Here is a 144,179-nt window from a genome sequence, read left to right as displayed (position 1 = left end):
TCCTTGGGATTACACTAACACTTCATTTTACTTTATTTTTTAAGGTTGTGTACTAAGACTTCATTTAATTTTCTATTTGTTTTAGGGCTGATTATTCCTATTCAAATCCTAATGGAGAGGTCATGGAGGGTCTCTCTAGATGCATTGAGAGTATGATATTTGATGAAGTGAAGAGAGACCTTTTTCTGACCAAACAACAATTCTATATGGAATAATTTGTTCTCTTCTATGCTAGCAAGAGATCAAGAGGCACTCAAGCCCCAAGCAAATCGTAAAAGTTTAAAGTTAAATTTTAAAACATTTACAAATTGATAAGTTATGTTTTCTGATTATCTTTTTTCATTGCTTTAAAACTTATTATATTTTGTTTTGCAGATGGTTGGTGGGCAACTTGGGTTGGTAATACCCCTAATTTAAAGAATTTTGCTCTTAGAGTATTTTGCCAACCTTGTAGCACATCTCATTGTGAGTGCAACTGGAACTTAATTGAGTCCATCCACACAAACAAAAGAAATTGATTGACTAAAAAATGGCTCAATGACTTTGTTTATGTGCAATATAATCATAAGTTTCCCCTAGAAAATGCATAAAGTTCAATAGTACCTAGTCCACTTGGTCTGGATGAGATAGATCCTTATTCTCATTGGATGACACAAGAGCATGGTCCATTTTTTGTAGTGGATGAGATCATTGATTTAGAGAGGCGAGTCATGGAGTGTGGATTGGAATAGATTTTCATTTCACAATGGATAACATTGAGGATAGGGATGATGGTGATTGAGACTCATAGGAGGAGGCATTACTAGTGGCACATACAAGAGGAGATACATCCACTTCCAGGACACAGAGTGAGTCACTAGGGATGTCGAGTGAGGATGCACAGCCACATACTTCCTAGTCACACCCATTCCCAATGTCGGGCACCTCTTTGAGGCCTAGACCCCCTCTCTTTTTGTCTAGTAAAGTTGTGAAGAGGAAGATATGATTGTATTGATGTATTTAGTATTTACTTCTAGTTTGATAGAAACTATTTACTATTTCTCTTCCCGCCATTAGCATTCTGCATGAGAATGTGATTTTGTACCCACTATGCATTTATATATGTCTAAACTATTCTTGTTTCTTTTATGTTCACTTTAATTAACTTGTCACATACACATTCTCATTGAACTTTCCAAGAAAAAGAAAAAAGAATTTTTGATTAAATCCGAGTTATTTTTTAGGTTCTCAAGTTTTTTTGGAACACTAGCCAATTTTTTCCCAAATAAACTTTGTAGGGTTTGGAAAGTTATTGTTGAGTGAGATTTTTCCAACCATGATCCCAAATATTTCTTTAGACTTCATTACTTCAATTCATACAATAGCTTTTTTAAAACCATAAACATAGGAAATCATGGCATTGTCTTCAATATTTGATGGGAATGAAGGGAACTCCCTAATTATCAATTTCATCTTATAATGATTTGGTTCCAATACATGAATCCTGATATTAACTTATGATTCATGATCTTTATTGGCCAAACCAAGAATAAAATGACTCCTAAGCGTATAAACATCTATAAATGATAGGACTGTAAATATTTCTATTTATGAACCATTTGATAACACATTTCAATATTATTGCTAATAATATAACTCTAATTCATTTCATGTAGTTTCCATAGTCCATGGAAATGATCATACTACATGATCCATCATTATAATGAAGCAAAGAGAGTATTATGGAAAGCAAAGTAAACTTATCTCTAACTAGAAGACATCAAAACTATTTTGTATTCAACAAGACCCCCTAATATGACTCGAGTCTAAAAAATATCTTTAATTGAATGCTAAATTGAGACAAATATCAAAATCAAATTACCATATGAACTCTCCAAGTCCCAGAAGCATTGATGATACAAAAGGGACAAAAACTGGTAATGTTCTAGTGAGCTAATTAATCTAAAAGGGATATATTTTATTCATCCATTTGGTTCTTGATATTAAACAAGTTAACAAGCCAAATGTAGTGTGTAATGACCCCATCTCCAGACTTTGTATCTTTTGTAAAGGTTAGCCTATCAACAAGGGTCTTACAGGTCAATATAGTGGATAAGGAGCCAATTCAATGGTCTGTGGTCTTTTGGGAGGTTTTTGTTGCATTTTAGAAGCTCAAAGCCAATTTTATTTTTTTAAAGAGTGGATCCTCTTTTTTAGAAGATTGGTAGTTCACTTAACCATGTAGAGATTGTGGAGCCTTACAAGGGACTTGATGACTCACTATAGATATTCAAAGACAATCTTCAACTTTTCAAGAGAATCCTTATTTTTTAGTAGAGTGGGAGATGGGTTTCTGTGTTGTATGAGCCATTTGGGATGATCAATGACAATCTCCTATTTTAGAAGGGTCCTATGTTTTAGGAGAAAACTGTCAGTTGGCATTTTATATTTATACATCATCGGCAGAACAGGTGCAACGCGGTGATGATTTGAGAATATAAATTTAAAAATTAAATTTATTCTATAGTTGACTTCAATGTGTTAATAAATCATAGAGTAATTTTTTTATTTTTTATAAAGCAACTAATTTTAGTCAAAATATTGCAATAAAGTGGAGGCCTCTTTATGAAGCAAAATGGAGAAAATAAAATAAACACTCAAATGTATATTTGATTGTATATTGAACATGCCACAAAAAGGTAAAATAGCCTAAAGTAATAATAAAATTATTTTGTATTTACTTTATGCAAACCCTACATGCAGTTTGGCTTTTTAGGAAAATAATAAAAGACTTCGGAGGCTTGAATAACTCATTCTTGACCACTGAAATTGGGAATTTTGACTTCTTGTGGAGAGCAAGGGTTTCAAAAATATTTGTATACTTTTGGAAATAAAACTCTTAGAGGATGGAGTGCTTACAAGTGTAAGAGATTACCCAAGAGCATTCATACAATTTGTTTTATTGAAAAAATCAATTGAAGGGTCTATTTTTAGATTAAAATTGGATCAATTAGTAAGGTTCACTTGAATTTTTTGAATAATGGGATATTTGAACATTCTTCAAACTCTTCAACAATTCCATGTACACCTAGAACTACACCACTTGGCTCCAAGCATAATTGTTTTCGGAGATGGCATTAGGGATTTTGGAACATATACAAATCAAAATAGCTTTGTATTAACCTATGAGACCCCTACTGATAGGTTAACCTTAGCAAAAGATACTGGCCTACGAAATGGAGACATTGTAGTTTTCCCTTCCCAAAATTTCCTATCCTAAAGCAACATCAATACAACCTCCAATCAATAAGTGACCAAAAAAAATCCTTAATACAATCCCTAGGTCCCAAGTCAACCTATGAGATCTACAAAACCACTTACTAGACACAAAACTAAAGAAGATATCATCCTTCAAAGTGTCCAAGATAAAAATCTATTAAAAACCTCCTACATCTAGTTGTGCTCTCCTCTCAAGAACCCCATAAGGTAAACATCGACAAATATTGAAATATCTAAGAGGGTTGAAATCAATGTCATAGAATATCTCCTATCAAGGCATCCTAGGAGAGATCACATCAAAAACCTCATCACTTATCACGATACTCAATTGCATACCAAAGAAAACACCTCTTGCATTGGTAATGCCCCAATAAGTACCAATTGTAGTTGTTTTCTAGTTACCTAAACCCTAGAAGAATCTAGAACAAATTGTACCAAAATCCCTTTGAATGCTACTACAATCTAAGATTTTGTCTATGCTCAAAACTCTATGAAACTCTCACAAAGTGAAGGAAAATACTCCTTACATTCCTCCCAGGATCACAATGCCATACATAGATATTATGATTCTTGGTACATGGTGATCCTTGTTACGCCACTTTGGCATCATTGACAAACTGCCACATCCTCCATTACAACAAAATCCAAGTCATAGAATTAACCTTATCTCTCAAGATGAAATGAAATACTTATTTTAAAATGGATCAACTTGATTTGAATTCTTATTTAATGTTGTTCCTAAATATATAATTGGAGAATCTTCATTATTTCTTGTATCATTTTCATTAGTAACATCTTCTATGCTAGACAAGATCTTCATAGTTTCCTCACTGTAATTAGGAAATTTCATCATCTCCATTAGGGTAACAACAATTTTTAATTGTGATATTGCATGATTAATAAAAGTGTCACAGTTAGATACTTTCTTACCATTATTATTCTTAGCTTGTTGTTTGGTTAATTTAGAGGGCTAATTAGTCTCCACCTGTTTAGCTTGATTCTAATTACAACTCTTTTTAGATGCTTCTCCTTATTGTAGGTTTTTGCGAACATACTGGTAGGAATAGCTTGATATGTACCCATATTTTGTTTCTTCGCGAGTATGTTTGTTTGGCTTGTTCAATTGTTGCAATAGTATAAACCTTTCTTTCCTCGGGCATCAATCTTTGAAGAGTGGACATTTCTTCCTCATCTGAGAACACTTGTTGAATATGGTGTTGATTTATCCTCCTTGAAAGATAATCTAAATTTTGATCTTCTTCTGAATATTCATCCTTGTCTCTACCCCACAAAGGTTCAAATGATAGGGCATTGATAACATGTTGCTCTTCTCTTTCTTGATTCTCTTCCTCTATTAAAATGGATTGTGCTACAATACAAGAGCATGGGGTAGCCTACAAACTTCACACCACAACCTGTCATCAATCATATTTACTTTCTTCAAAGGATCTAGAGTATCTTTAACATGACTTGGTCTTTCTGGCTTCCCTTCTATCTAGTTTGTATTGTATGGCATATCTTGTAACCTCAACTTGTCATTCCTCTAAAATGAAGATCTTTCATTTATCTTTTTTTTCATCTTTATGTCCTTAACCATATCCATAATCTCTTTTAATTCATCTTTATTAGGGTCTTTAGAATTATATAACTTTGCATCATCTCTCTTGTTTACTTTGCCAACTTCTTTTTTGTTGTTCTTGATTGACATGGCCACTTTGAAGGCATGTGGCAAAGAACTTGGTCTATGAGATCTTATCTCATATTGGGTTTTGATGTCAAATGAACTTAGATAAAAGTCTATCAAGAATGGATTTTCTGGTCTGATGTCTCTCATAATTTTGTTTAATACTTTGTTAAATCTCTTATTGAACTCTGAAATCGACTCTTTAATGTTCTTCTTGATGCTTGTCAATTCATCTAATGAAAAAGATGTATAGTTGTGATCTCTGAATTGTTCTATAAACTAGTCAACAAAATTGCACCACCTAGTTATGGATCAGTTCAGGAGACTTCTATATCATTTGTTGCATCTTTTGTCAAGGACTGGACAAAGAGTTTCATTAAGACATCCTTGTGATCTTCTTCAAAATCTTCAATTGTGTTATTTAGATTAATAACATGTTGCTCAACAAACTCAACTCCATTACCAATTTTTTTTGGAATAACAGTCCTCCAATCATTAGAAATCAGGTTGGGGTATCCTTTGATACCACCAAAATTGATCTGTTGATATCTTTCAATAACCATAGGTTGTGTCATATCTTGATTTCTTGTCCCGTGATTTTGTGTTGCATAACCTTGGTTACTTTAGTTGATGTTTCTATTGTTCTAATTTATACCATAGGGTTTCCTAGAATTTGTGGTATTTTGTGGGATACCTCTAGTATGTTGTCCTAAATTCCCAACATATTGGTTGTTGTTGTAATAGTTTTCAAAACTACTATTATGATTTTTACTTTGTCCATTATCATACAAAGGGTTAACATGGCTTGTAGCAAATTGTGAGTCCAAGTTTTTCCTATGAGGAGGGTTATATTTAGATATTGTGTTCAACTCCTCATGGACTTGTTCTACTCTTTCCTCTCTCCACCTATCTAGTCTTTCTTCATTGTTTGTTTTTCTCTATGGAGATAATATTATCTTTGATAATCTCATATTTTCTAGGATATCATCCAACTGCATCTTAAGAATCTTTTCTAATATTATGTTGCTACTGTTAGTTGTTTTATCCATTTTCTTTATGATTGTGTCCCACTACTATAACTCCTCTTGATTTTATTTATCGTCTATTTGGGTTATTTCGCAACGTGGTTCTTCATCAACTCTAGGGATTTGAAAAAATGGGTTGAAATTTTCATCTTCATGTCCAAGACTACTATGCTTTGAACTATTTCTTTCATTTTTCTTGTTAGTCCTTTCATAAAAAACCCTATGTCCAGTATAAAAGCATTTTTTGTTTCTTCTTTTTACTCTTCTTCTTTCTTAGTTTTCTGTCAAAGGTCAACTGAGCAACTCTTTTAAGTCATAGATTTATTGACCTCCATCCCCATATAATCTTTTAAAAGGAATGTCTAATTCTTCTCATAAGATTGATTGAACAATGAATAATAGAGTCACCACCCTCTTAGGGAAAACTATAATGAAAATCTAGATACGCCCTTAAAAGAGTATGAGCCCAAATGCTTGAAATTCAATAAATATTCTTGAAACACAATTAGAAGGTTTTGATTAAACAAATCTCTATGCTTGTATGAAAAAAGAAATTTACAAAGCTTACTTGCAATGTTCCCCATTAGAGTCACCAATCTATCGGTTCCCAAAACCACAGATTGGAATCCTATGAGTCTTGCCAACTTGATGTTGGGATGTCTAACCAGTTATGATCAACTTGACAAGATCAATTAATTTGATCTTCTACACTTCTGGCTCTACAATGCCAAGGTGGGTATACTTGATCCCAAACCAATCACTTGACACCAAGGTTACGCATAACAGATAGATTTGAATACAACAAAGGTCTTCTGAAATGGCAAGAAATTTAGGAAACTTTTGACTTGCTCAAATAAGTACAACTTTAATCATAACTTCGTAATATTGGGTAAGTGCACCAAGTTGTGGTGCCAAAAGTGGGGTATAAGTGGACAACTTTTTCCTAAAATCAGCAATTTTTGAACTTCAACAAGAATTTGAAGATAGTTACGCTAAAAATTTTAAGATATGACAAAAACAAAAGTCGTACTTCTTTGAATCTAGTTTCTAAACTACTAATATTTTTTCAAAATGGTTTAGTTTTAGGTCCTCAAAAAAAGGGGCCACAAAAAGTGGTACTATTTATTACAAAAAACATAACATAGTACAAAGTGTGGCCCCCCAAATTTTTTTATTTTTATTTTTTTGAAATTCTTCAATCGCTCTAGTCAAAAGTTACTTAACACTATGTAGTTTATCCTAGATTTTTTGGGTAATTTTATAATTTTATTTTTTTTAATGAATTTTTTAACTAGACACATCCAAACAATGTGAAATATCTGTGTGCTCCCCATATAAATAATTGAAAACTAATCTAAAATCAAAACTTTTTTTTCAAAATGTGTAGAATGGAGTCTAGTTTCTAAAAAACTAAGTTGTTGCAATATTCGATGAACGAGCTAAAATCTATAGCCCAATTAGTACATGGTGGTTTTTGACAAAAAATGGACATACATTCAAAAGAAATTATAGATGAAAGGCTTGATATAGTTCAAATTAAAAATAAATTATATGGTTATATAGCTAACTCAAAGACCTACAATCTTATGTAACTTGATCTTATCGATGCCCAACCACGAGGAATCCTAAAGGAGAGCACACAAGAAAAATAATCATTTTTTGTATGTTTGCAGCAAAACATGTCTCAGACCTATTTATAAACTCCAAACCTTTGGGTTGGATCTCCAAGGAAAAACCATGCCTTAGGCTCAATTTTAATGCAAAGCTTTGAATAGTGCATACGCCCTATAGCGCATGTGCACTATTTAAAGCTTTTGAATTTGGGTCTCAATAGCTCGTGCACACACTATTGAGACCTAATTAGTGCATAGAGAAGGAAAAAGAGATGCAAATCAAGAGCATGAGAAAGGGGGGGATGGCCATGTGTGTGTGAGAGAGAGAGAGATAGATAGAGAGAAATTAGGAGATTGGAGAGGGGAGAGAAAGAGTAGGGGATGGGAGAGAGAGAGAGAGTAGGGGTAGTAGAGAGAGTACGGGATGGGAGAGAGAGGAAGTGTGAGATAGAGTAGGGGTGGCAAAAAGAGAGTAAAGGATGGGGAAGAGAGATTGAGAGTAGGGGATGGGAGAGAGAGGAAGCGTGAGAGAGTGAGTAGGGGTGGGAGAGAGAGAGTATAGGATGGTAGAGAGAGATTAGGTAAGGGGAGAGGGAGCGAGAGAGAGAGAGAGAGAGAGAGAGGAGGATGGGAGTGTGTGTGTGTGTGAGAGAGAGAGAGATAATGTGTGTGTGAGAGAGAAAGTAGGGGATGGGAGAGGGAAGAGAGAGAGTAGGGGATAAGGGAAAGAGAGTAGAGAGGGAGAGAGTGAGAGAGAGAGAGATAGTAGGTGGTGGAAGAGGGAGCGGGAGATGGAGAGAGAGGGGGGATGGGAGTGTGTGGTGTGTGTGAAAGAGAGATAGTAGGAGAGGGGAGAGGGGAGAGAGACAGAGTAGGGGATGGGGGAGAGAGAGTAGGTAGTGGGAGAGGGAGTGGGAGAGGGAGACAGAGGGGGGGAATGGGAATGTGTGTAAGAGAGAGAGAGTAGGGGATGGGAGAGAGAGGAAGTGTGAGACAGAGTAGGGGTGGCAGAGAGAGTACAGGGTGGGAGAGAGAGATTGAGAGTAGGGAATGGGGAGAGAGAGATTACAGGATGGGAGAGAGAGATTAAGAGTAGGGGATGGGGGAGAGAGAGAGTAGGCAGTGGGAGATGAAGTTGGAGAGGGAGAGCAAGAGAGAGGAGGATGGGAGTGCATGTGTGTGAAAGAGAGAGATTAGGGAATGGGAGAGGGGGGGAGAGAGAGAGTAGGGGATGGGAGAGAGAGAGTAGGTGATGGGAGAGGGAGAGGGAGAGGGAGAGAGAGGGGGGATGGAAATGTGTGTAAGAGAGAGATTAGGGGATCGGAGAGAGTGTGAAAATGTGAGAGAGAGAGAGAGAGTAGGGGGTGGAAGAGAGAGAGAGAGTAGAGAAGGAGAGAGTGAGAGAGAGAGAGTGAGAGTGAGAGTGAGAGTAGGTAGTGGGAGAGGGAAGAGAGAGTAGAGAGAGAGAGAGTCTAGGTGGTGGGAGAGGGAATGGGAGAGGGAGAGAGAGGGGGGATGGGAGTGTGTGTGTAAGAGAGAGAGTAGGGGATGGAAGAGAGTGAGAGAGAGAGAGTAGGAGGTGGCAAAGAGAGAGAATAGGATGGGAGAGAGAGTGAGAGTAGGGGATGGGAGAGAGTGTGAGAGAGAGTAGGGGGATGGGAGAGAGAGAGTGAGAGTAGGGGATGGTAGAGGGAGAGTAGAGAGGGAGAGAGAGTGTGAGAGAGAAATAGTAGGCAGTGGGAGAGGGAGTGCAAGAGGGAGAGAGAGAGGGGGGATGGGAGTGTGTGTGAGAGATCTATAGTTAGGGGATGGGAGAGGAGAGAGGGTGAGAGAGAGTAGGTAGTAGGAGAGGGAGAGAGAGAGAGTAGGCATTGGGAGAGGGAGAGTGAGAGAGAGTAGGGGATGGGAGAGGGGAGGGAGAGAGAGTAGGGGATGGAAGAGGGGGGGGGAGAGAGAGAGAGAGAGAGAGAGTAGGGGATGGGAGAGAGTATAGCCTGAGAGAGAGGGGGATGGGAGTGTGTGAGACAGAGAGAGTAGGGGATGGGAGAGAGATAGTAGGCAATGGGAGAGGGAGAGTGAGAGAGAGTAGGTGATGGGAGAGGGAGTAGGAGAGGGATAGTGAGAGAGAGAGTAGATGATGGGAGAGGAGAGAGAGAGTAGGGGATGGTGGGATAGGAAGAGATATGTTTTGACATAGTGTGTATGCACTATAGTGCGTATGCACTTTAATAATGCGTACACACTATGTCAAATCACCCAAAAATGGTAAAAAAGCAAGTTTGGGCCCCATTTCATCCATTCTCTGCTTTTGGTCTATTGTGCATTCTATTGTTTCGACAAAAAACACGGGTTTCAACATAGCAAACATTATTTGAAGAGTTTTTAAAGCTAGCAAGCACCAAATCCAATCATTGGATACATGATTTGAAGGCTTTTTAAATATTCTTTGTATAGAAAAGTTTAGTGCAAACCTTTTTAAATATTGTTTGTTGATATATAGATACATATTTGATTATAATTTGACATGTTGTTCAATTTATAGTGAATTCTTTGAAATTTGTATGTTTGAATGAAATGTTATTTCAAAATGGTTAGAAATTTGACAAGTTGTTTGATATATATTGTGTATTCATTCAAATAAACGTAATTTTTATATGTATTTGAATAATTTTTAATTTACATGTTGTAAGTAATTCAGATGTTCGAATAATTTGACATGTAGAAATCATCATCATTCCAAGGAAGAAACCAAAAACTCAAACAAATGAAGATAAGGAGAGAGATTTGGCAATTAAAAGAGATAAAATGAAACTACTACGTGAACAAAGAAAATTGCAAAGCATTAATGAAGAATTGACTTTCGAAGAGGATCAAGAAGCACCGATACAAAGAAACAAAGAGGAGGAATTGGAAAGACAAAGAGAATGAATGAGACTGTTATGCTCAAGAAGACAATTGAATTGTGAAGCTACACCATCTTCCAATGTTGGAGTCATATCATCCTCTCATTTTGAAAAGACACTAATTTGTAGATCTGACGATGTACACACTCCATCATGTCATGTTGGAGACACAATATCAACACATCAAGTAGGTGATATTCCATCTTTTGCATCTTATTGCCAAGGCACATCATCTTCAATTCAACGTACGCAATACACTCAACCTTATGTTGATGTTCAAAATGTTGAGGGAATGGAAGAGATTATAACACCTTCTAGAATTCATTTTGGAAGACCAAAATATTTGATTGATATTGATACTAACATTTTGAAATCAATGCCTAACAAGATTAGCAAGCGTACTTGTCAAAGAAAATTTAATTGTATGTGGAGATTTTTTTTGAAGAATTAAATATTACAGGTCAATGCCAATTATTTGTTGAAATGATGAGGAATTTGAAATTTAGGCCTATCATGAAGATTCTTGGGCTAAGAACGATGGACGATTCAAATGAAAAAGCATTGTAAAGAATCTAATGAGTGCTTATGAAAAAGTGGGTTCTAAATCATGCACCAAAGATAGTAATATCATAAGACAAGTACTTACTTTTTGATTTTGCGACACCATCTCAGGTGATGCTGAAACTTGTAGTGTTGGCCAGTCCAAAGTTGTCAACTGTCAAATCTCTCTCATCTTTCATCATGGGATCAAACTGTCTACTCTCTTAGCTCTGGGTGGCTAGGTAAACCCTATCCCCAACCTTGTTCCATCCTGTTTAGTGCTCGAATATTCTCGAGCATGCCAAACTAAAACGTCCCCAAGGGTCACTAAATGTCATAGGGCTGCAATCTTTGACATGGCATATCTTGGAGCTCGTGCAAGGTATGGATGTGATTCTAGTTCCTATAAGACCATGTTGTAAAGACCTACAATAACCTCTCTCACTTTTTAGAGATCATACTCCATTTTGATTTTATGATGCCATCTTGGGTGATGCTGAAACTTGTAGTGTTTGCCAGTACAAAGTTGCCAGCTGCCAAATCTCTCTCACCTTTCGTCGTGGGATCAAACTGTCTACTCCATTAGCTCTAGGTGGCTGGGTAAACTCTATCTCCAAACTTTTCCCATCTCGTTCAGCGCTCAAACATTCTCGGGAATGTCGAACCAGAACGTCCCTAAGGGTCACTAAATGCCATAGAGCTGTGATCTTTGATGGGGCATATCTTGGAGCTCGTGTGAGGCATGGATGCAATTCTAGTTCCTATAGGACCATTTTGTGGAGACCTACAATAACCTCCCTCTCTTTTTAGAGATCATAATTTGTTCTGATTTTGTGACGCCATCTCGGGTGATGCTGAAACTTGTAGTATTGATCAGTACAAAGTTGCCAACTGCTAAATCTCTCTCACCTTTCATCGTGGGATCAAATTGTTTGCTCCATTAGCTCTAGGTGGTCGGGTAAACCTTATCCCCAACCTCCTCCTATCTCATTCAACACTTGAACATTCTCGGGCACGCCGAACCAGAACATCCCTAAGGGTCACTAAATCCCATATAGCTACAATCTTTGATGGGGCATATATCAGAGAATAAAGCATGGTAGAAGACTTGGAATAGTGCATTATTTGGGATTTGCAATTCATTTGGTTTGTGTTGTGACGATCGCTAGCATGTGGTGTACAAATTACTGCTTCTAAGAGCTGACGGGATGGTGTAGTGTATTGTTTGGATTGGTGAGTGTCAATTGATAAGTAGAAATCCAATGAGTCTTGAGTGTTCTATTCATTCTCATGAGAGATGGGTTCGTGCAAATCACTACTCGTGCAACATGGGTCAATGAATTTGACTCAGAAACAACATAGTTGAATCTTGATAGAAATATCAAAATTTGACATGTTGTGGAATATATATGTTACTTATCAATTAACAAGCTTAAGGGGATTACTAATGAATGGTTCATAAGGCACAACACTTAATGAAGCTTTTACAAATGGAGTTGCAAGAAGAGTGGTTTTAACCATGGAGGAAACTTTTTAGTTAAGCACACTTGAGTTGGAGTAGTACTAGGATGGGTGACCTCCCAAGAAGTATTGGTACTTCACCTCTCTAAGCATCAATTAGATTCAATGAGTGCTAAGTGTTCTATTCATTATCATGAGAGATCAGTTCATGTAAACCATTACTCATGAAACATGGGTCAATGAATTTGTCTCAAATACTACACAGTTGAATTTTGATAGCAATATCACAATTTGACTTCTTGTAGAAATGTCTCCTACTTATTAATCAATGAGATTAAGGGGAATTCTAATGAATGGTTCATAAGGCACAACACTTGGTGAAGGTTTTGCAAATTGTGTTGCAGGAAGAGTGGGTTTAACCATAGAGGAAACTTTATAGTTAAGTGTGCTCAAGCAAGAGTAGTAATGGAGTGGGTGACATCTTAGGAAGTCCATGTACCTCAGCTCTATGAGAATCACGTAGATCCAATGAGTGATAAGTGTTATATTCACTCTCACAAGAGATGGGTTCTTGTGTCCCACTACTCGTGAAACATGGGATAATGACATTGAGTAAAAAGTTACACACTTGAATTCCATTAGTACTATCACAATTTGACTTGTGAAAAAACATCTAAGCCTACTTATCAATAACACAATTTGCTAGACCATTTGACCTATCCTAGCATATACATAGATATCTAGTCTCCATGGTGATAGATTGATTGATTTATGAGGTGCACACATACACAAATAGGAAAATCTTTGAGAAGAAGCAAAGTATTTTTTAATAGGATTGACTAGTATGCCAGAAAAACCTCCTAAACCATTCAATTATATCCTTTGTCTAGTTCATATTGAAACACTAAAATATTACTAAGGAAATCATACCCCTTTTTGTTTTTTGTTTTGTTAATGATGTTCCACTTGTGGATTGATAAGGACTCAAGTCTATTAGGGGTTTGATTGTTTCCTTGTCTCTTAAGTTTTGACAAGATTATCTTATGCATTTGATATACTTTATAGAATTTGCACGAATGATTTGGCATTACCATGTGACAACTCTATTGTATTATGAAATTTGTTTATTTGCATGCCTCAGGGTTTGAACTAGTAAGCGAAACTTTGGAATCTGCCTTCCCTTGTCCTAACCTAATCATTGGATGCATTGGTTTGGTCTTTCTCATTAGATTTTTTGTACTTCTTTTGTTAAGGTGACCTAATTGGGGCAATTAGGCATGTATAATAGTCCAATTTTGGAAGGCTTGTAAATGGCTTCAACACTTTCCTTTTTGGGGATATAACAAACTCAATAAAGGGTACTTGGAATGCTAATTAGTTACTGAGGTCTTTTGGAAGATATGGTATTTGTTGCCTAATTTGTCTTTGGAAGGGCTAGTAGCCTAAATGTTGCATTATGAGGACAAAGTTATGAAATTCGTGTTTGGGTTGTTGTTTGGCCATGGTTCCTTGGTTTTAGTGTTGGGATGAACCCCTTAACATGCTGATCAACCTTATTTGTGAGAATCCACCATTCATGGGTGTGAAGCCAAGTTTGCCAGTGTAAAGTTGTATGGATTAATGACCATCCGTTAGTATTATTGTTGTGTCAAGGTGTAGAATTTTGGGTGTATAATCTATCTTTTTGGATTGACATCAGCATTGTGCTTATTGTACCATAACCTTTGCATCATTCTACCTATAAAATTCTATCTTCTATAAGGTACAACATTGACCAATTGTGCATATAAGGAAATATATGCATTGAAATACATGTGAGTACCCATTACAATTGGTATTCTGTGATGGCAGATCTAACATATGGAATTAATGAAACTTTGAGAATCCTATTAGGCTCTACATCATAACTAAACCTTGGAATTAATGTAATGTATTGTTCTCAGTTTTAGATTTGTTGTATGTTTGTAATAATAATTTATGATAAATGTTTAGATGCATAACATAGAAGGCAAGCTTTAAACATGAACAAGAAGATCATAAATCAATATGAAAATGACATAAATTGCAAATGATAAATTTTTGGCTATATGTAATAATTTATATTTTGAATTGAAATTTTTTTTTGACTCTTGAAGTATGATTATATATATATATATATATATATATATATATATATATATATATATATATAAGTTATTTAAAAAGTAAAATAGACTAGTAGTAAATTTAACTTGCTTCTAAGTTTTGTGGCCTATCTACACCTAAAGAATCAAAGGCATCACAAGTCTCAATTTCAATAACCACGATATTACAAGAAATCCATCCAGTAATCTAAGAAATCTAGAGAGTAATTCTTCCTTGTATCCCCTTGGCAAGGAACCTAAGAGATGACATAACTAATAAGGGTAAAAGTGGAATAAATTTTATTATATTTTTAACACAAAACTGAACACATACATTTCATTTTCAATTCTTCTAATGTTACATATTTTGATATATCTCATTGATTAAATATATGAATATTCTATATTAACTCAACAACCAAGTTCTTATAGGTTCCCAAACATCACTACTAGAAACACATACATAAGTTCCCATAAGTAAAAACCATCATAAATATATGAACAAGATTTCATTATAAATAATTGAATCCATTATTACAATTAGATAGCATAAAAATCACATAAGCATACCAAGGACAATCATCTTGATATACCCATTCTTCTTTATTGCAACTAAGCATGTGTACATATACATATTACAAGGAGCAAGTAATCATTATATATCATGTTTTCATATACTTCTAACATTTTTCTCCTCCAACATGATCTCTATACAAAATGGATACATAAGTATTATATCATAGTCATGATACAAAAATATGATGTTGCAACATCTAGTCACACACAAAAAAAGATGCAAAACTAGAATGTGTGAAGAAAGATCATCCAAGTCTCTTGAAAAACTTTGGAAAAATACTCAATGGATAAAAGACTTTCCACCCAACCATGGAACCTTACTGCCCCACTCCCCTAAGCTAGGAGATAACACAAGGCCCCACACCAAGTTCAAACATAAGCAAGGGAATAAAATAGCTATTTTAACACTTATAAAGTTTATTGCTGATCAATAGTATCAAAAATTCAAACTGATTAGGTATTGAATTAAACTTGAAAAACAAATGACAACGAAGGAAAAATTTAAACATGAACAATATCATAAATCATAGGACGATGAGATATTGGAAATGATAAACTTATGCTTAAATAGTGATAAAGTTTATTGTTAATCAATATTCTATCAAAGTTTCGAACTGATTAGGTATTGAATTTAATGTCATACATGAACAAACATATCATATATTAACCAATAATTTCATAAGTCTAATAATGTCATGCATCAAATAAATGTCATACATCAAATAAATGTCATACATCAAATATAAAATGTCATATATACATTAAATGTATATCAAATATGTCCACTAACATAAAATCCAACATATATGTCCACCGATGCCTATACATGTACATGTCTATCAACTATATCTTCTCCTTCCCACAAGGGGAAGGAAAAAAATCTCTAGAGGCCTTTAGTCATCATGTGGAGGGAGATGGTGGGATGATGGGGTCCTCCTCACATGCTCACTTGTCCTCTTGTTGAGGCTCTTCTCTAACTCGAGCTAATACAAACAAAGTAGGAATGAATGAAAAATAATTTTACATTAAAATCAAATATATGTACACACAAAATTAATTATTTTCTTACCACCATCATATAATCACTCTACAAGTCCACCTCGAAGGCTCGTGGATGATCAAGTGTGACAAGACCCTACAACAATTGAATCAATATAATCACTTATAAATAACATTAGAAATTTTGATAATAACTACTATAAACAACAACTAAAACCAAGAAAATTCTTTCATACCTCAGTCAATGGCTATGAACTAGCCATAGCTACAACCACTCCATGATCAACAGACTGCCAGAGATGAGGAGGAGTCTTTGATGTCAAGAGCTACATGTCATACAATACATGTTAAATGTAACATGAAACATGAAACAAATATAATCAAATGAATTAAATTAACATGAAACAAATGTACCTCTATGAAGCTCGTGTCGCGTCTAGGCTCAGAGTCTGTAGTGAATGTTGACGGTCTTGTAGAGAACTGATGCACATGCATATTTTTTTTGTCAATCCTTAATATGATTACTTAATAAATATATGTATTAATTTAAATGGTTAAATTGATACATACCTCTAGACTCATGGATGGGACAAAAAATGGGGTTGGGGGATTGCTACTAGGCCCGCCAACACTCTGAACCTGAATTTTGAACGATGTCAATAGATGCTAATTAATTAATCATTCACTATACATATGAAATGTGATCAAATTAGTAAATTATAATTGTAATTAACCTGTGTGTCAATGCTAAATGTCTCATTCAAGAATTGATTAGTAACGAGCCCATCATCTACACCATCTCCAGCATGAATGCCAAATGCGCATAAGGATCTGCACGATGTGCACATGTGACCTTGATGCATAGAAGGCTCCCCCTCAACTAATGAACTCGTACAATGAATGAGGGTCTACATCAAATAATTAATGGTCCCTAGAGTGCTGACCTCTACATGTTCCTTCACAATTGCAGGAATAGTCACATGCTCACCTTGTGGCTTGACCATAGGTGCCCTAATTACATTAGGGTCACAACGTGACCCTGACCTCTCAAATGATGACCCCCCACCTCTACCCTTGGAGTCTAATATATCAAAATAATTGGGGATCTCCCCAAGGACAAACTCACAATACAATTTCTTTAAAAAATACATGGGGACCTCATGATTGTTGCAAGGAGGGGCATCAAAAACCATCCACCATCTATCCCAAAAATTATTTCTAATAGCATCGTGTATGCACCAATGGATGGGGAACTGTTTAGTACCCTCTCTAACAGTATTTTGTTCATCAGGTTTTCTAAATAATGCACATATTCTACCTTTTGGTATTTCTTTTTTTTAAACATCTTGATATGAAAATTTATTTGCATAATATCTTTTTTGTTCATCCCTCTTAACCCACCAAACATCTAACTAACCACTAACATAAGCTATGTGGGTCTTAATGGATTCAAGGGAGAAAATTGAGCTCTCATTGGATTGGTTTGTCCACATTCTTTCAATTGACCAATGAGTCCTTCTAATTCAGTTTTGCCTCTTTATATTTTATTTCATTTATTATATTTTCTTGTGTGCTAGGAGGAGGTCTTGCAATTGATTCAGGCTACAAAGTTTGTTGTTCTTCTTGTGAAGGGTTTTGGTTTTGATTTTCTTGAGGGTTTTGAGCTTCTTAGGGATTTGCTGGTTCATTATTGACATTTCTTGATAAGAAATCAATCGAAATCTAAATAAATAAACAAATCTAAAGAAAAATTGTAAAAAACCTAGAAAACAATATTTAAAATGTATTAAATAATGCAAAAATTTATTTAGATAACATACGACATGCTCTTGATCTCAAACTTCGACGGTGAGGAGGCATATTTGCAAGGCGGGTGGTGAAAAGCTTGGTTTAATGCAATTTGCGTATGCGTTGCTGTGAGGAGAAGTGGGAAAAACAAGTGAAAATGAATGGGTTGTGGGTATGCAGCCCATTTATAATATTTTTTCTTTTTTAAAAGCATGTATGCCCTATAGCACGTGCGTACTATGGCTTGGGTTACCCAAGCCATAGCGTGTACGTGCTATTGAAAATTGAAAAAATAAATAAATGTGTCACCTTTTTGGAACCACAACTTGCTGCGCTTACCCTAATAATACTTCAAACTTGTAGATTATGAAATAAGAACAAAATTAATGATTATGTAAATATGAGAGTTTTTGAAATGAGAAGTTATTATGGATTGTTAAAACAAGCGAATATATCAACTTTCAAAGGAGAGATACTGAATACCATATTGATTAGAAACTATGAGCAATTTAATGACCAATGCTAGAATTCAAAAGGGGAAATAGAGTCAATATTATAAGTTTTAACATACAACTTTATGAAATCTTAAACTATAACTAATTTAATTACCAAGATGCGACAAATCAATTATACTTAAGCATACTCAAACTAGTCTAAATTGCATTTAACTTCTAAGGAGACAAAATAGGTACAAATATGAAAACAATTTAATATTTTTAATTATTTGTTATCACCGAGTTTGAAAAGCTATAATTGATTTAATCCACTTATAAATTGATCATAAAAGACAAAACTATAATATTTTTCTTCTAAGGCCTTGAAAAAAAATATAATAAAATCCCTAAGTGGTTATCCTTGAAATAAAAATGCAATGGCTCTGTAAGACATGAAAAATGGAAACTCCATTATCGGATATGATAGCAAATTCCTCAAAACTGCTCAACATGTTGCCACAGAATAGGTATTGCTCCTACACAAAATTCTCTAATATACCATCTATGCTTCAGAGAGATATCTCTCAGACACTTCCGCATCCAAATACATACATAGGGTGGCACAATTTTCAAGAATTTGCAAAGGCAACTTGGTATATAGCAACACCTAAATTTGCAAATATGAAACTCTAATAATTTTCCATTCAAAGTTTTTGCTTTCCTCAAATGATTGACATATGCCTTCCTCTTTAGATATAGCAATTGAAGCTACCTCTATGAAGTTACTACTTCTGACATCCTTTCATAGTGACACTGATTTCATTGTTCATTTCATAAAATTTCTACTTTCAAGTATGCCTTCATCATTTTACATTTACTGAAATTACTTTCATCCATTCTTACCTGAAAACATAGAGACCGTATTGCTTCATTTGTGTACAAAAAATGCTAGACATATATTTTAATTAGCCACTGCCTTTAACCACAATAATATCGATATTTTATTCCTTGCTTTCCATATAGCTATTTCATTTTTTATCATGTTGTTCTCAATTTCTAGGCTTTCCAAGCATCACAAAACCTTATGCAAGTTAGTAATGATTCACTATGAATATTAGGATTGGTTCTACATGAAGACTCAGATATATAAGAGAATAATTATCTAGATCAATTATTGGCAAAAGATTATTTATTTCATGTCATAATGTAAATATATAAAATTAAAAAAATAAAATAATCCATATAATGAAGTATTATAGAGGATGCTTAAGAGAAGGCTAAAATTCACAAATATTTGAGGCTCCATCACAAGGATTTTAGGCTTTCAAAAATATTTCTAGACTTCCAAACTCTCAGAGGATGGAGTGCTTACAAGTGTGAGAGATCACCCAAGAGCATTCAGAAAAGTTGCTTCATTGATAAAATCAATAGAAGGGTTTATTTTTGGACTAAAATAGGATCAATTGGTAGGGTTCACTTGAATTTTTAAAATAAGGGCATATTTGAACCTTTTTTACACTCCACAGTAGTTCCATGTACATCCACAACTAACTCCACCAATTACTTGCAAGTATAATTGTTTTGGGAGGTGGCATTGGGGATTTCAGAACATATACAAATCAAAATGGCTTTGTATTAACCTACAGGACCCCTATTGATAAGCTAACATCTACAAAAGATACTAACAAAATCCTTAATACAATCCCAAGGTCCCAAGTCCACCTATGAGATCTGCAAAACCACCTACGGGAGACAAAGCTAAAGAAGACATTGTCTTTCAAAGTATCCAAACTACAAATCTCTTAAAATACCTCCTACATCAAGTTGTGTTCCCCTCTCCAAGGACCCCATAAGGTAAACATCAACAAATACTGAAATATCTAAAAGGATTAAAATTTAAAATCAATGACATGGAATATCTCCTGTTAAGGCATCTCAAGAAATATCGCATCAACCTCATTGCATATCATGATACTCAATTGTATACCAAAGAAACTACCTCTTGTACTAGTAATGCCCCAACAAAGTAGCAACTGCAACTATTTGTTAGACATCCAAATCCTAGAAGATTCTAGAAGAAATTGTACCAAAATCCCTTTGAATGCAATGACCTAAAATTATGTCTATGCTCAACACTTTGTGAAACTTCACTAAGTGAAGGAAAACACTCCTTACATTCTTCCCTAGATCATAATGCTAAAAAGGGAAATTGTGATTCCTGGTACATAGTGATCCTTGTTGCACTACTAAGACATCATCGGCAAACTGCCACAGCTTGCATCACAACAAAATGCAAGTCATAAAACTAACCTACTCCCTTAAGATGAAATGAATGTCTCTTATCTAAACTAGAAATCCACCATACCCAACACCCAGTGATCTTTGTTGCACTGCTTTGGAAAAACCATCACAAGTGTACTATTTCCTTGGGCTTGGAGTAATTTGGGTTTGGTCCTCTGTGTCAAGCATGTAGCTTACACCCAACAACTCTTCTCCTAGATCTGTATGCTTTTGGGGATCAACATCACCCTCCTCACATTCCATCTCCAAGGTGAAGATCCATGGCCCACTTGACTCTTAAAACTGATACACAATTTTGCATAGATAACATAAGTATAACAATGAATTTTTGAAGGAAAAAAATTGAATAGCATAATATAAAGTTAAGCATACTATCACTGTCAAATGTCTGCAATATATGAAATCCATGGAATCAAAATTTGAAAACATATATCAAAATATTAGCTATAGCATAGAAGACTAAGGTTCATAATAGCCTATGCCCTCCTACGAATATGCCTAAGATAAGTCATGGAAGATGTAACACCCCACTAAGGGATCCAAAAGAAATAACCTAAAGTTTTACCAAGTTTGGTAACATTTTTATTTTCTTTTTTTGAAACAAGAAAGAATAACAGGCACATCAAATGCATAGAAGTGGAAGCAATAACATTCAATCAACTAAAAGCATACATAATAAGTTACATTTCTTAAGGATCCCAAGACGTTGAATCACATATAAATTTAATCTAATACTAAGTCCATCAAAACCACATCCATATGAAAGAATAATTATAAAGTCTAATGTCCATTTAAATAATATACATTTGTTCTGAATGCCTCTTGGAAAATTAAATTTGGAATGCTCGATCATCCACTATATATGTCACAAGGTATGAAAGGCTTAAAAGAATATACATGTGTAGAAATAGAAATACATCATCCTCCTCAGATCCATGATACAAAGTACAATAAAATAAATGAAACCATCCACCATACATGATACATCCATCCATCATAAAAGATATAAACATCCATCATAAAGTATAACCATCCATCAAATGATACATAGAAAGAATGAAAGTAAATGCAGACAAGGAAGCTCCAGCCACGATGACTATAAATGGATCTCAATGGTAAGAGTGAAAAAGCACTGCCACCCGACTGCGTGGAACCTAAATGGCCCACTCGCACCACACTGAGGAGATAATCTCAAGTCCCAAACAAGATATCAAACCAATATCAAAATACTCTCTAAGTCTAGGAAATCCTAAAAGTATTCTCACTCAGAGGGTTCCAAGATAGGTCGACATCTATACCCAGAGGCACACAAGACATGTAGGAAACCTACTATGTAAGCAGGCAAGTGTCATCGCATGAATCACATTGGAGTTACCTTGGCAGTCTCTTAGGACCCTAGGGTCCCTAGTGATCACTATACGACCACTAGTATCCTCTTGTATTGACAAGGCATACTATAGAATGCAAGGTCGTAACCAAGTGTTCTCTCTACTCCCATCCTAGTATGTACTAGCACTTAAGGCATGGGAAAGAACATACAAAGACTCTTATTGGGTTTATTTTACTCTCATTTAATGTAGTTTTTTCACTTATTAAACAACTTACAATGAGTTACCCTAAGTACCACTTAGGGCCCCGACCCCCATTGCAAGCCACTTCCTGAAACTACATATAAATTACCTACCATAGACTCATAAAATAACAAACCAAGAATCATATAAATATCACCTCAGCCCTATACAACTGATTAGAAAGCATCAAAAGATAATCCACAATAATCACATTAGTTCTCTGTGAGCAAAGATAAATTACAATATCCATCAGTTCTCAATGAGCAATCGAAAAGTATCCCAATAATACTGATCAACGACTCAAAATGGTTAAGTCAAATATCTCATAGCATAAATCTTGCCCTCCCACAAGGCACTGAAAACAATAATCAGCAATATAAACATACTCAACATAGAGCATACCATCACCTACCATGGTTTAGTAAAAGTAATCAAGATCGAGTCAGCATGATACCACACTCACAAAACTCCCAAGCCTCTAACAGACATCCTAGAACTAGTCAACAATCTAGTCAACCCCAAACCCAAAATATAGACAACATATAGAAATTGTTTTGGTTCATTTTAAATCACATGGTTGGGTTAAATACAAGGTTTCCATTTTTGTTCCAGTGTATGTTTCAAGTTAAAAAAATCCTCATTTACCCTATAGTTAACCCATGAATTTGTTTAAATAAAACAAAGATTTACCTCCATATTTTGAAATCAATTTTCTAAAATTTACTAAGGGTAAATTATATATTCGTTAAAACTTGCTAAGATAATTCATATTGCATTCTGATAAAATAATTTTGATTCCACTAAAGTTGGAATTTGAATAATCTTCAACAAATTTTAAAAAGTCTTTTATTTATCTAATACTCATAATAAATTAAATTAAAATTTATTTTAAAATAAACTAATATCTATTTATAACATTTAATTAGTTATTATAAATTTATTTTAAATAATGTAATAACTCTTAAATAACAATAATTAATTATTATAAATTAAAACTTTTAATAAAAATTATATTAAATAATTTATAATAATTAATAATTAAATTTTTTTAATAAAATTAATTTTAAAAAAAATTAAAAACCTTTTTTTAAAAATCATTAATTTTATCCTACACACGATCTTGAGTTAGTAGCGGTAGTTCATGCTTTGACGAGATGGAGACATTTCTTGTTGGGGCACAGATTTGAACTACATAGCGATCATTGTAGTCTTTAGTACATTTTTGCACAGCCTAATCTGAATGCTCGACAGAGGTGATGGATGGAGTTTCTATTGACTATGACTTTGAGGTGAAGTACATTCAAGGGAAAGAGAATGTGGTGGCAAATTCTTTGAGTCACAAGAGACATGTTATATCATCTATGACTCTTAGTGTTGATTTGAGGAGTCAAATACTTCGGTCACTCCCTACCAACTCTTGGTATTAGGAGGTGTACAGAGAGATAGATTCAAGGAGACCTTTGGAGGGTAATTTTTTAGACTATGTCCTAGAGTCAGATGGCCTTTTGAGACATTCAGGAAGGATTTATGTGCCACTACTGGATGAGTTTCGCACATTGATCCTATCAGAGGCCCATCATGCACCTTACTCAACACATCCAGGTGTCAAGAAGATGCATATAGATTTGCGACATTTATTCTATTGGATAGGGATGAAGCACCACATTTCTGATTTTGTGGCTAGGTGCCTTGAGTGTTAGAGAGTTAAAGCAAAGCACCAACACCTAGCGAGAATTTTACAACCAAATCTTATTCCTTCATGGAAGTGGGACATCATCTCTATGGACTTCATAGTAGGATTACCTATGACTGCTCGTCGTCACGATGCTATCATGGTCACTATTGATCGATTGACTAAGGTGCCACATTTTTCACCAATAAGGTCTTCCTACACTATAGCTTCTATAGCTAATGTCTTCATGTGTGACATCATGAGACTACATGGTATTCCTCGAAAGATCATTTCGAATAGGGATCATCTATTCACTTCCACATTTTGGACACCACTGCAACATGATCCTGGAGCACAATTAAATTTTAGTTCAGCATATCACCTAGAGACAGATGGCTAGATAGAGAAAGTGAATTAGGTTTTGGAAGATATGTTGAGGATGTATGTGATGGATAGGCAGACTTATTGTGAGGACTATCTCTACCTAGTGGAGTTCACTTACAACAACAGGTATCATAGTTCTATTGGCATGGCATCTTTCCAAGCTTTATATGGTTATCCTTGTCATACACCTTTGAATTGGGATAGCCTTGAGTATCACATTTTTTTGGGTCTTGAGATGCTTCAAGATATGGAGCAATAGGTAGTGCATATCTGAGAGCACTTGAGTATGGCACAGGATAGATAGAAAAAGTATGTTGATGCACATAGGAGAGATAAGAAGTTTGCTATGGGAGAGAAGGTTTTCTTGAGAATGCATACGTGGAAGAGTTTGATCCATTATGGAAAGGATTCGAAGCTAGCACTTTGCTTTGTGGGACCGTGTGAGATACTTCAGAGGATTGGTTGGGTTGCCTATCGTCTTGCTTTACCACCTAGCCTAGCTCGCATTCATGATGTTTTACATGTTTCAATACTTAGGTAGTATATCCCTAATGTGGTACATGTTCTTGATTTGAATGCGTTGCAGGTAGAGGACAGACAACTGACTTTGGAGTTGTTTCACATTTTGGAGTAGCGGGAGTTGACCCTCAAGGGTCGAACCATAGAGCAAGTAATAGTCCAATGGGACCCTACTGATGACTCTTTAGCTACATGGGAGGATGCATCTAGATTATGGGATTTATATCCCTACTTGTTTATAGGCTTCCAAGAGTAAGCCTAATTCTAGGGGGGGTGGATGTAGTGCCCGCCCCTAGTTTACATTATTCCTAGTTTACATTTTGCTATCATTGCCAAACTCTTTTAGGCTAGTTTTATGTTTGATGATTAGTAGCATGATTTTGGGATTATTAGATATTGTTTCAGATTCAGTTGATATATGATGATATTACTTGGTACTTTGTACTTCATGTATGCATGATGATAATTACAACATTTTTTAGTTGTGATGATGTTTAGTTAGATGGATCATTATATGTGTTTTCTTATGGATACTTACCCCATACTACATGTGTATGGTGTGTGTGTTTGTTTTCTTTTTGTATGGCATTTTTGGTGTGATTAAGGAAAAGAGTCATAGTCACCTACTAGTCAGGATCTACACGATGCACCACTTCCTACCATTGCCTTTTTAATTTAGTATATATCATGTTGTACATGTGTGGATTTTATGCAGGTTGTAGGTACCAAGTATCGACTTCCCTAAATTGCCAGGATGAGCGTACCCTATCGCGTTATCTCAATGGTAAGAGAGGGGAGATAAATTCTTAAGTCCAAATCCTAAACCTTTAAGCCATTTGTCCTAGTATTTGAGTTGTGTACCCTCTAAATGCATTGGATGACGTTAGTTTTAGATTATGACCCCTTAGTTTGATTTTGTATGTGTTTTTCCATGATGGATTTTCGTATTTTACCTTATGAGTCTTTGGTGAATTTTCTATTGATTAAGTCTAATTAAAAGATTAAATTAATGATTTAATTTAATGGAAAATTATTATGATATTTTAATATTTAATTATATTTAATTAATCAGGAAATTAATTAAATAAAAAGAATTAAATTTGAAGATAAAAGTTATAAGTATAAATTTGGAACGAGATAATATTTATATAATTTAATAATAATATATATTTAGAGTTCACTTTTAAATAAATGCTAGATAGTATCATTATTTAAGTTAATAAATAATTATCAAATTTCATGTTTGAAAATAAATTTAGAAGTGGGAAAAGAAATTAATTAATTAAAGTTTCATGATTGCATGATACGTGCATGAGATTAAATTCAATAAATTAATTTTAAAAATTCAAGTGAAAATTAAATAAAGTAATTTAATTAATTAATTAATGTGCATGAAAAAGATAAAAGAAAGATAAATAAAAGTTAAATAAAAGTTAATAATGAGTTAAGGGTGGTGAGCAAGGAGTTCTCTGGGGTGAACACACAATTAGTGCCCCGATTTAAGGAGGGAACTCCTTATCACCAATAGAGGGTTCATTTTTGGAGGACGCAAATTTTGGAAGCAAATTTGAAAGTGAATTTTGGAAGGGAAATTTTGGGAAAATTGTTAGAGAGAAGTTCTTGGATAGAAGCAAATTTTCTCGCAAATCTTTTAGGCATTGGGATTTGAGCATCAGAACCAAGTAGGTTCTTGAGTTTTGTTCACCCAGTTAGAATTTTGTTATTTAGATATCTTGTCTTCTTTGTGATTGTTGAAATTGATTCTCTGAATTTTGTTACGTGAATCTTTCATTCTCTTGTTCTCAATCTATGATATGTGTATTGTATCTCATCTGTATAATATGATTGAAAGAAAATAAAATCAATTAGAAACCCTCATTCCGTGGAATTAAGATTGAGAAATTAAATCTGGGTAGGGTTTTGAAAGAAAATAAATTCTAAAATGGGAAATTTGAATGGTTGGTAGCAATTCTTTTATCAAACTATATTTGTAAATGTTATTAAAAAAAATAATAATAATAATGCTACCAAACTTAGTAAAACTTTAGGTTATTTATTTTGGATCCCTTGGCGAGGCATTACATTTGGTATCAAAGCCAGGTTGGTAATGACAAACCTTTCTTTGACATTACTATCAAAGTCCTATATAGCAAAAATCCTGTCAAGAGCAATAAGCCACTGCTTGGCTACATATCCTGAACCATGCCCATTAAAGGGCTTGACCTTGGTCCTCATAAGGTCCTTCATTTGAGTAGATACTATGGATCTATGATGATCCCTCTGAGGGCTCCTAGACCTGGGTCTATTCTCATGTCCTGCCTAATGTGCTCTATCTTGATCATGGACAAGAGGTAGGCATTCAATAATGGTCTGCATCATTCACCTCAGATCCACCTCCTTAGAGTCGACATGCTACTCTCTATGGATCTCTTCTTGATGCTCACTAATATGCTCTTCCCTATTCTCTTCCTAATGCTCACTGATATGCTCTTCCCTATTCTTTTCCTGAATGGGGCCTTCATGGACAGACTCATGTACATTGATAGCTCTGCCTCAAACATGGCTTCTACCATAGCCAAGGCTACGACCTCTAATAGAAGATCTCATCCCAGATACCATCCTACAATAATATCCAAGATACAAGATACTAAAGCAACCATAAAACATACTACTATAAGCATGTATATAAAAGACACATGGTTTTGAAAACAGAATAAGTTCCAATTTTCAGTTTGCCTATATTTAGGTTTAAGTATAATTTTTAGTTTGACATCTAAGTGTTGAAGTATGAAAAATATACAACTAAAAGTTTAAGTTTTGTTTCAGTTCAACTAGTTCAAGTTTCAGTTTGATATAGATACATATAACAATTTAAAGTTTTCATTTTTGTTCAACTGGTTAACAACTAGTGGCGTTCCAATATACCCAAGGCTCCCAATGTAGAAACTCAAGCTCTGATACAAGATGTAATGCCCTACCAAGGGATCCAAAAGAAATAACCTAAAGTTTTACTAAGTTTGGTAGCATTTTTTTTATTATTATTTAATAACATTTGCAAATATAGTCTGATAGAAGAATTATTATCAGCCATTCAAACTTCCCATTTTAGAATTTCTTTTCTTTCAAAACCCTACCCAAATTTAATTTCTCAATCTTTTCTATGGAACGAGGGTTTCTAATTGATTTATTTTTCTTTCAATCATATTATACAAATGAGATACAATACACATATCATAGATTCAGAACAAGAGAATGAAAGATTCATGCAAAATCTAGAGAATCAATTTCAACAATCATGAAGAAGATAGGATTATCTAAATAACAAAATTCTAATTGCGTGAATAAAACTCAAGAACCTACCTAGTTCTGATGCTAAAATTGCATGCCCAGAAGATTTGCGAGAAAATTCGCTTCTATCCAAGAACTTCTCTCTAACAAATTTTCCAAAATTTTCCTTCCAAAATTTGCTTTCAAATTTGCTTCCAAAATTTGCATCCTCCAAAAATGAACCCTCTATTGGTGATAAAGAGTTCCCTGCTTAAATCGGGGCACTAATTATGCATTAACCCTAGATAACTCCTTGGTCACCACCCTTAACTCATTATTAACTTTTATTTATCTTTATTTTATCTTTTCCATGCATATTAATTAATTAATTAAATTACTTTATTTAATTTTCACTTGACTTTTTTTAAAATTAATTTATTGAATTTAATCTCATGCACTTATCATGCAATCATGAAACTTTAATTGATTAATTTTTTTCCCACTTCTAAATTTATTTTCAAACATAAAATTTGATAACTATTTATTAACTTAATTGCTTTGCTATATGCGAAAATGTCGAATCTGCTTCACCCAACAAAAAAATCACAAAAGAAGTTTTTTGCAAAAGCGATGGAATGGGCATTCCTGCAGCCAGGGGAAGGACTAGTCGAATCCCTTTACAAATTATGCCCGAAAAGGGCAATAGATGGAATTTCAAACCTCGCATGACAAACTGTTTGCAGTTAATAACAAAAATAGGTTTGAAGTTTTAACTAATGGCACAGATGTACTTCGTAGCCAGTAATGGAACAGAGGGATCGAAAGTAAAAAGACAGCAAACTTTGTTCAGGCCCCTGTATCGTCGATCCTTGTCACCTCCACAAAGGTAATTAAGAACCCAAATCACTATTTCTTCATCGTAGAACATTTAGACAACCAAATTTGTATTTTCAATTTAACTAGATACGCCCATTCGAAGATCTTCAAATCCTCGCCCTTCTCAGCGGATCCAACACATCTGACTACACCTCAGGTTGGGAAGATATCTACTAGGTCATAATCCCCAGGCTCTTACATCCCCCCCATCGTAGAAGCAACATCAAATCTCCACCATTTAACCCTAGTCTGCCACTTAGGTCATCCTTATCTAGAATGGAGAATGAAGCTGTTAAAATCTCAAGCAAAGAAGTTGAAGCCTCCTAGTATAAATGTTTCAAAAGAGGTATCTTTGCTATATGGAATAGTCCACAGAAAGAGCTCCCTCTGTTACTCAACTAGTTGGAAGAGAACTATGAGGATTAGGTAAGTATCTACTCTTTCTCAGATAATACTCTTTTTTTACAATGTTCTGATGAGTCAATCAAAAAAGAATTTCTTGTAATTTTAGAATGTTTTTCAATGGTCATTGTGTGAAATTCATAGATTGGTCTCATAATTTCAATATAAAACAAGTCGATTACTCTTTGCCCTCCTGGTATGTTCTGTCATCTCTCCCTCTGGAGCTTTTTCATGAAGATATCATCAAGGCAATAGGGTCTATGGTAGGAGAAGTTAGAGGTATTGATGCCTCCTTCTACTGCTGCAATGATGTCAAAATATTGATCAATGTTAGTTTAAATCATCCATCTAAATTTAAGAAACAATTTAAAACCAGCAAGGCACTATATGATATAAACTTTCAAAAATACAAAGGGAAGATTGTGGATATACTAAGATTTGATAAACATCACAAAATCATGCCCAAAATCATCCCCCTTACCTCAGATTTTAGCAGCATTTTTTCTTGGCGGAGATCAACAGATTATATCAGACTAAGAGCATCAGAAGAACATATCTCTTTAGCAGAATTTCAAACTCAGGAAGATCAAAAAGAAAGGATAAATTTTAGAGCCATAGATATGGTTTCTCCAGGAAAAAAGAGACTCAAATCTATAATAGTTTCTGATCATAAAGAGTATGCGGAGATAATTTTGGATGGAAAAACCCCAAAGAAGTTGAAAAGAAATAAGAAAAAGGCTACAGATAAGCATGGGTAGAAGGCAAGGAAAAATAAGACTAGGAAACCAAATTCCTCATCAAAGTAGCAAACAGTCAGTGATAAAGAAAATATTGGCCCAAAAGTGAGTGATTCACCTTCTACGAAGACCTCAGGTAAAAATATAGAGCAAGGAAAAGTGATACACAATACTATTGTAGAACATGAAGTAAGATGCAAGGAAATAAGAGATGGAAGAGAGAGGAATTGACACTAAAGAGGGCTCCTCAAGAACAAACACTAAAGAGGGTTCCTCAACACGAGTGAAGCTGAAGGAGACTAACAAGAGCAAAGGAATTGACAATCAAGGAGAATTTCATTCAAACGGTTCAGATCTAATAGACACCTATGATCTAAGCAAGGCAGAAAATGACCTTCTTTTTCCTCACCCATGGCTAGAAGGAAAGAAATATCTTCAAGGATAGATAATCAGGTTTTCCAGTAGCAAGAAATTGATACAAGCCCTGAGGAAGATGTATCCACCCTGAAATATAGAGGAGACAAAAGGTTTTCTAAATTCTAGCAGACACCAAATAAGCAGCACACCTTGCCTTTTACCCCAATGAAGGAACAACCAGAACTACAGCATGAGGACAAAACTTCAAAAGGATCCATCATCAAAGATTTTCAGCACTTCCTCAACAGAGATTTAAACTCTACTCCAGAGGTAAGAGTGTCAGAGACTAATGATAATAGTCTTGAGCAGTTAGCAGAGGAACTCATACAGGTCTTCAATTTTGACAACATAGACAGTAGCTCCACTGCGCAAAAAGAGAAGTTGGTACAAAAAATTATCAAATTGGGAGGAGAAGATTACAGAGTAGAGGACCTCCAAAGGGACATGTTAAAAATTGAGTTTGAGGACAGTTTAGTGAAGCATGACAAACAGATTGAGGAAAAGTCAAAAATGAGTCAAGAGAAGGACAGGACAGAAACAGGGAATTTGACAGAACTAGATCATGAGGAGCTGGAAAAAGAGGACCTAGGGGACAGGATATGTAGAGAACTAGAAGCTAAAGAGTTAGAAAGATCAGAGGATTGCTTTTCACCAACAGGACAAGATCTAGGAGTATATCAGCAAGAACTCAGAATACATATGAATCAGGAAGGAAGGACTTCTCTAATCTCTGCCAAGCCTAAAGGAAAAAGGGGTAGAAAATCATTGAAGGAGCTAAGATAATCTGAAGGACTAGCTAGGGAACAAAGGAAAATTGATGAACTTCTAAATACGCGGAAGGGGAAGTGCCTTCCCAAGGCACCATGACGATGACAACTTGGAATGCTAGGGGACTAAACGCCCCTAGCAAAAAGAGGCTAATTAAACATTACCTAAAAAGTTTTAACTCAGAAATAATCTTAATTCAAGAAACAAAATTAAATAAAGCAGAAGGAGATAAACTAAATAAGTCTTTAGGTCTTTGGGATTCAGTCTTTTTAGAGGCAATAGGCGCATCTGGTGGCTTAGGAATCATTTGCAATTCAAAGAAAATTGATTTCAAGTATCTAGGGAATAGCAGTAATTGGCAGTGTTTTAGTACAGAGTCTAAAATCAGATACGAAATTTATTCTTATTAATGTGTATGGCCCTAATAGTATAACAGGGAAAAAACTTGTATGGGACGAATTAAGTACGATTTTATTAAAACACAAAGATAGTACGATTATTTTAGGAGGTGATTTTAATACCATTTTGAGTTTGGATGAAAAGATAGGAGGTTCTCAACACCTCACACCCTCATCTATAGATTTCAAAATGTGAATTGCTAAACATTGTTTGCTAGAAATTCCTTCTATTAATGGTACATCTACTTGGAACAACAAAAGAAAGGATAATGCGTACATTGCAAAAAAGCTTGACAGATTTTTTTTAGCAGCTAATCTTACTGCTTACAATAAGGATTTCCAGTCCTCTATCCTGCCTTATGCAAGATCAGACCATTTCCCTGTATGTATGGAAATATCTGAACTGACTAAACCCCCTAGAAACCCCTTAAAGTGTGAAAAGATGTGGTTTTAGGATCCAAAATTTCTTGAGCTCATTCAGACATGGTGGACTCAAGCAAGTTTTAATGGGTCTAAAATGTTCATCTTTATCTCAAAGCTAAAACTGTTGAAAGAAAACATTTTAAGATGGAACAGAGAACATTTCAACAATATTTTCAAAGAAAAATTGGAAACTGAAGAAAAACTTAAAAATCTAAATCAGGAAATCATTAGATATGGTATGAATCATTATAAATATATTTTAGAAAAAGAACTTCTGTCAAAACAAGAAGCTATACTCTCTAAAGAAGAGACCTTTTGGAGACAAAAATCCAGGGAGAAATGGCTGGATGAAGGTGACCGTAACACAAAGTTTTTTCATAATTTTACTATTCAAAACCGATCACTAAAGAAAATCACAAGCATCACCACTCCATAGGGATTGCGTACAGAAAATCCCCTAGAAATAGCAAACATGTTAGTATGGCATTTTTAGAGCTTACTCAACAACTATGAGGGATCAAATTGGGAGGCTCAGTCTTGAATGCTTAAATATATTCCAAAACTAGTTACATCAAGAGACAACAAGAATTTAAATAGACAAATAACTTTGGATGAGGTTCGGACTGCAATCTTTAGCATGAGCCCAGATAAATCTCCTAGACCCGATGGCTTTCAAGCCTTCTTTTTCCAAAAATCTTGGGACATTTTAGGGGAAGACTTATGGAAAGCAATTGAAGCATCTCAGAATGGTGGTTCCTTGCTGGCAGAGATCAACAATTCTTTCTTCATATTGATCCCTAAGAAGGATAGGCTAGAACATCCTGGGGATTTTCATCCTATAGCATTGTGTAATACCATCTACAAAATTTTCTCAAAATTTTTGGCAAATAGGCTCAAGGTACTCATGCCAAAATTGATCTCAGAAGAACAGACGGGTTTCATTCCAGGGAGATCTATTTTGGATGGTATTCTTATAATTCAGGAAACCATTCACTCGGCCTCCTTAGATAAGGAAGCTTGTATGTTCATGAAGCTAGGTATCTAGAAGGCTTACAATATGGTGGATTGGCATTTTCTTTGTAAGATCTTAGAATCTTTCGATTTCTCTCATCAATGGATTAATCTTATCATTAAATTTATCTCTACCCCAAAAATTTATGTTCTTGTTAATGGAATGCTAGAAGGTTTTTTTGAAATCTCCAGGGGTATTACATAGGGAGATCCCCTATCTCCTTCTCTTTTCATTCTTATGGTGGAAGCTTTCAGTAGAGCAGTCTCAAATGCATATATGAAACGAAAAATTGCTAGAATTTCTGTAACCAGAAATCTCCCCAACATAACACATCAACAATATGCAGATGAAACCATTCTTCCTAGTAAGAGCTCTATTCAAGAGGCCTTGGGTTTCAAAAAAATTTTACAATTGTCTATGGATGCCTCAAGTCAAAAGGTGAATAAAGATAAGTCTGAGATTTTCTTCCTCAATACCTCCCCTGAGATGAAATCTCGGATTTGTAGGATTATGGGATATAATAAGGGAGTGTTTCCATGTAAGTATTTGGGCATTTCCCTGGAAAAGACCCTAAAATATAAGAAATTTTGGCAAGACATGATCGAAAAGGTGGATAAGCAAATTGGAAATTGGAGAAACAAATGGCTCTCTAAGGTTGGAAAGATCACTAAAATTAGATCGGTTCTTTCAGCCATTCCAATTTTCCCTATGGCTTGTCTTCCTCTCTCCAATTGGATGTCCAATAAATTTGAATCAAAACTGAGGAATTTTCTTTGGAAAGATAAAGAAGACGATAAAAAACTTGCCCTTATAAAATGGGATAATCTATCCAAACCTAAAGAAAGTGGGGGCTTGGGGATTAAGAAGCCTCAGTGGCAAAATGAGGCTTTGGGAGCTAAACTGATTTGGAGATTATATCAAGAATATGATCACAAATGGGCGAAGATTTTATATTATAAATATTTGGATCCGACTAATCCAGAATCGCTATTCCAAATGAAAAAAATGCCTAAAGGATTAGAGTGTTGGAATTTTATGATGAAATGCCGAAATATTATTAGTAGACATCTAACCTGGGATGTGGTGGATGGTGATAAAGCGTTGTTTTGGGAAGACTCATGGGATGGGCACCCCCCAATTCAATCATCCCCCACCATTGACAATCTTAGACTTAGCCTAACTTCGGTATGGGGAAGTAAGGTAAAGGATTAAAAAATTAAGGAAATATCGGATGGGGTTATGCGATGGAGGTGGCGTTCTCTAAACGGGTCAATCTTGATCCGAATTTAATTGTAGCCTATGAAAAGATTATTTCTAATAGAACCATTAAACAATCAGAAAGATCGAATAAACTTATATGGGTTGGATCTAAGGATGGAATATACAGTGTGAAACAAGGGTATAAGGCTATCATCCACTCGCAACAATGGAATTTGGTGGAGATCCCTCTAAAGATGTGTTGGGACGCAGCATGTCTTCCAAAAGCCAATTTCTTTTTATGGATCATCCTACAAAATAGAGTTCTGACCGCAGACAAATTATCAAAATATGGTATTATCGATCCTTATAGGTGTATCCTGTGCAAACACAGCAGTGAAGATGTTGATCATCTTTTCCTCAATTGTCCTTTCGCTCTATCTTGCTGGGATTGGCTCAGATCTTGACTTGGATGGTCAACCCCTCTTCCAAATTCTCTTAACAAGCTTCTTTGCTCTTGGCCAACAAACTTGGCATGTGGGGTCTATATCAAGCTCTGGAATATTTGTCCTTCTATAGTGATATGGGAATTGTGGAAAGAAAGAAATCGTCGTATTTTTAAGGATAAGGAGTTGAACTTAGATAGATTTCTACTCAAACTAGAAGTGTCAATAGTGGAAGTCATCAATGCTTACCTCAGGAAGTCTTTCCATGAAGAAGGTTCATTCTCATTTTGGGATGGACTCATGAAAAGCCATTGGTCCAACCTCATCAATCCACCTCTATTATATCCAGCAAGAAATAAGGAGGCTAGGGCTAAATGTCAATGGGCCCCTCCTCCTCCAGGATGGTATAAATTGAACTTTGATGGTGCTACGAGAGGTAATTCAGGAGTTACTGGTGTTGGTTGCATCATTAATAATGACAATGGTCGATGGTTAGAAAAGTTAACATCCCCTCTTCCTCCCGCTTCAAATAACATGGCAGAATTAGAAGCTCTTGAGAGAGGTTTACAAATCTGTCATAAACTAAGCCTGTCCAAATTTTTCATCGAAGGCGATTCACAGGTCATCCTTAACGCCATTAGACGAAAAAAGACCCCCAATTGGGTTTTAAATGCTAAACTCCAAGAAGTTCTAATACTTTTGGAAAATTTTGAGGATATCCATATTGGTCACATATTCAAAGAAGGCAATTCGGTGGCTGATGGGCTTGCTAACAAAGGTGCAGACGGGGAATCACTTTTGGCATACAATTTAGATTAATTTACCCACTGTATAGTATTATTGCTATTAGGCCCAATCATAACATTTCACTAGCTAAGATGGTTAAAAGGCATAAATAACTATAAATGAATATAGATAGTAAAACATTTTTAATTTATCTATAAAGTTAAGTATAGTGATATTTAAATAGTTAATCATATTGATTTATATTTATATTATATTAGATTAATTTATTTATCTTTATTAAGAACAAAATATAAGTATAAGAATATATGGACAATTTTTAACTTATTAAATTTTCAATTTAAAAACTTTGCAACTATAGCTCTTATTAGGGCTAGGTCCTCTTACAAAACTTTTTGTTATTAGGATCATCTATTATTTACTTCTATGACAGACTAAAGACTCTAAATCTCTTTAATTATTAATAGCTACTATTGTAAAACTTATAGCTAAATTAAATAATTTTAATTTAAGCCTTATTAATTATAATCATATTCATTACAGTCTAATTTAGATTTATTGGAATATTAATTTTCAATTAATATACATAAGTTTGTATATGTTTACCTTATAACAATCACTTTAATTATTAATATAAATCTTTCTGATCTTCTCATAGTACAAATTGATTTAATTAAGTCCACTTGATTTTCAAAACATCGGTGTCCTTTTAGCCTATTTTATCTACTTTAGTTGGTGCTAAATCTAGCTTCTTCAATTTTTAGATAGTAATTCGATTCCAGTATGCCAAGTCAATGTCTGATTACCTCTCAATCATTAAGAGATACTGGAGAGATATCTCGAACACAGTTTGTAGTTAGATACCTAAAATCCTAAGGACAAGTATGCCGAATGATTAGACTCTCACATGCGAAACGACATTATTAGATGTCATGCAAGGATGTAGTCATGACTATCTGCATGCATTTGCAGATTTGGTAGCCTTTTTCGAGTTTGCTGCGAGATGTAAGGTAGTGAAGGAGGGTTTCTAGACTTTCTGTCGATTCTTAGTTTTTCCTTTTCAGGTCTTCTTCTGTTGTCAACCCTATCCTACTTGATGGAGACCAATATCCATGTTTTCCATTCGACAGAGAACAGAACCATGGCTTTCCTTGGGAAAGTGAAGCTTGAGAGGTGGAGCTGTCTCATAAGAATGACAGACGACATGACATGTTTTGCAGTCAGCAAAACCATAGGGGAAGACATTTTTTATTACTCTGCAACACGGAGGACTAATGGCTCCATCATCGACTCTTTCATTGGAATAATGGTAAGGGCGAAGATTGGCAAGGAGGAAATTATAAGGCCCTGCTTTGATATCTTTAGCCCTACATGGAGGAAGGGACTAGAAAAGGCTGTGCACAACATTGATAAAAAAAATTGAATTCCCTTACCTGAAAAATATATGGGTCTCCCAGTGGGTGCTGCTGATTTGGAAACTGCCCCACGTCAACAATCCCTTATTATCAGGGATAACCTGGCCTTTTCTAGGGAATGGCCACGCATGGAGGCTAGTGTCTTATTCCTCCTGTGATGGCAAGGGATCATTGCAGAGGACAACAATGTATGGGTCCAAGATTACCTCAAATTTTTCAACTCCTATGTGCAATCAGGTGTGAGCTTCGACAACCTTAATGCCATAAATTTTTACATTCTCAAGTCAGAGAAGATGAGCAGAGCAAAGAAACACTTTGAAATACCCCCGATCATTAGCATGGACAAGGCAGCTGAAGATCTAGAGGTGGTTATGGTCACTCTAAAAGAATAGATGTAGGGTAGGGTTTCAAATTTTGCCTCTTAAATATGGGTTGCTATATGTATCTAGATACTTGCAATATATAGTTTATGGACTTGGTTTTTTGAAATAACCAAGTTTCCTCTTAGCAGTAGGCGTCTGTAGATTTTCAACTTTATAGCACTATGTCTATTCTTTCTCTTATATCACATATCACTTGCCATAATATTGAGCTTCAAGTATTTTGGAACTTACTGTATGCAATTAAGCTCCTTTTTCTGTGACTAGACTTGGAAGGATTATTAATACTAAGTTACTTTTATTAGATTTGTTTCCATATGTTTCATTCTTTGTGTTGTGATGCATTTACCAGAATAGCTGTTTGTATCCTATTTTTTCAACTCTATGGCACAGTTCTTCTATAAGCTTTTATTTGGATTTGGATCTTCGATTAGTTTACTGAAGGTTCGAATATGTGGAAGCATATTGGCAATAGATCTTTTAAGCTTCCTGGTTTCTTTGCTGTGTTATTTTCAGTGCTTTTAGTTGGTTTTAGGCTTTTTTTGTCCCCTTATCATCTTCAGTGTGTTTCTCGAGTTTTTCGTTCTTGTTTAGAATGCATTTAGTTGAATTTTCTCCAAATTTTATTGCGTTCTGACCCTTTAAACATAGGTGCTAGAATTTAGGTTAGGATGTGTAGTTCCTTTTAAAGCCATTAGCATCTTCTTTAGGGATAAGGATTTTATTTCATCACTGGCGAGCTAGTAGACTATCAGAAGTCCATTTTGAAACCTGGCCCTTTCGCTGGTCTGGTTTCAAGGTAAGAAATCATATATGGTATTTTTTAACTAACTAGTTCATGGTCATCTATGTTTAATTTTAATCTTATTAGGATATGCAGAACATATATCTTATTTGTAAAGTTGTTTACTAGGATTTTTGTTTTCTTATGGGGTAGACTGGATGCCCATTTCTGGTTTGTTGTTAACCTCTATTGTTAGTTTATGGCATTCCTTCTTATAGTTATTAGTTTGTTCATTTTGGTTTAAGGTTCCATTATAGTCTCCTAATCTGCAATTTTCAATAGAGTTCTTGGAACAGGGGATATATTTGTGGGCCTTTCCCTCCTTTTTCGCGAATGGTCCTGTTTTTAATTTGTTGAATCTGGTAATAAGGGATTGTTAATATTTGAGTGATAACATCTAATCATAATTTCTTTTAGATCTAAAGGATTGAGATACCCCCTGTTGTTTATATTAAGATCTGCTTGTAAGTAGAAGATATTACAATTATGTTTTTCTGCATGGAAGGTTCTGAGAATTGAGCATCAGACTGATCAGGGAGGAGTGGTCTTATGCCTGAAATAATTTGGTAGTTTCAGATAACTATTTAATTTAAGTTAAAACTCTTTGTCACAGTATGCAGTAAAAGATTATCTGATATGTAATGGTTTAAATAGCAGGTAAATTTAATTTTAACTCCTCAATAGATAAGGCAATGACATTAATTTTAATTATGATTCTCCTTTCAATTTATGTAATTTGAATTGACTAACCCTACTAATGATTCACGATATTTTGAAGACAGAATTTCTTCGATAGGTTTTTGATAAAGCTAGGAGTTTGTTCCTTTTGTTTATGAGAGGGAAATAGTTTAGACACATTCGTCCATGGGAATGCACATGGGTAAATTGTTTGTAACTGATAAGATCTAGGGTATGGCCCCTATGAATATGTAATAATATAGGACGTAAGTCCCGGGCAAGACTGAAAGTTTTATTCTCTGTTCTTTCCTACTAGTGCCCATTTGAACGGAGTAACGCTATGTATCTTAATTAATTTTTTTAAAATTTAATGATTCAAGGCCTTGGTCGTTTATTGATCAAAAAAACAAAAAAAAAGCTAAACTATTTATTAACTTAAATAATAATATTATCTAGCATTTATTTAAAAGTAAACTCTAAATATATATTATTATTAAATTAAATTAATATTATCATGTTCCAAATTTATACTTATAACTTTTATCTTCAAATTTAATTCTTTTTATTTAATTAATTTCCCAATTAATTATATATAATTAAATATTAAAATATCATAATAATTTTTCATTAAATTAAATCATTAATTCAATCTTTTTAATTAGACTTAATCAATAGAAAATTCACCAAAGACTCATAAGGTAAAATACGAAAACCCATCATGGAAAAACACATATAGAATCAAACTAAGGGTTATAATCTCGAATTAACGTCATTTGACGCATTCAAAGGGTACACAACTCAGATATTTGTCCTAATTTTCTAGGACAAATGGCTTAAAAGTTTAGGATTTGGACTTAAGAATTTCTCTCCTCTCTTACCATTGAGATAATGTGATAGGGTACGCTCATCTTGGCAATTCAAGGAAGTCGATACCCGGTACCTACAACCTACATAAAATCCACACATGTACAACACAATATATAGTAAACTAAACAGGCAATGATAGGAAGTGGTGCATCATGTAGATCCCGACTAGCAGGTGACTATGACTCCCTTCTTTAACCACATCAAAAACGTCATACAAAAAGAAAAAAATACGCACACCATACACATGCAGTATGGGGTAAGTATCCATAAGAAAACACATATAAGGACCTATCTAACTAAACATTATCAATAACTGAAAAACACTGTAATAATCATCATGCATACATGAAGTACAAAGTACCAAGCAATCTCATCATATATTATAAACTGAATCTGAAACAAAATCTAATAATCCCAAAATCATGCTATTGATCATCAAACATAAAACTAGCCTAAAAGAGTTTGGCAATGATAGCAAAATGTAAACTAGGGGTAGGCACTACAGAAGACTCGGACATTGAGAAATATGTTTATTACAACTTATGTGCGCATTGTAGACAACAATAGGGCTCTCAAGTATGTCTATCAATTTGCTTGGTGAAACACAACCTTTAACAGTAAACTTTAGGCATCTAATAATTAATTATTATGATGCAACCTAGGTTAGACCTTTTTAGGGTTTCGGTCTCCTTTTTAAGGACAATCTTTCATTGTAAGCATTGATTTACTTTTGATTATAGAAATTTCTTTTTTTGCTCATCAAGAATGTCTCAATTATGGATTTGGGAATTCCAGCCTCTATAGCTTTTGCTTCTCTCTTTCTGTGACAAGGGTTTGCATGCAAGTGATTCTTAGGAGCTATGGGGTTGATCTTTCATCAACTTTAGTAGTTTTGTCTCCCATTCATCATTTTAATGTCTTAATGTACCCTTTAATATTTGTGTCCTTCACTAGCTTAGAAAGTTCTTGCATCAACTCAAATATTGATTTACCACCTGTAGTCATCTTGTAGACTTTGTTATTTAATTGGTGAAAAGAAATAAGTGATGACTACCCAACATGAAAAATCTTCTCTAATACCACTATATTAACCTATGAGACCTCTGCTAATAAGCTAAACCTCTACGAAAGAAGGTGATCTAGGAAATGGGACATTACATATGACCACCTCTTGTAAAATCAATATGGCAGTTGCAACATGAAGAAATATTGTTTTGTGTGTAGAGATTAGAACTGTTGGAAGAAAAAGTACAAAAGGACAATATTGAATCAGTTGGCTTCTTCATTGTTGTACAAAATCAGATGCTTGGTATCTTCCATTTAAACAAAAAAGGACGATGCATGCATCCAAACTAAATTTTAATGGTAAATTGTATGTGGAGTTTTGGCTTCTGTTTGTTGTTTCTTTTCATCTTGCATTTTTAATGAACAATTTCAGCTTGAATATACCTCTCCCTTCATTATCCATCTAACCCATTCTCTTACAAAAACTTCCAAGTTGCACTATCATCAAACTTACATCATTTAAAGATCCTCTAGCTATTGACAACCAAGCACCAAGGGGGACTCCTACACGTTGTATAAACTAAAAAATAGTTCATGCCTATGGCCCCCTTTTTAGCATACCTTCTATATTGCGTATTTAATATTTGTCATTCACCAATATTGTGTCATTCATCTATTAATTAAATAATGACAATTATTTAATTATTTAATATTTTTTGTCCTCTAATTCATCATGTTCTATCAATTTGTATTTGATTAAATGATTTAATCTGTGTCCTAAGGGAAAATATTTATTTATTTATCCACCTTTTCCTAAGGTCTCATGTCTTGGTAAATAAATTTATTTATTTAAGCCGATAGGCTTATATGTGGGAGCTTTGCTCCCGAATTTTATATTTTCTTGTCGAAAAATTGTCAACCCAACCATTAAAATTTATTTTCGGCTATTAGTTTATCAGATTTCCATTTATTTCTTTTGTTTTTCTATTCTTGCTTCACATTGATTACATAAATTATAGAATTAAATTAAAATTATAGAAATAAATAAATTCTATCTTTTTTCCTTTCTATTTCTATTAGATTTATTGTTTATTCCTCATTTTTTTAACACATATTTTTAGAGTTTTCTACTCTTATTCATGCACTTATTTTTTGTGATCATCACTGTTAAGGAAAATGTGAAATGCATTAAGATCATTGTAAGGGTTTTTTGTTTCTTAGAATTTGTTTCTATGTTTTTTAATATGAATTGCAAAGTTGGTTATCTCTAGAGTAGAGAGAAAACAATTTAAGTTTTTTAATTGACAAGAAATTTTTGTTTTTGTATGTGCAATGAAGAGCTTGTATTATGAACAAGTATAGATTTAGTGGAGCAATACTTACAGTAGATGATTTTGTTTGAAACTTGAGATTTGAGAAATTTATTTGTAGGTATATCAAATTAAGTTAAAGAATAAAGGTATATTGCTACTACATTGGTAACTTTGTATTGTTACTTGATTCAGTGAACTATCTTTTCTTGAATATTCCTCTCATTCTTGCTATTTGAAAGTTCTTAAAATATAGAAAATGATACATCTCTGTACTAAAAATAAAATGAAAAGAAATATAGCACAAAATTTGGTTTTGGATTTCACCGGATTTTGATATTGAATGAGAGTCTCTTCTTGATTTTTATTCCTTATCAAATGGTTTGCATGTGCATGCATAATTTATTTATTTCTCAATTTATTTATATTTAATAAATTATACTCCATTAGATTTAAGAAAATGCAAGTACATCAACACCCTCTTTGTTTGTTACACTTGATATTAGAGAAAAAAATATTAAGAATATATTTATACTTTCATTTGACTTATGCAAATATCAAATTAGATATAAAGATATTAACAATAGGTTTTTATTACTTGTTCCTAGAAATGTTCAATTTAAAGTTATAAAATAACTATAAATATAATAAATGCTCAACTGAAATTTATTTATGTTTTTCTTAAATAACTCATCTTGCATTGTGTGTTGAGTGTCTATTGATAATATTGGATGCAGGACTCAAATTTAATGGTCGTAATGGCCGTTTTCACACTTTTTAATCGTATATGACAATCTAGATTTTGTTTAGACCATATAGGCTAACATGTAATATTCTTCTAAAACCATCAATATGACACTTTAAGTTATTAATGAACTGTAAAAATTTACTATAAATAATATACTAATTTACTTTATAATATAAATATATGCTATTTGTTTGTTTATGTATTTTAAAGTGATAGATATGAATATTCTATTTTAATATGAATTTAGAAACTTATTAATTACTAATTATTATATTATTATATAACATTGTTTTTTAATGTTTGCAATAGAATATGTAATGTAATGTTTCTATATTGTTTATTTTATATTTATATTAACTTAGAATCTTTCTAAAATTAAATATACAAACATAAAATGTCTATTTAATTTGAGATTTTTGCATACATTGTTATTGTATAGCTATTTTTTAGTTTTAGTTTTTTTTAAGAAAGGGAAAATTTTTATATAATTTATATATAATATTATAATTTTATAATTTTATGAACTAAGAAATTTGATATTGATCATTCAAAAATAAAAAAAATGACAATGAATTTTTTTCATAGAACGTAAAATGAAAGGCATCAAAATGATCAAACCGTCATAGAAAAATCATATGTCAGGCGGGGGTGACCGTCAAATTCTAGGCTTGATTGGATGCATGTAAGTCATATCTTAAATTTTTTGTATGGTATTGAGATTATCTCTATTTCCATTTTAATTTCAAAACAATTAAAGCTTACAAAAACTTTCTATTTTTTTATTTTTTATTTGGTAAAACTCTCTTTATGATAATATATTATATTAATATTACAAAAATATTATATTATTAAAATTTAATTTGTAGTAAGTGTTTTACAATTTTTCCTCAATTTAACTTTTACCATGGAAATTAAAGAGACAAATAAATATTGCAAACACGTAAACCATTTTCATGGGAATTATTTTAGGATAATTGAAAAATATAATTTTTTAAATATAGAAACCTATATATTTATTCTCATTATTATTTTGATTAATTTCTAAAGTGAACAATCTAAATGAATTAGTTGAGGAGATAAGAAATATTTCTTTTCATAAATTAAAATCTATTCTAAAAAAAATAAAAATTATCTAAATTAAAATTTATTAAATATGATTATTTTTCTTTTATTATATAAAATTTTATCAAAAAATTACATCCATATTTATTTCTTAAAAAGTAATAGAATTTATTACCAAAACTTTAGTAGAACATAAAATAAAACAAATTTTAAATATATATAAAATACTTACTAATTATACTCTTTTTTCTAATCTTATTTTTCATTTCTAATATATTTACTAAATCTCTAATTCTAATAAAAATAAATATAGTAAGCAAATGAACATTTACTTCTTAGATGATTGAAAATTCAATTCTTAAATTACAACCAACATATCTATTTAAATTATATTGTGTTCTATTTGAAAAAATGTATCACAATGTTATAATAACATAATCATTTGAGATCCAGGTTTAAGAATAGTACAAAAATATAAAAAATTATTTTGGTAGAGAACATATATACATATTCACATTATTATTTTAATTATTTTTAAAAGTAAACGATATAAATTAATTAATTGATGAGGTAAGGAAAATTGCTTTAACATATTCATAAATTAAATTTCTATCTAAATTAAATTATACATGATATGCATATATTATTTTTCTTCTATTATAAAAAACATTTTACAACACATTTTCTACATATTTATTTCCTAAAAAATTAATAGAACTTATTACTAGAAATTTAGTAGAACTTTAATAGAACATAACGTTGAATAAATAATTGATTATAAACAAAATATTTAAATAAACAAAAACTACTTTATTTTATCTCTAATATATTTACTAAACCTTAAGTAATATACAACAAATGAATGTTTTCTTCTTAGATGATCCAATTTCAATTCTTTTCTTAGATGATCCAATTTCAATTCTTAAATTACAACGAACATATTTATATAACCTATATTGAAGTCTACCTTTTTTTTTTAAATGTTAATAATTTTATTACAATTTTAGTTAAACATTTATGCGAAAAAATAAAATAAAATATTATTCTTAATATAATAGAAAATAGTTATTAATAACAAATTATAGAATTTTATGTTTAACTTATTAATAATTTATTTATTATTTAACAATTTTTAGAGTGTGACATGTATATATTTCTATCGGCTTATTGTTGCATGTACACAAACATGCAACTGCTAGTTTACCATCCTTTTTCCTTTACTGGCAACTAAATAAATTTATTTATTTAATTGTTCAATTTTTCCAAATGTGAGGAAATTAATAATTTTTAATTATTAGATTTCTCTCTCATTTGCAACTCCGCTTCTCTCTTTTTCATGCTAATTTCTCTTCACTTCTAACTCTTCCACCTTTCACTTTTCTCTCTTCTAACTCCCACTTACTAATTTCCCTTTCCACTTAACTCTTTCCTCCTTTCATTTTCTCTTCCACTTAACTTGTTCATCAGTCATCCTTTCCTTCGTTTGCAAATGGCAATTTTTCTTGAAAATAAATATTCCCAACAGTTATTTTCACTTAACTCTCATATTTCTATTTTGTCCTCCATTTGCAAATGACATTTTGGTTGAAAATGAATATTTTCAATATTTATTTTCACTTTTATTTTTATTTCCTCATTCATTACTTAACTTGTCCTCTTATTTTATTTTGACCATTGATTGAATTTCGACCTCCTCCGTTGATTTGAGTTCCAAATATCTATAAATTGGACTCTTATTTCTCGCAAATCTTGAACCAATATTTTTGAGTATTCTTGCTATCATTTTGCTGTCATGATTTAGGTGCACATTGTAAAATGGGAGCAACATATCAATTTCAAAGAAAAAAAGCATTGGAGTATTTTGAAGGGATTTGTTTATTTGATTTATTTCATATTTTATGCACTTTCCTTCATAGCTTTAATGTTAGGATAGGGTGGCTTATGCATGCTTTTGAGATTTGATGACTGCCTTAGTAATCATTTTTCCTGATTTTTCCTGTCCTACACACACAAATTGGAATTCTCTACTAATAACTCTTCTCCTTTCACATGCTCGCAAGATTTCAATCTTGGCTTCACCCCAGTACAGAAAGGCCTGGCAAGATCTATTGCATCTAGATTGGTAACCTGAAAGAATACAGAAAGATATTATGAGCTAATTGCCATGGCAGAAAAATTTATAAGTTTTATACCAAAAATCCCTATGAATATGTGGTATTCAACTATTGTGAGCTAATTGGTATAGCAGAGATATTTATATTCTTTCAACCAAAGTCCCTATGAGTTCACTATGCTTCTGGATTTGATTGTTGTCAGTTTTTGGTATCACTGAATTCAAATGGATTGTGGAAATCTCATAACATTAATCACTATGAAAATATGGTATTCTAAGTGTTGAAAAACATTACCTTATCCCACAAGCCATATGTTGCAACTTGCTATAATTAAAAACTCTCAGTCTTGACCAATTTCAATCTTTTTGGTGCCTGGTTCAGTCAAAATATATTCTTTCATGTGTAGATCGCCTATTCCACTGGATATAGCTAATACTCCTTGGGTTCAAACTCCATGGTGGCAATCACCATATTCTCCCTGTCAAAAGATTTAAGTTAGAGAACATTGATTGCAGTTATTAGCATTTCCAAATTCCAGGCCACAACAATGATTCCAACACAACAATAAATGATATTTTGCAGCCAATAAATACAGTGCTCATTTTGCATACGAAAATCTCAATGCCTTCTTGCTAATCGTCCCTTGTTGCTTGATGATCACAAGTGAGGGCTTCAGCATGGCCATCTTTACTAATTACAGCTCCGACAGTCCCCAACATTAGGGACTACCGTGTTTTCATCTTTTATAAGAGCAGTAACTCAAGGTGTACTGCTGATGACACCAAATTGATACTTTTAATAGAGTGTAAGCTTGAAAAGTTGTTTGATCAAAACTCTAAACATCTTCATTCCCCTAACCAATTTTTGAAAAATAAAAAAATTGAAACAACAGAACAGAAGCAGAAGTTACTTCAGATTGAATGTCTAGAGCAGGAGCACTAGTCCTCAAAGACTAACCTGCTTTAAAAACTCTACATCTGTGGCAAGGTAACCGACTCTACCTGGCTGACCAATGTTTTCTTCTTGATCTCCAATCTTAACCAAAGCATCCATTATATTGTGACCAATATTTTCAGCAGCAAAATTGGCAGCTTTCTGCCCACCGTGACCATTAAATACACCAAAAAAGGCCTGGAAAAGTATTAAAAATTTATAGGAATCAGCTACACAGTACCATCTACATACTGTTGTAAGTAAAAAAATTCATAAAGGAGCTTCAAGACTGCTTGTTTCTTCTTGTTTAAGTTATAGCATCAATGTTTGCCCATTTTGCTCATAGCTATGCTAGTTTTATTAACACACTCACTATAATTATTTATTAACACCAAGAACAAAAACATGCATTGGGCGTGAAAGATAGTACTGCATCATCTTTCTCTTAAAAGGGTGATGGATAAATTTCACAAATTCATCAGTTTGAAATATCTAAACAGCTAAATTAGCCCTGAACAAGATAGAATGTTAACTGGTCCATCCCATTCCTATAGGGTTTCATAAGGACATAAAAGCCAAGGATTTTCATATAAGGTTTTCACAGAAAAAAATTTCATTTAAGATGGTCTTGTCACTCACTTGTGAGATTGACATGGCTTTATGGCATCTGACTTTGATATTGTAGATTCCCCTAGAATGGCAGATCTACAGAATAAAAATCTGGTACACAAAAGCTTTAAAATCAATACAAATTTCAGCTTTTCACATAATTTCGAGCATTAAAAAGAGATAAAAGGATACCTCTGTAAATTATCGATGGCCTTTGCTAAAAACCAGTGGGTGGGTCACTTGCCATTCGACTGACTCCTTTTGAATCCTATTGGTAGCAATTTCGTTGATGCTTTGACCTTGAATCCACACATTATCAACATTTATAGATGGATGAATACAAATCAGGTGTTTCATATAACATAGAAAGTAACCCACCTTTCTAAGAACTTGAGGAGGCTCATGACAATGTCAGAAGGGGGGAAAAATACAAATTGTGTTGATAGACAATAACACAGAAAACACTACAGCAGAAGTAAGAAAGTATACAAATGCTTGGAACTCAAACGTCAAATATGCTGTCGCCACACACAATCAAAAAGTTTGAGGTTAAATGCAACTAAAAATTAAGATCCCTGAAAAAATAAACTACACCCTGTTGATGCGAGTCTTGTTCCACCACAACATACAAAATCAAATACACAAAGTTTCAAGATGAAACACCAAATATCCAACTCTCTATTCAATAAGGATGCTCATATGCTAAACAATGTATCTAGATTGTGTGATCAAATGAGACAACCTCAAGGTTCCTTCTTATTGTGGACTTTCACTCAGTTTTATGATGTTGATTACAACAAAGGGACTTACATTATTCATTCAATGGTTATCATCTTAACTTTAACTTCTTTGACTTCTTCAACCAAATAAACTGCAAAGAGATAAAAGCTATCTAACTCCAAGAATGTAAGACAATGTTGATGAGGAGGCGAGTCTCTAACCAATCCTTGCTTTGTCGTATCAACTAAGCATAGGAGGGTGCTAGCTTCTAAGGATGCATAAATGATTTTCACAATGTCAGTATTCATTCAAGTATCCTATGAAGGCACAATCTAAATAAATGTCTCCAATAGAAGTTAAACAGATGCAATTTAGGCTCAATCTAACCTTACACTGTTACTCACAATCAGCAAGTACCAGAAGGTATAAACATTAGCTTCACCATCCAACAATATCTTCCATTCATCTACTTCTACTTCTACTTCTACTCACCATGAAATGAAATCTAATCCAAGTGAGGAATTGAAGAAACTATGGAACACTTAAAAGCAACATTAAGAAATCCGTCATGAATACCAATAATGAATCATCAATTACTTTGATATCATTATGGAAATGATTTCACCAAGTCTCCTCTTCTACTTTACTTTTATTCTTATTCTCCTCTCTAATGAGTCTAAATCTAACCCTTTACAAATCATAAGGCCTTGGCCTTTTATAGTTGTTCGATACAATAAAGAGCCAAGATCAATTCAAGATCAAGGGCTAAGATTAATCCACACAAACCCCAATTAGGGTTGTCACCCTATCAACCAATTACGTGAAGGCACCGCCTATGGACCAATTAAAATTACAATGCTTATGAGAGCCAATGAGAAAATAGTACACTGCATAGTAAGATTGAATGTACTTGAATAGAATTTTCTGATTGGTAGAAGACAAGTGGGTACCACCTCAACACCTTTATTTTGTGGACTTGATCAATTCTTCGGTGATGAGAAAATATCTCTTGGTACTGAACATATCAAGCCTTCAATTGTGATGGTATATTCTCAAATTGCTTTATCTTATCAAATTTTCTCCAATTTCATTTTGGAAATTTTCTCACTGCCATGATTTGAACTGGATTTGACTTACAAACTTGATATGTCTTTCGATGCCTTGACTTTGATCTTGAAGTGATGAAGTCTTCATGCACTTGGATCCTTCAAAATGAAGTTGAATTTCTGAAAAATTCCTTTCACTTGTATCTTCTGATTTTTCCTTGTCCTTGTTCTTTGTTTTCTTGAACTCCATCTTGATCTTAACTTGATTCACACTTAATCTGATTTTGCATTTCCTTCTCTTTTGAAGTCTTTGAGCTTGACATTTTGAGTTTCACCTCACAACATCCATTTTGTTGGCGCAATGATGGAGGATTTGCATACCATCCATGTTTTGATCTTTCCAATTGCTCCCATGGGTGACCCTTATTTCAGCATTCCCTCCTTCAGAGTTTACCTTACAAAAACAACAGAGAAACAATCACACAATCCAACTCTATCTATGCTCTGCTTTGATCAAATTCGCATCCTCAACATACAACTATCACACAATAGCCACGATGCAATATCACACTTTCACGAATACATTCAAGGAAAACATATTTCCTTTATACCCTATCCAAATAACTTATTAGGTTGGTTTGTTTAGGCTTTCCCAGTATACAATGATTGCTTAGGACCTCATTAAAGCATACACGCCTTCCCAAGCATCATTGCAATTATTACAATAGTGTTCCCACACATTACAATACAATTAACACTTTATCCAATAAAGATCAACACGTTTCACTTGCCCAATTAATTGTTAGTGAAACATATCGCACATTTTACTTTCACGACCTCTTCAAAATAATATCCAAGATATGTCATCACGAACATGTCTTCAACCATGATCCAAGATCTCTAACCTTAATTCAACTTCACAGATAAGATACAACCAATCTTCCAACAACTATCTCTGACAAAATTTTCTGCAAAGTGGTATGCTACCAGACTTCACCAAATGAACTATAAGTCATGCAATAGTCAATAAAAGTGTAAGCAAACATAGATGTAGCATCTACACTCATCCATGAACATAATCCTAAGCTCGCATAGCTTAACCTATTATATGCGAACTTTGCTAACTCAATAAAACTCTATGATATACAAAATCCCTCTCTGTCATGAACTCAAACATATATGTTGTTGTCAACAACAAACTTGTCATCAATACAACATATCCAAGTGTCACCCAGACCTATAATTCTAACAATCTCCCCCTTTGGAATTGATGGAAACATATGATGAAAAACCATCAAAACCAAAAAGATTTTATGGATATTCTCAACATATACAACTTCTCTAACAATCTCTCATTTGAATACAATTTTCTGAATATCCTCAACATATACAACCCATCAATGTTACTTTCTCCCTTTGACCTCAATCCTTACTCTTCTTTGGTAGTTCTTCCCCTTTTGTTGTTTTTAAGGTTTTTCACATTTTCTCTCCCCCTTTAGCATCAATGGAAAAGGTGCAAATATGCTAGACTTCAAGTGCTCCCCCTTTGATGAACATCCTCATCAAAGTACATGCTAGATCAAGCCAATCTGAAATTTAAGTGCCAATTGACACTGTTATACCAAAACATTACATAAGAGTTCTTTAGTCAACTCTGCTCACTGCAACCACTCCCCCACAGGAGAAGCACCAAGCATCATGCCCAGATGTATGAATAGCGCTCTAATTGTACTAGACTAATGCAATTTTGTATCAATTACTCTGAAATAGGTGGTATCAATTACTCTGAAATAGGTGGGGACATTACCCCTAGCATACCTCTGCGGTACTCAAAGGTGTCCTTAGCCTATGGTTTAGTAAAGATATCTACTATGTTCCTTTGCACATACATATTCCAGTCTGATCTGAACGATGTTCATAGTATATACTATTGCAGTAATTGTTTCTCTCCAATAGACATGTGTTACATTACCTTCTAGCATCATTGCTCTAGCTTCTTCACTCACTGTTTTGTTTCTTCTTTTTGCATACCATTCTGATCTAGAGTTTTAGGAGTTGAAACCTATCTTTTGATTTCATTGTCCTCACAAAAGTTGTTAAACTATTTTGATGTAAGTTCGCCCACTCTATCAGATCTCAAACATTTGATTCTCATACCAAATTCATTTTCAACTTTAGCCTTGGAAATCTGAAATTTGTCAAGAGCTTCTGATTTTTCTCTTAAACATGCAACCCACATCATTCTTGTAAAATCATCAATGAAAAGAATGAAATACCTTTTGCCATAGAATGCCCTTGTCTTTGTAGGTTCACACAAATTTGTATGAACTATCTCCAACTTCTCTAAAGGAGTGAATACCTTGCTAGGAAATGAATTTTCTTTTGTTTAGCCCTCGCACATCATGTTAGAGGGTTTCACATTCTTTAGTAGATCTCTTACAACACTAGTATTACTCACCTTCACAATATTATCAAAGTTTATATCACAAAATCTCCTATGCCATAACCAATTGTTATCAACTTTAGCAACCAAGCAACTTATCTCAATAGCATTCAATTGAAAAACATTACCTCTGGTTCTTGTACTTGTACCAATCAATTATTGCCATGTTGTCCTTGATTGTGCATGTTTGGTCAGTGAATTGCAAATGATAACCCTTGTCAACTAGCTGTCCAACACTCAAAAAGTTATGTTTCAATACATCAACAAAGTATACATCCTCAGTGTTAGTTTTACCATCAAGTGCAATAGATCCATTTCCCTTAATAGGACATGGAGCATTATTTCCAACTCTGACTACACCACCATTACAATTGTTAAACTCAACAAATTTATCTATGTCACCTGTCACGTGATGCAACCATCCACTATCTATCATCCAATCAGATTACTGTTCAGTCTGTAATACCATTGTTTTCTCTTATTTTACAGGACTTTCTTCCTTAATAGAAACAAAACCTATCTCATCTTCATCATCACTTTCTAAGAAGTTTATTTCCTTGAATATCATGAATGGCATACAAACAATCTTTTGGAATCTTTGACTTGTAAGGCTTCGTAGGCTTAACTTTCTTTTCTCTCTTAGGACATTGATAAGAAATATGACCAAATTCTTTGCAATGCCAACAACAAAAGTTTTCTTACCTTTAGGTTCTCTCTTCACAATCAATGGAAAAAGTTCATCAATTTTGCTTTCTTCTTCTTGCATTTCTGCCCAATCTCTAGCATAATTACAACTAGTGCTTGCACTCTTAGTTAGTACTCTCTTATCATTATGAACACTAGCTTTCAAAGCAGTCTCAACTCTAGGCAATTTATCTTTTAGTCTACTAGTTTCAAATGCTTGCAACTTTCCAATCAAACTCTCTCTATCAAAGTCAAGCATATGTGAAATAACTTCTATTGCAATTACCTTAGTATCAAAAGCCAAAGTTAAAGATCTTAGTAGCATACCTTATCTTCTAATATTGTTCCTTCAAAGCCTTTTAATTCTGTAACAATCTCAGTAATCCTTTGAACATATGATCTAACATATTCTTCTTGTATTTTGGCACTTTCAGATTTCCAATTCTGCAACCTAGCCTTCTTTGGGTATGAATTTCCTTCATAAAGTTTCTCTAATCTATCCCAAATATCAAAGCAAGTTCAAGAATTTTTACCTCAATAAATTTTGTTTCTAGAAGTGCAATTATCAGTGCTTCTCTAGCATACATGTTACACATAAAGAGCCTCTTTTCTTCATCACTACAAGTGAGTAGATCCTTCTCTTCTTTCACTGGAGTTCTAGTCTTTGTAATCAACCAGTAATCAATCCTCATACGGATCAAATGAGTTCTCATCTGGTCCTTCCAACTGCATAGTTGTCTCCATCAAATCTCAGATTTTCCTTCCTGAATGCCATGGGTCTCCTTAAGTTGCTAAGCTTCCTTATCAAGGACTTGATGCTCTGATACCAGTTGTTAGAAAGTAAAGTCCAGCCACACAACAGGAGGGGGGTTTAATCAGTTGTGAACAAATTAAACTTGTATCCAACTTATCAAATCCAACTTCAATAACCAAAACAATTAACAATGGAAAGAGATAAACCATACATAGTGACACAATGATTTGTTGACTAAGCAAACCCTTGATCATAGGGAAAACCTCGGTGGGGATGGTAGCCATAAGACAGTGTACTAATATAAATGTTTCTTGTGAAAGAATGTGTCACACCCCTTTCTAATACTACTATATTTTATGCCACATATTGTTTCGTGCCCTAGTTGAATTGCGTTTACATTTTACAGTGGTTTTGTTAATATGCCCAAAACAGTTTAAAGTTATTCTAACCATGGTTTTTGTGCCCTAGATGGTTTTGGTTTTATGTTATACATTGGCTTTCTATGTGCCCTAAATGGTTTTATATGGACTAACCCATAGTTTTCTAGATTGTGCCCTAGGAAGATTGTAGCATCTAGTTTTATGAATGGAGTAATAGAAAAAAATGAATTACATTTAATAAAGATGTATTAGTTATCATGATCAAGGATATTAACTATTTTAAAGTAAGCAATGTTTATTATTTGTTGGAATATCTCTTTCAATAGATATAATTATATGTTGAAGAAATTTACTATTTATGTTTAACAATAATGGTCCAACTATCGGCTTTGTAATTGGACACAAGGACTTGGTGGCCACTATGAAGGGGAGAAGGTATCACTAGGAAAGGGGGATGCTGGATGGTTGAGAGTTGAGACCAAGGTAATCCGTGGGTGGTAAGACTTGACTACATGGAAAAAGGTGTACCTAAGTGGCCAAGGTTATTAAATCCTAGGGTCATTGCAGAATACCCTTCCCTGTTGGTGAACTATAAATTCTATGATTGAATCTTTTATATCGTACCAATCTAGTCTCCACCCTTATGTTTTCTCATGAGTCTCTATTTACTTCATTATTAAAAGTGAAATTTAATATTAAATAAAAAACAAAATTCAGTATTAAATTTATACCATTGAGAAATTATTATATAGGAAATTCTTTCTGATGTAAGAGCATCCTAGGTGTAAGAGCAATCTTGCATCACCCAAAAATATTTTCTTTTCAATCTTTTCTATTTGAATAAGGACTAGTAGATAGGGTGGTTACTATTTATGGGAACTTGCTATTTATAGTAAGTCTCTCATATGAGCTCAGAATGTTCTCATTTTCTACATGAATATTCATTTTAAACTTATTAGCCTATCATAAAAATCTCATTGCTCCAGCTTAAGTATCAAAGAAGTTATTGCGGATTTTCAATGGAAAAATTTGTAAAAAAAATCTTCAGGCTCACCATTGGAGGCCTTAGAGTGCCCGGATGAGGTCCGATAACTCGACGAAAGGGCGCTTGCACAGCCCCAAGCTTGTAGATCAGGAGCTGGCATTTTCGAAAAGTGGTTATAATAGCCAATTAGAGCAACGGTTTGAGAGCTATGGCCTTCCGAAGTTGGGCTACCGAAATTTCAAAAAAAATTTGTCAAAGATGTATTTAGCTAACTCTATATATATTGTTAGGGTTTGTTGGCCCTAGGTATTAAGTTTCATTGTCTAGAACCTTTCCGGGTGGCATAAAATTGCTTATTTAAGAAAGCCCAAACATTGTCTAGAACAACTCTAGGTTGTAGTTTGAAGCTTGTCTTGCAGATTACTATAATGAAGGCGCCCATGTGGGTTAGCATATTGTATTTGTGAATTCTGTAATTCCGTATTTGCAGTGCAAATAAGAAGTCCATATTTTATCTCGCATTTGTTGTTGTTTCTTTGTTTCTATTATGAGTTTATGGTTTTAAGGGGAGCACCCTTCATCACTTTCCGAAGTCTTGTAATATCCTTATTGCCATTATATATTCATATCTATAGGGTCTCCTGGTCAGCAAGGAAGCCTTAATGTCTTTTTAGGAATTGAAGCGATTAGAAATAATAACTTTGGAAGTCAACTTTGACTCTCTTGAAAAACCACACCTCTCGATACTACCATATATTAAATCACTCTTTGATCTTTTCTAGTAAACCCGACACCATGGCCATAGGAAATTATTTAACAAATCTCGAACCTTAGAAATTTTATGTTGAATGGATATAGTCTGAAATGTCATGTATGAATTGCATGATGGAAGGTGGCGTATCTTGAGGGCTACCTCATGCATCTAATGGCAAAGATCCATGCCTTCTCCGAAAACGAACAAAGTGGAGGGAGATTAGGTTGCAAACGAAGCTTTGAAAACATATTTTCTTAACGTTTTTCTTCACCACCTTACATTTGAACACAATTGGTAATTTCTGAATGCCATGTCACCATTCTTGATTTAATAGAAATGATTCATGATTAAGGGAGATTGAGGAAAGCAAGCTGGAAAGTTGAATACGTTGGTAGAGTAGATTTGGAAGCTTTTCTTTCTTTAAATTAAGAAGGTTGGAACACACTTACGACATCTTGGTCACATCATGAAAGCTTGCAGATTGCCAATGAGCCTCACAACTCTCAGTACCTTGTTTGTGTTGATGCTAGGGAAACCACACAAGTAGTTAAAAGGATTGGACGCAGTCATCTTGTGCTTGGAATACCATTCCTCAACTCTATTGTGAAGTCTATACAGGCAAGTGATTTTGTTATCAGTAGCAAAATAAGTAGATATTCATTCAATTAATTTTATACACGAGCATTACTATAGACTTGCCTGCCGGCAAAGGAAAATTCATTTACCATTATCGTGCTTCTTAAATATCTTTCTGGATTCTCACTTTAGCAGATTTAATTGTGCATTCTGAAGTCTGCTTAGTTGCTATTATATCCTTACGGAAACGTAGCTGGCATAGACTTTTGTTCATATGCTACTACATCTTCTATACCGCCAAGGAATTTAAACTAGAATTAATTAAGACACCTATCTCTGGAAATTATTTTTTTTACTTCCTTAGGGGCCTTGAAGAACTGTTCCTCAGTCCAATACAAGAGAACTATTTGTCTCTTGAGAAGAAACATGTATTACATCTTCAACTAGCAAGTTTGATTCTTTTTTATTCCTTAGCACCATTTTGGACAAAGAAGTTTTATAGGTTTTGTTTAAAGGAGTTGTTTTGTTTTATTCCAAATCTTCTTAGAAAGAAAAAGACTTGCCAAGAATGGAACACGTTCTTGAAGAGTTCTTGGCATTAGGGAACAGCAGAATGGAGCAATATGTTTTTCCAGTATCCTTGAAATTCATGATTGAGAAATGATGTAAAGGAATTCTACTGTAATGATACTTTTTTTCCTTAAAGGGCAAATTACTGGCTCAGTCATGAGAATTATCTCAGCCTTGAAAGGAACACTGTAGCTGTTAGCAATGACTTAGAAACCAAATCCAGTATGTACACTAAACGATGAACTCTTAACGTATTTTGTTCTATTCTCAATCATTTTATACAAATACCTAAGGAAAGAAAGATCTGAACCGTCTACAACAGACAATCACACTAAGGCTTGTCACTCCCTGTTTAAAGTTAATCCAAAAACAGAGAAGGAACTGTAGTGGTTGAGAACATAATACAGCTATGCTGCAGCAGATCCCGTTCTAATTAGTGACTTTGGAATACATAAGAATCTTATACCCAGAAGGAATATTAAGGCAGGGAAACTATACAGACGTAAAAGTCAATTAATCTAGACTAGAGACAGTAGGAGGCTGAGACATTCATTAAGTTGCAGAAGCGACACTTTAAACAGCAGTAGTTGTAACCTTCTCTCACATAAACTGAACACAGTCAAGAGTCAGTAAGACAGAAAACAACTTATCATTTCATATTTAATTTAGGAAAAGAAAAATAGAGCCCAAGTTTGGCAAGGACCTGTTTAGTATTCCTTCAAGAATCCTAGTTCATGAGAGAATATTCAAATTTCAGAATATATGCAAGAGGGAAGGGTGATACACTGACTCAATAATCTAAGATAGATCCTTAGCCAAGGTGCACTATTGGATATTAGTCAGAATAAGTTCATCGGAATACAATTGCAGTCAGATGTTGTATGTGGTTGGCAGAGAAGTCGACAGGTATGATCGACTAAGCATTGTAGGCTATCTTACACCAGATCCCAGGATTCTTGTCACAACCATTCACCATCCCTTGTGGAGGGCCGAGTCTGCTTTGGCTAATGAGGTGGGCAAGTGGGATCAAGCATAATCCATGGTTGGGTGGAATGATACCTTTCCCCCCTTCTGAGACAAGGACAAGACATACATGACCTATGTGACAGCCAGTCGCCATTCACAATAGAATATTGTGAGTACTCTTTCTCTTTTCCACACTTTTAAGTTTTGTAATCTAAGAAAAAAATAGAGTTTTACATTTGGATAACATGATTGTATTTCAGTTTCTTATAACATATTGATATTCTCGTTTATTTTCCTTGCTTTAAATTGATCATTTCATGCAAATACTTACTCATATATAGAATTTAGTAATAGATTAAATTTGGAAATGCAATTACTTAAAAACTCATGTTCCTACTTTGTTCTTTCAAAACAAAAATTATATAGAAACTAGTCATTATGTTCTTGTGCGAAAAGTTAAACATGATTCATTGAAAACTGGTTGAAGATTTCATGTTAGAGATTTGTAGTTGTTACATATGGTATTAGAGCGAGGTTTGACACTAGACTTGGGTTCATCCAAAGATTTAAACAAAAAAAAAGACACTGGCATTTTGAATGTTTAAAGGGTGCCTAACATCATCCACACTAAATGGAAGAGAGTTTGCAAACCTAAGCAAGTAAAGATAGTCAGTGCTCTCAGCAAGCATTATGACTACTCCCAAATTGAACCCTTTGCAGACCACGAGACTATGGTTGAAGCCCTAACAAGATCAAGTGCCAAAGAGGGGTATGCACACCCAAGGTCAGAGGTGCAGTCAAGGTTGCTTTACTAGTAGAACATAAATCAACCCCGCTACCTAAAACTCCAATCGAAACCCAACATGCAATAAACACATCAATTGCTAAAGAGGAAAGCTAGAAAAAGCAAACCCAAATTGCAACTGCAATATCAACTACTGTTACCCTACGGTCAGGGTTCAGACTCTTACCTTTAGATTTGAAGGCCAAGAAGAGTTCATCACTGACAGTGAGGGTGAAGATGTTTGTAGAAGGTGAACCTAGAAAGGACACTCAGAACAAGGAAAACTAAATGAAATGTGAATGTAAATATAATTTTGAATGTGACCCATTTTAGGGGAAAAATGTACAAAGAAATTTTGTAGTGCAATATGAATAAAAGAATCCAATTTTGTTGTGTCAATTTTGTCAATGCCCTATTGTCTTCATAATTGTTAATATAGAGTAAAATCCTTGTAACTTAGGAAAAATAATTTGTTATTTCAGGATAAACAGTGAGAGAAAACCAAGATGGACAACCTAGTTTTCCATCCTAAGAATTGGATTAGTTGTTACTTATGATGAGAGAGACTCATAAGTTCATAACAAACTCAACACTCTTGAAGAAAAAATTTAGAATGTTGAGGGGTCAAGACATGACAGGTCAAAATCTAGACCCTAAAGTACAACGGAACATTCATATCATACAAACTCCTTCAAAGATGAGCAACCCCATGATGAGGCTCATTGCTCAGAGGGTAACCCTGGATTGGGTCTGACATCGAAGGATATGAAGAAAGTCAAACCTCCTCAATTCAATGGTTTTGTGTCCAAGGATGCGGTAGAGGCATGGCTCACAGGCATGGAAAAGTACTTTGAAATGAAAGATTACATAGAAATTCAAAAGATTGTGTGGGGTTCATGCCAACTAACTAGAGAAGCCACTAGTAGGTGGGAAAGTAAAAACGTAGAGATGCAATTAACTTTAATTACTATTACGTGTTCTATATTTGTCCAATTGTTTAGATAGAGGTGGCTACCCCAGCTCTTCTATGAGCAAAAATTGGTAGAGTTTCAAGAACTCAAGCAGGGGGATAAGTTGATGCATGAGTACACCAAGAAATTTAACACACTATTGACATAGATTCTGGAACTATAGGATAATGAGACATAACAACTTAGGAAATATATCATGGGCCTCAATAATAGAATTGGGGGACCCATAGAGGTGTTGGATCCAGCTACCACAGCGGAAGCTTATGAAGAAGTTGTACGTCAGGAACTCAAACTAGAAAAGGATGACTCTATTAGAGAAAAGAATTGGGGAAAAGGGAAGTGAAACCAGAAATCCCAAATCAGCAAGTGGAAAACAGACAGAGAGGAAACTCAGTCAAGAGGAGGCAAGAAGTTTATTGAGAGCAAATATGAAAACCGATACAACAATAAAAATCGGGTTGAAACCTAAAAGACATCAGTTTAAAGACATGGGAGAAGAAGGGACCACCAGGTGGATGCTTCACTTGCAGCGATGGACGTTATACCAACCAATGTCCCACCCAGAATCAGAATGGACCAGCACAAAAGAATCCACTTCACAACTGACAAACCACCTTTCAGCAAAGGATACATGCAGCAATGGACAATAAGTGTAAAGTGTCTGCTAATCCTTATCTCTTAATCAGACTTTTAATCTAGTCTTATATGCTGAGAATGATCTTCTAAGTAGTATGAATATTGATGAAATTAGTGGTTATTATAATGCAGATACATACTGAATATTTAACCTTTTATTGTGATAGAGAATCTCAGATATAAATTGCAAGATATAAAATGCTTATAGGAGCAGACTGCTGTAATTGTGTGTACTATAATCTGCATTTACAACCTACTTATATATCCTTTCTAAAGGGTATGTTCCTCAAGGGACATAATCCTTCCTAACTTGGCACCTATAGGAGAGATATATATATCATTAAATGCCAACATTAGAGATATATTACTATTAAGAGGAAGTATGGTCTGTACTGTCAGACCTGTAGGTTTATCTTGGTTAATATTCTTAACACTCCCTCTTAACCTGATAATCCTAAAAAGAGATATTATATCTAGCAACACCAATTTATATAAATAAGCAAGAATTAATACTCTATATATGTTTGTCTCTTCTTAGTATGTGGTATCATAGAACACATGATACAAAGTCATATTACTAAACCTGTGATATGACAAATCACTGCCATTAGTGATATTATACAAGATAAATCTGAAGAGTAATCTCTTCATTTATCTAAGTTATGATTTCATAGAAACTGGTATTTCCGTATCACAGCATGATCCTAAGTTTTAAGATCTACCAGAATACATGATAAACCTGGAGAATACTAAGAATTTTCCTTTATCCAATTTGTGACCCATGAACATAGCAATGTCAACATCACAATATGATCTTGAACTCACTGTTTAGCACATTATCTAAGAGATTGTCACCTCCCATAATGTTTTATACAAGTGTTCATTATTTTCAGAGATCCTCACCTCTTAAAATAATGAATACAAATGAATACAAATGGTGGAGCTCATAACAGTCAATAGCCTAACAAAATAAAATTATTTTATTAATAATCAAGAGAGTACAAATGGATTACAACTTAACCATACCAAGTCTCCTCCTAAAGTGTTCTATCTTCACTCTAGATAGAGGCTTGGTGAGTATGTCTGCTATCTAATTTGCAATGCAAATGTATTTCAATTTTACAGAATTCCTATCTACCATATCTCTTACATAATGGTAAGGAATTTCAATATCCTTGGACCTGTCATGGAAAACTGGATTCACTAAGAGCTTGATGGAACTCTGATTATCACAATGAATAATTGTGGGATTCATAGCTTGCCCAAATAATCCCACAAGTAACTTCTTCAGCCATACTGCTTCTCGGAAGGCAATCGTTGCTGCAATGTATTCGGCTTTTGTGGAACTCTGTGCTACTGAAGACTGCTTTTTACATATCCAAGATATCATTGTTGATCCCAAATTGAAACAGCATCCTGAAGTACTTTTCCTATCTTTAACACTTCCACCTCAATCTGAATCAGTGAATCCATGTAAGTCTAAAGCAACTTTCTCATATTTGAGTCCAAGATTAAGAATGCCTTTGTAAGTATCTCATAATGTGTTAACTGCCACTAGGTGAATCTCCTTCGGTTCACACATGAACTGACTTAAGGCATTAACTGCATAACAAATATTTGTTCTTGTATTTACTAAGTACATAAGAGACCCAATCCTCTGTCTATAGAGAGTAGAATCTATGGATGGTGATTCTGCAGCTGCTTCCTTAAGTTTATTTAGATTAATCTCCATTGGAGAAGACATAGGTTTGCAATTCCACATTCCAAAAAATTTTAAAATATCTGATGTATGCTTCCCTTGATTTAGTATGATACTGTCAGAATTCTGCCGTACTTCCAGTCCTAGGAAGTAATGAAGGAGTCCCAAATCTTTCATCTCAAATTCTCTAGTTAGATCTTTCTTACACTGATCTATGAGATGATCATCACCTATTATTAGTAGATCATCAACATACAGTATTAGAATTACCATATCATCTTTATCTCTTTTATAATATAAATTTGGATCAGCTTCATTCTTGGAGAATCCTAAGTTGGTGAGATACTTATCAACTCTTTCGTACCAGGCCCTGGGAGCCTGTTTAAGCCCATAAAGAGCTTTCTTGAGCCTGCAAACAAAAGCATTAGGATCATGAGTTTCAAATCCTTCAGATTGCTCCAGATATACTTTTTCTGAAATCTTTCTATTTAGGAATGTTGTTTTCACATCCATTTGATGTACCTTCCATCCCTTTGATGCGGCAATTGCTAAGACTGCTCTTACGGAGGTATATCTAGTAACAGGAGCAAAGGTTTCTTCATAATCAATCTCTTCTTTCTGAGAAAATCCTCTGGCTACAAATTTGGCTTTATACTTCTCAATACTACCATCAGCAGCATGCTTTATTTTAAATATTCACTTGGAAGAAACAACAAATTTTCCTTTAGGTCTTGGAACAATTTTCCAAACATCATTTTTCATGATAGATTGGTATTCTTCTGTCACAGCTTCTTTCCAAGTTGTATGTTTAATAGTATCAGAGGGATTGGTTGGCTCTATTTTGGATAAATCACTTATGTTAGTTATATAACCAAAGAATCTTTTAGGTCTTTTTCTTTCTCTGACTGTTCCAAAAGGTGCAGCAAAGTCTTGAGCTGCTTCAATTGTTTTAACGGCCCAAAGTGGTCTTTTCTTTGTATTTTCTTCAAGGTTCATATTTTGAATTTGATTTTCGATTTCTTCTAAGTTCTCCCTCTGGTATGTAGATTCACTATTTCTTTTAGAACTAGATAAAGGAGAAGGTTCATCAGAACTTATGGCTCTTTTGAATGCAAGATCTTCTTCAAAGATTACATCTCTGCTAAGTTCAATAGTTTTCTATCCAAATATGAAAATCTTATATATTTTAGAAGTTCCACTATACCCTACAAAAATACCTTTCCTCCCAAAGGGTTCTAACTTGGTTTTCTTTTCTTTTGGAACATGGATATATACAGGACATCCAAAAATTCTAAGATGACTTATATTGGGTTTTACTTTAGTAAATACTTCTTTAGGTGTTTTATCTTTAAGATAAGAGTGAGGACTTCTGTTTTGAATATATACAGCAGTACAAGAGGCTTTTGCCCAAAGATAATATTGTAGGTTTTGGTCAAAAATCATAGCCCTGGCAGCTTTTATAATTGTCCTATTATTTCTTTCTGCTACCTCGTTTTGATCTGGTTATAAGGAACAGTGTACTCCCTCTTAATCCCTGATTCTTTACAAAACCTTTTAAACAAGTTTGAGGTATATTCTCCTCCGTTATCAGTTCTAAGGGCTTTAATTTTATGTCCTGAAAAATTTTCAGTTAATGCTTTGAATTCTTTAAATCTTTGTAGGATTTTTTTTGATTCCTTGCATTTTAAAAAGTAAATCCATGTTTTCCTAGAGAAGTCATCTATGAGCAAAATATAATACCAGAATCCTCCAAGAGAAGGAACAGACATAGGTCCACATAAATTTGAATGAATTAATTCTAGTGCATTATTTGTTTTCCTAGTACTATCATGAAAGGAACTTCTGGTACTTTTACCCAAAGCACACCCTTTGCAAATACTAGGGTGGTCTTTAGTTAATTTGGGTAATCCAATAACCATCTTTTCCATAGTTGATAAAGTTTTAAAATTTAGATGCCCTAATCTTCTGTGCTATATTTCATTTGAATCTTTAGCTTCGTGGACTAGGGCTTGTATGGATCAACTAGATTTTGTATTCAGTTCATACAAATATCCCTTTCTTTGACCAATTAACTTTGCTTTCTTGATGGAAGAGTTCTTAGCCCAAGTTAATACTTTGCCATCCATGAATGCAACATTGTGTCCATCATCTTCAAGTGCTGTAATTGAGATTAGGTTTCTTTTAATCCCTAGTACATAGAGTACACCTTTAAGAAGAAGAGTATTTCCTGATTTTAGTTTCAAAGTACAATTTCCAATTCCTTTAACGGAGTGTGCTAAGTTATCACCAATGGTAACTTCACCATTAACCTTCTTTGATAAAGAATCTAGAGTTTCTTTGTATCCCGTTATATGTCTAGAAGATCCGCTATCAATTACCCATGCTTTATTTGAAATTTCATTTGATAGAGAGGAATACAAAACACGGTTCTCAAGATCATAAGTATCTTCTTCTCTAATGACATTTGTACAATTTGCCTATTGTTTGGAATTTTCAAGACAATTAGATCTTTAGTGTCCAAATTTTTCACATTTGAAACACTTTATTTTAGATAGATCTTTCTTGGGCTTTCTTCTTTTGATTTCCCTTTTTCTTCTTGAAATGCTTCTTTTTGCCTTTATAGGAGTTTGTATTAAGAACATGAAGTTCTTCATCTTCTACTTTTGGTTTCCCTCCTTTCTTTAGTTTTCTAGATTCCTCTTGAAGACAATCATTATTGAGTTTGTTAAAGTTTGGGAGCTGATTTCTGACACTTATTCCTTGTGTGAATGTCTCCCATGAATCTGGCAATCCATCTATAGCGATAAGTGTTAATTATGTGTCACTAATGATGGTTCCTATGCTTGATAGTTCATCTCTAATGCCGACAACTCTTAAAAAGTAAAAACTTATTGATTCTCCTTTCTTTATCTGAATGTGATTCAGTTGCTTTTTTAGTGCAAGAACCCTAGTTGCATTGTTTACTTCATAGGCATTTCGTAATGCATTCATCATATCAAAGGCAGTTTGATGTTTTGTAAGCATAGGTACAATATCATTTTTAACTCCATCCAAGATGATTGGAATAGCTTTTTTAGGGGTTGTTTGGATGCTCCATCAATGAATTGTTTTACATTGTTCTCTTCAAGAATCATCATGATTCTAAACTTCCAGGCTTCAAAGTGCTCTTTCCCATCAAACTTGTCCTGGGGTCTGATTGTGTAAGCCATGGAAGATAGAAGATTGTTGCTTGATGTGTACAAAGTCTGATTACTGAAATTTAGCAGAGCCTAGGTTCGATTACCAGAGCTCTAATACCATGTAAAGTTTATGCTAAGTCCTTATCGCTTAATCAAACTTTTAATCCAGTCTTATATGCTGAGAATGATCTTCTTAGTATGAATATTGATGAAATTAGTGCTTATTATAATATAGATACAATACTAAATATTTAACCTTTTATTGTGATAGAGAATCTCAGATATAAATTGCAGGATATAAAATGCTTATAGGAGTAGACTGCTGTAACTGTGTGTCCTATAATCTGCATTTACAACCTATTTATATATCTTTTCTAAAGGGTATGTACCTCAAGGGACATAACCCTTCCTAACTTGGCACCTATAGGAGAGATATATATATCATTAAATGCCAACATTAAAGATATATTACTATTAAGAGGAAGTACGGTCTGTACTGTCAGACCTGTAGGTTTATCTTGGTTAATATTCTTAACAATAAGCAAATAGACTTCTAGATTGCACCCATAGAAGTGACAGGTATGCTCTACGAAAATTCTATGTCCATTCTAATTGATACGGGGTCTATATATAACTTTTTAAACCCTAGAATACTTAGTTGATTCCCTAAAAGAACTAGGTTTATGGGAAATTTATGGACCATTGAATATGCAAACTGATCTAGAGTTTGAGTAGAGCAGTGTTTGTTCGAGGCTAGGGTAGAGCCTCCTAAGGTCATAACCGAAGTCAACTTATATGTTGCATCTCTAGGTTCATATTGCATAATCTTGGAAATGAAATGGTTATGGTAGCATAGAGCTCGTGTAGATTGCTTCTCCAAAAGAGCCAAATGTTTAGAAGACTCAAGCAACTCAATGTGCATCTAGGGAATTAGACGGGATATTAAGCTTCAACAACTCTCTGCATCTCAACTTAGGTGCAACGAGAAAAAGGGGTGTCGACTGTTTGTAGTTAAGATGGAGGAAATCCAAGAGCCTACAGAAAATACTTACCATGATGATTATTTGATATTTAACACGAAAAACCTGGAAGACCAAGAATTAAAAGAGTCTTTTGAAGAAAAGTACCCCTATTTAAAAGAGTTTAAAGATGTCTTCCTGAGGAGCTACTAGGGCTACCCCCAAAATGTGTATTTGATTTTTCACTTGACCTGGTACCTAGAGCTGAACCAATTTTTAAGGCACCATACGAAACAATGTTACACCAATATTGGGTTATGTCAAGACGTCGGGACAAGTTTCTAGGACGAAGGGAAAATGGGCCTTATTTTTAGGACGACCAAGGGACGAACAGGGGATGGCACCAAAGGGAGGACGTGGTGGGGAGGGGTGTTGTATAGTATATATAATATATATAGAACTTGAAATGCTTGTTATGAAATGAAATTTTAGTAGAACATACCAAATTAAAATACTTGAGCATAGAAAAATTGCAACATGAACTAAAACTATTAAACATTCAACGTAGTAACATATTACATACCCAATAGTAACAATCAAAAATCAAAATTCAAATAGAAATCCAAGTATCCATTCCAACAGTAGCATGGTTGTGGAATGGAGGTGGAGGTACTTGGGTACACAAGTACACAGTGCGGGGACGTCTTGGGGATGAGTACTTCGAGGTTTGGGACAGGGGTGTGAGTCTTCATGTTACACTAATACAAAATGAGTATTGTAGAATTGGTAGAAATTAAGGCTCAATTGTAGGAATTATTAGATAAGGGTTTGATTAAACCCAGTATTTCTCCTTAGGGTGCACCAATAACTTTTTTTAAGGATGGAACACAGAGACTATGCAATGTGCATTGACTACAAGATGTTGAATAAGGTAACAATATGGAACAAATATCCCTTACCCCGCATAGATGATCTCTTTAATCAAATGTACAGGGCAACAGTCTTCTCCAAGATTGACTTGCAATTAGGGTATCACTAGTTGAAATCGAAAGATGACGATATTCACAAAATTGCCTTTCGAACTCATTATGGTCATTACGAGTTCATAGTCCTTCCTTTTGGACTAACCAATGTGTCAAATTTTACAGCATCATATGAAATTCTAAGTATTTTTGGTATTATTCATTTATTATTTATGATATATCTACTAATGTATTTGTGATTTCTAGATATTTGAATATTTTATCCTAATAGTTCTACTAGCCTAGAACTCTGCATGTGCAACAACATCATATTCAATCACTCTTAGACAGGTCTCAACTTTATACAAAATGTCGTATTCTCTAATATTTTCCAGGTATGATTACTAGCATGGAAGTTTTGGCCTTTACTTGTAACCGTCACTACCAAGGAAGTGTCTCTGCCAAGTCATCGGCGTCAAGTCTAGTCATCACTTGAAATGTTGGCAGAGTTCTGCTCCAGCTACTGTTTGGGTGTCTTCAACACTCCTGTTCTTGAAAGAACAATTTTCAGGATGCATATGCGTATATGTGTTCCATGGATGAAGAGACGTTGATGCGCATTTGGTTAGCGGAACATCTGAGAGTGTATGCTTGTGTGAATCTGCTTGCACAAAATATTATTGTTGATGTTGTGGTTACATATACAATCGTAACAATAGTTATATGCATAAACACATATGTGTAACTAACAGGAATGTAAAAGGTCAAGTGTATATGCATGATTGCATATGTATGATTATCAGCAATGCAAAAGGCTGAGCGTATATGCATGAACATATTGGTGAGTTAATATAAATGAAAGGAAGTCAAGTGTATAAGAAATCAGCGTAGTTCAAGATTTACTCTCTCGTGTTAGATAATCAGAGCTCTCTTTTGGTGTTGATTTACTCCAATACAGTCTATTCTAGACTATTTTTGATTGATTACTTTGTTCCTCATATATTTGTATTTCAGTGTCGTATAGTTTTGTATCAGTGAGGCATGTATTTACATCACTAATTATTGGAGTCCATTACAAGATTCATATGTGAATCTTTGGCAATCAGTGATGAATGTTGAGAAACTTTGTTCAAGAGATTTGCAATTACTATTTGTTTCGATATTATTCATAGGTTTTTGCAGGCTGGGTTCTTTCCTTCTGTGAAGGGGGTTTTTCCTAGGGTAAATCTTGTCAGTAATTGTATTTTTCTTATGTTGGTTCTATTTCAACAGGTATCAGAGCCAAGTTTGTGCTTTCGAACTTAAACCAGAACTTATTTCCTATGTATAGCCTGTAAGTTCATTAATTTTAATATGGTAGTCTGGTCTTAAGGTTGAAGATCATCTGGAGGGAGCCTCAAACTTTGTATTTTGGAAGTCTAGGATTTTATTAATTCTCGAAGAAAGTGATCTCCTTGACTATGCAATTTAAAGTTTCAGAGCCAGGTGATGATGCAACTAAGGCATCTTGGAAGAAGAATAAAATCATGGTGAAAAGAATCATCATTGATTCTATAAAAGATCCTCTAGTACCTACAATCTCTAAGCTGAACTCTGCTAAGGAAATGTATGACTACCTTCATAGTATGTATGAGGTTAATAACACTAGCAAGGCCTTGGCTCTTTGCATGCAACTTCTCCATATCAAAATGGGCAGAAAAGACTCCATTGTTTCTTTCTTTCTAAAATTTTCAAAGTTAAAGAATCGATTGGATACTATTAATGAATCTGTTAATGACAAAGAACTTGTCATGTTGTCCATGGATGGTCTCCCACATTCTTGGGAATCATTCATTCAAGGTACCAATGGTCGAAGTGAGCTTCCAAATTTTGAGAGACTAAGATCTGATTGCATTCAAGAAGAAAGTAGGTTGGAGGTTAGAGGAAATTCTAGAAAATATTATAATGAGGATCAAGTCCTTGCTACTTGTACGTCTAAGAAAAGAGGAAAGAAAAGGAATTTTAGGAGCTTCGATGATAAGAATCCCTCCTCTTCTTTTGATTTTGAAAGGAAAAGAGACATGTCCAAAGTAAAATGTTTCAAATGCAATAAATTTGGTCGGTATGTTAGAAAATGTACTGTGAATCTTAATCATCAAGTAGCTGTCTCAAATGTGAAAGATTCATCTTCTTTCAAAGACTCCAACAATTATCCAGAAGGATTTCTTTTCATTTCAGCCTAGTCCAGTAATGTTCTAGCAGATTACAATCTTTGGTTGATAGATAGTGGTGCTTTGCATCACATTTCAAGCTATAAACAACAGCTCTCAAATTTGGAAGAAAATGATTCTCACCTGCAAGTAATTATTGGAGATGATGCTTCCTACTCCGTTAAAGGGGTTGGTAACACTTCTTTCAAATTAAGCTCTGGTATACCTATTCACATCACCAATGTTTTATTTGTCCTTGGAATCAAGAGGAATTTAATTTCTATTTCAGCTTTAGATGAAAAAAGTTTTCATGTTGCTTTCACTAATGGAAAAGTGGTTGCCTGGAAGAAAAATTATAATATTAGCTCAGCTCAAGTGATTGGAGTTCACCATGAAAGTCCTTAGTTGTCGATTCGTGACATGAATCCGATTTGAGCACGTGAATCGGATCTGTGGATTCGAGATTTTTTTTTCCCCAATTATATATATATATATATATATATATATATATATATATATATATGCATTATATATGCATTATATATATATATATATATATATGCATTATATATGCATTATATATACTAAAAAATAAGAGAAATATACATAATTCTAAAACTAAATCATTTCATAGTATGCATCTATGAATCTAGTATACTTGATCAATGACATTGATAATTAATCTATTTTCATGATTATAAAGAAAATCAACACATTCACATTGAATTACTGAACGCGAAAGTTTGTAACATTCAAAATATAGATCATTAAACTTAAAGTTTGTAACATGATTTACTCATAAAAGAGTCAAGAGTCAAGACTAAAGTTTTTGATTTAATCATCAAATGAATTTTCAAGAAAATCCGCATCAGAGGGGTACTAATGAGCTACAAGTATTGCATCTGTATCAGTAGAGGAACCCAAACCACCAGCAGTACCAGTAGAGAGGATTGTTCACTCATAATCCTCCTCCTCATCATCCACATCAATCAAAGTGGATCTAGCAAGATCCTGGATGGTCATATCTAAATCAGGAGTCTCGGGTGCAACATCCCAAAGCTTTTTGGGCCCCTTCTTGTACTTAGGATCCTTCTGTGACAACAAGCAGAAATTGTTGTGAATGAATACAGGGTCTTCTGATTTTTTTAGAGCCAACCGGTTGCGTTTGACTAAGTGGATAAAGGAGTAAGTACTCCAATTCCGCTCAATTGCAGAAGAGTTGGCAACCTAAAGAGAAATTAAAAATTATCAATACAACAATCAAGATAAATAAATTAAATAATAAATTCAAGGAATTGAAAGTGTTAAGCTTAATTTTACAAACTTACTTGGGATAGGACCTTTACGGCAAGAGGTTAAAGGTACATGAAGGCTTGCCCATGAAGGTACCACCATTTGATGGCACCCATCCTACTTCGGTTTGCTATGGCAATAGGGTGGAAATCCTCATCTGAGTTGAAGGCAGCAAATTCACTCCTCACAATTGCCCCAATCTCTGGATCTTGGAATATCTTAGCTAGTGCCCTCTTATACCCATCTGCAACCTTTGCATCTCTAAATGGTGGCACTCTGTCTGGAAGGCGAAGTACCTCTGCACTATAGTACCTGGGGATAACAAAAGACAATTGAACACTATCAAATATCACTAGCACAAACATTGGATAAAATAAGCACAAGCATTTGATAAGAACTACAGTACCTCGAGGATAGAGCATATGCAAGGAGGTGCAAAGGTTTGGTCATCTTGTTCCATCGATGATGAACAATTTTTTCCACCTTCTTGTAAAGGGTGTCCTCAGGATCATTCTCCCTCCTTTGTATGACCTAGGATATGAAAGATGAATAATAATTATAGTGAGTGAATATGTCAATTTAAATTTTAGAATCTAGATATCTCTCAAATAAAAAATTGTTGTAAAAGAGCGTAAAACTTATCATTTTAATTTTTTCCAGCATACTATCCATGGAATCATAAATATCCCCAAGGCATGGCTCATCACTATTTGCGAAGCAAAGCATTGACATTATTGGATCGGTGATTTCCAACATATAACTCACAAGACCCCACCAATCCTCATCTAGTATCATTCTTCTCACATTTAAGGCCCTTGCTATATTGGAATTCTTCCAAATGCCCCATTGGGGGCTAATGACCATATGTTTCAATGCTTCTTTTACCTTCACAAGTCGTCTCAAGACGATTGTGTGAGAGGCAAAGGGGGTTTCAACAACCTAAGAACATGTTAAAACTCAAGTTAGTAATACATTTTAAAATTAAAATATTTTAATGTAAACAACAACAAAAATTAATAATTATGGAATCCAATAATATTCAATTATATATTAAATATACAAATTTACGTTCAATAACTCCAAGTCCAAGAAACTCCTAAAAATTGCTTGTGACATGTGGTGATTTGTCACAAACATTTGAATCTCTTCAACTTCCTCATATATCCTTTTCACCCAATCTATTTCGGTGCCAATTGCTTTCATCACTAAATTGAGAGAGTGGACGGTGCATGGTGTCCAAAAGATATGATCATATCTAGACTCTACAATTATCCCTGAAGCCCTACAATCTTTTGCATTGTCCATGACCACTTGGACAATATTATCAAGACCCACCGACTCTTTGGCATCAATGAGAATGTGTGAAATAAATTCTACATCTTTCACTTGCCCTTCACAATCAACTGCCTTCAAAAACATTGCCCCCTTAGGGCATACAACAATAACATTGATCAATGGACAATTTCTACAATCTTTCCACCCATCCGAAATAATAGACACACCCGATTGAACCCAAAAATCTCTTATTGGTTGAAGTTGAGCCTCTACATATTTCCTCTCATCATGTAATATGGTAGTGCGCAACTTCTCATAACTAGGCGATTTGTAACCATGGGGTGCATCATTTATTGCTTCCACCATCTCCCTAAAATAAGGTGATCTCACACAATTAAATGAAACACCATTTGCAATCTAACAACGTCCAATTTTGTGATCAGCAATATCTCTCTTTTCATTTTGGAATGCCCTATCTAGTAGGCCTCTCTTGCGGATGAGTGGAGATGGGTCTTCATCTTCGTCATTTGTAGTTGGCATAGGCAAAAAAGGATGTGTTCTTGTGTTTGTTTGATCGGATGATGGTGTTGGTGTCTTTGTTCTTTTGGAAACACCACATTTTTCTTTTGCAACTGCTCTATCAGCATCCTCTTGCTCCTTTGCTAATGCTGCTATTTGTGTAGCAGGTAATCCCTTCTTATCACTACCCTGACACATGTTAATTCCTTCACCCGCAGGGCTCAAAAAATGTAGTCTCACTCGGGAATAGGAGCTTCTATGTTGTATGTTGCAATAATTACATTTCCATATGTATGCCCCACCCCCAGGACATTGTGCGACTCTTGTTGTGTGTCTCCATAAAGGAGACCCTTTATCAATTTTGAAGCTTGATGATGCAGCCCCACCCCCACCCACTGAGCCTTGACTATTCATTGTTCTATTCTTGCAATCTAGAAAAAAAAATTAAAGAAAACCATGCTTCACACTTACACAAAACCTTGAAAATTTGGAAAACTAAAAATAAATCAATAATCTATGAAAGAACTCAAGAATATGGTTGAAATACATACCTTAAACACTTCTTGCAAGGTATTTGGAGCTCCACAACCGATCTCTTTCAAATCCAAGCACTTTACTTCAAACTAGCAAGTATGAGAGAGCAAAATAGAGAGTAAATGAACTTGCATTGTGATTTAGAGGGTTGTTTTTAGGGTTTAGGGCCTTTAGGAAAAAATAAAAGCCCACTTTTTGCTTTTTTATTTGAGCCCTGCCGCAGATTTGTGCGGATCCACCCGTGGATCCTCGAGGATCCGGGTAGGATCCATAATCCTGACGGATCCACAGGCAAGATTACGGATCCTGGAGGATCCCAAATTAGACCCAAATCCGGATCCGGGGCTATAAGGACGAATCCGATAACTATGTGAAAGTCTTTACAAACTTTCAGCAAATCAAGTTCAAGTTTTAAATCATGACGCTCCTAATAATAATTTGTTATGGCATAAAAGGTTTGGACATCTCAACTTCAAATCTCTCTCTACTATGGATAAGCTGGTTGTGGGTCTTCCTAAACTCAATGTTACCCATGATAGTACTTGCAAAGGATGTACTTTGGGTAAATTCACTAAGAGTCATTTTCATTCAAGTGAAAGTATTTTCATTCAAGTGAAAGTAGAGCTAAACATGTGTTACAGTTGATCCATTCTGATTTGTGTGGGACTATGTCTTCAGCCTCCTTAAGTGGTTTTTGGTATTATGTCACATTTATTGATAATTTCTCTTGCAAGTCATGGATTTTCTTCCTTAAATCCAAGGAATCTGATGAAGTGTTATCCAAAATTAAGGATTTTAAAGCTCTTGTTGAAAACATTACAAAGAAGAAAATTAAGACTCAAATCTAACAATGGGGGTGAATTTATTTCTTGTGCATTTCAATCCTTTTGTGTTCAAGTGGGAATTAAGAAGGAGTTTTGTGTTCCTTACAAACCTCATCAAAATGGTGTTTCTGAAAGGAAAAATAGAGCCATAGTTGACGCTGCTAAAACCATGCTTCATGATCAAGGTTTGCAGATTTTTCTTTGTGCTGAAGCTTGCAGAACAGCAATATATGTTCAAAATAGGAGTCCTCACAAAGTTCTAAATAATATGACTCTAGAAAAAGCCTTTACTAGTTCCAAACCTGATGTAAGTCATCATAAAGTCTTTAGTTGTTTTGTTCACATTCATGTTCCTAACGATAAAAGATCAAAATTAGAACCCTCGGGAAAGAATGGAATTTTTTTTGGTTATAGTGAATCATTGAAAGCTTATAGCATTTACATTACGAGTCAAAAGATGATTGAGCTTAGTAGAGATGTTTTGTTTGAAGAAAATTTTAACTGTAGAAGACTCGTTGATCCTCCTCTTGATACTAAATTGGAAGTTCCATCAATTTCTCAAAATCCTTCCTCTGTTGCTCCTTCTCCCAACCTCTCTAAGAGCGAAGATTCTCCTTCAGGTTACCCTTCTCCTAAAATTCAGCCTGATTCAGCTGTAGAGCCTAATGTTCAGTTGAATGCTAAGAAAAGACCGTTGTGGGCAAGGAACACTGTGCAAGATGCTGAAAATTATTCAGCTCCTAGGAGAACCTTTCGGGAAAGTAAGAGACCTCAAAATTTGATGTTTATGTAATGTGTAATATCATTGACTCTGAACCTTCCTGGTTTAAAACAGCAGTAGAACAAGAAGTTTGGAAAGATGCTATGTTGGAAGAATATGAATCTATCATGAAAAATGTGGTTTGAGAAATTGTTCCTCATCCAAAAGAGAAATTTGTTATTTCTTCCAAGTGAATATACAAGATTAAACATGTTGTTGATGGGAGTGTGAATAAATTCAAAGCTAGATTTGTAGCAAGAGGCTTCAGTCAAAAGGAAGGAATAGATTATAATGAGCTTTCGCTCTTGTAGCTAGATACACTTCTACTAGAATCATCATTGCAATAGCAGTAGTTAAAAGATGGAAGTTAAATTAAATGGACATCAAGACAACCTTCCTTATTGGTGTCATTAATGAAGAAGTTTATGTTGAGTAACCTGATGGATTTATCATCAATGACCAAGAAACTCATGTATGTAAGCTGAAAAAGGCATTGTGTTGCCTTAAACAAGCTCCATGAGCATATTGATGGTTATCTTTTGAGCTTGGGGTTTATGAAGAATGAAGTTGATCCAAATATCTATTTCAAAAGGTACAATCTTGGTTCTTTATGTTGATGATTTCTTTATTACTAGTGATGATGAGTTGATTGTCAAGTGTAAGAAAGACTTGAATTCTGAATTTGAGATGAAAGATCTTGGTTTAATGCATTACTTTCTTGGATTGGAAATTTGGCATAAATCTGATGAGATTATTCTTAGCCAAGGTAAGTATGTTGTAGATATTCTTCAAAGATTTGATATGCTTGATTGCAAACCAAATGTGACTCCTGTGGAGGCAAATTTGAAGAAACTCCAAGAAGTTTCTACTGATTCAGATTTGATAGATTACACTCCTTATAGGCAGCTAATTGGTTCTCTCGTGTATCTTGTCAACACAAGGCCTGACATCTGCTATGCAGTTAACACTTTGAGTCAATTTATGGGTGAGCCAAGAAAAATTCATTTCATAGCTGCTAAGCACATTCTTAGATATGTTCGGGGCACTCTAATGTATGGATTGAAGTTTCCTTTCTCTAATGATCTTCAGCTTCATGGGTTTTTTTATTTTGATTGGGTTGGATGCATTTTGGACAGAAAGAGTACCACTGGTTTTTGTTTCAGCCTTGGGTCTGCTATGATTTCTTGGTGTAGTAGGAAGCAAAAATGTGTTGTTTAAAGCACAATTGAGGCTGAATATGTGGCAGCTTGTACAATAGCTCGAGAGGCTGCATGGCTTCATAAGCTTATTGGAGGATTATTTCGGGAATCTTTAACTTCTACTATATTTTTTTGTGGTAGTCAGAGCTGTATAAAAAATTCTATCAATCTTGTCTTCCATGACAATTCCAAACACAGAGAAAATTTCATTAATTGAGACACATGATGTTTCGAAAGGTTGTGGAGCTGAAATACATTAGCACAAATGAGCAAACTGTTGATATCCTCACCAAGCCTTTATCCAAGGTGAAATTTTCTTATTTTAGAAACAAGCTAGGTATGATTAACTTTGAGACTTAAATGGAACAAAGTCTTATTTTTTGTTATGCCTATTTTTATTCTTGTGTGAATAAATAAGGTTGTAAGAATCAGCTATGATAACTCTCACTTTGGGAGTGATCATTATGTGGAGTGAATCCATAATGACATCACATGGAGAGCATTTGTGATGGGAGTTGGATATCATGTTGAGTTATTCCATGACAGTTCATGTGGAGAATATTCGTGATTAAAGGCTTAACTGAGATTCTTACAAAGTTTTTCATGTTGAGTGATTCCATGATTATTAGTTGTGAATAAACTATTCTATTTATCATGTTGAGTAATTCCATGATCACGAGTAAAGTACTTCTTGTGTTATCATGTTGAATGGATTCATGATTACTTAGTCAATTTCATATTTGGTAAGAGGGAGTGTTAAATTTTACAGCATCATGTGAAATTCTACATAGTTTTGGCATTATTCATTTATTATTTCTGGTATATCTACTTGTATATTTGTGATTTCTAGACATTTGAATATTTTATCCTAACAGTTCTATTGGCCTAGAACTATGTATGTGCAACAACAACATATTCAATCCCTCTTAGACAGGTGTCAACTTGCTCCATACAAAGTGACATATGCTCTAATATTTTCCAGCTACAATTACTAGCATGGAAGTTTTGGCCTTTACTTGTAACTGTCACTGCCAAGAAAGTGCCTTTGCCAGGTCATAGGCGTTAAGTCCAGTCATCACTTGAAAAATTAGTAGAGTTGTGCTTTTGCTACTGTTTGGGTGTCTTCAACGCTCCTGTTTTGGAAGGGACAATTTTCAAGATGCATATGCGCATATGTCTACCATGGATGAAGAGATGTTGTTGATGTGTGTTTGGTTAGCAGTACATGTGAGAGTGTATGCTTGTGTAAATCTGTTTGCACAAAAACATTATTATCGATGTTGTGGTCACATATACGGTCATATCAATAGTTATATGCATGAATGCATATGTGCAACTAATGGGAATGTAAAAGGTCGAGTGTTTTATGCATGATCGCATATGTATGATTATCGGGAATGTAAAAGGTTGAGCGTATACACATGAACATAGTGGTGAGTTAACGGAAATGAAAGGAAGTCAGGGGTATATGAAATCAGCGTAGTTCAAGATTTACTCTCCTGTGTTGGATAACAAGAGCTCTCTCTTTTGGTGTTGATTTACTCCAGTATAGTCTATTTTGGGCTGCTTTTGATTGATTATTTTATTTCTCACATATTTGTATTTCAGTGTTTTATAGTTTTGTATCTATTGATTTGTATCAATGAGGCATGTATCTACATCGCTGATAATTGGAGTCCATTTCAAGATTCATATGTGAATCTTTCGAAATCAGTGATCAATGTTGAGAAACTTTGTTCAAGAGATTTGTAACTACAATTTGTTTCAATAATATTCATAGGATTTTGTAGACTGGGTTGTTTCCCTCTATGAAGGGGGTTTTTCCCAGGGTAAATCTTGTTAGTATTTGTATTTTTCTTATTCTGGTTCTATTTCCAACACAATGTTCCTGCTGCATTTATGAATCTAATGAACAACGTCTTCCACAACTGCTTGGACAAGTTCGTCCTAGTCTTCCTCGATGATATACTAATATATTTGAAGGATGAAGGGGAACATATACAATATCTCCACTTTGTCCTACAACTTCGCAAACACCAGTTATTTGGAAAATTGTCCAAGTGCACCTTCTTTGAAAAAGAGATTCACTACTTAGGACATATAATTTCCAAGGACTGAATAGTAGTGGATTCATCAAAAATAAAAGCTATATTAGAATGGCAGGTGCCCAGTGTAATATACCATTTTTCATATACTTGAAAAAGAAATTAATTCTAAAGATAAATGTATCTTTCATAACTAAATGACATAAGGCAGCTATATTCGTTACAACTGATTTCAACGTACAAGGAAAGTAATTAGAAGTTAAAAAAATATCATTTTCTACTTACATGAAAAGAAACTAATATAGCTTCCATTACTACTTCTAGCATAATCATTCGATACCACATCGGTCATAATTAAATACACTTCAAGGAATAACATGGAAGTAAGATAAGAAAAACATATACAAGTGTCAGTATTTGATAATGTGTTGTGCAAGCCTTGGCATTTGGTGAAGAGGAGAAGCATTAGCATAGGCTTAACCTCCCAACCATGTACATTAACTTATCCCCACACAATCTCTAATGAGAAAGACCCTCCCTACTCGAGGGTTAGGCTTGGGGCACCATGGTCCTGCCATACAAGCATCCTGGTGTTTGAGTGTCGGCTAGGCAACGGACAAGGTAGTAGATATCCTCCATCAACCTTCCCTCTGTCAGCTAGCACCCAGACCTCTAGTGATCAAATAAGGAGAGCATGCCTCTAACCTACCTTGGAAAAGGATTTAGATGGGTGATGTATAAGCCCAATCACCCACCACTCGACTTGACAACAAGAACATACATACTTTTGGACAATCATGAGCTAACCCAACATGCACAGTTTTGGTTTGTTAATTGTTCTTGATCTGACATTTAAGTTGTTCTTGCAGGGGTAACTCTCCTCCTCACCCATTTGTACTTGACCATCCAAATCAGGGGTGTATCCTGGGAGGTTTCAGTATATACATTTGCATCTTTGTTATTGTAACCAAAAATTCTCTTTTCGAGAATGTTTCTTATCTCAAAGGTATATGGACTGTACCGTTGTATACGGCAGACCTCTTGAGTAATATCAAGACAAGCTCTCTCTCTCTCTCTCTCTCTCTCTCTCTCTCTCTCTCTCTCTCTCTCTCTATATATATATATATATATATATATATATATATATATATATATATTACACACCATACACACTTGGCGGTGATTGTTAAACAAAAATAATAAAGGACAATTGATCAAGTCTATATGACATCCATCACCTGATATGTAAAACAGAGTGTGAAAACAAATAGTATAGCCCACTCAATCTCATTAATCATGCCTAGAATAATGCTGGTGTTCTAAATCCATGGGTTGTGAATTCATGATATTAGTATGAGCATTCATAACATCGATTAGTCTGAAAGGAAAGATGGACAGAATGCATATAAAAATGGAGCATGGGCAGAGGGTAGCATAACCTAAAGTTTGTTTCTCACGTGGTGATAGTAGCAATGTTACCTAGGACTCAACCTTAAGCCTGCTTTCTTATGGAACTTGAGCAAACGTTGATTTTCTTGCAGTTTGACAATGCAAAAATGCAAAAGAATGATGACTTATCAATGTCACATAAGCAACAAGAAGAATGGTAAAAATAATTGCAGCGTATGTACCTCTGCCCAAATTCAGAATTACTAAGATCATGAAGAGACAGGTGTGGATATATAAAAACTATTGGTAGCAAAATGCTTTCATATAAACTCTACGCTCCCTCCATTACAAGAAAGGGACATTATGAGGCATGATTGAGCAAAATTAACTCCAAATGCATTTTTAAAATGAATTTATAAAGGAGAATCATGACCGATAAGGTGGTGGCAAAATCTCCACATTATGAACTCAATGAGAGACGAATAATTGTAATAACTCAAGGTTGATGCATATACAACACATATTGGCATCATGTTATTTGATGTCACCTATCATTGTATGTACACCTATGCCTATGTATATATGGATATGCTTATGTAATTTAAATCATGTGGTTCATTATATATTATTTTATACACACACATATGTACATACATATAACCATACATGTAGGTGCAATTGTAACTGTTGAAATACCATGGTGTCAATATAGATTCGCATATTGTCGACAACTTAATGTCACAACAAAATCAAAAGAAGGTAACATCTCTGTCCCCCATAGTTATTTAAATGTTTACTTGTTTTAAAACCTGACTAGGTAGCTCATGATTGTCCAAGGTACATTCTATGTTGTCTAGTCGTTAAATATTTCATCAAGGCAGTTAGAGCTCATACTTGACAATTTGTTGATGGACCTTTTTGTTTTGGTCCAGTGTTGTTTGTCGACAAGAAGGACAAGACCATGAGGTTGTGTATAGACTATAGGATGCTTGACAAGGTCACCATTAAGAATAGGTATCCGCTTCCTAGAATTGATGAATTATTTTATCAAATGAAAGGTGCAACTGTATTTTCTAAGATTGACCTGAGGTTTGGTTATCATCAGCTTCGCATTAAAGACAAAGGCATTTACAAGGCTGCTTTTAGAACTCGATATGGCCATTATGAATTTACTGTACTACCATTTAGATTAACCAACGCTATTGCAACTTTCATGAATCTTATGAATAGCATTTTCCAAGATTGTTTGGATAAATTTGTGTTGTTTTATTGATGACATTCTCATATACTCTCAAAATGAGGAACATCAAAGGCACTTAGAGATAGTTTTGCAAAGGTTACAGGAACATAAACTGTACGGAAAATTATCCAAATATTCATTCTATCAAAAGGAGATCTAGTACTTGGGGCACATTATATTAGCTCAAGGGATAGTCGTAGACCCCACTAAGATCAAGGAAATCAGAGATTGGCGTATACCTAGGAACATGATAGAGGTCAGCAGTTTCAAGGGTCTAGTAGGATTTTATAGAAAATTTGTCAGAGATTTCTCCAGGATAGCTTAACCCATCACCTCACTTCAAAGAAAAGGGATTGGACCGAAAAGTGTCAAGCAACTTTTGAATACTTGAAGAAGAAGTTAATTACCGCCCTGATACTTAGAGTACCTGATCCCCAAGGCCAATTTGTGGTTATAATGGATGCATCTGGGGGAGGGTTAGGAGGTGTATTGATGCAAGAAGATCAAGTTATTGCCTATGAATCTAGGAAGCTGAAAAATTATGCACAAAATTATGCTCCACGTGATCTAGAATTAGCAGCCATTGTTCACGCCCTCCAGATGTGGAGGCACTATTTGATAGGAAAACCCTTTTAACTATGATCAGATCATCACACTTGAAATATATATTTACTCAGCCTAACCTTAACGCTCGACAAAGGAGATGGTTGGAATTTCTAGCAGATTATAAATAAGGTAGCAGATGCTTTAAGTTGGCGAAGGCATGTGTAGCTATGGTAGCCATAAATATCGGGCTTAGGGAGCAAGATGATTTCTATAGTGAGGTTAGCCAAGCACTTCATAAAGACCCTCAAGATCCCAGGTACGAAGATTATCAATTAGAAGAGGATGGATTGTTGAGATACAAAGGTAGGATGTATATACCCAAGGTTCCGAAAGTTTGAGGGTTGATTTCAAAAGAATCCCACACAGCTCCCTATTCTGAACATCCCGGGGTGACCAAGATGATGGCAAATATAAAACCCTTGTATTTTTGGAAGGGATAGAAAAGAGAAATAACATATTACGTAGCAGGATGCCTCGAGTGTTAGAGAATCAAGGTGGTTAGAGCTCTTACCTGATAATTTGTTGAAGGACCTTTTTACAAGAAGTCTTTAGACTCCACAACATACCTAAGAAAATCATCTTTGATAGAGATGCCCATATGACATCTAAGTTTTGGCAAAGCCTCTTTCCGGCATTAGGGACACAACTAAACATCAATTCAGCCTACCACCTTGAGACTGATGGTCAAACAGAATGGGTTAATCAAATCCTTGAGGACCTACTCAAAATGTATTGTATGGATCAGCAATACAAGTGGGAGGACTATTTGCCTTTAGTAGAATTTGCTTATAATAATACCTATCAGTCTTCAATCAAGATGGACCCCTTTAAACCATTGTATGGCAGAAAGTGCACAACTCCTATCAACTAGGATAAGCTAGAAGATAGGATCGTACTAGGCCCATAAATGTTATCAAAGATGGAGGGGAAGGTTAGATTGATCAAATAGAGGTTGTTGATTGACATAAAAGTTATGTTGATCCTAAACAAACACCTCGACACTTTGTAGTTGGGGAAAGTGGTCTTAAGGGTGAAACCCCAGAAGAGTGCCATTAGCTTTGGGAAATCCTCCAAACTTGCACCCAAATATGTGGGCCCCTTTGAAGTCTTGGAAGTTGTGAATCTAGTCGTGTAATGGATTGCTCTACCTACAGCTCTGTCTAGAATGCATAATGTATTTCATGTGTCATATCTTAAAAAGCATGCTTAAGATTTTTCACATATTATTGATTGGAATTCCTTGCAGATACAAAACCCAAGGGTGGTCGTGGTCAAGTCCATCAAGGTGCTTGAGGCACATAGGCTTTAGTTGTGTAATAAGGAAGTGCAGCAATGTACGGTCCACTGGGACCGGTATTCTAAAGATAGTGCTACATGGGAGGATTATGATGAAATCCATCAGGAGTTTCCCTATCTTTTTAATGTTTATAATCAGTTAGTTTAGAAAGAACTATTAATACTAAAATGTTGCAAATGTTCAATAATTTTGATTTTTGAAAGGTTGCATGGGTATGTGGGTATGGGAACGGGAACGGGAACGGGTACGCATATTTTTCAAAATGGGGGACGAGGGTACATGTGTATGCCTAATTTTTTCTATATAATTAATATTTTATAGAAAATATAAAAATCAAAATATATGTCTTGAGTCATGACATTAAGCATTCAAAACAAGAAATTTGAAAATATGAGCCATAAGTCAAATAATTATATATATATATATATATATATATATATATGCTATTGCTGAATGTTTAATGTTTAAAACATTTTTCATAATAGGGGACGGAGGTACTTGGGAATGTCAAACTTATTTAAAAATTATACTTTTATATTTATAAAAAATCTGAAATTATGCGTCATGACAATGATTTTTCAAAACAAGAACAATGATAAAGTTTGCAAATGTAATGTATTGTTTTCAGTTTCAGAATTGCTATATGTTTGAAATAATAATACATGATAAATGCTTAGATGCATAACAAAGCAGGCAGACTTTAAACATGAACAAGAAGATCCTAAATCATATGACAATGACATATTGCAAATGACAAACTTATGACTTGAATAGTGATAAAGTTTATTGTTAATGAGTATCAAAGTTTCAAACTGATTTGGTATTGAATTAAGTTTGATAAACAACAAGCTAATACAAAAATAAAAAACCCAAAAAAAAATCAGAATCTTAATCAAGGTCCTTAGCTATGATGCTCTTGACCAAGTACCCGGTACGTGGGATACGTGTACCCAGTACTTGGTACGTCGGTACGAGTGCCAAGGGTGTGGGTACGAGTACCCATGCAACCTTGGATTTTTGTCATTGAGGACAATAACTAATAAGGGGAAGGGTATGTCACACCCTATTTTTGACACTACTATATTTCATGACACATATTGTTGCGTGCCCTAGTTGAATTGCATTTACATTTTACAGTGTTTTTTTTTAATATGCCCTACGCTGTTTTAAGTTATTCTAACCATGGTTTTGTGCCCTAGCCAGCTATGGTTTAATGTTATACAATGGTGTTCCTATGTGCCCAAAATGGTTTTATACAGACTAACCCATGGTTTTGCAGATATCTGATTTTATGAATGGAGTAATACTAAAAACACGAATTACATTTAATAAAGATGTACTAGTTATCATAATCAAGTTTATTAACTATTTTAAATTGTGCAGTGTTTATTTTTTGTTGAAATATCTCATTCAATAGAAATAATTATATGTTGAAAAACTTTATTATTTATGTTTAACAATAATCGTTTAACTATTGGATTTGTAATTAGACGCAAGAAGATGGTGGCCATTATGAAGGGGAGAAGGTATCATCAGGAAGGAGGGATGTTGGATAGTTGAGACCAAGATAATTTGTGGGTGGTAAGACTTGACTACATGGAAAAGGGTGCACCTGAGTGGCCAAGGTTATTAAATCCTAGGGTTGTTGCAGTATACCCTTCTCTGCTAGTGAACTAGAAATTCCATGATTGAATCTTTTATATCATACCAATCTAGTCTCCACCCTTATGTTTTCTCACGAGTCTTTTTTTACTTTATCACCAAAAGCAAAATTTAATATTAAATAAGAAACTAAATTTAATATTAAATTTAAACCATTAAAAATTATTATATATGAAATTTTTTCCCAAGTCTTGTAAGATCCTTTTTGCCTTTATATATGAAATTCTTTCCTGTCTTGTAAGATCTTTTTTGCATAGGGTCATCTGGTCAACAAGGAAGCCTTAATGTCTTTTTAGGAATTGAAGCGATAAAAAATAATAACTATGGAAGTCGACTTCGACTATCTTGAAAAGTCACACCTCTCTATACTACCATATATTAAATCACTCTTTGATCTTTTCCAATAAGCCCGATACCATGGCCATAGCAAATTATTAATCAGATCTCGAAACCTTAGAAATTTTATGTTGAATGGATATAGTTTGAAACATCATGTACAAATTGCACAATGGAAGATGGCATATCTTGAGGGCCACCTCATGTGCATCTAACAGCAAAGATCCATGCCCTCTCCAAAAATGAACGAAATGGAGAGAGATTGGGTTGCAGACGCAACTTTGAAAAGAGATTTTGTTATCCATTCTTGTTTACTTCCTTACATCTGAACATTTTTGTTGAATGCCATATTACCATTCTTGATTTATCCAAAACAATTCATGATTAAGGGAGATTGAGGATAGAAAGATGGAAAGATCAATATGTTAGCAGAGTAGACTTCAAAGCGTTTCTTGTTTAAACTAAGAAGATTGGACCCCACTTACAACATCTTAGTCACATCAAGAAAGCATGCAAATCGCCAACAAGCCTCACAACTCAATACCTTGTTTGTGTTGACACGCCACACAACAAGTTAAAAGGATTGGGCATTGTCATCTTTTGCTTGGAATAACGTTCATCGACTCTGTTGTAAAGTCTATACAAGCAAGTGATTTTTTTTTCAATAGTAAAATAAGTAGATATTTGTTCAATTAATTATATAGAAGAGCATTACCGTAGACTTGCCTGGGTAGGAAAATTCATTTACCATTATCATGCTTCTTAAATCTCTTTCTAGATTCTTACTTTAGTAGATTTAATTGGGCATTCTAAAGTCTTCTTAGTTGCTATAATATCCTTAGGGAAACGTATCTGGCATGACTTCTATTCATATGCTATTACATCTTTCTATACCACCAAGGAACTTAAACTAGAACACCTATCTCAAGAAATTAAATTTCTTTACTTCCTTAGGGCCTTAAAGAACTAGTCCTTGGTCCTTAGCACCATCCTGGACAAACAACTTAAACTTTTGTTTAAAGTAATTGTTTTGTTTTATTCCAAATCTTCTTAGAAAGAAAAAGATTTGGCAAGGATGGAATGAGTTCTTGAAGAGTTTAGGGAGTTAGGGAGCAGCTGAATGTAGCAAAATGTTTTTCCAGTACCCTTGAAATTCATGATTGAGAAATTAAATGTAAAGGAACTCTATTGTAATGATATTTTCTTTCCTTAAAGGTTGAGTTAGTGGCTCAGTCATGAGAATTACCTCAGCCTTGAAAGGAGTATAGTAGTTTTTAGTAATGACTTAGAAACTGTAAGAATCCACCTCAAGCTCTGATCCCATGTAAGAATTTGCCTAAGGCAATGAATATGATGGCAAGATCTAGAAGCTCAGGAGCTAGCACAAGAGAGATGATGATCAAATGAGAATCTCAATAATAATCAAATGATAATAGACCAGGATGTCCAATGTTTAGATACAATGTAGATGTGCCTGAATATATAAGCAATGCAAGATAACTAGGAGTCATGCAAGTTATAAACATAACAATTAAGCACATGTCCACCAATGGTGGATTATCCTCCATTGTGCATAAAAGCATGTGCAACAATGAGAGGATAAGAATACAAAGGTGTATCACACAAAGAGATGTGTGAGACAATATGTGATCAAATGGAATGCACACTCCTATGTGTCTACATGACAACTAATATGAAAATGCATTATCCTAAGTATACTTAAATAAAGTGTAATTAGTAATATTTAATTACACCAACACCCCCCTTAAGTGCAACTTAGGGGAATGCACTTAAGCTTACAAAAATTAGATAACAATGCGTGATGGGTCCCAGCTACTAGGCCATGTTAGGTACCCATATGTAATATGCAAGTGCACCAAAAATGCAATGCAATCTCTCATAGAGCAGAGAAAGAGGGAAAACCTCATAGGAAAAACCCTCCCCCAAAAAGAGAGATGAAAGAATAAAGTAAGAAGCATCCATGGATGGAGTAATCAAGAACCCCCCATTATGACATACATCATACATATACAATATAGAATCCCTCCATAGGAAGGAAACAAGGAGAAATAAAATCCCCCCATAATGAATGATCTCCTACAAGTATGGCAAGTGCTTGAAGACAAAAGGTGGTCCAATGTCTACAAACAACATTTCTCCCCTTAGGAAGAAGATATATCAATTACAAATGTAGGAAGACTTCCCATTGTGGATAGGAAGAAGGAGGGGTCATCCATGAAGTTTGTGAAGTTTGTTGATGTGTTGCCATGTCCTTGGTTGATGAAGATGCCACAAACCAATCAGGAAACCCAATAGAAGAAGGTGGGAAACAATGAACCAATGGTGACTGATCCATATAAGAATATGGTTCAAACTTAAAAGATAAAGATGTCTCCTAAAAAGAAATACAGTTATTACAAACTATCTGGCATATGGTACTCATTAAAGAGTAGATCATCCTTCACAGATCACCTAAAAAGGGTTAGTGGATCCATGTTTTTCCATTTATGTAACCTCGGCCTTCATGCCCATCTTATCACAATAACATTTCATTAGAATAATCATCTCATGATAGAACATATACTTCATCTCTAAAATAATTTAAAGTAGCTCAGTATGTCTTGTAATTTCATTACCATATAAAGTCAGTATTGCATGTGTATTATACATGTATAGCAATGTGTCAAAGGTTAAAAACATGATTTACTATGAAAGATTATCATACATCTAATTACGATCATAGAGGTTACGTTTAACATGGTACCACACTGTAGGTATCATGATCTTCTAGCACTTGGATTACATGCCCACATGCAATTCCTGAGACGGGCTGCAGCTTGATGTTGGTATGTTTTGTCTACCATATTCCGATTGTGGCTTAGACTCTGAGTCCACAAAACTCTTACATTTCCATGGAACTCTACCTTCCATGCTGAATTTTTATTTTTTTTAACTCAACCCATCCTTGGGTCATGGATCGATCATAAGCATCTAAAACAAATTCTCATAAGATTCTTAGCGAGTGGCTCATCTGAGCATGCTCATCATTCACCTGTAAATATTTGGAAGTTTATCTTTTCCATTAGTGTGACCTAGGCTTTCATACCCATCTTGTCAGTGTAATGTTTTCAAGAAAAAATTTAAGTCAAACAAAAGTTACATCTATAAATAAGCATTGATAATTTCAGTTATGCAAGTGTGCTTACTCCCTACTGGAGCACAAAATGGCCTTCTTGTCATTTAATCAACATCAAAAAGGATTATCATTGTTAAAAAAAAGTTCTCAAATTCATGGTTCACTATTTTTATTTTTATTTTTCCTTCAATTTGAGTACAAAATAGATAACAAAATATTACTACCATTTCATATGAACAAGAATATAATTGCATAAAGTATATTGCTAGAAACATGTAACTGAAAAGAAATATCGAGCCATCATCATGGTTTAGAGAACATCACATCAAGGTTATAGCAGTTAGTTTGTATTGTGCAAGCCTCGACATTTGGACCTAGTTTAATCTTCTCATTCTCTACTGAGAATGGCCTTCCCTCCTGGAATAAGGCACATGTACCATTCTGGTCCTACCACCCGAGCATACTGGTGTTTATAATGTCTGCTCAGTAATAGGTGGGCATGCCTGATTAATTGGCACTACCGACATCTTGTGATCAAATTAGGCAAGCATGCCTCTAAACGACCTTGGCCAAGGATTTAGATGGGCAAATGAACAACCTTGATCACCACCGCTCGACTTGCCAATCATGTCATTTTCCTTTGTTTTGATTCATCTTTATAATTTTGCAGTTTATACATCTGTCCATTTCATATGGAGCCCACCATCATCTCAACCCTTTTCAACCATTCTGGGTGATTTCTCGGTGTGATTTTTCCAATTTGATTATAAAATATTTAGTTAAGAAAAATAAATCTTTTTTCACATTACATTATCAGTTTTTCTAGAAACAATGTTGGGCCCAAGGTTTCAGCGTTGAACCCAACGCTCTAATACCATATGTAACAACCAACTTTTCCCGAGTCTTAACTAACAAGTAACATATCAAAGAAATACAATTATTACTTCCTTTTCATAGGATGACAGATATATCAGTTACATTCATGTGTATGAGATTAACAGTTACAATCAGTTAAACGGAAATGTCATAACTAACAATTGAAAACACCATCAATGAATTTACTATGAAAATTAAAATCTACATACCATAGAATTCGAAACCGAAATCAATCTAGGGATGCTTCTGCAATTACCTAGGTTAGTTCATATATACCACTTAGGATAAAATGACGATTACCATTTAATACCACTATATCAAAATCAAACGACGATTAACATCAAATACCACTATATCAATTAGGGCATCGATTACCATTGGATCATTTAAGGCATTACATAGCACTATATCAATTAGGGCATCTATTATCATTGGATCATTTAGGGCATCACATACCAGTGTCAATTAGGGCATCAATTACCACTGGATCATTTAGGGCATCATATACCACTGTATCAATTAGGGCATCTATTATCATTGGATCATTTAGGGCATCGCATACCACTATGTCAATTAGAGCATCACATACCACTGTATCATTTGGGGCATCAAATACCCCTGTATCATTGGGGCATCAAATACCTCTGTTTCATTCGTTTTCTTCCTATTGCTAACTGTGGCAATAACATAAGATTAGAAAATATGCTCATAATCATTACTCGTATAAATGAAAGACTGAAATAACAATCCTATAGATATATTCCATATTCAGTTGGAAGGTCAACCAATCTAAATGCTTACCAATTACATTGACGAGAAAGGTTGCTTTCATCAAAGAAAATAGCCGAATTCAACGATATAAATTAATCCATCATATCTTCCACTTGTATAAATATCCTAAAAGTAAAAATATATGTTACCAATAAATGTTTGAATGCTCAAGTTATCTTTATCCGATGCACGTCCTGACATCTTGTGGAGAGGGGAAACATTGTTAGGGGCTTAACCTCCCAACCACGGATCTTAAACTTATCCTCACACTTTTTTAAACTAGAAAGGCCCTCCCTACCCGGAATAAACATGGAACACCTTGTCAGCCACTGAGCATTCTAGTACTTAATCACACCACTCAACTTGACAACAAAGAATGAATTGGACATGCATGAGCTTTTAAATGATTCCTTTTTAAAATAATATATATTGTTGTCACATCTGATTTTGTTTCATGTTACTTAATCACACCACTCAACTTGACAACAAAGAATGAATTGGACATGCATGAGCTTTTAAATGATTCCTTTTTAAAATAATATATATTGTTGTCACATCTGATTCTGTTTCATGTTATCACAGATTTCTCTCTCTCACCTCTTCACCTCTTCCTTGGCCATACAATCGAGTGAGTCCCAGGTGTTTAAATCTTAGAGTAAACAAACTCTTTTTACTGAAGCTCAATTGGTGTAAGAGTATTACATTTTTCAGCATGTCATATCACAATCTTTATGACTTGAGAAATGATCTTAATGACTTGCAAGAAATATAATTCGATTATGTTATACTTCAGTAAAACAAAGATGTATGAACATATCATGCACATTTGGTCTTGACTCAACAATATAGAGAGATTGGACTATCGAATATTCATTCGATTGCAATTCAGAAGTAATGTACGAAATTTTCATGACACATTCCTTCTTGCTGCAAATACGAAAATAGTTTAAGAAAAACATACAACAATCTGATTATGAAAGCCTAATCACATAACCTGGTCTGAGGATGGAAAACGTGAGCCTTGGCTTGGTTTCAAATAGCCGGTTCCTTGGACGTAAGCATTGCCTTGATGTTTAACAGTCGGCTCCCTCACGGAAGCAATTCATATGCAATATTCAGAATATATCTGATTTCCGACCTTCAACAAGGGTAGAACAAGAAGTAATAGTGTGGGTAAAAATATGCAAAGCTAAATTGTATGAAGACAATATATTCTTCTTCGCCTTCTCTTGGCTTCCAAATATATGTAAAGGCATTTGATAATCTCCCAGGGTTCTAAGAAGCCGTAATTTTTAAAGAAATGATTTGCCTTCTTGAACGCCAATATAATATGCCAAGTGTATATTTCGGTTTCTAAAAAAGAATTGAATAAATATGGAAAAGATCTTAAAGGTTATAAATCAAGGATAACTTATAATATATTTATCTACTTGCATGTAGATGTATTTATAAGATGGCATCATACTATATATATTTTATCCAAGGTCGTATTTTTTATTATGTATATCTAAATACATGCTTTATTTGGAATATTATTTTATCTTCTTGTACATGTATTTAAATGTACGTAATAGATAGAATCTTGTATAAAAATAATACTATGGTGTCACATTTATTTCTATATCTATGCGCACGTACATAAATATGCGTTACACTGAAATGATGGAAATGTCAATCATAAGCTATTTAAAGGTATGTACTTTAATTAAGTTAAATCAATAATGTTTTTGATGTTTATTTAATTGCTCATGTGCCTAATGTGCGTATCCTATTATGCAATCGCTAGGTCCTCAACCATGGTGATTCATGATTCATACCCATTTGCCCAATGATGGTGATGCTCCCGTGCCCAATTCTTTTCTGACAATGCTTCCACCCCTTTGACGTGCTCCCTACAAGGAAATTCTCTGCAGTTAAATCATATTACTATAAGGCTAACCGCCTTTTCAATTCCAAGAATTCATGATAAATAATCAACTAGCATGTTATCTTCATATGAAATTATAACAACTAACCATCTTACCATTTTGCATGATTAAAACAAATTTAATTGTCAACTAACTTCATGTGAACCTCAACGGCTATATATACATTTTAAATTGAGTCAAAAATTGGGATGTAACAAGTAGGAAGAGAAGCAAAGCACCCCCCGGCCCCACCCCCCCCTCCCCTCTCCAATGAAGAATGTATACCCATGAAAAATACTCCTAGATCAATCTAGAAGCTGCACCAAGAAAACTAAATGATGTTTCACCCTTTAGGAAGAAATCGTATCATAGGTGTATCAAAGAATCCTCCCCAATCAGCAAGAAAAACCCTCAAGATGTAAGATGTCTCAAGAAATTGAGTGGGAATCTACAACACGAGTATGATCAACCATGCAATGTGACATCTCAAGTGAAGTTTGAGACTTGTGAAAACCAATCTCTTAAGACTCAAAAGTCTTCTTTGAAGTGAAAGAGACCTCCTCCAAATTTTGTAAGAAAGTATCCACAATCGTATCAAACTCGAAAGAAGGATCAAGTGGAGAATCATGAGGGTCCGAGTGTTCCCTCGCAGTAACTGAAGAAGGATCATCCTCATCAAAGAGAATGACATCAATGATGTCTCCTAAGTCCTCAATGTAAAACCCCATAAACAAACCTGCAAAGTCTATCAATAAGTCATCCCAAGGAGCTATAACTGGAAGACAAGATATGTTCTGCTACACTAAATCACTTGAACCCATGGTTGTATGAATGCAAGTATTATCAAGAACAACAATGAATGTGATCTCAACTGAAGAAGTAGGAGATGCAGCTCAAGGCTTTGGATCAGCACAACGCTCATATTCTACAAGTTCTGTGATGAACTCTAATGTATCATCATTATAGGGAATGTTATCTACATCATCAACTGGAATGAGACAAAATGCATCTGGATCAGCTAATATTGGAGAAATGTTTGGATCTCCAAAGTGTTCCCAAATAAGATGCCATTCTGGAAGAGGGGAAGCATTGAAATTATTATCATCCATGACCATACAGTAGACTATATGATATCTACAGGATTGGAGACTCATTCCAATGATTCTAACAGGTTCATTTTTAAACTCCCAAACATCTCTTCCAATATATGTCTGGCTCAAGTATGACTCCATAAAGATTAGGCAAGATATTACTAATGCCTTTTGCCCATAATGCATAATTATCCCTAATTAATTGTATGACAACAAGATGTAGACACATATGACAACAGGATGTAGTTCCCCTAAGATTACATTAGACCTAGTTCAAGCCAATTTGCTTCATTAGCGGCATTGGTTAAAAAGAAAGATGGAACTCTGTGGATGTGCATTTATTACAAGGTTTTGAATTAGAGAACTATCACGAATAGTTATTTTATTCTACACATAGATGAGCTATTGGATGAGTTGCATGGGATCGTTTACTTCTCGAAGATTGATCTCATTTAGGGTACCATCAAATCTAGATCTGTGAGGAGGATGTGCATAAGACAACTTTCAAATGCCACCACGAACATTATGAGTTTTTGGTGATGTCCTTTGGTCTGACTAATGCACTTGCTACATTTTAGTAATGTATGAGTCACATTTTTAATAAACAAGAACACTTAGTATCATAAAGCAGCATTCTTTGTTTGCTAAAGAGTCCAAAATGCAAGTTTGGCTTGACAGAGATCTTATACCTTGGGCATGTGATAGGGGCCAATGAGGTCAAGGTTCACCAAGGAAAGATACAAACCATATTGGATTAGCCCCCTCCTAAGAATGTTTCTGATTTGAGAGAATTCCTTGGTTTGTATTCTTATTATAGGGGATTCGTTAAGGAGTTCTTTCAGCTTGCAGTACCATTCACCGATCTCACCAAAAAGGAGGCTTTCAAGTGGACAAAGGAGGCAGAGATGATTTTTGATAGGGTCAAGAGGGTCATGAGAACTTGTCCTGTGTTAGCACTTTCTCATTTCTCTAGACCCTTCGTGTTGGAGTGTGATGCTACCAGTGAGGGAATAGGTCTAGTACTCATGCGAAATAGACACCCATTGCTTATGAGAGTCGGAAACTAAAGGAGCATGACAAATTGTATTCCAACTACAATAAAAATATGTTGGCCTTTATGCATGCTTTGCCCAAATTCAAGCAACAATTGGTTGAAGGGGGATTCGTGGTGAGAACAGATCGTAATAGTTTGCGATATTTTTGTGTACAAGTATTGAGTAAGAGGAAACAAAAGTGAATCAGCAGGGTCTAAGCTTGTGACTTTGATGTCGAGTATGTCAAGGGAAGAATGATGAAGTTGTTGATGCACTTTCCAAAAGGCCAGTTAATGCTACTTGTTGTGCTATGTTAGAATTTCAGCAAATTGGAAATCTCAATTTTTAGTTAAGTATTCCAAAAACACATTTTTTTGTGAGGTTATGGATGGTCAGGTTCAAGATGTTGGGTACAGAGTTACTGATGATGTGATTCATTATAAAAACATAATTTATTTAGTACCTAAGTCCAAACTTAAGGAGAAGATTATGCAGGAAGTACATGATACACCATTAGCACGTCATTTCGGGTATTTTAAAATTTGCAGGCATCTTAGAGTGAGGTTCTCTTGGAAGGGTCTCAAAGATGATGCCCTTAAGGATGTGAGGTATCAACAGTGTCCGTGAATTCCCTGAGTCTGTGAAGTAGCCAAACCAATTAAAAATTCATGCAAAGTCTAAAGGGATGAGTACTGAACTCAACCAAGATAATACTCAGAGTATTAGGCTGATAGCAGATGAAGCAACGAAGAAGAGTTTGCGCCCTTGTTGTCAGTAAATTCTATATTGTAGCCGACGGGTAGAATAGTATCTGAAAGGGCATGTAACAGTTGAGTCACCCCTTCGGGAAAGTATATGTACACCGTCTGGAAGGGACTTTGGATCAAAATCATTGTAATGGGCATAATCAGATTGTAAGCATTGAGGTGCATATTGCGTATATGAATAAAGTATCTGTTCTGTGTTATATCTTACTGTACTATATGCGATAAGTATCTATTTACTCTGTACAGTAAACATTTGGCATCGTTGCTAGTCGAACTTGGAACGAAGAAGGTGTTATGAAGATTAATGCCAAATTTGCTTAACAAGGATAAGAATAAGATAAAAGATAAGGATGAAATACGCATAGCATGGGAAGTTTTAATTTTAACACAACAAGTGGAGCGTAAACAAAAGCTTCAGCAGATTACTAACGGACATCGAGGGGGTGAAGGAGCATAGATAGAGGGAGTGCATTCACCTAGTAGACCGAGGAGTGTTGAGGAATTGCTAGAAGAGACTCAATAGCGATTAAATTTGGTGGAAGAGACAAGGGAGGAGTTCCTTAACTTGTATACGTTGAGGATAGAGAATCCGAACAGAAAGGAAGTAACTCACATGGATCGAAGTGTCGAGGGAGCACGAGCGTGGAGTGAACTTTTCGTTCTAGATACACCTAACAAACGGATACAGGCAGAGAATCGAACAACTTCGCTTGAGGAAGACCTTTTCTTACAAGGTAACACGGTTGTTGGAAGTAGGACGGTTGTCTAAAGCAGCGTGGTTGTGCAAAACAACGCGGGTGCTTAGAACAACGTGGGTGCTCAGAACAGCACGGGTACACAGTAGGTACCACAGAATCAAAAGAAAGTAGCAATGGCAAGACCAAAGGAGAAGTTGTCGAAGTTTAATGGTGACAAGACGACAGATCCAATCAGACATTGCAAGACATGTGAAACAATATGGACGGCACATGGTGTAACGGACAAGGATGATTGGGTTTGGCAGTTCCCAGCGACCTTGCGGGGTGTGGCAATTGATTGGTTTGCGGATGACAATCCTCAGAAATTGACTACATGGGCAGACATCAAGAAGGAGTTCATAGCAGAGTTCCAACTGCTAAGAGACAATAACAAAATCGTAGTAGAAATATATAGCACAAAGTAGGGAAAGAACGAAATGCTTTGTGTCTATGCAAGAAGGCTAAAAGAGTTGGTGGGGAAGATGGAGAGCCCACTGACTGAAAAATTAAAGAAACGATGGTTTGTTGAGGGGCTATGGCCGGCTCTGAAGAAGAAAATGAGGATTGTACATCCAGCATTGTATACAGATGCTTATAATCGGGCGATGGATCTGGAAAGTGAACAAAAACAAGCAAGAAGAAGAAGCACAAATCGTTGGATTCAAATGATTCATCATCCGAAAGTAGTAGCAGCGACGAAGAATCAAGCAAGAAAGTTCGAGCGTTGCAGAAGGATAGGCTACGGATGATGAAGGAATTTAAAAATCTGAAAATGAAACCTGACTCGGTAAAGGGGGAATTGTGGTGTACGGACTGTAAGGAGGAAGGCCACACAAAGGGCTCTTGCCCTAAGAAACAATTTCGTGATATTTGCCAGATTGTAGGACATTCGCTAAAGGAATGCCCATTCAATATGAAGTCAAAGGGGCACCAACAAATGTTACTGATGTTGGAAGTGTCCATCGAAACAAACACGAACAACGATGCAACCTCAAGAAGATATCACAACAATAACCGGCACAGAAGGGGTGGTAATAATAATAATGACAATGGAGGCTAGAGTCGGATACAGTACGACTCGAGTGGACGGCCAATGATACAGTGTCATGCGTGCAACCTCTGGGGGCACTTCACCAGAGATTGTACCACGAAGGAGACGCTGCAACTATTATGTAGATGGTGTGGTTCGAGAGACCACGAAGATTCAAAATGCCCGAAGCAAGGGGTGAATTTGTTAACCATCGAAACGTGTGAAGAGGAAACACTAGCCATTACACATGAGCAAGCTAAGAAGGAAAAGTACTCTGATGCAAAGGAAGAAAAGAAGAGGTTGCACCAAGCACAAACGGAGTTGGAAAAATAGATGGAAATGAAAAAGTTGCAAGCAAAAGACACTGCCGACACCTCGAAGAGGAACCTAGCTGAACAAAACGTGATAATGTAGGTAATGCAAATAGAAGTTCTTATAAAATTAAATGACCTTACAATGCCTCAGTTACGGACGACGATTCTGAATATGACACCACTCTCGAAAGCAATGGAGGAAACACGAAAGGATGGCAGTGGAACAACTATAGCAGACCCAATGCTACTGGCACTCACGATGGGAAGACATCCGGCAGTAGTAGAGATGGGTATCGTGGGAACTGTACTTAAAAACACAATTGTGGACAGAGGGTCAAGCATAAACGTGTTACCGGAGGATATATGAAAAAAGTTGGGACAACCTATGTTGTAGCCACCTACATTTTAGTTACTCACTGTAGATCAGCACGGAATCAAGTCGATGGGGACCCTGATGGCGTAGCTAGTAACCATCGAAACACAACCATTTCTATTTGATTTCATGGTCATTCCACTAAAAAAGAAAAGGGTATGATGCTATCCTTGGACGGGGTCGGTTGGTGCAAGCGAAAGTAAAACATGATTGGAAATGAAATACCCTATCCATGGAATGCGGAGACCGAAGATTCGTAATCGACTTACACACGTAGACGATAGGTGAGGAAGCAGCATCGTCAAATTCTGAGGGCAAAGGTGAAGGGGACGATGAAGGGGAGAAGAGAATGGAACCTGATGAAGAGGGAGTATTGAAACTAAAAGGAGGATCTAACGATTAGGGCTTGGATTCGGTGAACGGTCTACTCCATTGGTAGATGGAGGACTACAAGCTCTTTCCGAGTTGTAATATGTTAAAGATCGACTAAGGTAATAAAGGAGAGGAAAATGAATGTCCGAAGGAATACAAAGAAGCAGGAAAGGTGGTTTACGACTAAAGCTGAAGGAAACAACATACGGTATGGCTAGTACAAGAGGAAGAACATACCGTCTGAACCCAATAAAAGTAAAGATTCCACTGTATGGTACATGGTGAATGGACCGCACAAAAAGAAAAGGCTACATCGCACCACAAATTTAGTAGAAAGGTGTCGGCAGTAAGGAAAACACATTGTACGGTTTGCATAGGAAACAAAGAGGAAGGGCTTAATAAAAACTTCACCAGTACGAAGTGCTAGAATCAAGAATACAGTTATTGATGACAAGGAGTGTTAGCTGACGGAATTCATGGTACCGAGTTTAAGGATCATGATCAAGAACAAACTGGGAGATATGGAAAGTCTGAGGGAGAGATTGTATAACTTAAATAAACTTGATGAGCGGTAGTTGCAGGCACAATGGGTCACAGAGGTTACACATAACAGGTGTAAGGCATGGCATGACAAGCATTTAAAGTTGAATAAATTTCAACCAGACTAGTTAGTTTTTAAGTATAATAGGTGGAATGAGATTAGACCAGGAAAGTTTAAAGTTATATGGGTTGGACCATACAAGATCCGCGAAGTTGGCGATAATGGGGCAATCAAATTATGGACACTTGATAGGAAGGAAGCGTCTGATGTGGGCAATGGTTCGAAACTGAAAATCTACCATGAAAGAAATAATGCACCTCCTCCACGGACGAACAACTGAGAGACAGTATAAAAATACTAATTATTAATGTATATATAAAAGTAAATGTAAATAATAATAAAGAATGTGAAATTGTAAATAGAGCAATGATAAAAGAGTAAACTGAAGGCTATATAATGGACCGTACAATCGAAAGACTTGTCTACAGAAGATAACAGTATTGTACGACTTCAATAAATCACATCTATTGAGTACAAGATGATCGTACGGCTTAGTGGTTTAATAAGCGTATGACCCACATAACAACACTGTATGGTCGTACGGACAAGAGGAGAAGCAAAGCCGTACAACTAAAGATTTCGTACTGTTGTACAGACATATAGTAAATGTAAAATAGAAGTGTTTGTATGGCACAAGCGTACGGAGTTAGGGAGTGCAGAAAAGCCACCATACGGCTAGTTTGGTAGACCGTACGGCCTCAAAAGGGGCTGTTAGAAAGCAATATAAAATCTATCGTGCAACTAACTGAGGTAACTGTACGGCCTAAGGAAGGTACGGCACCAGAGAGCAAAGAAAAGCGTCGTACGACCTTTAAATTGAAGGGGACAAGAATTGTACGGCCAAACTTGAGGAGGTAACACACGTCCATATGAGGTGACAAAAGTCAAGTGGAAGTGCACTGTGCAAATAAGAAACAACATCAAGAGGAGGCAAAATGGATACTATACGGACAAGAAGAGAGACACAGACCATACGACAGGAGGAACAAATGTGAATTGTACAGTCATGTGAAATCGTATAAGAGGGGTTATAAAATATAAATCACACAGAAAAGGGAACACTTGAAACACAACCACCATACGATACAGAAGAAGGGTGACAAGAGATTCTAAAAAAAATGACGACAAATCAAATATGTTCATAATGAATAATGTATGGTGCCGAAGGGAAAGACATAAACAGGTAGTGAAGAAAACATAAGTGGTTGGCAAAAAGAGTATGGGATCAAAAGAAAATCACAAAAATGGTGTTCCATGGACTTTTGTGTGGGTTTGAGGGTGCTAATTTGGTCTTGGCGGTGAGGGTGCTGCCCCTCGACCTCGCTAAACCCCCAGTCAGTTCAGTTATCAATCTTGGGAAGTGTGACTAGTTGATGAGACCTGGAGTTGTTGTAGGCATGGAGTATTTGTATGCCAGAGGTGGAGAGGGCATTGGAGAAGCCTTTCGAGAGGGGTGCTACGCTTTAAGGCACTCGGAGTAGGTGTTGGATGTGAGGCTGTCTTAGTGGATGCATAGAGCGCTCGGGAGGAGCTGATCATCCAGTTGGAGGCAGTTACTTGGCTCAGTGCACCCACGAGTCAGAAGTAGAATCAGAAGCAGAGAAGGTGGTACAGGTGGCAATCAAGGTCAGATTGGCTAAGGAGACAGTATGGTGTTAGCATAGGCTACAGATGCAACGTGTTTTGGAGACCAGTTTGGTGCAAGCACAGGAGGAATGTGAATGTGATCTATTATGTTAGTCCCAGTTAATGTATTCCATTCTATTAATCTATCTCAGTAATGTTGTAATTGTTGTCCGGAGATGACTTTACCTTTTGGGGGGGATGATGTCGTTGATAAATTCTATATTGTAGCTGACGGGTAGAATAGTATCTTAACGGGCACGTGATAGTTGAGTCACCCCTTCGGGAAAGTATATGTACATCGTTTGGAAGGGACTTTGGATCACAATCATTGTAATGGGTATAATCAAATTGTAAGCATTGAGGTGCATATTGCGTATATGAATAAAGTATTTGTTTCATGTTATATCTTAGTGTACTACATGAGATAAGTATTTGTTTACCCTGTACGGTAAACAACCCTCTCCACCTAAGCCCAATAAGCGGCCTACAAGGAGGGCCCCCAAATAGTCAAACCATAAAGGATAGTAGGTCTAACGAGGGAGTCTAAGATAGACACCTTAGACATGGTATCCTAAAAGTGGTGTTTTACATCCCAAAATTTTGATCTTTTAAAATAATCCTATAGCCATTGTAATAGTTAGTTAAAAACTCTCGGATGTCATGATGTTGTGAAATGGGAATTATGGTTAACCGTTTTGATTCATGTGAAAATGACTTAATTGTGTATTGTTATTTCAACTAAAAATGAATGTTTATATTTTAAGATAAATATTAGTGGTGGGTAGTCATTGTGACAATTATCAGTTTTTCTGTTTTCTTGATATTTTGATTTGAAATGGAGGAACATGTTATAATTGTGGAAATATGCATTTTTTATTAGAGGAGCAGACGAAGTGGGGAAAGCATTGCTAAACGAAATTTTAGGAATGGGGCACCAATTTAGTCTATTGTCAGACCTTCAGGTATGGGTTCTAACTACCTTGGCAAAGGATTTAACAACTAGGCAACAGAGTATACCTTGGACAATCATGAGCTACTCGATTAGTTCTTAAAACAAGAGAAACATTAAACATTTAATAACATAAGAGAAACTATTACCTTCCTTTTATTTTTGAGTCCGTGGAGTGGTTAACAAATGTAACTCTCTCTCACTCTCTCTCTCTCTCTTTCTCTCTATATATATATATATAGATATATAATGACACCATAACATTTATAATTTGCACCTACATGTATATATACATATATGTGTGCATGCACGATCAATATAATGATAAAAAGAATTATATGTGCTCTCAAAATTACATATGTGTGTGTGTGTGTGTGTGTGACATATAAACCATGAGAAAGTAAAATCTGTCTTAATTTTGGCTCCACATTGATGAGCGGTTGCCACCTTCATATCGACATTATTCCTTTTAAATTTTGAAAGATATGAGAAGTTTCTTGTAACCGATGAAGCTGCAAGAGGCATTATTTACATTCCTTGCAGCTAAGGACAAGTTGACAGTAAAACATTCCTTTCTCATACGATTGCTCTAAGCAAAAGTTCTTCCATTTCTATAAATCTTTTTGGAGACAAGTATTATCCCTGGTTCATATCATGATACCACAACTGTAGTATCAGTCATGCCTTGCCAGTAGCATAAGAGGCATTCTCATATTGAAGCTATGTTGTCAGACCACAACAACAAATTCTAAATCTTCATTTCAGGTCATGAAATCATTTCACAAGTCTTATTTCATACTACATATGCTATGTCTTTTACAATGCATTTCTTTTTAGATAATTTCCACAAGGGAATGAATGAATACTATAGTAATGTGTATCCACGATCATGGATAAGCATCTTAGCCGTAACCAAGACTCAAGAGTATATAGAATTCTGAAAAATATCATAACTATTTCCCATTATATCATAGCTCTTTTATCCATGCATATCGGGTGCTAGTACAGACTTGCACAATCAAGCCCAAAGTGACTCCATTATAATTGTTGAGCAAAAACTTGTAAAATGCATAATCATGAACGTTTTGCATAGAGATGGTTCCTTCATATTTCACAAGGCATATATCTGACTTATATTGTGGTATTATCCATATACCAGTTGAGATAAGAATCAAATTGATATAAACAAATTCTGATTGATAAATGAATACATAGATATCAAAAAATCTCCCAGGATGCACCCAATACCAGCAGAGTCAAGCATAAATGGGTGAAGAGGAGAGGTATCCCTGCAAGAACAAATTGAAAATTAGTAACTAAAGTACATGAACATTTAAAACTGCTTAGTCCAAGTCAGCTCATGGTTGTCCAAAGTATATCCAATTATCAAGTCAAGTGGTGGTGATTGGGCTATTCATTTGCCCATCTAAATCCTTGGCCAAGGTAGATTAGAGGCATGCTTGCCGCAATTGATCACTAGAGCTTAGAGTGCTAGCTTACAAAGAGGAGGTTGATGGAGGAATTTCTTAGCCTTGTCTGCTGCTTAGCCGACACTCTAACATTGGAATGCTCGGATGGTAGGACTATGGTGCTCCAAGCCTAAACCTGGGGTAGGGAGGGCCTTTCTCATAAAAGATTGTGTGGGGATATGTTAAGGTCTACAATTGGGAGGTTTAGCCTGAGCCAATGCTTCTCCTCTTCACCAAATGTTGAGGCTTGCACAACTAGTTGACAGTTATCTTAATACATGTATGATTCTTAACCTTTTGTTCATACATACCTTACATGTTACTTTGAAATGCATGATCATATATATGGTTTAACATTAAGTTTCTATCAAGAGTAATTATAAGTTATATTAGTTTCTTTCATATGAAATTGAAATAGTCACTGCTTTAATTTTGTTTACTTATTCCTGCACAATGAATTCAGTTGATAGTTTTCTTTCTAAATGAAGTAACGGAAATAACTACCTTATGTCATTCTATTATGAAAGCCTATTACAATCTCTAAATATGGTCTCTATTTTCTACCTAGAAAAATGGTATGTTACATGGTTTCTAAAGCATTGTCTCTCAAACAAAGCAAGTGAACCAAGCCCCTTATGGTCTCAAACTAAAAAATGGCCCAGAGAACCTGATGCCCAAATAGGTGTAGCTGGAAGTCATCTCGATCTCATTCCCTCTAAAAAAGAAGTGAAGATGATAGGTTTTCAAGCAGTTAAAAACCATAACCTAGGTCTTACCCAAGTTAACCACCAACTGTCAAGAGTCACAAAAGAAGGCCAGACCATCCAAAAGACACTATAACCCATTAGGGGGAGGAGGACAGCAACACTATGTTATCAAAAAAAAAAAAGGATAAATATCAGACCCGATGAAGATAACAACCATCCTCAGGAAGCGAGAATCTCCTCAAATAAGTCTCAACCTCATCAATGTAAATACCAAATAGCGTAGGAGAAAGTGAGCAGCCTTGCTTGACCCGAATAGAACTCTGAATGTAAGTCTAAGAAGCCCAAAAGAGTCCTGAGACAACCAACAAGCCTCTCATAAAGTCTCAAGATAGCCACGAACAAAATCTCAAAGACCCCAATATCTCTGAGTCGCTGAAATAATGCCAAGCGGGGGATAGAGTCAAAGGCCTTGCGAAAGTCCACAAATCAACAATAGACTTTTGTCAAGTGGTGCCTAGCCTCCTCAATAATGGCCCTAAGGGTGAGAATATGGTTTGTAGTCTAAAAATCTGCTGTGAAGCCAACTTGTCCCCTGGCCTTGCAACCCAATCTGTCCAACTGTCTTGTGAGAATAATGTGTAGAACTGTGGGATAGAGTTTGGCGAAGGTATGTCCAATCATAATGGTCTTGTAGTTGCCCAAATCAAAGGTCGGCCCAACCTTGTGTATCCGGTGAATAATATGGTGAGACCAAGATGGCGGAAAGCCAATGGATACCACTCTATTGAAGAGAGCAACAAGAGACGAACCAAGAACAGAAATCCCCAATTTGAAGAGAACCGCATGAAACCCTTCCTCATCAGTAGCCTTGCTACAACTCATGGCTAAAAGAAGCTAGATTTGGTACCTACAAAAGTCTTGGAGGGGCGAGAGAAGTAGCTAAAAAACAAGTCTATTAGAGAATATCTAGTGTGTTGGAAAGATTTGCCCATTGAAGATGCATCTTGGGAGGGTGAGCACATACTTCAGCATCCAACATTGCAATTGCTTGAGGGCAAGCAATCACGCGAAGGGAGGACTGTCATGTCCCTCCCACAAGCATACTTTCCTAGGTGGCACAATTAGCCTATTTCCCATCCTAATATGCTAACTCTCATTTGGAAGGGATGCTTTGCAGCTGCGATAGTGTGGGGATGATTGGTCTTCTAAAGTTTGGTGACCTTAGTCTGTTATGTTAATACTATTATGTTCACTTCAAGACTTGGGAATTCTAATATTAAGTGTATTTGTGGCATTATCATAAGACTAACATTATTGTTTTCCTTAACCTTGAAGTGCACCTATTCTTGGAATTTTATGACAAGTGTCTAGAGTTGATGTGTAACGGTCCATTTTGTAACACACTCTTGGATAGGATTAAACTCAGGCCCTTGCATGGAGAAAGGCATCAAAATTATTACACAACCAGACATAGTTGAAAGACTAAGTTCTCGTAATTTGAAACTACAATTTTGAGGGAGGAAACCCCCTCAAACCTCTACGAATTGGACGACAATCTGTTTTGCAGAGGTGAATGTTTGGAAGGAACTGGGCATCAAGCTGAGGTTATCAATTTGACTCTACGTTATGAATTGTTTATGGTTATAAAAAAGTAGAGTGCAGCCTTATATGAAGCTAAGTTTTGGTGGTATCATGTGTTGTTAGTAGTCACTGAAGATTGTTGGCTTGGAATCGCACTGGTGTCTAGTGCTAGGAAATCATGATTTGTGGACTTCACACACAATTAAAGGTTTGAAAGCACATGGGAGTACTATCTTGTAACATCACCTTTCAGAGGCCGCTTGGTATTAAGAAGTGTCGACTTTGTGTGGTATTGGCTAAAACATTGCTATAAAGGAACCAACTTACAAAGCAGGGATGTTACTTTATGTGCGAGGCTGCTTGTTTTTGGAGAAGTCAGAGTGGCTCTGAATCATTCACAGTTGCCCTCACCAACTTGCTCACCATCTGGGCCAATTCCTACAATTACTCAAAATATCTTTGCCAATATAGTTTTAATTCCAGAGAGGATAACGTTAAGTTGCAAGTTGTTCAACAAATTATTCTAGTCATATTTTGCATTTGTTATTTGGGTTATACTTACAGTGCACGTGACTTAGTATTTGATCAGCCTCTTGTGTAGGTGACTGGATATTTTGTTCAGTTCTAAGACTCAATAAAATCCTTACATGCTTTGCAATAAAGTTTTAGTTACCTGACTGGATATTTTGTTCAATTCTGAGACTCAACAAAATCCCAGTGTTACCCGGGTGCGCGCACCCGGGTCAAAACCCCGGCGCACCCAATGCGGGTGCGTCACGCACCCGAGTACCCCCGCCGGGAGTTTTTCTGCTGCCGCACCCCCACCGCACCGGTCAAGCACCTGAGGGGGATGCAGTGCTTGGGTGCTTCTTGGGTGCTTGGGTGCACGAGTGCTTCCTGGGTGCTCGCGAGGTGCTTCCTAGGTGCTTCTCGAGTGCTCGCAGGGTGCTCGCGGGGTGCTTCCCGGGTGCTTGCAGGGTGCTTCATGGGTACTCACTTTGATATGGCTATGATACATTATTATTATTTCATTGTTTCATGCTATTTGGCTCATTGTCATCATGAGCATCTTTATGATATATGATATTCATAGAATCATATTTGAAGAATGAATTTTAAATCTTGCATCTTGAACTAAGTTGATTTGTTAAATGGTCATTAGTAATGGTTATGAAGTTTCAAGTTTCAAGTTTGAACTTATGGTTTGTGAATCACATTTCAATTTTCTCTTTTCATTGTATTCAACTATATTTGGTATGTTAATGTTATATAATATATTGAAGTATCACTTCATAATTAGCATTTTCAGTCATATATATTATATATATATACTATGCAACTCCCTCCCTCCACTCCCCCTCCTCCCCTACCCCCCACCCCCCCTCCGCTCCCCCACCGCCGCACCCTCGCCATCCCCTCGCCGTCCCCAAATTGAGGCTTTTTTTTCCCGCACCCGAAACACGTCCCAACGTCCCCCCGCACCGCCGCACCCCCGCGCTAGGGTAACACTGCAAAATCCTTATATGCTTTGCAATAAAGTTTTAGTTAACTGGTTTGTAAGCATTATATGTTATGGACGATTTCTATGCAAAAGTAATTAAACTGCAATAATGGAAAAGGGTTTTAATACATGAAGCTACAACATCAATAATTTTAGGCCGCCCATAGGTATATACTACAATAGATTCAACTATAGTCTAATAGCCATATGATCTCCATAGTTATTTAAGCCTAAAATCAAAGAGGGGATATTACAATCTAAAGCTCAACCACTACAGCAAAATACTAGCCTGGTGGTGAGATTGGCTACCCAAGGTATTAAGGGTGGTATTGTGAGGCACATCTCCCTTCTACTAGAGCATCTAAGGGCGAGGACCACCCCCAATTACATAGATTCCGAAGAACACATCAGTCAAGGCAGAACACCATGCACGAGACATTACAGCCCACCACACTGTGGGTCTCAACCTCAAGACCTCAGCTCTGATACCATTAAAACCAACCCACTACACCAAAAGATCGACCTAGTGGTGAGGGTGGCTACCCAAGGTGTTAAGGGTGGTATTATCGGGTACATCTCCCTTCCACCAGAGCATTTGAGGGTGGAGACCACCCCCCAATTATGTAGACCCCAGACACGTAGCCATCGAGGCACACCACCTACACGTGGGACATTACACATCACCCCTTGTTCTCTTCATCTAGACTTAGTCAATTTTTTAGCTTGGAGGGTGATTTAATTTATATAAAATACAACATTTAAGTATAATAATATACTTTAAGTTATATTTTATATAAAAATTGTTAGGATGCTTGAAATAGGTTTCAGCTTCATGGGAGTTATAATGAAGATTCTAGATTTTGGGAGTTTCCAAAATTTCCAGACCTAGCCAAATATCAAGATTCAACATGCCTTCAACAATGTTACCTGCCATAACCTTCTTGACTTTGTAAGATCAAATTGAGGCTGAAACAAGGATTTTCAAAAGGTTCCAACTCATTTCATCACAAATTCTTTGATTTCAACTCCATACCCTTGACTCGCTCCGCTCAACTCTCATGCATATCCCTGAAAAGCTTGATTACTCAGCAGGCCAAAGTTGCCCAAACTCATCTCCCAGACTTGGAGATTTGAGAATCGCTACTAAGACCACCTAAGAGCATCTAAGACCACTACTCCTATTTCCAAAGCAAAAGGAGGGGGTCCCCATTTGCAATGGGGTGATGGTTTGAAAACCTAATAACACCCCCCTCCACTCAAATTACCAGCATGTATTCAGGCATTGCTAGTGGGCTGGTTAAACCAAACCTTAACATAGCACTACCAGTGCTTCTTGAAATGCACATTGTCTACTTCACCATGACTTACCTGCAACAAAATCCGAATGCATATGATAACAATTCATTTGTTGTAAAAATTCCATGAGAAACCCTAAAATGCAAAGTAAAACAGCGTGTGCAAAACCCAAAAGAAATATCAGATGAATTTCATTTCAACCAACTGTATATAGGAGAAGCTAGACGAACATCATTTCTCCCAGTTGTATCCAACCCGTTGACAACCATTGTAGAAAAGCCAACAACATTGTCCATGCCAAAAAGTCATCTCTCTCTGGAAGTTCTCTCTGCCCAGAAAGTTTATCCAAATCCAGCAGCCCGAATACACAACTTTCCAGCATGAGATAGTTTTAGGTGCAAAAAGCCCAAACAAATAGCCTATTGGCTAAATTATATAAAAGAAAAGTGTTGAGGTAACAAGTCAAGTTCACAATATCAGAGATATTATGTCAGAATATTAAAGCAAGAGGCTAAAAGATCTACAGAGCTAACAATAGGACTGCAATTGCACCGCTACTACCACGTACTGCCAAGAGACAATACTGTGCATGTCACCGGCAGGCATTGTAAATAGCAGACTACATAATCAGTATCAATTTGAGGAACACTGTCAAGTTATTGTATCACATTTGTCTGAAAGAACCTCCTTCAAGATGACTTTTCACTGCATATATAATGGAACAGTCAACAAGAAAGACCCATTATGCTGTTGCATTTGAACAAATGCAGTGGCGGTAACCAAAATGCTTAACACCCAAAGAACCCAAGGAACTCATCAAAAAGAACTTATAAGCTTTACCAAGACCTTTAATGTGACCCAAAATGATATTAAAATTGCACCAACTCTTATTTGGAATTCAACACATCACAGACAGGAAGATAGATTAGACTTTTTTTGTAGAAAGACAATTAAAAAAGACAGGAAGATAGACCAGACTTCTTTGTAAAAAGGCAATTAAAAAAGATGATCAACACTCTCAGGGATTCTACACAGGGCATTTAGTAACATCTGAATTAGAGAGGGAGACTCCTTATATGATTGTATCTATCTCTAGGAATAAGGACTCTATAACTAGCTCTAAGGTCTACAGAAGGAAAGCCTTTGTATGATTGTACTGAACCTGGAAATCAACGAGTGCCTTCAAGAACATTTCACTTCCAATTTCAGAAACAGCCACAAACAAACATTTCTAAATTTAATCTGTCGGCAGTCCCCTAGAGTCTCAAACATGTCTTTGTAAAGCTCAAGAGAGGCAGTAACCTGCATAGCAACAAGGTTGAAGATGAGCCTTTCAGAAGACTCAGTAAGTATTCTTAACCAGCCTCGATACCATTGATACCATTCATTATTTCTAGACTTCAAACACCCAATAGAAGTTACCAAGACCTTTAATGCAACCCACATTAATATAAAAAATGCATTGACTCTTATTTGGAATACAAGCATTCAACCCCAGTAAGATAGACTTATCACTAGCTCTCGCGTCTTCAGAAGGAGGTTCCTTGTATGTATCTTTGTTTTGAACCTGGAAATCAAGGAGTGCCTCCATGAACACTTCATTTCCCTTCTCAAAAGCAGACCACAAACAAAAATTTCTAAATTTGGACCCGTCCAATGGTGCTCTGGATCAAACCAGATTCTATCAGTTTCAGTTCTCCATTGATCTCTAATACTGAAATAATAAATCAGTGAATCTATCTGACCTTCCTTCTGTGCCTAAGAGACTTCTTAAATCAATTGGATCCAAAGACAGATGACTAGCTATGCAATATGCTTAATTGTTGTACCTTTCGAACTCAAGATGATGCATGCCCAACAGGCAAAATTGAAAAAGTACTCTCATTCAGCTGGTCAATTAAACTATACTACTGACTTGAAACTTGATTACAGGCTTTATCAGAATGTTTTGAAGGGATCGGAAGTAGTGTGGCAACCACATGTTTCCCAGTTGAAATGCCTCAGCATGGCCCCAGTTTGCTTCTTGAAATCTCTTGTTCCAGTGTCCCAGAAAGGGTATGATCATGATTGATTGGAGATTGTTTCTATTTTTGATTATATGTTAGTTTTGGCATCAATTGTTTCTATTTTTGATTATATGTTAGTTTTGGCATCAATGTTCCAGAACATAATCTATGGTCCATCATAATGATAAGAGTGCTACAAGAGTGAAAATCTCAGCATGTCCCCAGTTTGCTTCTTGAAATCTCTTGTTTCAGTGTCCCAGAAAGGGTATGATCATGATTGATTGGAGATTGTTTCTATTTTCAATTATATGTTAGTTTTTGCATCAATGTTCCAGAACATAATCTATGGTCCATCATAATGATGAGTGTGCTACAAGAGTGATATGATCATTTTCACTCCTTTAGCACTCTCATCCTGATGATGGATCATAGAGTATGATCCAAAAAGCTGATGCAAAAACTAACACACAATTGAAGCCATAAATAATCTCCAATCAATTCATGGATTGTAGAAAACTAACGCACTTGATGATCTTGATTTCCATCCATGTAAAACCTTTTGGCAAACACCAACAAGAGGGCATGTAACATTCTATGAGCAGTAATAATTCACACGTCCCATGATTGCTCTGCACATTATCAATCATTGTCGGGTCCATATCAAAAAAGTTATGAACTTCACCAGGACCTTTAATGCAACCCACAATAATGTAAAAATTGCACTGCCTTTTATTTGGAAGTCAAGCATTCAACACATCATAGACAGGAAGATAAACCAGACTTCTTTAATAAAAAGGTAAACATAGGATATATATTAACATCTGAATTAGAGAGAGGGTGTTTCTTCAATAACAAAATCCACTTAGAGCGGGATTTCTTTGGGTCTAAGACACTAGACCACAAGTGGATAACCGCTTTTGACTATTGGGCAGGACTGGGACTTAGATGGCAGCAAGCATTGAGGTGTCAGTTTTGGAGTCACTTTACAAAGTAGAGAACCACCACACCACCTACACTTTTACAAGCTTCTCTGAGAAAATGCAAAGGAATGTACATGATCAAATACTTTGACCATTATAACTTGATTTAAGGATTTTAATGCATTTTAATTATACTTGACTATACCATATGATATTTAACTAATCTAATAGAATGTGCAATATGTTCAAAAGAGTATTTACTATTTTCCTTTCTTTTGTATATTAAGTCATTACATCAATAAAATGATTGTTACAAACTTAAACACTATCAATAGTGATATGAAGACCATATAGTGAAGTAGTGGCATTATACCTCTTTTCTATATGACAATAACATTACTACCAAATTGATCAGCTCATTAACAGACTAACAAGTCAATGTCAAAGATTAATAAGTAGGAGATATTTTCCACGGCAAGTCAAATTGTGATATTGCTATCAAGATTCAACTATGTAGTTCTTGATGTTGAAGATTGTGGTTGTGATAGAGATCTTTATCTTTAGAAATATCGGCGTTATTAACGTTATAAACACTTTCAGCTGAAGAGGACATTTATGATAATAAATTATAATTGTAATATTAAATATAAAGACGTGTCATATGACATACACTGAGGCATGCACATGAAAATACAAAGAGTCATGTCTTGGAAAATAAAGAGACATTCGGTTGTAATGTGAAGAGTCTTTCTATTTGTTATACATATCGCCTCAAGTGAAAAGCATTGTACAATAGAACAATTTTCTTTATCAACAAAAGTGATATTTTGTTGTGTGGCTGGGTTTTTCCCTTTCAATTGGAAGGGTTTTCCCAAGATAACCTTGTGTGTCTCTTGTATCCTTTTGTTCTCCTTTATTGCTGTTTATCTAATATTTCTGGGAAATATTTAATGCTCGAGTCAAACTCATAATTGTCAATGAATTCTACTCAAACACTACACAATTGAATAATGATAGCAATATCACAATTGTTAAAAATTGTTTTCCATTTATATAAATTGCACTAGAGTGTTGACCTATAAAGCACCATATAAAACTGATTGTCAAACTACATATCATGATTCAAAATTAAATTAATATTTATTGCATGTTGTTTTGACTTAGATGCTATGAAAAAGCCTTCATTTATAAAACAATTGTGTTTGTTCCATCTAATGAAACGGTGGGATGAGAAGGCTAGAATGAATAACTTGACTGCACCAAATGAATCACCAATGATCAAACTCTCCCTAGTCTTCCCACTTGAACTGCATAATACAATCATCCCATTTCCAAAGAACACTTTTCAACGTGGCAGTTCATTAAACATTGTACTTATATAGTCTAACGTTGAAATTATCAAAGCATCCATTTAAATAGATATCATAGATTGCCTCTAACTTCATTTCCTTGAGGTCTATGCTTTCATATTTTGCATATATGACTGTTGAAAACTCTCATTGAGAGAGATTGCAGTCTGTTTTTACGTTCACCAATAGCATTTGCTTGAAACCTCTCAAATCCTTTTAATAGAGCTGTTATGTTCATGCAAACAGTGTTCCATAGGTTGTAAAGACAGGATTATTTGGCTTTATAGATGCCTCATTATTTGAGACATTTTGTGTCAATATTTTGCCTATCACGTCTGTGCTTTCACATTCCACATACAAATTTCCAGAAGTTGATACACCCTATGCCAAACTCGACTAATACAACTATTTGTAAAAAGGGATTTCTAATACAAACATTAATATTTAGAACCCTTTGTTGATTGAGCATCATGAAAATCTTTAAAGACCCTTTATTGGTGGAGCAGTAGATTTCATTGGTTCAGAAAATGCAATCAAGGAACCCCTGGATAGACAGAAAATCTTAGAGAATGGACAACAGCACAGTAGAATGAGGAAACTCTAAGAGCATGGGCAAAAGCCCAGTGGCATGGATAGACGTTTGCTGACATTAAGCATAAAGGGGTAAATTCCTGGCCATATTTTCATCTTCCCAGAATCTAAATCTGTACAAATTGAGTGGCTGACATAGCCATCAGTTACCTGAGCTACCCAAATATAATTCCTACCAACACAAATCGCTCCAAGAAACAAATTTCTGGGTGATACAATTGCTTCATATTTAGATCTCCACTTCTCATCAAGCTTATCAAACTCGTGAAAATCAAAGAGTGCATAGGCGGGAGTTCCACTGGCCCACCTTTACAAATCATTATCATTCTGCCTTGAATATAATTATATAATGATTCCCAAGGGCTTCTGAATTGTACCTTGCATCCCCAATGAAATATAAAGAAACCTGATATTACTATCTCCATTCAGATCACATACCCACATCTGCTGCATATTGACAAATCCAGTATACTTTCTAGATCTGCAAGAAAATGCTTGGGAAAAGCCTGATTGTCCTATGTGCAAACACTCTGCTCTAAGCGCATGTCTCTTATTTCTCATCTCTGTTCTGCAGATGTATGCATCAAAATAATAAAGTTCCTTATACTGGGAAGCTTAAGCTTTCCAATTTAGAAAGTTATCTGATATGTTTTGCCTTTGGGATCAAACATGAGCTGCACAGCCACATCATCTTGATATTTTTCCTGCAATACGAAAGCTTACTTTTTCTGTTCAGTCTTGCATCTTCAAGACAATGGGACTGCATAGTTAGTGGATTGATCACTCAGAATGGTTATTTTTCTCTCATAGCTATCAACCAAGAGGCCCCCATCTCCATTTCTGAGAAACCATCACAAGTTGCTGCATCTCCACTCATCATTAAATATCGTCTTGTACCTTAGCCTTCTACTGACACTAGAAAAAAGTGAGCCCATTAGAAGACTCAATTGATTCATCATAATGTACCATCACCAACCACCTCTGCAAACTGCTCCCACAGATTGTGAAAATAAGCAGAGCTAGAAATAATACTTTGCCATAAAGTACTAACAATTTGAACATTGGACAGAGTATGGAAAGGAAGTTTGTAAAATATTATGTTCAAGATGTCGTCTAGATGTGACCTACTAAAATTGATCCTTCCCTGCCTTCTATTATTTTGTTTGAGCTATCCTCTCTACAGGATGAACTTTCCCCTCTCTTTTCTGCACTCTTGGCCTCATCCATGGCATATATATGCTTTGTTGGATCCGTCCTTGATGCATGAACCAACTTTAAGGTAAGCCATTTGGTATAAAGTCTGGTTGATCCAGAATCAACTTTCTTTTGTGCAGCCATTACTTCAGCCTTGCCATATGTATCTGTTTTTGAGCCTGAGCCATCCTCACTGCATGGTGCAATACCAAGAGTGAGCCACTTTGTACAAAGCTGCTTACTTGTAAAAGAAATACTTTGAAAAGCATCCCCTTCATTCTCTTCACTTGGTATGCTGTTTGAGCAGATTTTCATCCTCTTGAGTCTTAACATTATGGATGAACCTTAAATTGTCAGTTTCTCTCTTAACCATCATCTCTGAAAGGTACCTCTAACAAACCCTAGCCATTTAAATAGAATTAAATTTTGCATTATAACAAACCTTGGACCTATTTTTTTAAAATTGGGTACTATGGAAATTTTTTACCAACCCGAACATTTTAAAGCCATATATAGTTGTGACAAAATCTTTTGGTGGCCATAATTTTCAATCAAAACTGACTTTCACTGCAGAATTTTGCTTTGGACGATTCCGGATCCCTTCTACATCATGTGACTCGGCAATTATTTTCATCTATTTCACAATCTGGAGTATTTAGTTCCCCATGGTAAGTTCTACCTGCACGATCTGGTTTTTTACGAAGGTATTTTTAAAATTTCTATTGTTGAGATGGAAGTATTTGAGATTACAGGTGGGTTTTATGGAAGAGGTTATGCTAAAGGGGGAAGAGGTTATGTTAAAGGGGCACATCATGCTAGTTACAATTATAAAGTTTTCAAGAATTTATTTGTTTCCCCTTTTAGAAATTTAAAATTTTATTAAATAAAATAGTGTCAGTACAACAAAGCCTTGATGTTCAAATGAAGGTAATGAGTTGAGGGTGGAATCCGTGTATAAAATCCTTGTAACATTCTCAAATTAATGATTCTTTGAAAATTCATTGACTGAAAACTTAAATTGTCTTAATATGAAATTTCAAGTACAATATTACATAGTTGTGCATTAAAGACCTTGGTTTTTAATAAAATAAGCACAGTTTTGAAAGGACCCGGATCCTTTTGTATAAAAATAGGAGTGAAAGCAAAGCCAGACAATCCAAGAACAACTGAAGGAATAGCCACAAAACAGCCATGAAACAGCATCAAGGATCTTATTATCTTGATAGTTCTTTTAAATTGATGATACATTACTATAAAGGAAAGTGCTGAGGTACAATGAGCCAAAAATCAAGTTCACAGTATCAGAGATATTGTCTCAGAACACTAAAGCAATAGGCTAAAAGATTCAGAACTAAAATCGCATTGATAATACCACACACTGCCAGGAGACAGTATTGTGCAAGTCATTGAAAGGCACTGTAGACAGTGGAATGCAGATATAGTCTCAATTTGAGGACCACTGTCAAGATGTTGTAATTTATATCACATTTGCCCAAACTAGCCTGCACCTGTACTAAACCATTGTCAAACTGCGAAAAAAAAATGTCTGAAACAACTTTCTTCAAGATGATTTCTCACTGCATATATAATCAAACAGTCAACAAGCAAGACCCATAGGTGCTTTATGCTGCCGCATTTGAACAAGAGCAGGGGTAGTAACCAAAATGCTTAATACCCAAAGAATTAGCCAAATGAAGTTATAAGCTTTACCAAGACCTTTAATGCACCCACAATAATATAAAAAATGCACGGAACCTTATTTATAATTCAAGCATTCAGCACATCACAGACAGGAAGTTAGACCAGATTTATTTTGCAGAAGGCAATTCAAAAGATGATTGACACTGTCAGGTACTGTACACAGAACATATATTATTAAAAAGATGATTGACACTCTCAGAACATATTTTGCAGAAAGGCAATTAAAAAGATGATTGACACTCTCAGGAACTGTACAGAGAGAGAGAGAGAGAGAGAGAGAGAGAGAGAGAGTCAGTCCTTGTATGATTCTATCTATCACTAGGAATAAGGACTCTGTCACTAGCTCTAAGGTCTTGAAGAGGAGAGTCCTTGTATGATTCTATATATCAGTACAACTAGGAATAAGGACTCTGTCACTAGCTCCAAGGTATTAAGAGGAGAGTCCTTCTATGATTGTATTTATCATTGTACTGAACCTGGAGATCAAGGGGTGCCTTCAAAATCACTTCATTGCCCTTCTCCGAAACAGCCCACAAATAAGCATTTCTAGATTCCAATTGTCCAGAGTCCCCTACAGTCTCAAACCTGTTTTTGTAAACCTCAAGATAAGCAGTGACCTGCATAGCAACAAGGTTGATAAGGTGGAAGCTGAGTCTTTTAAAAGACTAAGTATCCTGAACCAGACTTGGTAACATTCATTATTTCTAGACTTATAAAGCACCAACAAGAAGTTATAAGCTATACCAAGACCTTAGTGCAACCCACAATAATATAAAAATGTGTTGACTTTTATTTGGAATACAAGCAGTCAACCCCAGGAAGATAGACTGTCACTAGCTCTCAGGTCTTCCAGAAGGAGAGTCCTTGTGTCTATCTTTATTATGAACCTGAAAATCAAAGAGCATGTTCAAGAACACTTCATTGCCCTTCTCATCTCAAAGGCAGCCCAAAAACAAACATTTCTAAATTTGGACCCATCCAAACGTGCTCTGGATCAGACCAGATTATATCAGTTCCAATTCTCCAATGATCTCTAATACTGAAAATAATAAATCAGTGAATCTATCTGATCTTCCTTTTGTGCCTAAGAGACACATTACACTTGACTGGATCCAAAGATTGATGCCCAGCTATGGTACATGCTTTATTGTTGTATCATTAAGACTCAAGATGATGCATGCCCAACAACTAAAATTGAAAAAGTACTTTCATTCAGTCGGTCCATTAAACTATACTCATGACTTGAAACCTGACTATGGGCTTTATCAAAGTGTTTCAAAGGGGAAAAATGTAATGTGGCAACCACATATTTCCCAGTTACAAAGCTTCAGCATGACCCCAGTTTGGTTCTTCAAACCTCTTGTTTTGGAGCCCCAGAAAGGGCAGGATCTTGATTTCCATCCTTGCAACACCTTTATGCTAACAAAAACAACAGTGCATGTAGATCACTCACACTTCCCATGATTGCTCTGCACATTGCCAATCATTCACAGGTCCATATCAAAAAAGTTATAAGATTTACCAAGACCTGTACTGCAACCAGCAGTAATATAAAAAATGCACCGACTCTTATTGAATCCAGGCATTCAGCCCAGCCAGTAATATAGACCACACTTCTATTCCAGACGGTTGAAAAAAGATACAATCAACACTCTCAGAGACTCTACACATAGGATATATATTATCTGAATTAGAGAGAGGGATTTTCTTCAAAAATAAAAGCCACGTAAAGTAGGATTTCTTTGGCTCTAAGACACCAGATCAGAGGTGGATAAACGCTTTTGACCATCAGGCAGGTCTGAGACTTAGATTCCAGCAAGCATTGACGTGTCAGTTTTGGACTCACTTTACAAAATAGAGAACAACCATCACACCACCTAGAATTTTACAAGTTTCTTTCATAACATGCAAAGTAACGTACATTATCAAAAACTTTGACATTCATAACTTGATTAAAAGATTACAATGCATCTTAATAATAATTCTATAATGTTCATTTTTTATCTAATTTAATAGCCTAATAGGATGTGCAATATGTTCAAATATGTATTTTTCCTTCTTTTGAATAATCCCATTACATTGGTAACATGATCGTGACAAATTTAACACACTCTCAATAGTGACATTTATACTGCTTTTTTTTATTACAAGGACATTGCTACTGGATTGACCAGCTCACTAACCGAGCAATAATTCATTGTCAAAGATTGTTTTCCATAAAAATAAGTTACGCTAGAGTCTTGACCAATAACACATTATAAATTTGATCTTCAAACTGCATTTTATTTTTCGAAGTAATATTGAGATTTATTAATGTTGATTTGACTTAGGTGCTATGAAAAACCCTTCATTTATTAAAAAACAGTGGGATGGGAAGGCTGGAATGAATAATATGATATGTATCAAATGAATCACCAATGATCAAATTCTCCCTAATCTTCCCACTTTGACTACATAATACAATCATCAGGTATCCAAGGAATACTATTCAAAGAGGCATTTTATCAAATATTTAATTGTATAGTCTAAGGTGGAAATCATCGAAGTATTTATTCGAATAGTAATTCTAGATTGCCTCTACCTTCATTTCCTTGAGACAACTAGCAAATGGTTCACATACATTGTCTATACTTTAATATTTTGCACATATGTTGAAATCTCTGATTGTAGCACAAGCTGGAAGAAACATTGACAAAGACTGCAGTCTGGTTTTAGAGTCACCAAAAGAATTTGCTTGAAATCCCTTAAATCCTTTCAATATATATTGCTACAACTACACTTCTATCATATAAAATAAATCACTTCAAAAAGTGTTTTAAAGGTTGTAAAGAGAGGTGTATTTGGCTTAAAAAAACCTCATGATTTGAGGCATTTTGTCTAAATATATTAACCTGTCATTTCTATACTTTCACATTCTACATAAAAATTTGCATAACTCAATACATTCTGTTACATTATAGACCGATACAACCATTTATAAACTATTAGAAAGTAATTTCCAAGACAACACAAATTAAAACTTAGAATCCTTTATTGATGGAGCATCCTAATATCTTTGAGGACCCTTAAATTGATGTAGCAACATATAAATTTCATTGGTTCAGGAAATGCGATCAAGGAACCCTGGATACAGAAAATCTTAGAGAAGGAGCAAAAGCTCAGTATGATGACTGAAAATCTAAAAGCATGGGCAGAAGCTCAGTGGCATAGATAGGCATTTCCTGACATTGAACATAAAGGGGTAAACTTCTGGCCATATTTTCAGCTCCCCAGAATCTAAATCTATACAAATTATATGGCTGACATAGCCCTCGCTTTCCTGCATTATCCAAATATAATCCCCCCCAAAACAAATCACTCCAGGTGACAAATTTTTGGGCGATGAAATTGCTTCATGGTTAGATCTCCACTCTCTCTCAAGCTCATCAAACTCATAAAAAATCAAAGCATGTGTATATGGTGGAAATTCCAGTGGCTCACCTTTACAAATCATTATCATTCTGCCCTTGTACATAACAATTCCCAAGGTCCGGCGCATTGTACCTTGCATCCTTACCCTTAATGGAATATAAAGAAACTTGATATTGACATCTCCATTCAGATCACACGTACCCACATCTGTCGCATATTTACAAATCCAGTAGAGTTTCTGGTTCTGCGTGAAAATGTTTGGGAAAAAGCTAATTGGCATATGTAAAAACACTCTGTGCTCTAAGCGTGCGTCACTTATTTCCCATCTCTGTTCTGCAGATTTATAAATCAAAAAAATAAAGTTCCTCCTTCTGGGAAGATTAAGCTTTCCAATTATAACAGTTACCTGATAAGTCTTTTTCTTGGGATCAAATTTGAGCTGTACAGCCACATCATCATGATATTTTTTCATGTAATACGAAAGCTTACTTTTTCTATTCAGTCTTGCATCTTCAAGACAATGAGACTGCATAGTTAATGGATTGATCACTCGAAGGGTCCCTTTCCTCTTACAGCTATAAATCAAGAGGCCTCCATCTCCAGCTCTCAGGAACCATTGTGAATCACTGCATCTCCAGCCTTCATCAAATATCTTCTTGTATTTTAACTTTCTACTGACATCATAGAAAGCAAGTCCATTGGAAGAGCCAGTAGTTTCATCACAAAGTTCCATCACGAGCCACATTTGCCCGTTACTTTGCTCCCACATATTGTGAAAGTAAGCAGAGCTAGAAACAATGCTTTGCCATGAAGTGCTAACGATTTGAACTTGGAACAGAGTATGAAGAGGAAGTTTGCATAATATCATGTTCAAGATATCCTCTGAAATATGACCTACCGAAATTGATTCATCCCTGCCTTCTACTCTTTTGTTTGTATCATCCTCTGTAGAGGATGAAATTTCCCCTCTCTTTTCTGCATCCTTAGCCTCATCCACGGCACGTGCATGCTTGCTCGATCCATCCTCAAAGTATGAGCCTATTTTAAGGGTAAGCCAATTAGCATTACGCCCGATTGTCCCAGAATCCGTTTTCTTCTGTGCGGCCATTACTGTGCCCTTGCCATATATATCTTCGCTTGAACTTGAGCTCGAGCCATCCTCTCTGCATGGCCCAATACCAAGTGCGAGCCACTTGGTATACGGCTGTTTACTTGTACTTGGACTCTGGAAAACATGCCCGTCAGTCTCATCACTGAGAATGCTATCCCAGCAGATTTTCATCCTCTTAACATTATCAATGAACCTTGAGTTGTCAGGTTCTCTCTTGGAAGCCATCGTCTCTGTGAGGTATCCCTAAAAAAACCCTCTGGTTAAATAGAATAACTTACAATACGGCAACTTTTGACCTATTTTCAAAAATTTGGTACCATAAAAAATTTGGTCCAACCCAAGCATTTTCGTGCCTTCCATTATTCTGGACCCAAACATTATGAAATCATCCACGAATTTCAATCAAAATTGACACCATTCAGAATTTTTCGTTAGAAATTCCAAATCCGTTCTGTATCACATGACTGAGCAATTATTTTCATCCATCTTATAAGCTTGGAGTATTTACTCGTCTATGAGAATCAGTTCCGCACAATCTGGTTTTTTGGGTAAGTTTATTTTTTATCAAGTGTTCTTTAAACTTTTTGAAAAAATCAAAGAATAATGGTAGAACTCGGCACTTACACCATTACTATTATTATTATTACACCAAATACCATTTCAGTGCTTAGAAGATGACTTCTAAAATTGTTTGTTGAGATAGAAGTAGAATTTTTGTGTAAAATAAGTTTTGTTGAAATGACAGGTCATATCAGTGAAACTTAGATTTTTTTAAGTTTATATCTATTTTAAGTCAATATTTTGAAGATTTGTGTAGGATTTCATTTTGGACATTTCATATCAAATTCTTAAGTTTGACTTGAATTTGGCTATGTGCATTTTCATTTCAAAGATTTTGTATGAAATTCTTAAGTTTGATCCCAAACATTTGTGATAAAAAAACTAACATTGATAAAAATGCCATGTAAGTATAATAGTACTAAATTCAATGTTTAATTGTATTCTATATAATTATATTTAAATATAAATGTTGATATAATAATTTAGTTATGTTTAAGAAATTGATGTCATTGTGGAGCTATTCGACATCTGTTAGTATTGGGCTAGGGTTGTGGGTGCATTCTTTGATACTAAGGTGGAATTTGATCCTTCTCTTCACTATGATTGGACTGGTCTAAGCTTAAGAAGCCAAGGTTTTGGCTAAAGGTCGCAAATACCTGAACAACAACTCACAATAGAGAAAATGATAGTTTGGAAGTGTGAATGTAGAACACAGATTTTTTAGGGTTTTTGAAAGGTGAAACCTCTATGCATGTCAATAGTTTATAGAGCAAGAAAGTCAATCTTTGCTTGTGTGTATAGAACACATCGATGGTGAATTCGCTAATAGGGGAAGTCAAGTGTAAGTGATGGCGGTGTATAGAATATTGGGGGTCATCAAAATAGTGGAGTCACCCATGAGAGAAGATATGTTGTGGGGTTTGAGAGCTTAAAAATACATTAGAGTCCTAATATTGGTCCTTCAATTTTGGTAAAGCAATAACTAGGGTTTCAATACTAGCAAGGAGGTGGTTTAGGGTTTTCATTCAACCCATCATCCAAAGTCATTGTTGTAGATGTGCAAAGGTTGAGGGAGAAATAACTAACAATGTTTCAATTTTCTCTAAGTTAGGTGTCATTAGATGTTTCAGGGGCTTGTGGCCAAGTTTGCATGATTTGCATGCTTGGATTTCTAAAATTGGGAGCCCATTCTTGACAGTTGTTTTCAAAAATACCCTATGGAAAAAGGGTTTTGTGTTGTTATTTTTTAAAACATCTGACAAGAATTAAGGTTGTGTGAGCATTTTCAAAGTTGGGAGGAGAAGGTTACCCTAATTCCAATTTTTGCCTATCTACTGAAGTTTTTGACAAGATCTCATTCTAGGTAAGTTTTTCCAATATTCTTTTAAATCTTTGGTTCGACTCTCTTTTGAAAGCGTTTGGAAATTCAATAGGGTTTTTTTTATATGGTAGATGAAGGATCTTCAAATCTCCTTTGCTCTACCTATGCTCATATTTGGTAGAAGCGAATATTTCTAAGGGGTTTCATGTTGAAATTTTAATTAAAACTTCAAAATGATGCTAGGGCCAAGCTCTGAACTATGAAGAGATTTCCTTCGTGTGTAGAAGGTGCTTCCAAACTTGTCATATGGTTGCACAATGTGGAAAATAGAAAATGGTTAAGAAAGCATCTTGGTGGAAAGATGTTTCTCAATAGCATTATACATTTGAGAAGCACAAAAGTTTTTATCAAGTTGTTGATGAGAAAGTGATGCATAAGCCACAAGAGTCATCTTCCTAGGAAATGCAATTCTTGAAGCACAACATTAGTATAGTCTTGATTGCATCACTAGTACATTTGGGGGTAATTTTTGACATTAATTTTTTATGCCAGGCCAATTTGGCTTGTCTAATTCATTTTAAAAAAAATTGATCCTGATAGTGTTGAACTTTCGACGACAGTTAAGTTTTGTGTCGAACTTTTGACATTGTCAAGGATATAAACAAAAAATAAAAAGTGAAACTTCATTTCATCATGCAACAAAGTGCGGGTGGGAGGCTTCAGGCGTGACCAATCAAGAGCTTTTCAGCACCATCAAGGTAAGGTTAATGGATTAATTTTCATTCTCCACGTCCTCTTCTATTTGGAACTTGCTTTCAAGGTAAGGTCTCGTCCTCTTTTGTTTACAACTTGCTTAATTTCAATGTAAGGGTTCAAGGTATTTTGCAATTTTGTTGTAAGGGTTCAAGGTAATTTTTGTTTGCAACTTTCTTAATTTCATGGTAAAAATTCAAGGTAATTTTTACTTTGGCAATCAATTATAGTGATTAAGACATTGTTCATATTGCCCAATTTCTCAATTGGATTCTATAGAGACCTATCTGTTTAAGATTTTGAAGTGTTTATTGAACCAAAAAAGTGCCCTTGACTGTGATAATAAAATGGGTCTATGCTTTCATGGTATAAAACAAAGCCATATTCTTTGCACAAGACTCTCACTGGTTGCCATGTAATGTTATTGTTGCCACTGGTTCCCACAACTTTGTTACTTTGGTGAAGACTAGAATGTTAGAAAATAGAAAGAATAAAAAATGCAAATCAAGAACATAATAATCAAATAAAGAGCAATATTGAATGAGCAAAGATGATAAACCTAGGATACGAGACCTCAAAAACATATGAAATGCCAAAGCTTGAAATGAAGAATCCCAAACTAGCAAAACATCTTATATGCAACCCTTTCAAAAGGGCAAGAAAATGATCAATGATTAATATTATTATCCATATGAATTAAAATATCACATTTTTATCCACTGAAAAAAATATTTTCTTTTTAAAAATGTACCTAAATATTATAGTTCCTAAATTTTCATTTGAAAGTAAAGTTAGTTAAATGAGATGATAAAATTGCATATGTAGATGTATGTATGTATGTATGTATTTGTATATATATGTATGTATGTATGTATATGTATGTATGTATATGTATGTATGTATGTATTATGGTGGGATGAAGACTGAATCAGCAAGAGTAAGGAAAAAGCAAAAAGTCCACAAGTTTCAATATAATGAAATGACCTTTAATGTCTCCAACACCTAAATGATTGTTGAAGACCTATACTATGATCCAAGGTGATTTGAATGGTCTTAAAATATCAACTATAAGGTGATTCAACTAGTTCTTCCCTTCCACAAACTCATTGTGATCATAAACTAGAAAATGCACAAGATAGGCCTATTAGCCCTACCAATTAGGTCTCCAACAAGCTTCTAAAATGCATAACTTTTAAGACTTCCAAAATGCTAAGAAAACATATAACCTTTTCATATACCTTTTATTGAATACTTCAACATGCCAAAAAGGATAGATAGGGTTACTTTGGAAAATAGTCTCTTTTTTAACATTTGATCAACAATTTAAGCCTCCTAGATGATGGATTTGGAAAGCAACTATGAGTGACCCCCAAACTTCAAGATTCTCCACAGTCTCATAACATGAGTTGAATTAAATGAATTTGCAATCAATTAAGTTTATAGACCTTGCAAGTGCAAAAGCCCCAATTTTTGTTTCAAAACCCTTAAAAACTAGGGCTTCCTCAATCTATACTTTCCCAACACTTTCTTCAACAAATGATAGATGGGACACCTTGTCCTTACCATATGTAGATACAATCCAACATAAAATTAGCCACCCCTTAAGGCCAATATGCTACATCCTTAAATTGGTTCTGGTGATCACCAAAATACTTCATTTCCTCCTTCACAAATGCATGTAGAATGGTTAGTTGCTATAATACATATTGGAGACAAGCCATTCCATGAGAATCAGGAACTTACATTCATGGAATGACTATTTCATAATTGAGTTAAAACTGCCTACAAATTGGAGAGTATTACGATAGTCAAAAAAATATGAATGGAAACACTTCTGGAAACCTTCAATCAAAGCATGAAAGTGGAAGATTAGATCATAGGTTAATGTCCTTGTTTCATTCAAGATCAACTTGCCTTCAAAGATAACCAAAAAAATGAATGAAACTCATAAATCTTGCAAAAAAAGAGGTTTTCTTATTAAATATGTGTGCAGTTTGTATCTGATCTTTGCAATGTAATCGTTGTCTATTAGCATGTCCAACAGTTTGATTGTTGAAACTTGAGACTCAGATGTTGAAGGAACGGTATAGATAGGTGGAAGTTTATAAAACACAAGCCAAGAATGTATTCCCCATCCTCATACCCTTCTAATCAATAACCATGAAGAGCTTTCACCATGGGAATTAGGAGATCTATTCCTTATTTTCATTTAAATCCTAACTGCAGGGTAGGTAAACAACATGCTTAATAAAATCCAAAACTAAAACCACTTTCTCCTATTCGACAAAAACAAGTTATTGCATTCATCAATCCTCAAAAACTCAACTTTCTAAAAATATAACAACAACTGATTATCACTCTACAAACATATTTTAGAAAAAATAAATCTGATGGTGCATGATTTTCCCACCAAAAGGATTGTTATTTCATTCCAAATCCATATAGTACTATTCCAACTGCAGACTAGGTTGAAGATAATAAATTTATAGGTCGCAACTCTTGACCTTACAACTTCATCCTTCTAGGTTCGATCAAAATAATGATCTAACTGTTAGACTTCCAGATTACAAGAAAAATTGCAAAAAAGTCGCATGACAACTTTTTTGGCAATTTTTGCAAATTTTACAACTTTTACACAAACTTCAAATAAAAGACTCCACATGCCTTCAAAACTATACCACAATATGAAAAAATATTATAAAACATAAAAATGGAGATTTCTGGTCAACTCACAATATTTGACCAATTGTTGACCAACCTTTGACTTGCTTGTAACCTTATTACAACTTGTAAACAACTTGCCTAAATGCATGTTTGAGATTGTCTAAACTATCTTGTGTCAGCTTGGACACTTATTAACCTTCTATACTATCCTACCTGGTGTTTGACCACCTTATTTAGGACCTAGGGCCCCTACACCAAGATCTAGGATTTCGTCAATGTGTCATTTTCATCGATGTATATGTATGTGTGTGTGTGTGTGTGTGTGTGTGTGTGTGTGTGTGTGTGAACAATAAAACTCACTTAATAGGTAGCATGGCCACAAGCTTTTAAAATTAACTATATAAGGAATGAGTTAGGACGTATATAGGTCAATTGGTCTAGTTGTTGACTAGCTGGATTGATTACAAATTCCTATAGAACTATCATCAGATTAGGTACAATAAAATGAATAATCATTTGTTCCTAGCTAGCATTAACTTGACTAGTCTATTTAGACCCATTGATTATTGTCACAAGCTTTTAAATATAACTATATAAGGAGTGAGTTAGGACATATATAGGTTAACCTTACATTAACTATAAACTACAACACAAAGGTTGCACTAGGGTATTACAGGATTGTAATTATAGAAAACCGCTAGATTCACTCAAGTGGGTGTATGATGGTGAAGAGTTGTATTAGGTGAGTAAAGTCACCAATGGTTATAGGAATACAACTACATAAAACAATTAGAAACTAGAACTACATATTTGTTAGAGTGAGTAGTTCAAGGGTCTTAATCTCGTGTATACAAGTATTAGGCAGCCTAGTAGGTAGAGTATGCCTCCAGTGTGTAGACACCTTGGAAATAGTTGGGTAGCCTTGGACATAGTTAGATAGCTCATGGATCATCACAATGTGGTATGCAGTTTCTCCCTACCTCATGGATGTAATAGTTTAAAAGCTTTCTACCAAGTTGAATGAAGTCTAGAATCAATGCTAATGCGACATTTGTTCAAAATCAATGCCAATATTTATATTGTATAATTCATTTGATTTGTTTAGATGTCATATGTACTAAAGAGATAGTAATATTTAATTATTTAATTATTATCAATTATATACAAGATAATACTAATGCTTGTATGTTTATATAATTTGTTATAATTTTATAGCCTGAATATTTGCTTGTGAAGAAAGTCCATGCCTAACAATATGAACCCAGAACTAAATAAGGTGACAATTGCTAGATTGTGGTCTCAATTCAAAAGAAGCAGTGACGGAAAATATTATTGTCCTTGCAAAAAATGCAAGGGTTTAAAGAATCAGAGAATTATAATCACATTAGCTCAGAGACATTGTAGGCAACATGATCACATTGAAGGGGGAAAGGATTTTCATCCTTTGGTAAATGTGGATTTTGAACTGGTGGAACATGAAGGTGTGAATACTAAAGTAGAAGGTAATACTCCCATGGAAGAAGATGATCCTAAGGCAGAGAACACAATCGAAGATGTCAGTATCGGTGCAATTGATAATGTGCTAGAGAATAAGATTGAAGAAGATTTTATTGGCACAACTGATGAAGATGATGAAGATGATGATAGTTGTGCATCTAATGATGATGATGAAGAGAACCTTGATATACTTGTAATTGAAAAGGCATACAAACCCTTGTACTAAGGCTCCCAAACAACACTTCTCTCTATTATATTGTTGCTAGTAAACTTTAAGGTTACGAATGGTATATCTAATGTAGCAATCTCACGTATGTTAAGGTATAGTTTCATTTTTGTCATCTTCTATGTTAGCGTGCCATTAATGTTCTTTATATTAATATCAATTTTTTTCCATAGGTTGATAGGTAGTGTTTGTTACCACCATCAAACATTCTACCTTGCTCTTACTGAGAATTATCGACCATTATGAAAGATATTGGAATGGAGTATCAAACAATACATGCATGTCCCAATGATTATATTATATATCATAAACAACATGAATTTGCAAAAGAATTCTCTAATTGTCACATTAGTAGATATCAATTACATCAAATAATGAAAAAGGTGCCTCACAAGGTTCTTCGGTACATTCTCATTATTCCATGACTACGACAATTATTCAGGTGTACTAGCTTGGCACAATTTATGGATTACCATGCACACAATAGAAGTCAAGATGACATTATGTGAATGCATATGGATGGTTATGCATTTAAGGATGTAGAAGATAAGTGACTAGTATTTAAACAAGAACTTCATAATCTAAAGCTTTCATTGGCAGCAGACGGTGTCAATCCATTTGGAGAGATGATATCTGTTTACTTGGCCTGGCCTATTTTTGTTATTAACAATAACTTTCCTCCTTGGATGTCCGTAAAGAGGGAGCACATAATGTTGGCAATGATTGTACTAGGTATTTTTCCATTTAACAGTCATCTAAATTCATTTATAAACACAATATTGAAATGGTCGTAATAATTATGTTTTGTTTATGTTCATTAAACTAGGTAAGTACCAAGTGAAAGATATGAATGTATATATTGAACCCTTAATTGATGAGTTGTTGGAGTTATGGAATGGGGTCACTATGTACAACATCTCTAGACCAATTGGTGAAAGGCAATTTCAATTTCATGCAATGCTTATATGGACTATACATGATGCCCTTGGACTAACTTTTTTTTGTGGTATGTACAATTGTTAACGCATATTTATCATTATACGTTTAAGTTGTGTGTGATAATTGTAAATATGAATCTTATAGTACACATGTCATCCAATTATACACAATTTTTTAGGTCTTCAAACAAAGGGAAAATTTTCATTTCCAATTTGTGGTCCATAGATGAAATCTTGCCATTCAAAAAGTTTAGGAAAATAGGTGTTTGATGAGCATAGAAACTTTCTCCACAAAAATCATAAGTATCAAATTGTCGAAAAACATCTTGTCAATGGGAAAGAAGAGACAACATCAAAGCCATGAAGAATGACACCTCACATGTGGAAGTTGGAATACAATAGAGTGAATCATTGAGGTAATGTCATTCCATCTAATGCAAGTTTTTGTATGAAATTTAAATTTGGATATTGTCTTTTGTTTACTAATGATATAATTGATGTTCGTGAAGATCGTCAAGGCATTGATGAGAAACTTTCAAAAGGACTTAAAAGCTATCCTAGACAATTTAGTAGGTTGTCATACTATGAGCACCTCCCAATCATGCATTTGTTTGATGTTATACATATTGGAAAGGATGTAACATTGACACTATGGAAAATATTGGATGGAAGGTGTGACAAAGAAAAAATGGTCAAAATTTGCAATGACATTGATGAATCCAATCATGCATTGAAGTTTTTCATTAAATCAAATAGAAATGGAAACCATATTAATACAAGCATCATTCCTTGGTTTTTAATGCAACAACAAACTGATGCCATATATGAAGCCAATAAAAAAACTAAATTTCTCACAGGATTTGTTGCAAACATAACGTGTCTCATATCAAAGAAAGGTGATTTTGGGTCAGGGTTGAAAATGCATGATTGGCATACCCTCATCAAGGTAAGTCATGTTCTTCTCTATTTACAATAAACTTGTAAAACATCATGTACTTTTGATTCTTTTATTTTAAAATATATTGAAAAGATCATTTTATTATTACTGTAGTATGTTCTACATCTATCTCTCTCACACAACTTTGACAACATGAGTGTCAAACACATTATATATGATCTTGGAAAATACATGAAGTTAGAAGTGTTATTTGTTAGATTTGTTGTATAGAAGTGTTATTAGTCTCGTTAATATATTTTTGCATGATGAATATCTTCTAGGTGGTTGTCATCTAAATAAATTAATAAAAAAAGACATAAAGCATTGTAAAAGAAAAATTTCTCAGCTTTTGTGTGAGATGCAAAAGTATCTACCTTCAAATTTTTTCAATGCACAAGAACACTACCTCATACATCTAGTTGAGGAGATCAAATTGTGTGGACCTATACCAATGAGGTCAATGTGGATGGTTGATAGACACTTAAATTTTTTGAAGGGCTTGGTTCGACAGGAAGCATGTCCTAAGGGTTCCATGGTTAAGGGATATATGGTCTACCAGACCATGGTTTACATTAGTGAATATCTTCCCAAGTTTTTATCAAAGATCTATGTAGATCACATTTGGGATCCCAACTCCATGAACAAATTCAAAGGGGAGTACTTGATGGAGAAAGGTAGATTAAGGAAAGTGAGAGGTAATTATAAGATGTTGTTGTAGTTAATTAATTCTTATCCATCATCAATATAAGTTATTTTAACTGATCTATTTATTTTATACAGTTGCTCATGAGTAGAATGCACTTCATTTGTATATTACAAATAATCTTGATTGGATGATGGTACATATTGAATGATCTCAACAAAATGGTCGCTCATTAACATGGGAAGGTGATGCTTCATTGGCTAAAGAAGTTCATCATAATGGAGATCCCAATGTTACACCAATGTTAATTAATCTAGCAAATGGTATAAAAGGTGGAAAGGTACGTATAAGTTAATCTATCATGATCCATTTGATTAATATCAACTCAAGGATTAATGCATAATTTTGACATGTTTGAAAAATAATAGGCCAAGCACCACAAAGCTATATACTACAATGGCCATAATTTTTGCATAAAAAAGGTGGACAAGACTAAAAGAACATGTGATTCTGGGATAATTGCAATGTTCGAGGTCACTAATATTTCATTTATAAATGACATGCATCCTCAACAATATGAAAATAAATACTATGGCATTTTGGATGATATAATTGAGTGCAACTTTAATTTCTTCAAACAAGTTCTATTTAGTGTCAAATGGTACAGACTACAATTGAATCAAAATGATCCTAATAGAACTGTTATTGAACATGATAATAGATTTACAATGATTAATACAAGGTCATTTGAGCCAGTTGGAAACGAGCCCTATGTTCTTCCAAGCCAATGTGAGTAAGTGTTTTACTTTGGTGTTCTACATAAACTAAGTTGGTCATTTGTTGTTAGACATGATCCAAGAGGAAGACTGGTAAAGTATAATGCGATTGAAGAAGAAGATACTGAAGAAGTGGAAGATGAAGTAGATGATGATGATGATGGCGAAGATGAAGGAGGAGATGATGATGTTGATGATGGTGAAGATGAAGAAGGAGATGATGATGATGATGATGATGATGATGGTGAAGATGTTCATGATGATGATGATGAAATTGATGATGGTGGTGGTGGTGGAAAAGATGATGGTGGTGGTGATGGTGATGGTGATGATGATCATGATGTTGACAATGGTTATAGTGATGATCATGATGTTGACAATGGTCATTCTGACAATTTGGATGATGGCGATAATGATGATGAGATAGATGAAGAAGATGATCAATGACATGATCATTGGAAATGTATTAGGTGTTGATTACTTATAATATGTTTTTTGTAGAGATATCCAATTGAAAATAATACAATGTTACATTTTTTGCGATGTATGCATATTGTTCATGTTATGTTCTATGCATAATTTGTAGCATAAGTCTCATGTAATTTGTAACTAACTTAAGAAAAATGATTTACATCTGCGGGAAACTATACCCCTTTAATGAGGATTGTACAAAGTGACATGGATCGAGAGACATAAGTTTATTACATGCTTGCTTTCTTTTTACCTTCAACATTAACTTTAGGAAAACTTCATCAATATTAGCCTCATTTTATAGCAAAATATTTCACTCCTTCAACTATATCTCTCATTTGATGGGCTCCAGATACTACCAAATAGGTATCTGTCAGATTTGTCTTCCTTAAGTGAGGGACATGCAGGAATAGAAGAGGACACTGAGACATGTAGCAGGTCTACGAAAGAGAGACAAACTAGAGGACAAAAGATTATAAGAAAATTCAATAAACACATGCACTTTTTCCTTGCTCAAGGGGGGTCACGTTCTTATGATGATGAGACAAAGGATGACATCAAGATTCCCTTAAAGTACACACATCTTGAAAAAGAAAGGGTACCCAAGGAATTACCTCCAATTAACACTGATTTTTGTGTTAATGAGAGGATATATCGCATAGCCTCATCATCATTACATGGTTTGGGCCTATTTTCCATGGATGGCATAAAGGTTAGTTATAACAAGGTTGTTGAATTGATGGATTATGTAGGACCTTGTTACAATTACAAAAATTGGATGTAGATAGTTCAATATAAAAAAAGTATGCGTAGGTATGCACTGTCAATAAATTATCTACAATGGAAAGAAAATGATCAAAGTAAAAGACTTGTTGTGTACATTGATGGAAGGCCAAAAGCAATAGGGAACATTGCAAGTTTTATAAATAATATGCATCCTGGGTCAACTAATAAGTGACCGAATTGCATTTTTGAGGTGCATAAGGGAAATCACATTTTTGTATTTGCGATAAAATCAATAAGTTTAGAGGAAGAGTTGCTAATAGATTACAATTTGAATTGCATAGATACAAAAAAAGTTACTATCATGGGACTTATAAGTACTATATATGTAAAATTTGAACTAATTAGTTCCAATTAGAACTCTAATATATTAGTTTTATTTGAATCTCTAATAGATAAAACAATTAACACAAGAATAATGTAACTCTTACTTGTATTACCATTGAGCAGCCTTGTTCTTTGAATATTGTTGATCTCTGGGACTGTAGGTGCAGAGTCAACTTCCTTATCTTGTATTACTGATGGTTTGAGATAACTTCTTGATAACTCTACAGATTATATATGTGATGGAGAATTGTTTATGTTAAACTAGGTGCAAATTGTTGATACAAAATGTCGTGTATTGATTATGTTTATTCAATGATCTGCACTCTATTGATATACAATATAGAGAGTCATGGCTCCCAAAGAGTCATGGCTCTACGTGGCCAAAGCCTCTTCGGGGGCATGATTTGTTATGTATAGTTAAGACAGAGCATAACGCAAATATGTGCCTATATATATTATGTCAAGAAGCTTGATCACATATAATAATGTGATAATATAAATGGGGTTGCCAATAAGTATATTGTTATCTATCGATGATTATAATGCAAACATATATGATTCAAAGCACACACACACACACACACGTGTGTGTGTGTGCGCTCGCGCACGCATTGGATTTAATAATCAATAGTAACAACTTCATCTATTAAACATAACCATAGATCAGTATATCAAATAAACATGAATTACTTATACTAATGCTAAAAAATTAACACTCCCTCTCTTTAGCAAGGGAGAAGTAAAATACCTTTAGAATTTCAATATCGAAATCTAATCACTATATCTGATCTTCACACTATGAAATAGTTAAAAAGTCAGAGCACAAAATTATGACCCTTATCATAATGCATATTAAAAAAATCTCTAATTGTTTGAAACAATATCTAGAGAAGCCACAATAAGAATGTTATCTACGATCTCTAATTTCTCAAGGCAATGTCTAGAGATGTCCATAGTAATAACATGGAATTTCATGATCTCTAATTGCTTGAAGCAATGTCTAGAGATGTCCATGAAAATTTGTTACTCATGATCTCTAATTGCTCAAGGTAATGTCTAGAGATGTCCATGATACTAACATGAATTTGTTATTGATGATCTCTAATTTCTTGAAGCAATGTCTAGAGATATCCATGATAAAAGGCCTATTACTTACAAGATCGTCACCTTGTAAATAAATACCTTCTGAATAAATATGTATATGAAAGATCGTCACCTTTCATTACATATGATGTTACTAACAAACAATAGAAGCATAAACATACATGAATCAATTTTGATATAATATTCAATATTGCAACTTAATCATACCAAGTTTTTCTCTGAAGTATTTCAACTTCACTTTAGCAAGAGGCTTGGTAAAGATATTAGTTGTTTGCTAATTAGTATAGATATACTCTAATTGAATGATTCCTTGATTTACCATATCTCAAATGTAATGAAAAAGAATTTCAATATGTTTGGAGTGATTGTGGAATACTCGATTGTTTGAAAGCTTGATGCAACTTTGATTATCATAATGAATCACAGTGGGCTTCAAGGGTCTTTTAAACAAATCAGCTAACAACTTCCATAACCATACTGCTTCTCTAAAACCTAAAGCTTCGGTGGAGATTAGAGCAACATAAGTCTATTTTCTACTAGACCAAGAAATCATGCCAGATCCTAGACTGAAACAATATCTAGAAGTACTTTTACATTCAATAGGACTGCCTACCCAATTAGAATCTAAATATCCATGAAGTTCAATGTTGACCTTCTTATATTTGATTTCCATCCCAATAGTACCGCTCACGTATCTCAAAATGTATTTAGCTACATGTAGATGTATCTTCTTAGGTGCATACATAAATTGACTCAAGGTGTGAGTAGCATAGCATATGTCAGGACGAGTATTAACCAAATACATTAAAGATCCAATAATCTGCCTATAGTAAGTAGAATTTGTAGGTTTTGACTTGATCACATCATCTTTCAACTTATGTAAATTTCCTTCCATAAGGGTAGCTATTAGTTTACATTCCATCATCCCAAATTTAGTTAAGATATCTATAATATATTTCCCTTGATTTAGAATAATATAGTTATCCTACTACCAGACTTCTAATCCAAGAAAGTAGTGAAGTAGACCTAAGTCTTTCATTTCAAATTCTACTATGAGCTCTTTTTTTGCAATTTTCTATGAGATATTATTCTCCTATAATCAACAAATCATCAACATATAACACAAGGATAATCATACCATCACCATCTATTTTGAGGCATAAGTTGGGATCAGCTTCATTTTTGAAATATCTTAACTTTAACAAGTAGTAGTCTATCCTTTCATACCAAGCTCTGGGAGCCTGTTTAAGACCATAAAGTGCTTTCTTTAACTTATAGACATGAGTTTTGTTGTCATGAGTATTGAACCCTTTTGGTTGCTTGATATAGACTTCTTCTTCAATCTTGTCGTTGAGGAAAGCTATTTTGACATCCATCTGGTGTACCTTCCATCCCTTGGATGCTGCAATAGCCAAGATAGTTTTGACATAAGTATATCTAACAATTGGAGCAAATTTTCTTCATAATTGATGCCTTCTTTCTATGAGAACCCTCATGCTACAAATCTGGCTTTGTATTTTTCGATGCTACCATCAGATGCATGTTTAATTTTGAACAACCATTTGGAAGAAACAAATAATTTGTTCTTAGGTCTTGGTACCACATCCCATACATCATTTTTTAATATAGAGTTATATTCTTCAATCATTGCTTCTTTCCAAGATTGATTTGAAAGTGCTTCTTTAACATTAGAAGGTTCTGATTTGATAAGTTTGGTTAACAATGCAATATAACATGATTGATTTCTTGTTATTTTGCTCTCTTGCATTACTTCATTAGGTTCAACATGATTTTCTTCTATCATTTTCTAGCCTAGAGTGGTCTCTTTTTATTAGTGGTATTTTCAAATTCTTCATGAATAGACATAGTGGAGGAGGAAGGTTCATAGTCATTCTCCCTCTCAATTTTTGTTTGTTGATCTTCTTCAGGAATAGACTTAGTAATAGATTCATCATTGTTTTTGGAAATTTTAAATGCAGTATCTTCTTCAAATTTTACATCTCTACAATCTCAATTATTCTTTTCCCTAGAATGAAGATTTTGTATCCTTTAGTTGTTTCACTATATCCAATAAAAATTCTCTTATTCCTGGAAGGTTCTAGTTTTGTTCTTAGTATGTGAATATAAACTAGACATCCAAAAATTCTTAAATAACTTAGGTTAGGTTTAATTCCTATGAATACTTCTTTAGGAGTGATGTTTTCTAAAACTAATTGTGGGCATCTATTTTGTATGTAGACTGTAGTATTAGATGCTTCAGCCTAGAAGGATTATAAGGTACCAAAAACTTCCTCTTAATCCCAACAAAAATGAATTTTTTAAAAAAAATATCATAAATATATTCACCTCCATTGTCTGATCTAAGGGTTTTTATTTTATGTCCTTACTGATTTTCAACTAGGGCTTTGAACTCTTTGAATTTCGCTAAGACATCAGTTGATTCCTTTTGTTTCAAGAAATAGATCCAAGTTCTTCTAGAGTAATCATCAATAAAAATTATATAGAAGAAACATCCATTAAGAGGCGGTCATTGACATAGGACCACAAAGATCAGTGTGAATCAGTTCAAGGATGCACTTAGATTTGTGAACACTTATAGGAAATGATTGTTTAGTGTTTTTTCCTGAGGCAAATCCTTTGCAAATATTTGAGTGACAGGTTTTAGGCTAGGAAGACCTTTTACAATTTTTCCCAAGGATGATAATGCACAGTAGTGAAGGTGACCTAGCCTCCTATGCCAAATTTTAGTGGAGTTTGAAGTTTCATGACTTAGGGCTAATTTTGAATTTTGACTATTACAAAGTTTATAAAGACTTCCATCTCTAAATCCAATAGAAATGGCTTTCTTAATATTAGAATTCTAGGGTCAGGCTAGGACTTTATCCTCTAAAAATTTGATTTTGAAACCTTGATCAGCTAGACTAGAAATAGAAACTGGGTTTCTTTTAATTCTTGGTACATATAAGACATTCTTGAGTTGTAGTGTGGTTCTTGAATTTAGTTGAATTGAATAGGAACCAATTCCTTTAATAGGATGAGTAGAGTTATCTCCAATGGTAACTTCTTCTGAAGCTTGTTCAGTGAATGATTCAAATTTGTCCTTAAAACTGGTGATGTGTTGAGATGCTCCACTATCGATGATCCAAGTGTTGTTATTAAAATTGAACTCACTTGAAAGGGCTAAGAAAAAGGCATAGTTCTCTCTTCCTTCTCTCTCTTCCCCCTCTTCTTTGATTTATGTTAGGGTTGCTTGAATTCTTTTCTTTTCAGGACAAAATTTGTGGGGGTGACCAATTTTGTCACATTTAAAACATCTAACTTTTGACCAATCACGCTGCTTGTAAGAATTGTTAGACTCCTTTTTGTTGTATTTGAATTTTCTTTTCTTATTTTATTTTACATGTAGTGCTTGGATTTCTCCCTCTTGATTTGTATTTAGTCCTCTTGAGACTAGTCTAGATTCTTCTTGAGTGCATTCATTTTTTAATATATCAAATTTTGAAAGTTTGGATTGAGAACTTAACCCTTAAATAAATGTTTCCAATGATAATGGAAGACCTCTCAGTGCTATCATGTTGAGTTCTTTGTCATCAACTCGATTGTCCATTGTTGCAAGTTGATCTTTTAGTTTAGAAATTCTTTTAAAAATGAGGTTATTGATTCTCCATTTTTCATCTTAATGTATAGTAGATCTTCTTTTAAGGTTAATAATCTACTAGTATTATTGATTTCAAATGTATCTTTAATTATGGAGAAAATTTCAAATGCAATCTTGAGACTAGATATGGAAGGTAGGACATGATCTTTTATGAAATCTATAATGATCTCCATTGATTTGTTATTATGTCTTTTCCATGTTACTTTTCCTGGTCCATTTTTAGGCATAGCCATGTTTGATTCAATAAATTCTTCTAATTCCATTTCCCTTAATATAATTTTTACTCTAATTTTCCATGAAGAGAAATTAGATGCATCGTCAAGCCTATCTCCTAGTCTCACATGATTCACCATTTTAATAATTTAGAGTTTTATCCCCTTTTTTAAAAAACAAAGATTTTAAATATATATTGTGTAGGTTTTTCTTATTAGAATGGCTTTGATACCATATTAGTTTTATTTGGATCTCTGATAGATAAAACACTTAACACAAGAATAATGTAACTCTTACTTGTATTATTGTTGAGCAACCTTGTTCTTTGAATATTGTTGATCTCTGGGATTGTAGGTGTAGAGTCAACTTCCTTATCTTGTATTGCTGATGGTTTGAGATAACTTCTTGATAACCCTGCAGATTATATATGCGATGGAGAATTATTTATGTTAAATTGGGTGCAGACTACTGATACAAAATGTCATTTATTGATTATGTTTATTCAACGACCTACACTCTATTGATATACAATACGAAGAGTTATGAGGGCATGCTTTGTGATGTGTAGTTAAGACAAAGCATAACACAAACATGTTCCCGTATATATTATGTCAAGAAGCCCGATCACATATAATAATATGATAATATAAATATGGTTGTTGATAAGTATATTGTTATCTTCTAATGATTATAATGCAAACATATATGATTCAAAGCGTGCACACACACACACACACACGTGTGTGTGTGTGTGTGTGTGTATTTGTGTGTATCTCTGTGTGTGTGTGTGTGCATTGGATTTAATAATCAGCAATAACAAACCACAGATTAGTATATCAGATAAACATGAATTACTTTTACTGATGCTAAAACATTAACATAATATACAATACCATTTTAATAATAATTTATTTTTTCTAAGTGAACAATTCCTTTAATTATGTTGTTTTTATATATATTCTTTGTCACAGGGTGACATGGCTAATCCATCAGATGATAGAGCCATGGATGTTGCTCCCACCCCTTCTCCAGTGCATGTAAACCTTCTATATAAAAATTAAAGCAATAGTAATTTTAAAAATGTCAGATTATTATGTTACTTTCATGAAGGTTTTGGACTTGTTTTGATTTTTTAAAATATTTTTTATCACAATTTGATTCAGAGGGAAAGGGAAAGGAACATATTGCACCACAACAATTACTTGTTGATATGGAAGCCACTGTATTATTGTAATATCCTCCCCTGATTTGAACTTTGACTTGCAGAAATTTAACTTAAGGAATATTGTCAAACACTTTGTATGCAAACTCATAAAGCTAATTTCCTCAATAAATTGCTTTCCAATGAGTAGATTTACAAACAACTATGAAGTGACATTAAAATGCATAATACACATCATAACATTTTCACAAACACTTGGCACACATTCAATAGTATATGAAAAATCTGGAAATTCTTTCAATCTGCTAATAAAGGGTGATTTTTAAATGTAGATGTGCACTTACAACTTCCTTAAAGGCTGCAACAACTATTCAGACTTGTATTCAACAATTATTATGCAAAATATCAAAATTTGACAAAAGAAACCTGGAATTAGTTGCCGTAGTATTTTGCAGATGTAGTCGGCCAATCCTCCAAACTTCTAATCAGCCAGAAAAACAAGTAAACTTGATACCAACACTGTTCACGTCGTACTATAGCAAAATACTGTTCATGCTGACTGTAGCAAAATACTGTTCATGCGGCACTATAGCAATAACTAACTTCAGATCTGCATCTCAAACCCTTGTAAATTTCTTTATGCAAACGCCCCAAATGAAACCCAGTGTATTTCCTGAAGTGAAAACACCCTTGATCCTCCTGACTGTGTCTTCCAACAGCGAAGAGAATGCTAGCAAAGAGGGATTCCGTCCTCCAAGCCCGATAATCAGATATCCAGCAACATAACATTAATCTTCATCCAAGCATACAAAAAAAAAGCTCTTCCATTTCTTTTATAGTGTTCTCACAAGAGTCAATCCTTCGTTTTCTCAATGTGGGATAAAACATAACTCCCTTTATGTACCTTATGTCTCCAATGTGTTATAAAAATAAAGGGAACTCTTTTAATTTAAATATTTCCCACAAACTATAGTCTATGCATTAATAAAGTTAAATATTTAAATTTAACTTTATAAAATGGCTTTATCAATGCATAACAAATCTTATCAATGATAAATAAGTCTTCCTGTTGATTTTAAACAATTACCATCGACATACCACTGTGATTGAATGTCCGGCCATGTCCAAGATGACTTATTATAAATAGTAAGTATGGCCAAAGTTGCCGCAGAACCCCTCAGAAAGACCTGCAACTGAAACTGTCTAGGCCAAATGGCCTCTAAGCCCCTTTAATGTCCTAGTTCGCCTACGAGACTATGGGAAAATAGGCTAACGACAACATCATGCTATGAATGCTAGAAAGGGGACATTACAGTCTGCCCTACCCAAAATTGCTTGTCCTCAAGCAATTTCATCTCTGGATGCTGCAATATCTGCTCATTTTCCCAAGTAGCATCCTCGACAGGTAGGTTCCTCCACTTCACTAGATACTCCCTGATAGTCCTCCTGCGAAGCACCCTCTCCCTGGAGTCAAGTATGGCCTCGGGAACCAAGATAAGCTTTCCCCATCATCAAGAGGTGGCAATACTACTGAAGGCACCACATTGTGACCCAATGCCTTCTTAAGGCGTGACACATGGAACACATTATGCACTTTACTGTCTGTAGGCAACTCCAACTCATAAGCTACTTCACCCACTCTCCTGATTACTTTGAACGGTCCATAGTGGTGTGGTTTCAATTTCTCTGCTCCACTCTTCTTGAGAGAGGACTGTCTATACGACTGTAACATGAGGTACACCATATCTCCCACCTCAAAAGACCTCTCAACCTTGTGCTGATCAGCATATTGCTTCTGCTGATTTTGTGCCTTTTCCAAATTTTCCTTCAAGGATCGCATAATGTCCTGACACTCCTGCAAAGTATCCTTAGCCTTAGGCACCCTGCTGTCCCCAAATAAAAAATCCAAAAAATTAGGAGCATCATACCCGTACAGTGCCATAAAAGGGTACATTTGAATAGACATATGGAAAGAGGTATTATAGCAGTACTCCCCTAGATGTAGCCACTTCACCCAAGCCTTCTACTCTCCTGCAATGTAGTTTCGAAGGTACCCCTCAACCCATTTGTTCACTATCTCTGTCTGCCCATCAGTTTGGGGGTGGTAGCTGGTACTCGGAGTGAGCTCTATTCCACATAACTTGAACAACTCCTGCCAAAAGTGGCTCATAAATCTGTTGTCTCTGTCACTGACTATGCTCCATGGTATCCCATGTAGTCTGAATACCTCTCGAAAAAATAGTTCTGCTGTTTGTGCTGCTGAATATGTAGACGAAATTGCAAAGAAATGTGCAAATTTCGTCAATCTGTCTACCACAACAAAGATACAATCCCGACTCTGTGCCTTGGGGAGGCTTGTGATAAAATCCATGGAAATGCTATCCCACTTCTTCTCTGGTATGGGTAGGGGCTGTAGTAAACCACCTGGAAAAGAATGTTCATGTTTGTTCTGCTGACACACAGGGCATTCCCTAACAAACTGAAGCACCTCTGATTTGAGTCCTTTCCAAGTGAAGCGCTCTCTCACCTGCCAATATGTCTTAAAGAATCTGGGATGTCCTACCATTGGTGAATCATGAAATGCCCTCAAAATCTTTTGCTTCATAGCAGACCCGGGTACTAAATAAATCCTTTCCTTGTAGGTGATCAGATCATTTACGACAGTGTATCAACTATCTTGAATAGCTCCCTCAATAATGCTAGATGCCCAACTATCCTTAGCATATTCTGCCAAGATCATCTCTCTCCAATCATCCATGACTATCCCAACAACAAGCAAATGAGGCCTTCTAGATAAAGCATCTGCAACAATATTTTTCTTCCCTTTGACATAGGCTATGTTGAAATCATAGGCCTGTAATTTACTCACCCATTTCTGTTGCCTGTCATTAAGGTCCTTCTGTCCAAGGAAATGTTTCAAGCTATTATGATCTGTTTTTACTGTGAATCGACTTCCCACTAAGTACTGCCTGAACTTAGCTAGTGCGTGCATGATTGCTAGCATCTCTTTGTCGTAGATGCTATAGGTTCTCTCCATACCTCGTAATTTTCTACTCTCATATGCGATGGGATGTTTGTCTTGCATGAGAATAGCTCCTATGCCCTCTCCCGAGGCATCACACTGCAGCTCAAAAGGCCTGGTGAAATCTGGAATGGCTAAAACAGGACATGTACTCATCAACTCCTTAAACCTGTCAAAACAATCTTGAGCCCTCTCTGACCACTTGAAACTATCTTTCCATGTCAAATCTGTAAGTGGTGCTGCTATCTGTGAAAATCCCTTCACAAATCTGCGGTAGAACCCACAAAGCCCGAGAAATCCCTTGAGTTGTGAAGTGTTCCTCGATGGTGGCCAATCCAAAATGGCCCTGATCTTGTCTGGGTCAACCCAAACACTTCCTGCACTAATAATATGCCCTAGATAGAGCAACTCTGTCATACCAAACTCACATTTACTCATCTTGGCATATAATGACTCCCTCTCTAGAATACTGAGCATTGTATCAATATGCTTCAAATGTTCCTCCCAAGTACGGCTGTATATCAGTATATCATCAAAAAATATCAACACAAACTTCCTCAACTGATCTCTGAACACTCTATTCATACAAGACTGGAAAGTGGCAGGAGCATTTGTCAACCCAAAGGGCATGACTAAGAACTCAAAATGTCCATAGTCGCATCTAAAAGATGTCTTCTCCACATCCACCTCTCTAACCTGTATCTGATGGTAGCCGGATCTCAAATCAATCTTGGAGAAGTAGCATGCACCATGCAATTCATCAATAAGCTCATCGATGCGCGGGATAGGGTATCGGTTCTTGATTGTCTTCTTGTTTAGCTCCCTATAATCAATGCACATCCTCATTGTACCATCCTTCTTCTTCACCAATACTACTGAAGAAGCGAAAGGACTTTTGCTTGACCATATGTGCCCCATGTCAATCAAATCCTTAATTGCCTTTTCTATTTCATCCTTACATCTCTTCAGATGGGGGTAAGGTGTGATGATAACTCGCTTAGCCCCTTCCTCTAATTCAATAACATGCTCGATTCCCCTATCCGGGGGTCTCCCTGGAGGTATCTCACCAAATACTTTAGTATGTTTGGTTATTATTTTTTGTACATCAGGTGGATACTCTAGTTTATGCTGCTCTTTCATCTCAGGCATTACTCTAAACTCTGCTGCCCACTGCACCTGATCATGTCTAAAGAAACTTTGCATCCGCTTGAGTGACATCACTCGAAGTCTCCCATCTGACAAACCTCTGAGCACTATCTTCTTACCATTTGCCTCAAACCTCATTTCCATTTTCTCAAGGTTAAATGTAAACTCTACCAGAGACTTCATCCAGTTCATCCCAAGCACCATATCCTGATCACCAATGTTGACCACAGAGAAATCTCCTATCATGTCATAATCTCCCAAATGAAGCTGCAAGTTGGAGATTTTCTTGGTACATTCAATTTTGAAGCCATCGACAACCATCACCTTAAATCCCCTATGCTCCTCTGTATGTAGCCCTCTGCGTGTCACAAACTTCTCATCAATGAAGTTATGTGTCACTCCTGTATCAATGAGTGCCACAACTCTCTGTCCATCCAAGGTTCCCCTAACTCTACAAGTGACGGCCTCTTGTATACTTGACAACTGAGCTATCGTGCTATCACCGCGTGCTTCCTCCTGTGAAGAACTATCATCATCTCCATCTGATTCGGATGACTGCTCTGAATCTCCATCTACTGACTCTTCGACTGAAAAGTACTCCATCTGCTTAGCTTTTGCTTTCAATGGACACTTATGTGACAAATCCCAAGGTTCCCTGCAATGAAAACAAAGCTTCTTTTTCCTGAGATCATTAAGTGTCTCATTGTCCAACCTCTTACTTTCCTCCTTAGTTGGCTGAACCTCTTTATGAAAAGGTTTTCTGTCCTTATCTTTCCTTGAAGAGAAACTCTTTGCCTGGAATTTATTTTTTGAAGATGAAGAGGAATCCATGTCACGAGCTTTCTTAATGGCTTCCTGCAAAGTGGGAGGGTTGAGAGCTTTAATCCACCCTCTCAACGGATCAGCTAACCCATCCATAAATAGAACTAGTATCCTTCGTTCAGATACATCTATTACTAACACTGCAAGTTTCTGAAACTCTGAAATGTATGTTTCCAATGATCCCCACTGTTTAAGCTGAGCTAACTCCTTGAAATGGAGTTCTGGATCCTTCCTATCAAAATGTTCAATCAGCCTCTTTGTAAACTCCACATATGAGGTAATGTGTGCATGTCCCATAGTGACCATACCATGATGCCACCACTCGTGTGCTAACCCATCCAGATGAATTGCTGCATACTTAATAGCTTCTTCCTCGGGCATAGGGTTCAATTGAAAGTATGTGTCAAGCTTTTGAGCCCAAGCTCTTGTTGTAGACTTTCCTAAGCCATCATGATATGGTAACTCAAGTCTCCCTACTTTCTTTCATAGCTCATAGCTCTGGTTCCTGTCATGTCCACGTGGCATATGTTTCATCCGCACATCCATATACTCCCTAAAGGTAATTGCAGTAGTAAAATCTGGCCCCCCGGCTGCCCAATCTCTCCTTAACTGGTCCTGTATATCAGTAATCAAGGGCTCTGGTACGAGTTGCTCTGGAGCTCTAGGAGGAAATGTAGGAATCATGGACCTTGAACTTACTGTCCTAGCTCGCTGGGGTGCATGACCGAAATTGTTCCCAACTTGTTCATCTCCATTATGTGTCCCATCTTGATCATTTCCATTCTGATTGTTACCATTCTGATTATTTCCTCCACCCATGTTAGCATTCAACCCCATTTAACGAGCCATCATCTGCATCATAAGATCCAATCTCTGATTTTGTTCCTGTGCCCTTTGTTCTGCTACTTGCTGACCCTGTACCAAGATCTCTAATAACTGTAAGAATCTTTCCTCTCCAGGCTCTAGACCGGCATTCTCGCCTCCACCTAATCTTGTAGTCTTGTCATCTCGGTCACCCATATTGCTATCTTGATCAAAGAATACCTCCGCTGTGTCTGTATGACTAGATTCTGTACCCCCTTGTACGAATGAACTAGTCTGTTTGCTTTGCAGGTCTGACCTCCTATTTTGTCTTGCTCTAGTATTGCGGAAATTATAAGGCCCCTGTCGCATGCTCAAACATAAATGCTCTGATTTTAGTGTTTTGACATTTCATCAAACACTTTCCCCTCTAGCCGCCAGTTCCAAATTTCCTATAAGACCTGCACAGGATGGCAGGACTTTCAGCTCTGATACCACTGTAATATCCTCCCCTGATTTGAACTTTGACTTGCAGAAATTTAACTTAAGAAATATTGTCAAACACTTAGTATGCAAACTCATAAAGCTGATTTCCTCAATAAATTGCTTTCCAATGAGTAGATTTACGAACAACTATGAAGTGACATTAAAATGCATAATACACATCATAACATTTTCACAAACACTTGGCACACATTCAATAGTATATGAAAAATCTGGAAACTCTTTCAATCTGCTAATAAAGGGTGATTTTTAAATGTAGATGTGCACTTGCAGCTGCCTTAAAGGCTGCAACAACTATTCAGACTTGTATTCAACAATTATTATGCAAAATATCAAAATTTGACAGAAGAAACCTGGAATTAGTTGCCGTAGTATTTTGCAGATGTAGTCGGCCAGCCCTCCAAACTTCTAATCAGCCGAAAAAACAAGTAAACTTGATACCAACACTGTTCATGCCATACTGTAGCAAAATACTGTTCATGCCGACTGTAGCAAAATATTGTTCATGTGGCACTATAGCAATAACTAACTTCAGATCTACACCTCAAACCCTTGTAAATTTCTTTATGCAAACGCCCCAAATGAAACCCAGTGTATTTCCTGAAGTGAAAACACCCTTGATCCTCCTGACTGTGTCTTCCAGCAGCGAAGATAATGCTAGCAAAGAGGGATTCCGTCCTCCAAGCCCGATAATCAGATATCCAACAACATAACATTAATCTTCATCCAAGCATACAAAAAAAAAAGCTCTTCCATTTCTTTTATAGTGTTCTCACAAGAGCTCAATCCTTCGTTTTCTCAATGTGGGATAAAACATAACTCCCTTTATGTACCTTATGTCTCCAATGTGTTATAAAAATAAAGGGAACTCTTTTAATTTAAATATTTCCCACAATCTATAGTCTATGCATTAATAAAGTTAAATATTTAAATTTAACTTTATAAAATGGCTTTATCAATGCATAACAAATCTTATCAATGATAAATAAGTCTTCCTGTCGATTTTAAATAATTACCATCGACATACCACTGTGATTGAATGTCCGGCCATGTCCAAGATGACTTACTATAAATAGCAAGTATGCCCAAAGTTTCCTCAGAACCCCTCAGAAAGACCTGCAACTAAAACTGTCTAGGCCAAATGGCCTCTAAGCCCCTTTAATGTCCTAGTTAGCCTACGGGACTGTGGGGAAATAGGCTAACGACAACATCATGCTATGAATGCTAGAAAGGGGACATTACAATTATGTAATGATGACATAACATATAGCAACAACCCTATTATCTTGTGTAAAAAGACCCTAAAGAATGTCAATCTACAAATTCTTGGGCTTGTGATGGATCCACATTCAATAGAAGAGAAAGAGGCCACAAGAAATGAATTGTGTCGTAGAGCACACTATCTAGAAGTAAGAAACATTAAGTCTTTTGCTAGGACAATAGTTCAATAAAGCTTTATGTTTTATACTGATTTATATCATGAACCATAATAGTTCAATAAAGCTTTATGTTTTGTACCGATTTATGGACCATAAACCACAATATGTATGTTTTGCTACAAGATTTTTTAAGACCACACTGAGCTCTTCCACTTGACAAGGGTACTAGTGTACATCCTATAGATATGTGATTTCAATTCTCAATCATCAGAAGGGACATTATTTTCTTCATGATTATTATGGACAATATTATATTGTTGCTGTCATGTTCACTCTTCTCCTTTACTTAACCACTTGTATTCATTCTTCGA

General features: G+C 35.1%; 1 protein-coding gene and 1 long non-coding RNA gene across 5 annotated transcripts; both read right to left on the bottom strand.

The window, feature by feature from the left end:
* Positions 1 to 45,603: 45,603 nt before the first annotated feature.
* Positions 45,604 to 118,670, bottom strand: LOC149534687 (uncharacterized). 4 transcript variants are annotated; one of them, XM_089805202.1, is made up of 4 exons: positions 117,059 to 118,669; positions 46,859 to 47,032; positions 46,196 to 46,379; positions 45,604 to 45,914 (listed from the first exon to the last, which is right to left on the bottom strand). In XM_089805202.1, the coding sequence occupies exons 1-2, from the start codon at positions 118,323 to 118,325 to the stop codon at positions 47,013 to 47,015; spliced, it is 1,287 nt and encodes a 428-aa protein (XP_089661328.1). In that variant the 5' UTR covers positions 118,326 to 118,669; the 3' UTR covers positions 45,604 to 45,914; positions 46,196 to 46,379; positions 46,859 to 47,012. The 4 variants fall into 4 exon arrangements, with proteins under 4 accessions (XP_089661328.1, XP_089661329.1, XP_089661330.1 ...); XM_089805203.1 differs by having other exon boundaries at positions 46,903 to 47,032; XM_089805204.1 differs by lacking the exon at positions 46,859 to 47,032.
* On the bottom strand, positions 70,051 to 70,533 carry LOC149534688 (uncharacterized). The gene is made up of 2 exons (XR_016356681.1): positions 70,400 to 70,533; positions 70,051 to 70,305 (listed from the first exon to the last, which is right to left on the bottom strand). It is a non-coding gene; the product is annotated as an uncharacterized LOC149534688 (long non-coding RNA).
* Positions 118,671 to 144,179: the final 25,509 nt, after the last annotated feature.

Source organism: Cupressus sempervirens, chromosome 10 (assembly GCF_028749045.1).
Source record: "Cupressus sempervirens isolate cs-2001-9-10 chromosome 10, ASM2874904v1, whole genome shotgun sequence".
Classification (NCBI taxonomy): Eukaryota; Viridiplantae; Streptophyta; class Pinopsida; order Cupressales; family Cupressaceae; genus Cupressus; species Cupressus sempervirens.
Note: the sequence above shows the minus strand (reverse complement) of the source record. Positions and strands in the feature narration are given on the sequence as shown.

Bases quoted from the DNA above. Each gene is read 5' to 3' on its own strand.
- LOC149534687 (XM_089805200.1), bottom strand. From the start codon at position 118,325: ATGGCTTCCAAGAGAGAACCTGACAACTCAAGGTTCATTGATAATGTT. The intron at 47,743-117,058 runs GTGAGCCACTGG...TGTGGATTCAAG, and splicing joins AATGATAATGATTTGTAAAG to GTCAAAGCATCAACGAAATT.